The sequence below is a fragment of the Mesocricetus auratus genome, unplaced genomic scaffold, assembly GCF_017639785.1.
Source record: "Mesocricetus auratus isolate SY011 unplaced genomic scaffold, BCM_Maur_2.0 Super-Scaffold_100013, whole genome shotgun sequence".
Classification (NCBI taxonomy): domain Eukaryota; kingdom Metazoa; phylum Chordata; class Mammalia; order Rodentia; family Cricetidae; genus Mesocricetus; species Mesocricetus auratus.
In genome coordinates, this window is record NW_024429196.1 from 19,081,577 (window position 1) to 19,185,321 (window position 103,745).

General features: G+C 40.0%; 1 protein-coding gene across 1 annotated transcript; it reads right to left on the reverse strand.

Annotated features, from left to right (window-relative positions):
* Positions 1–9,566: 9,566 nt before the first annotated feature.
* Mrc1 (mannose receptor C-type 1) lies at positions 9,567–94,671 on the reverse strand. Its single transcript, XM_040755459.1, has 30 exons — positions 94,478–94,671; positions 84,608–85,009; positions 80,532–80,705; positions 76,071–76,235; positions 65,284–65,397; positions 61,077–61,223; positions 55,199–55,384; positions 51,862–52,019; positions 50,810–50,920; positions 46,193–46,308; positions 44,344–44,492; positions 41,175–41,374; positions 37,734–37,861; positions 36,853–36,940; positions 34,959–35,103; positions 33,427–33,468; positions 31,945–32,108; positions 30,936–31,003; positions 29,505–29,605; positions 28,729–28,871; positions 28,063–28,177; positions 23,739–23,905; positions 22,217–22,319; positions 18,706–18,938; positions 17,410–17,575; positions 16,334–16,483; positions 13,490–13,603; positions 12,812–12,976; positions 11,647–11,688; positions 9,567–10,556 (listed from the first exon to the last, which is right to left on the reverse strand). The coding sequence occupies exons 1-30, from the start codon at positions 94,536–94,538 to the stop codon at positions 10,303–10,305; spliced, it is 4,371 nt and encodes a 1,456-aa protein (XP_040611393.1). The 5' UTR covers positions 94,539–94,671; the 3' UTR covers positions 9,567–10,302.
* Positions 94,672–103,745: the final 9,074 nt, after the last annotated feature.

A 103,745-nucleotide genomic window follows, 5' to 3' on the forward strand; every position in this document is an offset into this window, starting at 1 on the left:
CTCTTACATACAAGAGTTTCCTAACATGGACATGGAGAACCATTTTCCTTCCTTTCTTCCTTCCTTCCTTCCTTCCTTCCTTCCTTCCTTCCTTCCTGCCTGCCTGCCTGTAGTTTCATCAGTTCTATCCCATTCTCTGTCCCCATTTAAGCCAAATTATATGCATATGTATGCATATATAAATGTACACACATGTGTATACATATAGATTTGTCTATATAGAGAGATGTATTTATATGTGTCTATATCAGATATGCATCCTAGAAAGAAAATTATGAAAAATTGGTCCACAGAATTGTGAAAGCTGAGAATTCCAAGACCTCACTGTAAGTTGAAGACCCAGAGGAGCAGGTGGTAGAATTCAATCTAAGACCCACAAAGCAGAGGAGCATGCCAGTGGTGTGACTCCTAGTCCAAGGACAGTAAAGTCTGATGTCCCAGATCAAACAGCAGAACTAGAAGCAAAGGGTGAATTCATTTTCCTTATCCCTTGGTTCTCTCCAGGCCTTCAATGGACAGGAAAACACCCACCCACACTGAAAGGTGAACCCCACTGTTGTGTCTTCCAGATCTCAGCAGTGTGTGGTAACAGATGCCAATAATCTCAACACTTGGGAGACTGAGCAGGACCTACTGTGCCTTGTTCTACCAAGAACATATTCTCACGTGCTGGGGATCTTAGCCTTTATCTCAGCCTATGTGAGATTTCTTGGCAGGGCTGTTCTCTTGGCTAAACCATTCTGCTTCTTGTGAAGGAGCAAATGTTTTGTAAGCAGTTCTTTGGTATCCTGAGGCTTGGCACTGCACAACACACTTGCTTGAAGACAGTCCAAAAGAACACAGTGGCTTGGACCGTCCAAGGATCAGCTTCAGGAAAGGTGACCTGATACAGCCTCTACACTTACAGCTTATTCTTCTCACTCCTGTCTATGTGCAGAGCCCATGTGTTTGTTGCCCTTCAAGGAAGAAATGTGGCTTTTAAATAAAACAAGGACGTAACAAAACAAACAGGAAAACCGTCCACACTGGGAGGGGGTGTAGAGGGGAGCTTGGGCTTCAGCGGCTCTAGCTGGCCATGGTGCTCAGAACCTGTGCCAGATTCCTTGCTACTTGGCAGCACATTGAAGTCAGCTGCTCAGGCTAAGGTCCCAACTGAGTCTGCTTTCTTTGCGTCCTGCAGGTTTTGCCTGGAGGAGGTATACCCCTGCAAAAATCCAAACAGGAGTCCCACCTGTGATACAGAGGTCACAGGTGCCTGTGACTCATAGCTGACACATTCAACCATGTTGCTATGCGCACTTGAACAGAGGACTGTCAGCTGAGGGTGCAGAGAACATTGAACATGGAAGCAACTGTTCTGAAAAAAGCTTTCATTTCATGACCCACTCTGAGTTATGGTCAGGCTGAGAGGAAGGCTCAGTGGGTAAAGCGATTCCCATGCAAATTTCAGGATCTAAGGTCCATGCCCAGAACCTACATTCTAAAAAGATAGCACACTCTTGTAATTCCGTGTCTGAGGAGGCAGAGACTGGAACTTGTTGACCAACCAGCCCAGTCTACTTGGTGAGTTCCTGATGGGGGAAGTCCTGTGTATATGTCAATAAAGCACTGTTGGCCAATAGGGAAGCAAGATATGTGGGACTAAGAGTCCAGGAGGACTCTGGGTAGGAGAAACACGGGGAGTCAAGATGTAACCCCCATAGGGATAAGAAGCCGGGAAACTTCTCCGGTAAGAGAAATACTTAGATTAACAATTATGGGATAAATACTTAAGTCAGAGCTAGCCAGTAAGAAACAAGCAAGGCCAACAGCTTCATAATTAATACAGCCTCTTGTGTGTTATTTGGGGACTACAAACACAGCAGAGCCCAGGCGACTGACGGGGGGGAAAAACCAAGCCACTGGCAAGGAAAAGGCTTCTCTTTACAAGTTCCAGTCTCAAAAAAGAAAAAAAATGGACAACACCCAAGGAACAAACAATATCTCTGATAGACCTCTTTAACCTTCCCACGTGTCTGTGCACACCACACTCACACAAGCATACATACAAAAGTAATAAAAGGAGATCAGAACTTGTTATAAGACCCAAATTCAGGAACAAAAAAGCACAGATGGGATTAGTCCATCTCTCTGTTGAGAGAATTGCCCAGGGGGTCAAACCTTATCAGCTAAATAAATGCTTCTATTCAAAGAAGCAGGTTCCTACAGAACATCAACATTTTCCCACTGGACACTTAAAATCCTCCTTTGCCCCACCATGTAGGAGGCAGGACCTCTGACTTTGGAATCAATCACTAGGGAGGTGTATGGCAAAGAAGGATTGTATAGAATCCTATGAGGCTACATGTTACTACTGCCCCCAGCACTTGATGAGCACCCAATCAGTTACTGTATTATAGCAAATGAAGGCAGAATTTCCTTCAAAATGTGTATTGCCATTTCTAAGAAGTTGGCGTGGCTTCAGCTTCTGCCTTTTTCTTTTTAATAGAGAATAAAGCTGTGTTAACAAGATGTGTTCATTCTGTGCTCTCAGTACAGAAGTTCCTGCTTCCTTCCTTTTAGAAGATGATCAAAGTGACCCAATGAGTCTGAAATTCTCATGAGGTCAGCATCATGATTGGGACACACTTCAGTCTAATCATCAATAAGGTAGAGATAGGGCTGCTTTTACAGGGACGTAAGTTCTGCCCGAGAACTACAGAATACCTTACCATTCTTAATGGTGCTGATGACAGGGACCTGGGAACAATCCAAGAAAGTGAAGAATCTCAAGGGAAACATGTCATGCTACTAGTTTTGTATCACTATACCATAATACCTGAGACTATTACTTTATAAAGAAGAAAAAGTTACCACATGTAGTACCCCATGTTTGTAATCCCAATATTCAAGAACTGAGACATAAGGACCATGACAATCTAAGGTCATAATAAGCTACATAGAAGTTCTGGGATAGCCTGGGTTACACAAGACTTTGTCTCAAAATGGGGGGGGAGGGGGAGAAAGAGACTGAGGAAATAGAGGGAAACAAAGGGAAGCTGGAAGGAGGAAGGAGCATGGTGTTAGAGGTTCCAGCCTATGACTAAGCAGATCCATTGCATGGGGGTACTGTTCTATTGCTGTGAAGAGACACCATGACCAGGACAACTCTTATGAAAGAAAGCATTTAATTAGGAGTTTGCTTACAGTTTCAGAGGGTAGTCTATTATCATCATGGCAGTATACAGGTGGACATGGTGCTGAAGTATCTGAAAGTTCTATATCCTGATCCATACACACACAGAGAGAGAATCTGGAACTAGCATGGCTTTTAAAATTACAAAGTGTTCCCCTTGGTGACACACTTCCTCCAACAAGACCACAACTCCTAATCCTTGTAACCCTTTCAAACAGCTCCACTCCTTGGTGACTAAGCAGTTAAATGTATGAGCCTACAGGGGCCATATATGTTAAGGCAACAGATGTAATGTAAGGAGTGCATGGCAGAGAAAGCCACTAAATAAAGAACCAGAGAAAAAAGGTGAAGGGGCACGTACTGGAGGAGGAATGTCCCACAATTGCTTTCAAGAATGTACCTTTAAGTATCAAGGAGTTCTCACAAAGTCTTATCTCCCAAAATTTCCCTTATTTACCAATTCTGGGACCAGGACTGGGGACCATTTCTAACCCAATCTACATCAAAAACAGGAGCTGAATTTAGCACCTATAATTCTTGACAGGGAAAAAAATGGAGATGCTATAGTTTTATTGATATATATGCTTTTAGGCTGTGCCCTTGGGTTATGTGAGATTTCTAACAAATTAGAGAAATACTATTTTGACCCAATATGACTTCAAACAGAGTGTTTGTCAAATTGACAGACTAAGGACGACCTTCCTAAGAAGCTGACTGAAATGCAGATTCCAGGGCTCTGGCCAAGGTAATTCATCAAAATTCCAAGCATGGAATCAAAGGGAGGGGACCTTTAAACAGGTTCCCAGGGCTCTAGTGTACAGCAGGGTTGGAGATCCTCCACCACTACCACCAAAACCATGCACTGAGAAACGGGGGAATTTGGACTCTCTTGTCCTTACAGAAGTAAATAAATAAACATTAAATAAATGAAATCTGAAAACCAGCAACGAAAAGGCTGGAAGTTATGAAGAGTTCTTTAACATCCCCCAGGGTACTAATCAGACCCCAAGAAGAAAGCTGTGTGGCCAAGGGTTTCCACTTAGCACTCAGGATTAGCTCAAGATCAATAATTATTGCCAAACAAAATTAGCAACACTTAGTGTCTCAACCCAAGAAAGGGAGGCTTCTAATGTTCCTGTCACTTTCTCTTAAAGGAACTTACCGTCAGGGGGCCCTTCTAACTAAGAACAATGCTATTTATAGATGCCAAAGAACTGATACCAAAACACGAATTCCTGGTAGTTGGTGATGTGGTTTGGGTAAAATTTCCCACTGAAACCATCTCCTCCTGATATATTTTTATGATAACACTGATTGAGACTTAACAAAAGCAATATTTTAAGGCCATTTTCTTATGTGATATTTTGATATGGCACGTATTCCCTATGAAAAACCAGAAACAAGAAAAAGGCAATAATATGATGACTTTTGGTCAAAGCCCATTTTCAACAAAAACTGATCATTTTCTGAGCAGCCACTAGGAAACTCCCCACTCTTCCTGTAACTGTGAAATTCATTCTAATCAGGAATGGTGAGGAATAATTCACAATGTCAGCTAGGACTGTTTAATATTATTTCTTTCTAGCCGAGGCCCTTGTAATACAAGCAGGTAACTTAAAGGAACAGAACCTGTCAACACTAGCCCATTAACTAGTAGGTTTCATTACTGCTGAAGGGTGTCAACCAAACCATGGAATGTCAATTAAGACACTCACTACCCAGTAGAACTGTCTGTAATTTTTCTTTGGCTTGTTGTTGTTTTCATAAGTATATATATACACAAGGCCAGAGGACAATCTGAGATGTCATCTTCAGGAATGTCACTCACCTCACTTCCTTGGAAAATTTGTCTCTGACTGACCTGGAGATCACAGAATAGGCTGAACTGACTGACCACTGCACCTTAGAATTACAACTGTGTACCACCATGCTGACTTTTTACATAGATTCCTGGGATCTGGGAATCAAGCTTGGGGCTTCATATTTTCCAGGCAAGCACTTAATAAACTGAGCAACACACACACACACACACACACACACACACACACACACACACACACACACACACACACCTTAACTGAGTTTCTGTTGAGTCCTACTCCCAGATTTTGATCTAAGAGGTCAGAGGTGGAGACCAGGTGATTACAATCAGAACATCACACACTTGTTTAATGAAACTGGCTCTCCCTAAGATCTCAGCTGACAAAGTCTCACTAACATAAGACTGTTACTTTCTTAGTAGTACAAATACCCTAGTTTGTTATTCAGAAGGCAATAATATGATTTGTGATCATTATGTATTTATGAACATAGCAGTTCTGTGACAGGAACTGTGCATTATGACCCAGGATTTAAATGCATATAAAGCAGAAGTGGTTCTTAAATTAGGCCAAGTCATGCAGGAAGCTTTCATTATACAGTCTCTTTGGTAGGTCACATGAGCAGAGACTGACTCTAAACACAGGAGGTTTCTCTGAATGAAGGTGCAGAATGGGAAGGAAGCCCATCAGAATCTACAGCAGAGTCCCAGCCCAACTCTCTCCACATTCCTCTCCCTTACTGCTCAAGGCCTCTCATTCCAGCAGCTCTGTGAAGTTCCAACTCTGCCGTCCTCTTTCCCCTGAGACCCTCTCCACTGTAAGACCCTCTTCAGGGGTATATTCAAATGGCTTCTCCCAGATACTGTTCCTGGCATTCAGAAAAGGGCTACTGCCTCTTATATTTTAGACTCACTGGCTTAGATAGGACTCTTCCAAGATCCTAGCAGGGATTTCACATAGTTGTGGGATTTTGTTATTTTTATTGTTATTGTTCTGGTGGTGGTGGTGGTGGTGGTGTAGTTGTGGAGGGAGTGGAGAGTCTTATTCTACAGCCAAGCCTTGTCTCATACTCACAATCTTCCTACCTCAACCTGGAATGCATCACCATGCCTGGTTCCTATGGTCATGTATTTAAAATAAAGATATTTTAACTATAGCAGTTTTAATTTTTTACCAAAACATTTTTTTTGAGATAGCATTTATCTTTGTAGCCTGGGTGTCCTGATGTTCACTGTGTAGCCCAGATACATTTCAACTCACAAGAGATTAGCCAGCTTAAGCCTCTCAAGCTCTGGGTTAACAAGCATGCACCACCACACCCCAAATTATAATCGTCTTAGAGTATTCATTTAAGCTGTCCCCTATCATCTTCCTCTTGTACTGAGTAGCGATGGATGACCTTGAGTATTTGGGGAAATCAAGGCAAACAGACATTGAAATTGGAATAAATTTATGTGCCTGTGAATATAAAAAAGGTATATATGTCAAGACCCAACCATGGACACAAAACCTAGTGGGAGATGGCAGTGGTGGTAAATTCCTGTTATCCCAGCACTTGGGAGGCAGAGAATAGAAGATAAGGGTTCATGAACAGCCTAGTAAATCCATGTCTCAAGAAAGAAAAGAAAGACAGGGGGAGGATAACAGGAAATATTACCAATGAGAGTGAAACGGACAGAATGATGAGGGGTGTTTAGGTGGGTAAGCCAGGTCATTAGAAAAAGAGAACCTGGGGAGAACTGGATCTTGCTTGATCAAAGTTGTACTCCAGGCAGGAATCTCTTCCTTCCAGCTTTTCCAACTAAAAGAAACTTCATTTCAAATGTCTGAGCAACTATAGATATTTTCTTACAGCAAACCAGTAAACAGGAAATACATCAGGAGATTAATTTCTAACAGAAATATACAATTGTATGCAACTTGTGATGTTAGGTATTGTTTGCTCACAAGGATTTGGTAATTTCTCATGATCTCTTTATATTCAATTATTTTCACTTTTATATCTACTTTTTGTATCCTTTAAGATTGTCTCCCTAGGTATAATCTTAAAACTTGGATATGCCCCTGCAGACAGCAGATCTACCTGCCCTCTCTGTTCATCTGATATCTGTAGAATGACCTACAAACACACGCACCACATTATTGTAAAAGTGATGATGGTGGGTCTGCAGTTCCACTTCCTGGGAACAGGCACTACTTTTTACATATGTGTGAATCTACATAGGATGCACCATGCCCAGTTCATCCATTTGACAACAGAATGGACCAGTGTATAAGTGGAAGTTTTAGTGGATGCTGAGAGATACAGGATTGACCCAGACTGTCAATCACTTTTGCATTAGAATTCAAGTTGAACTCATTCATGGTTTGGTTTGTTTTTTTGTGTTTTAGTTTAACTGGGGAAAAAAGAGTGCTTAAGATTCTTCTGGCTACTGAACAGTGGTGAAAATCAGAAGCTAGTACATGACCAGGGAGGGGACCAAGAGCTTTGAAACAGCTAATCTCAGAGAGAAACTTCCAGTTAAAAACATGTACACACACAAAACTCATGATACTGGCCCCAAACATAAGCGGGTGAGGAAGAAGATGCAAACACAGACTCCTTGTCTGCCAATGCCCCCTCTCCCATGTACCTCTGATAAGCTAGTGCAGTCTTGGACGGGCACCTACATGCACAGGACTTACCTGTTTGTTGGGTGCTCAAGGGGAGGATGCATGCGTGTGAAATACAATATTCAGCAGCTCCGTCAAACACAAGCTGTTCCTTGAAATGACAGTACCTATGAGTCTGTGATGAATGTTGCTTGTAGTACAAAGTATTTTCTATGGAAATATAACCCTAAATTACAATGAAATGGCTTGCATAAAAACACTGCAAGTCATGCTCACTTGTGTAGTCTCCCTGTTTCGTAGTCGCTGTTCTTGTATCTCAAGGAGGTTGGGTGGGACAAGGACACATATACACACAGAGAAAGGAATCTCCTTCATTTCATTTCCCAACCATGCTTTGACATTGCCATTATTTCTGTTGGAACATGCTCAATTTGAGTAAGTTTGATTTTTGTAATTAGAAAAAGAAAAGCATTTTCCTTTCTATTATTTGATATGTAGAAGTGAATTGTTTGCATACGACAACATCTCCCACAATTTCCCACATCTCAATTCCTGTTTCCTTCTCTGTGTCACATGTGCAAGCTTGGGTACTGGCAACTTGTCCATCATACCCCTACGCAGTTTCTTGCTTCTTAACCTTTTTAAAATTATGGACTTTCTTGAAAACATAATTACTCTGACCTGAAATAAAAATCCACAAACACACATGCACACAAACCCACGGAATTCTAGTTGGTTGTGATGGTACATAGCTATACTTCCAGAACTGGAGAGACTGAAGCTAGAGGACTCCAGTAATCTGAGTCCAGTCTAGGCTATATAGTGAGTTTAAAGCTGGCCCAGACTACATAGCAAGACTCTACTTCAAAAAGCCACAGAAACAAAAAAAAGTAAAGGAAAGAATACATTTTACATAATCTCCACTTCAGTAATCCAGGACCAAGAGGCAAGCCTTGGCTGAAAAATGGTTGTGCATGAATGATCCTTTAGGCAAGTGAAATCTGGTTGTTCTAGCACACTAATGTAATTAGCACTGCAGAAGCAGTTGCACAAAGACTGAGAATTGGAGGCCAGGCCAGAAGATGTCTCAAAAGGTAAAGGCACTTGCACGAAGACTACCAAGACTGACAGCCTGAGTTTGATCCCAATAATCCATGTGGTGGAAGGAGCGAACCAACTCCCATAAACGTCCTCTGACCTCCATATATGTGCCTGTGGCAAATGGGCGAATGGACACACTTGCACACACACACATACACACACAAGAAATTAAAAATGGAAAAAAAAACAAATTGAGAATTTGGGGCTAGAAAGATGGTTCGGTGATTAAGAGCAAATAGAGTTCTTCCAGAGGACGAAGTTTGGTTCCCACAACCACCTGCAATTCCAGCTCCAGGAGTGAAGAATCTGATACACTTTTTTAGAATCCATAGGCACGAGCACCCGTGCACGCACACAGTCACCAAGTCACACATATATACATAAGCACAAATAAATCTTAAAAAGTTAAAAAAGAATCTGAGGATGTCTTGGGCTACGTAGTTAGACATTGCTTTACAACAAATAAGCAAACAAAAAATAAGAGGCTGTGAGGTAACTGTGGAAAACTTGAAACCTACAAAATATTTCACAATTGACATAAAACTTTATCTAAGTCAATGTATTTTTAAATAAGAAGAAATTGCTAAAGGAGAAGAGGGTTATTTGGATTTTTCATATCCAACAGTGGTGCCTTTGATTGCTGGATTATGAGTTGCATCACTGTTAAGACATAGGATCTTAGATGATTGTGTAGCTGTTACAAAAGAATTCATCTTCAACAGCATTCAGCAATAGATGAGTATAAGGGGGTATTTCTCTACAAATAGTTCATTTATTTTAGTAGCAAAATGTAAAGTAACTAAATTGTATGTTCAAGCAGATTTATACTTAACAAGATCACAAAAATCTATTAAAAATAGATGTCATCTTTAATGTTTATTTCACATTAATTCATCACATTAATTAGATAATAAATAATGTTATTTATTATCTAAGTACATCCAGTTATGCAAATTTACAGGGTTTTTTTTTCACATAGTCACCTTCCTGATATACATACAATAGGACGCATAATACCTTTGCAACATTCAGTCTGTCAGAACTTGCCTGGAACAAACAAGATTCTCGGTAGCTTTATTATTTGACGTGTGGATAAATACAGTTCTCACTAATTAGCATGAATCAAGACTGCTGACAAAGAAAATGAGTGCACTCTTATTCCATCTGGGGTCATGTGCACTTTTTCATTTTAACATGGTCTTCTAATTGTTGAATTACAATTCAGTGCACAATTTCTGGGAGGTCCTTAGAATACCCCAAGTAGTTTAAGTAGTTATGTCTAGAGCTCTTGATATCGGCACAAAGTTGACATAAGAGACCTACTATCAATGTAGCAGTGTTGATATTGTAGTGCTGTGTATTCACCTAGGAATTTTTAAAAGTGGTAATCAACATTGTTACCTCTCTTTAAAAAAAAAATAGATCTTGCCAGACTAGAAAATGAGCAATTGTTGTTTCCATGAGGTGAAGAAAAAAGACAGACCGGTGCAACCCAGTACTAATTTTAAAAGAAATAATCACACTGAAGTAACAAACTGAAAACTTTAGTTAAAACTTCATGAAATTAAAATATAAGACAGTTGCCTTATGATGCTAGATAACTGCGTGCTCATTCTGTTCGATGTTGCCCATGAGATCTTTCGTGTCACTTGTTCCTGGACTCTGATGACTGTCAAAGTAGAGAGTGTTTTCAAAGGTGGCCTCTTGAGGAATGTGCAGCACGCGCCTTTTCTTATAAAGGAAATAAGCAGCAACACCTGCACCAATCAGGATCAGGAGAACCACAATGACCACTCCAGCTGCTCTGGAAGACCCTTTGGGTTGAGGATCCATCTTCCTCTGGTCAGCTATAGAAAAAAAAACATTAACAAACAAGTGGAGGGGGACAGAGGTTTGATGCTATGGTTTGATGCTATGGAAAACAGTACAGCTGCTCTTGCTGGGAAGCTGCAATGCATGAATATTCTCTCAAATGGTATTTGTCACAGGAAGTAAGTGTAACACTAAGGACGCTTTAACATGTTCAGATGGTGATTTAGTCGTTGGACTATTTCACCTCTATCTGTAATGTTAAAGTAGTTCATCAGTTGAAGTCTACACATATACTCACATTAAAATCCTTGGAAAATGGCTGGAGGGGGTGGCTCAATGGTTAGGAGCATTTAGTGCTCTTCCAGAGAACCAGAGTTGATTCCCAGCACCCACCTCTGACAGCTGACAACTGTCTGGATCTCTAGCTCCAAGAGATCTAATGGTTTCTCTGGCTCTTCCAGGAATCCATACATATGTGGCAGCCCCCCTCTCTCACACACTACATACACATACACGCACAGAGAGAGAGAGAGAGAGATTCACATATACACACAAATACACATTACCAAAATATAAAAATATTTTTAAATGAAATAATAATTTAAAGCTGCTTACAAACATCTTTCCAGAAGGTAAGTAAAATGGTGGTGGTGGTGGTAGTGGTTATAGTAATTACAAACAAAATCTTAAAACTAGGGTAAAATAATAATAGAAATCGGAAATCCTAAATTCATTAATAAATAAATGTCACCCATGAGATTAATAAGCTACTTAGAGGCAAGCCATAAATCTCACTTTGAGATTCTTTAGCAACCACTAAAACAGGTAAAATAGGATTAGTTACCTAATTCATGTTGTCTACAAAGACCTAGAAAGACCTTGAAGGAAAAGTCTTCCATGGGATCTCACAAGGTAACATTTTTTTAATACAACAACATCTTCAAGAACTTTTAAAGATAAAAATACCAATCTGACTCCAAATCTGCTTTGATTGTAGACTAATGACAATGGTGAGCATAAGCCATTCCACTAAAAGTGAAGGCAGAGAAGGAGGGACAGTATGGCTTTTTTAAAAAGCTGAATCATATAACTAATAGTAACCTCGAGGTTTCATAGTGATCTTACCTTTTGTTGTAACGGATGACTGCGTAGTTACAGGGTCAACAACTGTTTGAAATAAAGAAAATAAATAGTTGTAAAAATCCATAATCACTACACATGGATAAATCATATTCGGTCAAAGATGCATGACACCTTCTATCGTTAACTGTGATGATGTGATGTGACGTGACACAGGAGCATGCATGAATGGTGTGCATCTTTACCTTCAGCTATCTACTACCTACATAGATACCAACCTATCTACCCGTTCATCAATCTATCTTTCTCTATATCTTTCTATGCAACTTCAGCATCCTATGCCTATATGATGAGTTTGAATACACTAGAAAATATGAAAACCTGATCCCTCACGTTTTATTTGAACATCAACACATCTAAACAGCTACAAAATCCACTTGTAACTAAAGTACTCTAGACTAGGAATTTTGAAATGGGCACACCAAAGTCTAAAATGTTACAAGGCATTGAATGAAAAGCAAAACAAGACATCAGCATTGGTCCTGAGGCTGTAAGCACATCTTTATACCAAAGAGTGTAGAATAGAATCATAAAGCAGAGTTATAAGCTAAAAATGTATGCAGTCTCAAAACAATAAGACCTATTGAAACAAAATGACTTTATCCAATTGTTGGCTTACTTGTTTGATTGACTGATTACAGTCATGGGAATCAAAGTCTGGGTCTTACCCATGCCAAGCAATTCATCTACCACTGACCTACACCCCAGGCCTCCTAGTTCATTTATTTCAACTAATAATCTTCTCTTGGGAAAAATAATACGTAAGGTAGAAAATCATAAAAATGCCACTAAATTCCAGTCAGCAGCACACAGAGATTTACCTGCTGTTTTTCCTTTTATAGTCTACCATTCAGTCATAGACAGAGACTGAGTTGGTTTTACATGGTTTAATCCTCTGGCTTCTGGACTAGTGACAGTTTTCCCCTTTTCCCTAGTTTGATAACATTGTGGAGATGGGCTATTCAAACTGTTTGCAACTTTGAAAAACATTACAAATACATCAATAAGCCACATTAGTACCTCTCACTCAAAACTACAGGAGAAGTTGGCAAAGGGGGTACAACCACCCTAGTCCTTTGCCTTCATGTTATTGTTGGAAAGAAATGGTGGTCTGGGAACATATTAACATATTACAAAAATTTTAACTTACTTTTTGGCATTTTGCAAATAAATCCTTTGTAGGAAGTACAGTGGATATTATTCCAAAACCCGGAAGATGAAGACAAAACTACACAATCATTCCGTTCACCAGAGGGATCGCCCGTGTTCCAGTTAACAAAGGAGACGGGATTATTGTTCAACCAAAGCCACTTCCCTGGTCATCAAAAAAACCAACAAAACCACAAGTTAAAAACAAACCTTCTTCAGTCCCTCATCAACGCAAAATGTTGAAGCCGGTTATTTTACACTAGAACCAATGGTTTCTGCAGGTCAATTTCTTCCAGGCAAAGACTCTAATGAGGAATTGTAACAGGGAAGGAGAACATGAATATGCTTATTAGATTGCTTTATTTATCTCTGCTTAATAGAAAAATGTATACTTATCTTTCTCTAAAATTTATTATGGCAAAAAGAAAAGGAAATTGTTCTCTGAAAATTCTTTAGCTAACTTAGTTAACAAGAGAGTTTTTTTTAACAACTTTCAGGGCTGGACAATATGCAAATCATTTAAACTTTTGGTTATTGCAAATAAAAGTATGATTTTTACCTTTTCACACTAACCACAGATTAACCATTATTTAAGGCAAGGATCTTTGGATCCAAAGCACTGCTTCATATTCAACACTTTTTAAATATAGCTATTAAATGATGGCTTTGTGAGAGTTACCTTCAACATTTCGGAACATGCCTATCCAAAAATTGGTTTTGCTTTTAAGAGGTTCAACACGATACGACAGAAAACTGGATTCAGCAGCAGTTTCGATGGAAGCCAGGGAGGCACCTGCAACGTATATGATGAGAACGAGGATGAGGCGGAGGATAAGAGTAGCTGTCCTAGGATCAGTCCTGATGTTAAGAACAACAAATGCCAGCCTGAACTCTACTCAAGACACAGTATACTATAGGAGTGTTAATTCGGTGCCATGCATAGAATTATTCCAAAAGGAAAAGGAAGCTGGACACCAGTCACTCCACATACAACTGACAACTCACCATCAATCACCAGTGTTAGCTGTAATAGTAAAATTCTTCAGCATAGTAATAACTAATATATTTTAAACCATCATAACAGCTTGCTTTGGAACTTAAAATAATTCTTCTAATAAGTCTTTATAAGGCTGTATACTTGTTAACCCATTTTACAAATAAGAACAGTAAAGCACACACAGAAGTAATTCATTGCCTGGGGTCCCAGAGCTAGCTGAGCACAGAAGTGTGGTGTGACCCAGGCATTCTGAACCTGAAGAAGAAATATATAGCCATGTGGTATCAATCTATACTATATACTGGATTCTGAATTATCTCCTTGGTGGTTGTTAATTGCATGCTTATTCAATTCCCTACTGAATATATTTCACAGCTATTAAGCATTTCAAAACACTCAGACATTTTTAATGAATGAGAATCACTCCTTTTATCTGCTACATAGTACAACACCTAAAAATGAAAATAAAGTTTCTGCATATTCACTGTAAAATATAAAAAGAAATGCTTGAGCAACACGGAAGAATTTTTACATTAATTTGAAAAGTCAAAGGTATATTTCTGATGCTCTTCTGCAAAAGAAATTGGAACGTTTCTTAACTAAGGCTTGAGGTGTGTGTGTGTGTGTGTTGTGTGTGTGTGTGTGTATGTGCACACATGCATGTGATTTTGATAATAACAGGAGGCACTATGGGCTTTGAATTGTCCTATTCTGTCTGCCCTCTATCTATATCTGAGGTACCTTTGAGAGCCCAAATCCCAAGGTCACAGTGAAAAATAGCAGCTCAGTAGCCACAGAGAGTTTTCAAATTATGAAGTTTGTTGTAATCCTCATAGCAATCACTAACAATATAATAACAGGAAATAAAGGTTCCTCAGCTTAAAGTGGGTCTGTGACCCAAAAATGTCATTGCATAGTTCAAAAATCATGAGTTGAATGAAATATTGTAAACTGGGGACTACACATACGATGAAAGAAACAGAGATGTTTGTTCTTAACACAAAAGAAGGTAATACTGGACGAATGGTGAAACTAAGACTATATATATATACATACATACATACACACATACATACATACATACATACATACATACATACATACATACATACATACATACACCGGGAAGAAAATAGAAAAGTAAAAGAGATAAAAGCTCCTTTCAGTATTTACACTAAGTGTAAATGGCTTAAACACAAATGTAAAAACAGATTTACAGAATATCTACATTAATTAATCAAAAGATCAAACCATATGCTATCTAAAAAAAGATATACTGAACTCCAAATACATAAATCAATTGTAAGTAAAAGCACTGTAGAAGATATGTTATACAAACAATTGCTTTTAAAAGTTCAGACAAAAAAAGGTGATTCTTAGATGAAAAATATCATTACAGACAATGACAACATTCTATAATGGTAAAGTTTCTATTCACAAGAAAAATATAATCATACTTGACATGTGTGCATCTGACAACAGAGCCTCCAAACATACAAATGAAAACTAAATAAAGTAGACTCCATCTCACTCAGGATTTAAAGTGGGAAGTCAAGAGTGGATATCAACACTTGCACCCCACTGATGAACAGAGAACTCTACATGAGGACAGAACAAAAATATAGTAAAATGGCAACAGTAAAACAACCAGTGATATTTCACTAAATGGTTTTTAAATATTTTCTGAGACATGGTCTTGTGCTAGGTGTGGTGGTTCTTAGGATAGTTCAAGGCAGGAGGATAATGGGTTCAAGCCCTGGCTGAGCTGGATCATAAGATGCTATCACAATGAAATAGTTCTTTATAACATGGGCACAGTGTTGTATGCCTGTTATCCCAGCACATGGGAGGTGGAAGCAGGAGGGTTAGGAGTTCCAATCCATTCTTGACTACATTTCAAGTTCAAGGCCAATGAGATATGTGAGACCCTGTCTCAAAACAACAAAGCTATCTTTGCCATTTTAAAAATGGAGTCTGGTTTTGTTTTTCTCCACAAATGCAATACACATTCAGGCATAAAAACATTTCTATTAAGAATAAAGATGCTGGTTTCTAGTCAACTGTAAAACCTAAATCTATGATTGAGAAGTAAGTGTGAAGCTTTGAACACCTGAGGGCCAGAGTCCTGAAAGTTTAGAACATCAGGACAGAAGGAGACTTCATATTTTAGTAAGTGGACTTTTAACCCAATTCTTCAAATTTTGAGGTGACCAAATTAGAAATTACATTTGTGGGAAGTGATATTAACCATTCTATTAATAAACAATTATTTTTTTAAAAACACACATGTGGCTAGGGATCTAGCTCAGTGGCAGAGTTATATAGAGCACTTTGCTAGCAATGCCCTATATTTGACCCCCAGCACACAAAATAATAGAAAGGTACCTATATCCCTTATGTTTATTTTAATTATTAAGTATTATTAATATTATTGATAATATTAAGTTAATAATATTAAGTATTATTAATATTATTGAACTAAAAATAGTTTACTATGGGGTTTTCCTTAGGAAAAATGACACTCACCCATTCGAAGACACTCCAGGGAGGCTTGGCCCCAGTTCCTCGTAAATGAAGACTCAATGTAGTAGCAGTGACCATGGAAAGGGATCCATGCAGTCTGCTCAGAATCCGGACACTTACCAGGCAGTTGGGGAGGTTCAGTAGCAGGGGTTTCTGTTAATAAACTGGTGTTTAAATCGCCATCAAAATAAATCATAAATCAAAGCTGGGGTTCCTGCAGCATGTGGAATAATATTTTTACAGCTAAGGAAAATTATATCTTCTACCATTTCATATAATTTACTAATGCTTGTCATTTAGAGCCACCATTTTTCTTGGGTTTTCATTTGCTTTATTGTTTTAAAAGTCTTTCAATAGGAAACAGTGGCTATGAATCATGTTCCTCATCATTTACAGTTATCCATATTTAGATTTCTGCAATAATGTTACAGATTTAAGTTGGAAGTGGTGGCACATGCCTTTAAACCCAGATCTGTGAAGGCAGAGGTGGGGAGAGGTTTACACAGCAAGACCCTAGCTCAAAACAACAAATAAATAAAAATAATGATGCAGGCTTAACATGTTACTCCTAAATAACTAGTAAAGTGGATTTCTTTTTCAAGCTAGTTCTCCGTTCCTGAAATTCTAACTCCTATAATTTCTTCTTAGCTGATGCCAGCTCCTGTGAAAAAACTGTTGTTGCTAGAATTCTAGGAGTGTATTCATAGCATCTCTGATTCTGCTGGATCTATACACATTCTAGGCTAGCTCTGCTGAAGCAGATGTGTTGTTGACACCAACAGGAAGCCCACTTCCTTGGAAACTCTTGCCATTGTACATTCATAGGACACCCTCAGTAACATTCAGAGATCCATCCTGAGCAAATAAATCTTAGAAATGATGAAATATTTCTGTCTTCATCATTTTGACCAGTACATACTGGGTGATATCCAGGTCAGTCTTTGTTTAGACTGAGGGGACTTTCTGTTTTGTTCTCAACCACCCAAGATAATTACTGCTTAAGGAAGATAGCAGTGGTATGTAATAGTTTATTCCAGAAAACTTGAGATTCCCCAACCCCCTTTTGTATATCCAATTACCATCTGATTTTTTGCAGAGAAAATATAAACTTTCATTGCAGTACGATGTCTTCCAGTAGCCATCAACATCCATGTAAACACATGCTGACTTCAGCTTGGGCTCATCAGCACCCCAGTTAGTGTACCTCACCCTCCATTTATCAGTCCAGGTATACTCATTATTGGTCTGCAAAATAAAAACAATCATGAACCATCAGCCTTCTTTCTCACAGAAAGCATGAAGGAAATAAGCAAGGAGTAAGTATAATACTTAAGGCTGTAACTTGATGTGGAACCTTAAACATTGTAAATTTTAATAAAATTTTGTCATTTCTACCAACTCAAATTCACAAAAACATTCTTTCTTAAAAGTCGTAATTTCATGGAATCCTTGGGTCTCAAGGATTCTGGGAACTATTTTGGCAATTTTTGTCTTATTGGTTTTTTGTTGCTGTTTGATTTTCATTTATTCTTTTTATTTTTTTCTCTTTCTCGTTTTTGGAGAGGAAGTGAGGGAGGGGAGAGAGAGTTGTGAGAGATATGAGAGAGAAAAGAGAAAGAGAGAGAATGGTAACATAAAGTTGGTTGGGTACAGAGGTGGAGATGACCCCCCTCCCGATAGAAAGAATTGGACCAGAAGACAAACATGATCAAAATACATTGTATGAAAATTTTTGAGGAAAAAAAGTTACAGCTAATGGAAAGGAAGGAAAGAAGGAAGGAAGGGAGGGAGGGAAGGAGGGTGGGAGGGAGGGAGAGAAAGAGAGGAAGGGAGGAGAGAAAGAAAGGAAGGAAGGAAGAGAGAGAGAGAGGAAGGGAGGAGAGAAAGAAAGGAAGGAAGGAAGAGCGAGAGAAAGAAAGGAGGAAAGGAAGGGGAGGGAAGGAGAAAGAGAAATATATATATAGAGAGAGGGGGGAGGGAGGGAGGGATGGAGGGAAAGGAAGGGAGGGGGAAGGAATTCTAGAATGTTTTGTAACAAAAAGTAAAGTATTCCCATCCCACCACCCATTTCCTATGTTCCTGACCTACTTTCTTAATTCTCATGGTGCAGTTGTGTAACCATGACACTGGAAGGAAATAAACAAATGCATGAAGATATTAAACGTATAATATAATTTTGAATGTAACTATTCAAAGCCAATTATAGTAAACACCAGAGACTTCACAGTTTGGTTTCTGACACATATCACTAGGTCACTAGACCTCTGACAGCAGTGGAGCCCCATGAGAGTGTTCAGCTGAAGAAACAGAAAGAGAAGTAAATTGGGCTATAATTTACCAATTATTCCAAGGTGTCAATGTTTCTAGCATCTTACCAAGTTGCTATTCAGTGCAATCCATATGGGTACATTAAATGGCTGCATTTTCATCCACGCAAAGGCATTGCTGTATGGGTCTAGAATGCTAGCAAGCAGGGAATTGTGATCCTTGCAATATTGCTCTGCTTCATGCCATGGTGACTTCAGTTTCATGAGGGAATAGCTGCTTTTACCATACTTAACAAAACCATCTGTTGGAATTGTGGTTGGAGAAACAGGCAAGGAAGGGTCTAGAATAGAAAAATTATTTTCATTAGCATTATCAAGCAATATTTGAACACCTTCAGTATGTGACCCATCTGCCCATCTATCATAGAAGTAGATGCAAAAGCATAAGTCTTAACTGACTTAAAAATATTTTCACCAGACATTTTACAACAGAAAACTAATATCTCTGTGTATGGGTACATATTTGATTACATTCATGTGTGTACAGGAGCACATGTGTGTGAGGATGCATATATATACATGTGCATGTAGAGCCACAGATCAACCCCAGTTTTTTCTTCCACTAGAAACCAACACATAGATTTTAAGAAAGGGCCTCTCACTGACCCAGAATTCCTCAAATAGTGCAGGCTGGCTGGTCAGTGAGCCCCAGCGAGTCACCTGACCCTTCTTCCCTTCCCCACTGCTGGGATTACAAGCATGTGGCACTTCACCTGTCTTCTTTATATTGTTTGGGAGGGTAGAGCTCAGGTTCTTATGTTTGTAAGGACAACACTTTACTGTCTCCCCAGCCCAGTGTATCTAATTAAACAATTTCTAAACTGTATAAATATATGTGTATGCATGTGTATAAACATGTATGTATGTATAAAATGCTATATATGTATATGTACACACACGTGTGTGTGTGTGTGTATGTGTGTGTGTGTGTGTGTGTGTGTGTGTCTAGGGCAGTTAAAAATACTTGTTCTTGCTGAGGACCTGGGCTCAATTCCCAGCACCTGCACAGTTGATCACAACTATCCACAGCATCAATTCCAAGGAAGGAATCTGAAGCCCTCTTCTGACTTCCATGGGTACCAGGCATGCACATAGTGCACATATATGCAAATAAGCAAATCACTCATGCACATAAAATTAAATTAAAATTTGTTTAAAGAATATATGCACATAGGAAGAAGTTTCTGGGTAGAAAGACTTACGAATCGACAGTAACCTAGTGCCTCGATAAAAGAAATGCCCCAGTTTCATGGTACAAATTAAGTTCTATGTGTCTTCCCCTCATCATTAATCTCTGCTTTCCTCTCATGATCACATGTCATGATCAAGAACATCTTGTGGGGCTGGAGAGGGGACTCAATGGTGGAGAGCATGTGTGGCCCTTGCAGAGGCCCTGGGTTTGGTTCCCAGCACTGACATAGCTGTTCACAACCATCTGGAATTCTAGTCCCAGGCTATCTGACGCCTTCTTCTGTTCTTCTCAGACACTGCGTGCACACGATACACAAACATGCAGGTGAGCAACACTCACATAAAATAAAAGTAGGTTATTTTCTAAGAGAGTGTCTTCTGACCCCTCCAGCCCTCCCATGGCTTCCCCTTCATAACTATCTGCCTTGCCTGCAGCAACCCTTGTTGTTGCCTTATCCAAACTAATACTGAGACAAGGAGTCCCTCTAAAACGGGGTGTTCCCAAATGTTGTTCTCCCTTCTCTAATGTCCCCAATCTGGGCTTCCAATTGCTGTTTTCTACGTGAACTCTAAGTCACTTCAGACACAGAAAGCAGAGGTTGTTCCTATGAGGCTCAGCTGATGCTCTGAGGCAGACACCGGCAAACAGACAGCTAAATCTGATCTTTCCTCTGCTTTTATCACTCATCAGCTACAAATCTCTGGCAAGGGAGCAGGAACAAACAACTAATGTTTTCTGACACTGTATGAAAATCGGATTTGTGCCTATAAAGTTTTATTGGAAAACAGCCACTTTCATTTGTTTACATATGATCTAACACTGTCCCTGACCACAACAGAGTGGAAGGATCTTAATAGCTGTGTGGTCAGCACACCTCAAATACTTGGGTCTTTATGGAAAAGTAATCAGTGGCTCCAGTTATAATTATCCTGGCCTACAGGTTCTGCTTGCGTCAGTTCTCCAACCTGTTCCACAGAAGCGTCATCCAGGATCTACCTTTTTCGGTACCCTAGAGAATGCCAAACTTTCTCTTATTTTTTTTGGCCATGCTCTTTAACCATAACTCATTTTCAGGAAGGGAGCAGCCTCCCTCTCCTCTGCTGCTGCTGCCATCTTGTGCTGGTACAGGATTGTTTGTCCAAGGGACCCTAGACAGACTCCTTAAACTGTTACATCTTGTGTGGAAGCCTTAAACCTCCCCAGCCAGATCTGGGCACCATTCCATTGGAAATTTTTTGGACCATTAAAAGTGCTAAATGAGGCTTGAAGTGAAGCTAAAAAGAAAATAGAAGAAGAAGAAAAAGAACAGTTTCACAGAACCTACACACAATTCGAAAGTTTGAGTTTTCTGTCTAGTTTGCTTATTCCGAACAATGCCTGCAAGGCAAAGAAAGAAAGAAAGAAAGAAAGAGAGAGAGAGAGAGAGAGAGAGAGAGAGAGAGAGAGAGAGAGAGAGAGAGAGAAAGAAAGAAAGAGAGAGAGAGGGGGAGTGAGGGGGAGTGAGGGAGAGAGAGAGAGAGAGAGAAAGGCAACCAAAATATTGGCAGGTTGTTTCCATATGGTTAGATCTTAGGCAACGGTTTAATTTTAATATCTGTGTTTCCCATGCACGCATGTCTGTGTACCATGTGCATGAGTGCTCACAGAAGCGGAAGGTGTTGGTTCCCCCTGGGACTGGAGTTACAGATGGCTGTGAGACTCCATGTGGGTGCTGGGACCTGAACCTAGGTCCTGCGCCATGGCACTTACATCTCTCCAGTCCTATCTGTGTTTTACAAAAGCTCCATTGCTAGCCCACGGCACCACCGGAAAGAACCCTGGAGATGGATCTTAAAGGAAGAGAGCTGTCACCGAGATCGTGCCCTTTTGTTTCCCTGCTGCCATGACATGGGCATGTTACTCCACAGCATGCTCCACACTGGATTCATCGCCACAGGCCTAAGGTGGTGGAGCCTAGACACCAAGCCCTGAAGGCTCTGAAACACAGAGCAAACATACACCTTTCCTGCCTCATGTTGACCCCTGCGGGTATTTTCTCACGGTTGCAAAGAAACTGGCTGGCATACAGTCCAAATTTCTAGCAATTTCATTTCAAGTTTTCACTTCAAGTTTAATTTGCATAGAACTTCCTAGAATGATAAGGGAGTAGATTTGTAAATAATACCAACTCTTTGGAGAAGGATAGGCTAGTTCTTTTGTCTGTCATGGGTTCCTGTGAATTAAACTATCAAAAAAAAAAAAGACAAACAAAACAAAACGACAAAAAAAAACCCTACTGATATACAAGGAAATGGCCTTCCTTTTGAAAATACATGTAAAATCCAGCCCTTGCTGGTGAGGTTGGTTTGATGAGGTTTGGAAACTTACCAGGCTGTGTCTTGCATATATAACCTTGCTTACTGTCACAGGTATCATCCATCCATGACCCCGCCTCTCGAGATTTGCCACCAATCACAACAACACAGTCAGCCTGTTCATTTTTGAATAAGGAAAAAGAAAGCTACATTAATAATTATTTAAGTCAATTTGTTAATAGGAAAACACACTCATTATGCCTCACAGCTTTTTAGATAATCAAGCACAGTATATTCAAGCCATCATCACTTTCTGATTGCTGTCTCTTCGCCCCAATAGACTCCCACACCTGAATGTTCACTTCCGACTGCTGTCCTAGTGTGTTCTGTTTATTTTAACCTCAGTAAGTCTTCAGCTCTAATTTACACAATCAGGATTAAACACTTCTGCAAAGATAATCACTAACTCATCAAGAGAATGTACCTCCCTATCAAGTTAATGGCTGTAAGAGCCACGTTGTTCAGACCATTTCCCTACTCGGTGTTACTCTTTGCTCTCTATCTGGTAACTCACAGACTGTCACAGAGCATCAAAGTTTTACTCAGTTTTACTTACTCTAAGCTTATTCTTACTCTTTTCTAACATAAAAACTCCTGTTGCTGTCAGAGCCATTTACTCATTCCCAAAACACCTGCCACCTTTTCCAGGATGATTCTGCTCAGCCCACTCATCTGGCATGGCCGCCATCTTCAACCTCTTTAGTGTTTCTGATAAATATGTGTTTTAAGCTGCTTGAAAAATTTCCCCACAGCTGGTTCTTTTCCACAGCCCCTATACATACATTATGCCACACAATGACAGTATCTGATGCAAACAGCCCCATAGGCGTGTGCCCAACAATAAAGTCACCCTATCCATGACGCTGCACCTTCTCTCTTCCTGTGTTGGGCAACAAGTTGTCATGTTATACTCTATTATTTCTCTATTACCTTGTTTCTAATGTAAGACTTAGGCTCTGGTTTAAGACTTTCATGACAAGAACACACTCATATTTTTTCATGCTGTTCTTAATCCCTATGGTGATGTTTGATACCAGCTAGTTGATTGTTCAATGATATAAAACTGAAGTAAAGTTTTTTTAAAGGAAGGTAGAGAAGCACCAGTCTACATTGTAAAGTATAGAAGCGTTTAGCATGGTTTTGGGTAAAGATCATGTGCTGTATAAATACAGAACGGGTCATGGTGATGCTGCTGCTGATGTCTTCATAAGTAGTGATGACTTCCAGATCAGCATCCCAAGCCCTACAAAAGCTATAAGGTATCAGGGGCAGATGGTGCAATCATAACTTAGGTTCACGTTTTTGTTCTGAGTACCAGTGAGGCTTAGAGTGAAGTTGGATTTCTACTGCTTACTGCCAATGGAAGGTTCTTAACTAAATCTACAGCCCTGCCTTCAAGGTTGATTCAGTCTGAAACTGATAAAATCTGCAAAAACACAACACAGGAAGGAGGAGTCTGGTGGATGTTTCACAGAAAATTAATCAATGAGATGACTCTATGCAGATAGAGAGGTGATGTGAAAAATTATACTCACGTCTTCATAAGACAAGCTGCTTCTTCTCCCACCAGGGTAGCCTTTCCCCCAGTTTGTATAATGAACTCCTCGTCCATCTGTCCAAAGGAATGTGTGTTCTGAATTTATATCATTCATCCCAGTCCAGGCATTAAAAGTGGAGTCTTTCATATGATAGGTAATGAATGCTGAAAGAAAGTTTTACAAGATAATTTAAAACATGAGATAGTGAACAGTACAAGCACAAAAACAGTATTTTAAATGTGTTGATTTCAAAATACTGAGCATAAAAGTTAAGTATTTTTGGTACTATTTCCAAACACAAAGCAGGAAAGCAGACACAACCTAATCTTTGTATCACATCAGCAACTGAGTTTTGGACTTCTTTTGATGTGTTCCTTACAATGCAAGCCTGGGCTGCATATAGCCACTTCAGATGGTTGGGATGGTTGCATCCCACCCAGGGTCACTAGAGAAAGGAATAATGATTCTCAAATCCATGCCATATCCCATCTTCACATTAGATACCTCAATATGGGTGTAACTGCCTACTAGCCTGAGGAAAGAAGTATGCTCTTCTAATTCATTAAAACTCTGCCAATAATGCTAGTTTGCACTTTCATTTTTAAGGTTTATTTTTATTGGTGCTCACGTGTGCATGTGTGTGTGTGTGCCCGTGTGCAGGCATAAGTGAACATGTGTGCACTCAAATATAAATGTCACTTGTGTTGCAGTGCCTGCAGAAGCCAGAAGAGGATGTTGGACCCCTTGGAAATGGAGCACAGGTGGCACATAGGACTGTAGTCCCAGCATTCTTGAGGCTGAGGCAGGAGGATCACAAGTTCAGCATCCTCTGGACAACAGCCTGGGAAACTTAGCATGACCCTATCTCACAATATAGTATGAAAAGGTTACTGAGGATGTAGCATGGGCAAGGCCCTGGTTTCTGTCCCCTCTACATCTCCTTCTCTACAAAAAAAAATCCTGTAAGTTATCGGTTGTCCCAATTCTATAAGTAAAATAATCTGTTGGCAATAATTAGGAGAAGAGTTTCCAACCATAAGGCTCTGAAAATCAAAGCCATTTATCAAAACAAGAAGCACTCTGTTCCCAAATTTTCAGTGTCACAGAATACCCAGACAAGGGTTACCTAATTGGAATCCTTCCAGGCAAGCAACTCCTGGGGACCACTGAACACCTAGTAGGGGATGTACAGACCCAGACACCCTTAAGCTGGAGGGCTTGTATCACAGGATTAGAAGTTCTAGAGTATATAGAATAGTATGGCTTTTTGTTGTATCAGTGATTTTACGATGGAGAGTACAGGAGCCAATATCCGGAAACAATGAAAGGCTTCGGTGTCCATATGCCTGGTACTTTCCCTTCAGCCTGCCCCACACTTCTCGCAGCAGCTGCCTTTTGATCCCACCATCCATACCTGAACCGTGGGCTCCCAGCTAGACAGACTCTCTGTTTACCAGAGCAGCAATATATATCCCCTGAATATGGACAAGAAACGGAATGGTTCAGCATTTGGGTACTCTCATAGAAAGTGCTAGAGGGCCAGAGAGATGGCTCTATGGTTGAGAGTGCTTGCTGCAGTTTCAGAAGACCCAAGTTCAATTCCTAGTATCTACACTGGGTAGTTCACAACCACCTGTAACTCCAGCTTCAAAGGGTCCAACACTCTCTTATAGCCTCTGCAGGCAGCCACATGCATGTGGCTTCCACACACTAACCAAAATAAATCTTTTTTTAATGCAAAATAAGGTCTGCAGAAACAAAAATGCTTGCTTGCACATGAACAAACAAATGATTCTGGCGAACAGCCCGTGCTAAATCAGTACCCTGTTTTCAAATAGGAGAGCCTTGTTCAGACACACTTTTTTCTCAATTAACTAAAATTACAAATTACACCCAAATGTTCTTCTTCCAATATTCTTTAGTGAACCAAGAGTGCAGATAGATATTCATTTCGGTTTTATTTGTTTCCTAAATAAAACTGTAACGTTTGCCTTATGCTCAACTTAAAGGGTGGTGTGGAACTAACTGCTCTATCTGGGAGCATACAGCTGACTTATTATGCCCACAGCCACATTAAGAATTCAACAACGTGTGTCTGTTTTGCCAGAAATAATGTAATTTTATCTGAAAATTGTTTCCTTCTGCACATCTCTACTACTCAGGTTCTAATTCTATTGTGCCAGGAATCAGTACTTTGTGGTGAAGAGAGGAAATTCATCACTGTGTTTCTCTGCTGGGTAGCTAAGGCAAAAATGCGGTAAGCCAGCTCAAGAAATGTGGATGTTATGTCCTTGTATCATGTGTTGTGGTTTGACCCTTTGCTTTGGGTGTCTGAACAGCTGGTGAACTTGTCAAAGATTCCTGTGGAAACTTGGTTGGCTTCATGTATAATGTGTTCAAAGAAGAGTGTGCTTCTGCGCATTAACAGAACAAGCATTCGTGAGAGCAACACATAAGTTCCAATATCTCCTTTCCTGTACTTTTTCATAGTTTTGGATAATGATTTTGAAAATTAAAAATGCTCTGGGTATGGAGATATGGAGCAGTAAGTAAGAGTAAGGTCCCAAGTTTGGACCTCCCAAACCATATAAAAGTTGGGTATGATGATATACATGCCTGTAATCCAAGCACTGTGGAGGAAGAAGACAAGAGGAATACTGAGGCTGGCTGGATGCGAGCCCAGCTCCAACTCCAGTAAGAGTCCCTGACTCAAAATAACAAAGCAAGAGTCACAAAGCAGAGAATGCCCCAGGTCCTCCTTTGGTCTCCACATAAGTACACACAGCTATGTGCACCTGAGCACACATGTATGTGCACATCACACAAGTGTATCACACACACACACACACACACACACACACAAACACACCCCTATCCAACTAAAAGAGATGATAGAGACTAACTAGTCTAATTATTTCCTACAAACTTCTTATAAATTTAAACACACAGCAAACCTCTATTGGACTTTTTCTGTACACAATATGCTGACCAGTATATGTGACTCTACTGTGTCCTCTTGAGCACACCCAATTTAAACATTTCAAAATTCTTTGAAAACCTCACCCTCCTCAGGAATGTATCTCATCAGTCCTGGCTACTGAAACGGCCTCCTGATTTTGAACCTAAAGTATTTTCCTGCAACTGTCACTCACTGGCCCATATCTTCCTCTTAGGACCATACAAGACAACCTTCCAAAGGCCATGTCTTTCCTGTTTTGAAGTATTTAACCTGAGGATCGCAGATTCATGACTCAATTGCTGTGGTTTCCAAACCTCACAATAGTTTGGTCTTAATCTCCCCAATTTGTTCACCATCTTCCTGACCACAAACAATAACTTGAATTATACCTATTTCAGCAAGGGTAGCCCTCCAAAGGACCATGCAAGAGTGGTCAGTGCATTTCTTTCTGTGTAGAAGAAAGTCAGTCTGTGTATTAATGCCTGTGGACATGTATATTGAGACCAGATGGTACTTCCATGTTTTTCCTCATGAATCAGCCACCTAAGGTTTTTTGAAAATGGGTCTGGAGACTGCTGGTTTTGTTAAGCTGGCTGGCCAGGAAATGCCTGAGGTTTTTCCTTTATCTCATAGTGCCAGGAGGTAACACTTAAGTTACCTCCCCAGGCTTTGAACACCAGTGATCTCAGGTACCTATTCTAGTGTGACATGCTCTTTGTTGACTGAGTCATCTCCCCAGCTCTAGTTTCTTCTGACTGGAGAATGAACTTGACGATCTTCTGTATGGTTGTGGTAAATGCTCTCTTACCAGACACTTCCAACGCTCCAGCTTATCCTTGTGTCTCAGCAAAAAAAAAAAATTGCTGCATTTGTTCAAAGTTCAAAACCTTGGCTTTGTTGCATTGGAAATGATTCAATCAAGGGCCAAAGAGTATGTGGGAAATCACCAGCTGCTCATTTTAGCCTCAGAACTACTCTCCTTGGGCTCTTTGCATAACAGGTTTGTTGGCAATGGAATGGGATTTGTACTGGCACCCAGGGTTTTGATTCCAAACTCCCTTCTGATCAAGCATGCTCTTCCCCTGCAAGGCTCTATGAACATCACTTCCTTTTCCCAAAGTGGAGTAATAAATCCTGGTTCATAGAGTTGCTATCAAAATGGGAAAGGATGCTATGGAGAAAAAAATTCTCAGCATGGTATCAAACACTAAATAAAATAACTCTTAGTAAGTTATAGGATTTTCCCCTACCAGTTCTTAGTCTAGAAAAAATTTTAAAGTCAATTATAATAAGCAATAGTCTTTTCTCTTAAGGACAAATTTACATATATATTCATTACTGACAGGAACATCACCTACACACCTTGCTCTTTCGCATTCTCTATGGACACTAGGTTTCCTTTAAATCCTTGGCAAGTTTTTCGTGCCTCTTTCCAATTTTTTTTTTCCTCTTCAGCAAATCCAAAAATTTTAATGCACTGAAATGGAAGGGACAAAAGCAGGGATTTTAGGTAAAGACAATAAACATCACACCAAGAAATCAAATTATTCTTGAATATCATAGCTAAATACAGATTTTCTCAGGACCAGAGGAGGATTTTAAAAAAAGTCAGCTTAATGGTTTACAGATTTTCTTTGCAGGGTTTTATTTTTCCCTTGAGATAAAGGGCTCTTTGGATAGTATCTCAAGTATTTACTTTCCATTGAGAATTTGTGATCTCCAGTTTTTCTTGTAAAAATTGCTCTAAAGTGATAAGGTAGGCAGAAGATAACTTTGATGGTGAGGCTGGCATCCGTCACTGTTCCACAATGAACAGCACTGCTGGGGTTTAGTGGAGGCTAGTTCATCCCAATCCACTAATGTGTAATGAGCCTTCACCAAATGCCCCCACCTCCATGGAGCCATTTTGTTCCACCTGCTCTGCTATGATAGACTCAGTCCTCTGTAACAGGAGTGGAAATCTCTTGTTACAACAACAAGAAACACAAATGATACAAATGCCAAGACTGAGATTAATTCTCCAGATACCTTGCCGTTGTACAAATGCCAACCTTCCTTGCAGCCACCTGGTGTTGGGGGTGTGGGAGGAATGGCAGTGGCATTGATGCTACTGTTATGTCTCTGGCAGATGAAGTTATTTGGAAAACCACAGTTGATGTCATTCCAGAACCCTGCAAAAGAGAAGAGCTAAGGTCGATCTATATGCTCTTAGTTTAAAAACATGCCTTCAAAGACACAGTATCTGAGGAGTCACAAAAAGGGGTTCCGAATAAGTTTTCCTTATTTTCACACATGACTAGAAGATTCTATGCAATATCTCTCTCACTGTTTCATGCTCACAAGAGTTCAGTCTAGCAGAAAGATTCCTATATGTTGAGCAGGCTCTTGGTGTTGCAGATATGTCATTAAATTATTAATCACCCATAATCAGTCTAATAATGCTTAAGTATGTGTTCAGCTTTAGATGATACTTAATTTAATCTTGCCAACAAAAGACAAATTATATTAACATTCCCATTTTATGGAATGAAAAAGACTAGAAAGGGATAAAGATAGTTATAAATATATTCTAGGTATTTTCCTCACAGTTTGGAAGAAATAGGATAATGTGTCATTTGTTAGCTTGCTCATGAACATCCCAATAAATTTATCTTTGCAAACTGAATCATTATGCTGATAAAATTGGGGAGTCTCTGTTCTTTTCCTACATAAGTGCATCGCTTGCTACTTTTAACCTAAAAATACAAGGAATGCCACATATCACACCCAAAGCAAGTTCAATAAGATCTGTTTATTTGACCTACCTGAATTTGTGTACATAGTTACACAGTTTTCATCATCATTTGCAAAGTTGGGTTCTCCTGTAGCCCAAGCCACAAAATCGACTTTGGTTCCATCCATCCAACTGGAAAAGAAAATTGAAGCACTTTTCAGCAATCCAGCCATAAAAATGACTAGCTACAGCTCAGAGATGGGAAAGGACAAGTGCCTCAAGATAACAGGAGCATAGGATGCTTAGCAAACAGACGGGTAACCTAGAGAATGAGTGGGAACTCCCAAATTCCTGGTACTTTGCAGCCCTTGTGTTCCTCTGTAATGAGCCTGATACCCACAGGTAAAGTTCACATCCACCATTGCATTTAATCTTGTAAAATACAGTCTGTCTTTACTTTGGGATTTCAGACTCCATTACTAAAGAATCTAAGAAGATGTGTTATAATGATGTGAATACTGGATTCTGGTCCACGCTCTTTGCTCTCCTCAAAACAAACTCCTGCTAGACCTGAAGAGGGAGACATGTATAGCCTGATTAATCTGGATGTCAACAGCAAAATTCTTTCCACAGAACTCTGCAATCCCAATGTCCATGCAATTTAACTACCTATAAAGGCGGCAGCAAACACAGAATTTCTCCATAGCTCCATTCTAAGCCTTTTGATTATTCTGTCTTTTTCATAAGGTGGGAGAGCCATTGTCTGTTTTCAAAAGTTACAGAAGTTCAAGGTCTCTAGGAGCTAGAAAAAAATCATAAAAATCATCCTTCTTATTTCAAAGATAATCAAATGGGTGTTGATCCATAGAGACATCCAATGTGTCTATTCTCTAGAAATTACAAGCTTGACTTTAGATCTCCACTAGTCAAAGATAGCAATCAAAGTCACACAGAATGTATGAAGTCACACAGCTGTATGAAGGGCAGATAGACACATCTGCTCTTGAAATTCAGGAGAACATATTAATGAAAGAAACCCCCAAGATAGAATAATTCCCTGCCCTCTAGCACAGCCGTCCCTAGGCACAGTGGCTAATGAAGCAACAAGTCTGCTCTTCTGAGAGGAAAGTTTCACAGTCAACTTGACTACATCACTGTGAGGCAGGGCAAACGAAAGGAGACATTTGGTTCTGTGTACCAAAACTGGTCCAAAAAGGATTGCAACTTTAAAAATAAATTCAGTATTCACATCTACTTAACACATTTTCTTAGTCAAAGATTTACTGATGACCAAGGACCCTAAAATAAAGACTAGTGACATTTTATGAGGTTAAATGCAATTTGAGCTTTTAAATAATTAACAATGCTGAAATTCTTAATAGAATAATCTTAAGTAGGCTTCCTTTTATGTTTTAGAGATTTTTTAGATTAATGTATTCAGCAAGAAAAGGTCTCAAAACAATTCCTAGGTGTTTATCAGTTCTCTGTCCAAAAGCACGACACGTATGTTTGATTTACTTACATGAACTTTTTATCCAAGCTGATCAACAAGCCAATAAAATACGGAGACTGTCCACCATTCTTGTTCATCTAGAACATGAAATTTTACACACACAATTTACAATCATCCACTAAACAACTTCTCAGGCAAAACCTATATATTAGTAAGGCAGTGCATTTATAATGTTTTCCAATGAGGAATTCATGCAGAAATATTGTACAATTATATTCATAAAAGTGAAAAATGTGCTCACAATGCAATAATCTCTGCTTATAAAGTAAATGCCTTAAGTCATTCATTATAATACAAAATGTCTATGACAATTGGGAGCTGAAGACTTCCTTTAAAACAAAGTAGGCAGTAGGATTTGTACATCAGAAGAAATACTTTTTCACATAGGGATTTAATATGTACCATCTACTCCATATAGGCACTTGTGTAACATTAGGGTGTATTCTGAGAGTTTCAAAGCAAGGCATATACTCAAAGATGATAATGTTAATCTATATCTTCTTATCTTTGTAGTCAAGTGAACTTTTCCTTTAAATATTGATAAAACCATTTTCTGCTCTTCTCCCCACTTCTCTAACAAATGATAAGGAGGACACATGAGGTTTTTTGGTCTTGTTTTTGTTTTAGTGGAGAGATACTCAGCCAAGCACAAGGGGAAAAAATTATACTTTCAGGAATAGCTGACAATTTGGATGCTGCTGAGATTTTATATGAATAATCAACCTGTACTATCTGTTCACAATATTTTGACCCAACAAAGACAGACCTTTAATTAGTAATCAAATTGTTTGTTATGCAAGTTGTCTAGGATTGAGACATAACAATTAGTTACAGTATAATTCTTGACAAATAAATTTACAGACTCAAAGGGATTGTCACAATGTTTAGACTTATGGCCCTGACTCATTTTCCCTCAACTTCAAATTTAGTACATAATTTGAAAATATGTTCTAAGGTACCAGTTTCAGGAATTATCTTTGTTTACAGAATGTCATTCTAGTCTTAACCATATTCTTACATATTTCCACAGAAACTTCTTTTCACTTTCACTTTTAATAGTAGCAAGATCACCAAAATTCTTCTTGCAAAATGCCCGTGCGTTGTCCATGGTTTCCTTCTCTTTGCTAAAATAATATTGGTAGTCTTTGTAAATAACCCATCCATCTGCAGTAACTGGTGGGTCTGAAAAAAGAAAGTCATAGGAAAAGACGAAATTTTTCATTTAGATAAACTAAAGAATATGTTAAGTAGGGAAAATAACTATGTCAAAGACATGAACAATCCTAAGAATCCAAAATATGCAGAATGTCTCAGCCAGGGAAGGGCTGGATTGTCCCAGGCCAAATATCTACATCTACTCTCTGCCAATCCTACAAAGACTGACTTGTTTCTCTTCCAAAGTAATATCATGGGTTGCTAGTGGATGAAAGAACCCCTGGCATTCCTTTCATTGCCAGGAAAGCCTAGCTAGGAAGACTTACACAGGTATCTGTGTGATGTTTGAGGGTCAAGACATAGGAACTATGAAAACTCAGATTCCAGCCCACTACAAAAATAAAAAGACTTCTTTTTTTAAACATTTACTTATTTATTATTTTATGTATATGAGTGCTTTGCCTTCATGCACGCTAGAAGAGAAAATCAGAACATATTACAGATGGTTGTGAGCCACCATGTGCAAACTGAGAATTGAACTCAGGACCTTTAGAAGAGCAGTCAGTGCTCTTAACTGCTGAGCCATCTTGTTCACGATAGAATTAGAGTGCCAGACAGTTCATTCATGGAGAAGGAGGCTTCTAAGACTCCTTTTGTAGCCTGGAGTTTTATGTTTCTATACTACAAAAGGTTACAACAACATTTATGACCTAATTCTAGGAGTGTACATCAGACTTCGATGGAGAGGACTTTATAAATGTGATTAAGGATCTTGAGAAGGAAGGTTATCCTGGATTACCTGGGTGGGGGCTTTAAATCTAAGGGAAGTGCCCTCAGAGAAGGATGCAGAGAGGAAGCCCCCACACACACAAGGAGACAGGGTGACAAAGGAACCAAGATGCTACAAGGCTAGTTTGAAGATGAAACCAGGGGGCATTTAGGGAAGGCAAGTGAAGGCAGCTGAGATAACCTCTGCAGGGTGTGCTTATGCGAATGAAGCTTTGGGTTTGTACTCGGAGGAACCCATTTCAGATTCCCAACTTTAGAACTTTCAAAGAATAGCTGTACTGTTTGAGCCACCAAGTTACAAGTCACTGTTCGTGTACTAAAGAAAACCCTGGACCTTTCTATTTGAACCGTGAAACCACAGGAAATCGTGCTAGCAGGGCAACGGGGGCATGCAGCCTGCTCTCTGGAGACAAAACTCCAACCTTTCGTGAGGTCCTCAAAGATGCTAAGAAATCTCTGCTCACCATGGTCCCAGGATATTTTTTTTCTTCATTAAAAAGGGAAAGGAGTTAGAAAAGGCTGTAACAGAGAAATCAGAAAACACAGGGACACCTACTGTCTTGGGGAGCGGGTGTGGGCTCCGGTAATAAGGTTTTCCCTGTAAAATAAGAAAAACAAATAAATAAAGTAGTCAAGCATCTGCCAGTACCACTCCTTGCATTGTGTCAATGAAACCTTGACGATTTTCCACACTTGTCCCCGTTCCTCCCTCTGGCCCACATCACACTGTGGTGAAAGAATGAATGGAAAAAAGAGGAATTACAGTTTATATAAACTGAACAGTGGTCACCATCAGTGGGATGGCATTTTCTAGGCCCAAATAGTGCCATATAAAAGAAAGATAAAAACACTAATTTTAGAATCGTAAAGCCCAGCTTCAAATCCAAAGCACAGGATTAAACTGCTTGGCCTCCATTCCCATCCTGTCCAATTACAAACAGCAATTCAGCAATTAACAATGTGTAAAAGTAGGCAGGGGAATAAACTAGATCTTTGGTATGTGGTCAGTGTTCCCTAGGTAGACATTTTAGTAGTGGCTATGAAATAATGTACAATTCCTATCTCAGACTATTTAATGAGAGTCATGTATGGAGAATACACAAATATAGTCTCCTTAAAGAATCTTATTCTTACTAAATGCATATCTTAAAGGTATTTTTCTTTCAAAACGGTTAATATCTGGATTTTGTTGGAATCGGACAGCGTGGGTAATAGCCTTCTGGTTAACATATTTTCTATCTGCCAAAGAAAAACAAAGCTACTAACAACATTAAACGGCCACAGCAAGTCCCTGGCAGCAAGAGACCCTTTTTAAACACGGGCTGCTGATTTCTCTGTTGTGGAAACTTCGAAGGATGTTAATCCACAACGAGAAAAACGTGAGCATCCAGCCAGCAGAGGGCAGTACCAGGTCTCTTAACTGCAGAATGGGGGCAGTGGTCATGAGTCCCAACAGCAGAGGGCAATGTGGTTCCATGCATCTAGTGAATGGAGTCAACATAAGTTTTGATTCAATAGGGAGCTGCCTTGTTTTCTTGTTTGTCACATAACTCAGCTCCTCAGGCCTCAATGCCTGACCTGGATTGCGCTAATTTCCTAGTCACCATGAATTATATAATATAGTGGGTCTCATAACACCAGGGACTTCCCCACACTCTTGGTTTTTAGGGCAGGTTTTGGACATTAGAATACTCTGACTTGGAAGAAGTGTCTACCTGAGTCGGGGGTTAAAATAGAAGGTCAGAGGGTGAAAGTTCCAGAAAGTGAAACTGCATTGCCTTCCTCCTGCACTGCAGGGCTGCGCTCCCACTCGCCCCTACAGCTGCAGAGTATGGCCAGAATCCCGGCTGCTGGTGGGAACATTTCTGAGGACGTGACTCTCATCCAGGATCCTCGGGTGGCCTTTTGATCTTCTGTTCCTTTGGAACATTTATCTGTACTCAATGCCTTCATTCTTATCCTGTGAAATAAGGGCCTGACACTTCCCTGATGCTTGTATTTTGTGTGTTTGTTTGTTTATACCAACAGAGGGAACATACCAGGGTGTCAAAAGGCTAGCTCTGTAACCTAAAAGGCTGGGGTTCATACCTTTTTGTATCTGACAAATCCAGTTGTTGAGGTGTTCACAGTTAATATCATTCCAGGACATACCAGGGTCGCCTTTGAGCTCACCACAGTATTCAACATTTTGGTAATTATTTGGTTCACCGTAAGCCCAATTTTCATAGGAAACCTGTATTGGAAACATTATACCAGATCCTAGCCACAATGCCAGAAGACTGCTGTTTAAGAAGCACTAGGCTACAGAGATGCACCATGTATAGCACACCACCGCAAATCCAAATGGAAAAATAAAAAGGAGATGTTTTCATTCACTCAATTTTAATTTTAGCTTTAGAAGAACATTTTATGGGCATGGGTGAGAACGACACAATTTTTATTACACGGAAACTTTTGAAGCTAACTAGAGTGGGGAATTGATTCTTATAACATTTTCTTTATTCTCATTAAACAAAAATGGACCCAAGGGCCACAAAAGTGGGATTTATATATAGGAAAAAGTTAGCAAAAAACTTCTGCTTCTCAGTGAGTAGGCATAATTTCCTAAAATTACAGCCCATTCTTAATGGATGGTATTTCAGTAAGTAGTTGGAAGCTTTCCTTCTATTACACAGGCTACAGAAAAATAATTAACTCTTCTTAAAGAGGGGAAAAGGCTTATATAATGTGGCTAACTTAACAACCAGCGTTTGCCAAAATGAACAACGGAAACAAACTGGGACTCTGGGTTTGGTAGTTTGGGTTCTGATAGTTTTCAGTGACCAGTCAGAGTCTGAAAGGTTTTGGATTAGGCATTATGATCTGTTTTCCAAAAATACAAACATGGAATCCAAACATTAATGCAGCTACCAAATACACCATCTGATCAAAGACCTTGAAAGAGGCCTGTGGGTTCTGAAAAGGGGTAGCATAGATATTGTAAAATATCCTTTCCCATGATGACTAGAAAGGCTAAACGTTGCTAGCAAAAACAAGATCTCCCCACTTGCCAGATTTGGAGAAGTGTGACTGACTCTAGTGGCTACCAAAATTGTGTCCAGTGTTGCTGAGTTAAAGGCAACTGCACAATAACTTTGAAGACGTTTGACTATCTACATGCTGGTTTTGTATACAATGGAGATATTTAAGTGGAGACCTTAAATGCTCTTCTCCGATAACAAGATTGATGTCTATCTTATATGCATTCCTAGAGCCTTCATCCAGTAGCTGATGGAAGCAGAAGCAGACACCCACAGCTAAACACTGAACTGAACTCCTGGAACCCAGGTGCAGAGAGGGAGGTGTGATGAGCAAAGGGGTCAAGACCAGACTGGTGAAACCTACACAAACAGCTTACCTGAACAAGGGGGAGCTCATGGATCCCAGACTGACAGCTGGGAAGCCAGCATAGGACTGATCCAGACCCCCCTAAACGTGGATGTCAGTTTGGAGGTCTAGGCAATCTATGGGGTCTCTGGTAGTGGATCAGTATTTATTCTTGTACACAAATGGACTTTGGGAGCCCACTCCACATAGAGGGATACTCTCTCAGCCTAGACACGTGTGTGACGGCTTAGGCCCTGCTCCAAATGATATGACAGACTTTGAAGATCCCCCAGGGAAGACCTCAGCCTCTCTGGGGAGCAGCAAGGGGATGGGATAGGGGGTCGGTGGAGGACAGGGGAGGAGGGGAGGGAGAGGGAACTGGGATTGATAAGTAAAACAAGATTGTTTCTAATTTAAATTATCCCCTTATCCACAGCTATGCTTAGAGTACATGATGGCCAGGGCTGGGCAGTGAGTGTACACTGCACTTGTATTTATTTTGCATCAAAAGTATCTTAATTACTTGCCTTGATAAAATACCAATTAAGTCAAATGATAATGTCAAAATAAATACATTTTTACAAAGTAAGAAAGCAATATATTTGAAACTACTTACAGGAGAACCATCGCTCCAAGTGAAGCCCTCTGAAGGACTTCCGTAGGTCAATCCTAACCAAAACAGTTCATGGTAGCTTCCACTGGTCCTGCAACATATAAAGAAAGTGTATGCTATGTACTGAAAGGACTTTAGTCATTGAAAGGACCATTTGGAATTGATAGGTACCTCTGAAACACATACTAGATAATATACAAACAAAGAGATCAATAACTAAATTCAAGTATTCTACAAAAGTATCCGATGGCTAACTCTCATTGTCCACTTGATGGGCTATAGAATCAAACAACTCTCTGGGGACATCCATGAGGAGCGATCTACATTATGTGAGTCTCTAAGCATGCCTGTGAGGGATTATCTTGATTAAATTGAAGTCAGTAGACCCACCCTAAAAGTGGGTACCACCATTCTGTGCACTGGTGTCTTACATTGCATAAAGAGATAGATATCTGAGCACCCATTTATCTTCTGTTTCCTGACTGCTGATACAATGTGACCAGCTGGTCTCCCACTCGTCTTATCATGCTTTTCCTGCCAGGATGGAATGAACAACCTCTTAAGCTGTAAGCCACAATAAACTGTCACCTTTAAGTCATATCACAGCAAAAGTGACTAAGAAAATGTGAATTTGGGTACCACTCTTGAATGCTCTGAAAATTGACAATGGGGGCATAATAAAGTATTGAAAGACATTCAAATGAGTATTGAATGTCTTTGCATTTATAGAGTTATTGACTGTAACTAATAAGGGATTTTGACATGAAACATAATCACAAAGGGTCTATGGATTTGGGATACGATACAGAAACACCAATATCTTCTCAGCATCATAGACACCAAATAGGGAACAGACAGCAGTGCTGTACAGAAGAGGGACTTACGTAATCAGCCTCCATATCACTTGCTGTTCATCTTTGTTCTTAATACTCGCCAGCTCTCCTCCCATAGCTCTGCAAAAATCTCGAGACTCGAACCATGTTTTCTTCTCATGTTTTCCTTTTGTGTACAGCTAAAGAAAAGGTTTGGGAGAATGTTTTACATTTGGTAACTTATCAAATCAAGATAAATCATCTACTTCCAATGAAGTTTCTTTTATAGAGAAAGTAAGCAATGCAATAGTCCCAAACAATGCAGGTTTCTTGGTTGAAAATCAATTTATGAGTGACTATTTGGATAGCTGAACATGGGGGGGGGCAGCTGTTATTTCACTGACAAAGCCTTAGAAAGTAAAATCAGTTTAAAGCACAGGAAAGATAGATTAAAATATTGGAAGCTAAAGATATGTGGACTGGGTATACAGCTCATTGTGGAAGAGAAAGAGAGTAATTAGGTTAAGTATGAAAAATTGCTTCGGGACACAAAAAATAGCAAATTTTTGATACAGAAAAATAAATATGAATAAGCAAAATGCTGTTCCCTCTGTTATCCTGTTCAAATTAAACAATGGATATCCTGGCAAGCTTTCAACAGTGTTTGGTGGTGTCCTTCAAAAACTGTTGTCTCTTTTCCTTAAGTTTGCACTTTTTACAACTATCAGAACACATACCATAGAAGACTCCCATGTGACAGAAATGGGTGAAAGTTAAACTAAATTTTACAAACTGTGTAATTAAGTACTAGGTCTTAGTACTTAGTCCAAAGGACTATAAAGAGGTTCCACGATGGTAGTATAGGACATGATTAATGATGCAGGAGCTACCTAACTGTATCAGGGAAGGGAAAAGGCCCATGGTTAAATGGTAAGTGACTCATATGTTATAGTGAGATAGGATTCAGGTAAAAAGAAACGTTAGGCATGGAGAACAAAGAAGTTTGCACCTGAGTGAAGATACCAAGCTAAAGTTAAGAGTAGGGACAGGTCCTGAGCTAGTGAAGACAGGCCCGCTAGTCTCCTGAAACCCTGGAGGAACATATGTAAGACATCACTATCCTTTCCTATAACCTTTAAGACACCTAACAAAAAAACAGATAAAGAAAATATAGCTGCTAAGAAGGCCTATCTACTCCAGGAAGGAGAGCCTAGACCACTCCCTGGAGCTAACTAAAAACCAATGCAGCTGCTTCGTGAGGGCTGTTGAGAGTCAAGGAGAATTTGGACTAGTTATCAGCTCACTGCAAGGATGAAGGCATCAGCACCAGGCAGTGACTAACAGCTAGGAGAAAGTCAAGGTCCATAACCAGAAAAACAGAAGACAGGAATGACTGAAGACAGGCCCACCCACCCCTAACTGGGTTAGCCGCACAGGAAGAGGCCATGACCGGCTCGCCACAGAGAGTGAGGCCATCTGACTAGTCAACTAATGAAATTATCGTAGCCTCTGTCCAGTTTCTGCCGTAGAATTACACAAACCTTAGAACAGAGAAGTTCAACAGTTTTTTTCTCTTTGGGGAACCACTTGCCCTCTTGGGAATTACTCTAGCTTTGCCTTAATTTTTTGTTATTTTTCCTCAATTTCTCATTTTTCTGTAATTTCCCTTAAGAAAGGATACTCCCACAAACAGCTTCATCTTTAACCTTCACCGGAATTTAGACAATAGAAACCGGAGGTATTCTCTCAGGTCAATTATTGGTGACTGTCCTTGGGTCAATGATACTTGGGCCAAGAAAGACACCATGTCTCTCAAAAATTGCACCAGTAACAGTATGATAACAGTACAGGAGGTCACTGGAGCCACCAATGTTTAATTTTTTCTTTCCACTATTCTTCATGAGTCATGGCTCTCACCATAACATGCTTGCAGAAAAGGCATCAGCTTCCTATGTGCTATGGCTGCCTATGTAGTTAATGCCTACACCTTGTGCTAGGAATGACTTCAACTCCATGAGTGTGTCTGAAGCAAGCTTTGTCAGCAGCAGCTCCCTCAACCCTACCTCAACTTCCTACATCCATGCAGATATTGGACTTGGGTTTCCTTAACTTAACTACCCACTGAATTTAATTAATTTCCGCATCTTAGTATTTATAAGGATACATAAGGAAACAAACACTAATTCAAATACTTCTAAAACCACATAATTCATACTGGTGAACATCTGGATTTTGTTGCTACTAGAATTCCTAGTCCACAGCATAAGTACAGACAATTCTGCTGTGATAAATCTCTACAGCCTGTTACCTACAGGCCTTTGTATGGTAGTAGATCTAGCATTTGAATGACGATGCAAAATCTCCAGAATCTGTTTTATAAATCCTCTCCTGTCTTGGCCGCATACATTCCCTTTCAGGAGAACTATGTGTTTAGCTCTGACTAATCAAACTAGATTAAACAACATATAGATCCCCACTGCTATATTGATGACCAGCTCAACGCGAGGCCCTTCTTGAATTAAAGCCCAGACAACTTCATCTTCTCACAAGTTATGTTTTCTCTATTCAGCACTGGAGATAGAACCCAGTGCCTCTCACACACTAAGCAAGGGCTCTACCCCTGCGCTACATCCCTAGGCTCTGACTGAATTCATCATCTATTTCATCAAATTGTCCTCTGAAGCATGCATGTCAGGGTCATGTGCCTTTGAAAGGGACTGAACAAAAGAGGTCTTGAGTATAATACTTCATCATTAAACAGTAGGCACATGTATGTATTAAAATAAATCTCAATTTTTCTATGAAAATTATGACTCAGAGAGAAAAAAAGACCCAAATGCTTATTTCATTAGAGGTGTGATTTTTTTGTTTTGTTTTTGCTTCTGGTCTTGATCCTATCTATGTTTGACCGGTTGATTATTTTGGTAAGCTTAACTGTAAAAGGAGAAAACAGAGGGTTCAATATATGAATATACAAAAATAATGGTAGAACACTGACTCATCATTTAAAGGTATTGAGGAGCTATGTACTTGCAATACTTTCATCTTCCATCATTATAATCATTATGGGTTAAATAAAAGAAATGAGGCATGACTCTGTAATACTGACACAACATAATTTTAGACCAGTTTATCAGTTAAGCTAGTATAAAGTTGGGCTTGCAAGCAAAGGTAAAATGAAATGCCAGAAGTTAAGAGTAAGAAGGAACAAATTCTTAAACAAAATGAAAATTGCAAGGTCAGAACAGAGTTAAAAAGTCATGGGAAATGGAGGACAAGCAGAGAGCAAATGATAACAGCAAAGCAAATGACTTAAGAGGTAAGGTCCTATCTGTTCTGTTGTCTGTGTTTATGGGTCTCAGGTAATACGTCATTTGTATCTATCCAAGACATTCTCCATCAATAAAATCAGATAAAAATTTCCGCAGGTGGAACCTGAGCTGTATGTTTTGTTTTTCGTTTTTAGTTCTTGGGCATTTCAAATTCTTTGTTAATTTAGCAAGTGGAACTTACCTTGAAACACATACTGCTTTTGCTGGAGGTACCCCAATCTTCTGGGCATTTTGGTTCAGGGGTTGTTGTGGGCTCTGGTGGGCGAGTCACTCCTTCTGCCCAATGTTTGCACACAAATTTTGCCTTTTCTTCACATTCTAAAATATCCCATAAACCACCTGCCACCCCAGTTTTCATGGCGACACATCCTGTCTTTCTTCCTGCATTAAACACAAAGTAGAACTCAATCAATGGGTGCTTACTGAAGACCTGCCATGCTCAAGAAAGGCACAGTGTTGAGATAGGGTGACATCCTTGCATGTGATAATGAAACACAGCATTTGTAAGTCAGGTTACCACAACTTTGCCTTTTATTTGTGGGTCCTATATTACCAACATGCCAACATTATCATCATAAGTGTAGGGAGTTTTGAAAGCACTCTTTTTTTTTTTTTTTTGAGGCTGTCCTAGAACTCACTCTGTATACCAGGCTGGCTTTGAACTCAGAGAGATCCATCTATCTCTGCCTCCAGAGTGCTGAAATTAAAGGCATGTGCCACCACTGTCTGGCTTGAAAGCATTCTTATATTTTCTACATCTGGCTGGTGGCCCACATTTGGACATTTAATGATAAAATATTTCTGCTATAATGGCAATAATAATAGCATAATGGATTTTCCATCCTGCCCTTCTTCCTGCTTTCCTCCTTTTCTTCTCTTAATATTTTCAGGTTCTCCCCCCCCACCCCCGCCATGGTCCACTTCAGTCTTCAGAACCAAACCACTTGAGAGATTTCCAAACAAGACAGGTCTGAGTTGGAGGATTTGAGTAAGTCCCTCAAGCTCTCTTCCTTCCTCATCTTAAAATGCAAACAACAGGCTCTATTGTGCAGAGTTGGGATGTCGATAATAAAGAAGTTCATAAAAATCAAACAATGGTCATAGTAGGATTAACACTTTGTCATGTTTTGTGGTCATCGTAGCAATACGTGACACAGAGGTTTGAAAACATTAAGATGCTTGCTGCTAATAGGAGCTAATATTTTTATTAGTAGTTTTCAACAGATATTTAATGCTTAAAAGTTTATTATCATATTTCCAGGGAGATATATCTTTTTCTCTCAAGCCCCAATTTTCTGACACTTGAGCCTTTTCTCAGATATCTAGAGTTACCTCTCTTCCATTCAGTCTTTCATTAAAACTGACTACTTTGCAATGGATGACAACTGAGTCTGTAGTGACCCTCTGATCACAAGAGTCATTCATCTTGATACTGAAGCTTGGCACCCAAATGCCTTGCCTGTTCTTGAAGCTGTACATTTGGGCAATCAGCCATTACCTCTTGAACCAAAAACATCATCTTTCCATCAAGTAGATATGGTGGAGGCAGATGACAAGGGTCATGTGGGGCTCCTCTTTTCCCTCTCTGCCTGCTTGCTGGCCACCAGTTCACAAGGGCAAAGGGACACAAGTGGCAACAGAAAGCGTTGTACACAGCCCATGAGCATGAACAGAGACTGTCCTCCAGGAGACTGCTTCAGTGAAACGGCTTAACTTTATTCCAGAGTATAAGGAATATATAGGATTGAGGATCTGGGGACATGAAACGCTAATTTGCATTAAGTGACACACTCCTATCACAAGGCTTCGCATGTGGCAGTAATGTCCCAACATGGCTAGAGCACTTGACTAATTACCATGTGGGTCATCAGAGGAAGAGCACTTGTAGGGAACTGTGTCAAGGGTCACCCTTTAGATAAGTCAGACATTCTGGACCTAGAGACACCCTCCATATAAGACTAGGTAGAGAGAAGGAAGGTTTGCTTGGGAGGGAGGAGGTTTCCATGTTGCTGAGCTTTTGGAAAAAGCTGCCAGTCCATGAGAGACTGCAACCTCAACCAGCCATCAATGTCTTCCAATAGCGCTGTGATGCCAGCACATGGAAGGCTGGAGCTGGAGGATCCTGAGGTTAAGATCAGTCTGTACAGTGGGCTCCATAAGGAGTTCTACCAGCTACATTGTGAGTTCCAGTCTAACCCTGGAATATACAAAAGACTATATCCTCAAGAGTCTCAATGGTCACAGCCGAGTTATGGTTCTAGTTTAATGAATTGTTGTCCTTAAAAGCATTCCGGGGTTTATCACTCAGCATCCTCCTAGTAAATAAGTAACAGAAACAAAATAAAGCTACATAAGAAGAGTTGTGACTTTTACCAAGACTGAAACAAGCAAAAACAATGCATTTGTTTGCATGATCTGGGATCTCACAATTCCTATAATGTTTAATAATTTCATAATCAAATAGCAGTTGCACAAACAATAACAAGACTAGTGACAACTGTTTCTCACTGAGAATACAAATTTAAATAACTGCTAGAGATTATGACGTATTGGGATGTGTGATTTAGCTGTTAAGCCTGTTACCTTGTGATTCTGGCACAATGACTTGTTTTCTGTAAAGGGTGTTGAACTTTTTGAGTGAGGTCATATTCAGCAGTATCATTCACCAGTAATGCCAGTGTATAAAGATGATAAAGGAGCTTTCAGAGTCTGTCAGAGAGGCCACTTACGATCTCCAGTTAAAGAGAGCATGTCACAACGCAAGGGCAGCTGGTTGGTCCATGACCAAATAGCTCAGACTTGATGACTATCCAGATGAGTGAAAATCTAGGCTTGGGCACTCCCAGTCCTATAATTTCTGAGTTCCAATTTCTGCATCTTTCTAGTAAAGATACGAAATAGCCCTTGACATTCTTAGAAGGACAGAATAAAATCCAAGGCATGTAAATGGCTAAAGATGATGACACACAAAAGCAGCTAGAAAAATGATTCCCCATGGGTACTCCTCTTGGTCCCATCATTCAAGCACATTAATATTCATATTCAACCTCACTTAAAAGTTTTTACATCTACTTCCTATAGAGTCGTAAGTTTTCAGAAGCTAGGCAAACATTCAGAGCATCTGTGAGCCTTAGAATATACACATACACCAGTAAAAAATTCCTTAACAATTTTCTCTTCCTTTTTGCCCTAGAATGCTGCAAGCTGATGGGAGGGAAGGGCAAAAGAAATGTGAAGGTTACTGAAAACACAATTGACTTCCATACTTAATTTGGGAAGCTGTGTGGAGGAACAACAGTCTCTGGTGATGTAAGTGAGGGAACGCCCCACTGAGTGCAGCACTCACGTACCTGGCATGTCGGCATTCCAGTGTGTGAACAGCACTGGCTCCTCCACAGTCCATCGGAACGTCCCCTTGTTTTGGACATCTGAAAGTCCTGTCCAAAAATATTTTTCAGGCCTCAATCCAACCAAACTAGTCAGGAATGCTTGTTCATATCTTTAAAACAAAATTAAATTCAACTAAACTTTAGAAACATTTATACAAATTTCTTAAATTATCAACATAAAAGGTGTTTCAGTTGCATGTCTGAGCTATGATTTAGTTGATACTCAAAAATATCACATTACTATTCTGTAACTATTTCCTCTTTAAAGGTAGGTGTGAAGACCCACACTATCAAACCCAGGGCATCTATATGCCACACCCTGGAGGGAGGAAGGCTGCATGGAGACACAGAAGAATCTTAACAGCTACTGTGTTTCCCTGCTCAGTCTATAGGCAAGCATACTCAAGCAATGGTGTCTCTCTGACAGCTCACAAACACGGTGTTCAGAAAGCTTCCACACAGCTGAGCAGGTAGAGATTCCCCAAGGGTGTCAAGACAATGAAGGAGATGGAATCCCCATGCACCTCCTCCTCTTCCTCCTCCCTCTGTGTGTCCCAGAGACCAATGGTGGCTGTCTTCCTTAATCTCTCTCTATCTTGAACTGTGAGTCCTGGTCTCTCACTTAACCTGGAGCTCACCTAGGCTCATGCAGGCTGTCTTGCCAATGCCTTTAGGAGTCTTCTCTCTGTGTACACTACAATGCCCGGCTTTTTACCTGGGTGCTAGGGATCCAAACTCAGGTCCTCGTGCTTGTGTGTTTAACACTACATTCACTGAGCAGTCTCCCCTGATCCTCTCCTTACGATATCCTTTAATTGAATGGGGAAATTTAAGTGCTTCCCAGTTGCTCAAGCAAATGAATGGAACTCAGTGTGGGGGTGTAGGCCTGCCTGTCTATAGCTTGTCATTCGGAAATGCAGACAAAATAGCTTGTGGCTTGCAATCTGGACTTGACACGAGTAAAGTACAGCCTGGAGGACTGACCCTTGGTCTATGGTGTCAGTGAACATTGCCAAGCAGATAGTGTAGGAATTGAATTAGATTAGGGCACCCTGGGCTGGGGTCACTGAAGGAGTGCTTGCTGGCTGGTGGGGGAAGTCTTAACACCATTGAGATTACAGAATTGATAGAGCTGTGAGTGTGTATTAGGAAATCATGCATGTGAGCTGGGCTTCCCTCAGTCAGTCCTCTCTACTCCTCTCTTCCACAGAGCAAATGGTAAATGTACAAAATGGGGTGTTAAGTGTACAAATCTTATTTTTTGTTGTTTTAAATTTTTGAAACTAACAGATTAGAAAACACCTGATCTGTAATATACATCCAGTGGAGTAGGCATAAACTGATGGGGGCTCACTCTTTAATCCCAGATATCTGTGGGTTCAAAGCAGGTATCTCTGATCTATATAGCAAGTTCAGGCCAGCCAGGGCTACCTACATAGTAAGACCTTTCCTTCCTTAAAAATAATATTTTTGAGGCCTCTCTCTATCTCTCTATCTCTCTCTTTCCCTCTCCCTCCCTCCCTCTCTCCTCTCTCCCTTCTCTTCCCTTAGTCCCTTCCCTTTCCCAATAAAGCTTCCCAAGTTAAAAAAATAATGTTTTTAAAGAAATAGATGCATAAAGTAACAAAGTAGTTTTACAATGATTTCAATTAAGCCTCCAATAATACTTCAAACATCTCCTTTTTTATAAAGTATGACTCAAGATGATATATAATCTACTTCAAAATTTATGGCATGTTAATTCTTAGATCTTTTTGAACACTTTTCACTATTTGACGTATCTTAGAAAAAATTAAAAATGACTACATACCTGTCTTCAACCGTTGTTAAATACGCTTTCTCATTTATGCATGTTTGGTTTGCATCCGCAAATGTTGAAGGTGTGTGTCCAATCAAGTAGCAGTAAAAACCATGCCTTTTCCAGCCCTATGAATGTTATCAAACAACAAATGAGAGAACTGTCAGGGATACTTATTAGGAAATATTGTTAAACGATTGCTTCATGAGTTGATAAACAGGAATGTCTAAAAAACACAAATAATTCTGATACTAAATGAAATATTGTTTGTGCATGTGGATAAAGAGAACAGTACAACATTGTTCCTCACATGACAAACAATGACACTAAATGAAGGGAGGCTGTCCTCCTGCATTCTGATGCATCCTCCAAGGAACCCTATTTGTGAAATGCTCTCTGAAGAAACTGAACGATACAGTTCAGGGTTCATTTCACATGAGACAGTCCCAGAAAATAACCCGAAGAACTGTAACCTTAGACATCTCGGGATGTCAAAGGTAGACAATGAACATAAAACTGTTCTGCCGGCCATTGGAGAATGCCTCAGACAGCATAACTTCACGACATTACTTTCCCACATTTCAGATACACAGCATACTGCATAAAATCATGCAAATAAAATTCTAGAGTCCCAGAAAGAGTTTGAGAGGAAGAGAAGACAAACTCTCCAGTTTTTTTTAAAGTATAAAAAGCTAAGTTGATGTACAGCCACTTTGGAAATCAGTATGGAGATTCCACAGGAAAATGGGAATCAGTCTACCACAAGATCCAGCAATTCCACTCTTAGGCATATACCCAAAAGATGCACATTCATACAACAAGGACATCTTTTCAACTATGTTCATAGCAGGATTACTAGCAATAACCAGAACCTGGAATCAACCTACATTCCCCTCAACTGAAGAAAGGGTAGAGAAAATGTGGTACAGTTTACACAATGGAGCACTAATCAGCGGAAAAAAACAATGGAATCTTGAAATTTGCAGGCAAATGCATGGCACTAGAAGAAACCATCCTGAGTGAGATAACCCCTTCACAAAAAGACAAACTTGGTATGTACTCACTCATCTATGGATTTTAGACATAGAGCAATGGATTACCAGCCTACAATCCACACCACCAGAGAAGCTAGGAAACAAGGAGGATCCTAAGAGAGACATACATGGTACCCCGGAGAAGGCAAAAGGGACACGATCTCCTGGGCAAATTGGGAGCATGGGGAAGAGGAGAGGGAGCTAGGAGAAAAAGAAGGGGAAAAGAGGAGGGGAGAGGAGGTCATAAGGGAATAGGAAAGTTGAATCGGGGGGGGAGAATAGAGGAGGGCAAGATAAGAGATACCATAATAGAGGGAGCCATTATAGGTTTAAAGAGAAATCTGGCACTAAGGAAATTTCCAGAGATCTACAAGGATGGCATCAACTAACAATCTAAGCAATAGTGGAAAGGCTACCTTAAATTCCCTTCCCTGATAATGAGATTGATGACTACCTTATATGCCATCCTAGAGCCTTCATCCAGTAGCTGATGGAACCAAAAGCAGACACCCACAGCTAAACACTGAGCTGAACTCCCGGAACCCAGTTGCAGAGAGGGAAGATTGATGAGCAAAGACATCAAGACCAGACTGGTGAAACCCACAGAAACAACTGTCCTGAACAAAAGGGAGCTCATGAACCCCAGACTGATATCTGGGAAACCAGCATAGGACTGACTGATCCAGATCCCCTGAACATGGGTATCAGTGAGGAGGCCTCGGCAATCTATGGGTCCTCTGGTAGTAGATCAGTATTTATCCCTAGCACACAAATGAACTTTGGGAACCCATTCCACATAGAGGTATACTCTCTCAGCCTAGACACATGGGGGAGGGCCTAGGCTCTGCTCCAAATGATATGACAGACTTTGAAGATATCCCAAAGAAGGTCTCACCCTCCCTGGGGAGCAAAAAGGGAGGGGCAGGGGAGAAGGGGAGAGGGAACTGGGATTGACCTGTAAAACAAGCTTGTTTCTAATTTAAATTTTTAAAAAGCCAAGTTGAAAGTAAGGATTATGGGTGGTTAGGAGCGTACCAAATGCAGAATGAGGTCGGAGGACACGGTCCTCCTATCCACATAGAGCACAGAGTCTGTGGCAAGAGAAATAGAAAATCCTAGACACCCATCTCCAAGTTAATAGGCCTGTTATCTGCTTGGGGTGCTAGATACCAGAAAAAAGTCTTGAGTTTCAAAATAAATTCCATCCAGGTATGCCTGTAATACCAGCACTTGGGAGGTTTAGGGGTTAGATGCCAGCTTGGGCTAAATATAGCAGGACCTTGTCAAAAAACCAAAATTGGGGGAATGTTTCTCAGTGGCAAACATTCTCAGTTTCTTAGTGTTTTCAAGACTGTGGGTTTTAAGTTCAATACTGCAAAAGTCACAAATACGGTTTATTGTATCTCCCCCATCCATACTCTTCCCAGCCATTTGAGGAAGTCACTATTTATCGCTAGTGCTTCCTTTGTCCCTTTTTATCCCATGACATAAAAAATTATTTATTAACTTTTGTGTTACCTTCACAGTATTATCAATAATTCATGATATAGTGATGTTTCTAGCCCAGGCAGGTCAAAGTATATTAAGAAATTTTAAACTGAAGTAAGAAATACACTGTTTGTTCAGTAAGTCCGACTAGTATCAATATTTTGAGCATCTCTACAACTCTGATGAGCTTGGAGATCCCACGCTACGCATTCCTTTGTTATTTTTCCTGAGACAGAGTTTCTCTGCATACCTTCAGAGCCTGTTCTGGAACTCACTTTGTAGACCAGACTGGCCTGGAACTCACAGAGATTCCCACCTAGAATTCTTTTTTTATTGTTTTTTCTTTTTTTAATTAGAAACAAGCTTGTTTTATAAATCAATCCCAATTCCCTCCTCTCCTCCCCTGTCACCCACTAACCCCCTATCCTATGTCCTTTCTGCTCCTCAAGAAGGGTGAGGCCTTCCATGGGGAATCTTCAAAGTCTGTCACATCACTTGGGGCCAGGCCTAGGCCCTCCCCTGTGTGTCTAGGCAGAGAAAGTATCCCTCTATGTGGAATGGGCTTCCAAAGTCCATTTGTATACTAGGGATAAATACCTACCCACTACCAGAGGCCCCATAAACTGCCCAGGCCTCCTAACTGACACCCATGTTCAGGGGGTCTGAATTGGTCCTATGCTGGTTTCCCAGCTATCAGTCTGGGGTCCATGAACTCCCCCCTTGTTCAGCTGTTTCTGTGGGTTTCTCCAGCCTGGTCTTGACCCTTCTCCTCCCTCATGCTTTCCTAAAACTAATTTGTTTGGGACATTCATTCAAATATTCTATCTGAAGCTATGTCATATGTTTTGTACTTATTACATGCAATTTTAAAAGAATATTGCAAAGAATTGACTCAATACCATCAACTTTGAATCTGACCACATGGATTTCTCTGAGCACTGGGTTCCTGGTCTTTCTAAATAAGACTAATAGTTTTCCTCTATATTCATTAGAACCTAAGAATAACTGTACTTGATCTATTATTTCCTTACATTCTTATCACCATCTAATGATTAAATTGGATTATCAAATTGTACATACATGGCAACGATAGGCAACATGTATAAAATATGTCATACAGAAGTAGCATATTTATTATGTTAGAAAATGGCAATACCATATGATCTCTTACATGTGCACAATGATTACACAAAGACTATAAATGTGTGGCTACGGAACAAAGTGTATTTGCTTGGGGACAAGAGACTGGATGTTAGCCATGCCTCTGTTGATGCAAAATCTATATAGGGAGAGGGTGAGATAGGTCAGTCACTAAAGTGATTGCCTTGAAAACACAAATACCTGAATTCATCCTCCAAACACATGTAATTTCTAAGCTTGGGATATGGCTGTGACCCCAGCACTGGAGTGGTGGGGGAGACAGGTAGATCCCTAATGCTCACTGGCCAGTCAGCTAGTCCTACTACCTGACAAGCTCCAGGCCAATAAGAAATTCCATCTTAAAACACACACACACATACACCACACACACACACACACACACACACACACACACACACACACACAGAGGAAAGAGAGAGAGAGAGAGAGAGAGAGAGAGAGAGAGAGTTATGCATAGTACTTGAAGAATGACACCCAAAGTTGATCTCTGCCTTCATACACACATGAACACAAGACACAGCACAAACACCAGCACACACATGTATGACCCCATGAGCAGGCACACCAATCAAAAGAATAGAAATCTTTAAAACTCTGGCTAAAGTCTCCTGGATGCAAAATTAGGGGGAATCTTGACCACTGTTAAGACCCCATACACCTCTCCATGCTGTGATTTTTGTGCTAATTGCTTTCTTTTTCTGTGCAGCTTATTTGTCCTATACCAAGTTACACGTCATAGGTTCTCGTCCTGTGGTGTTTGCTATCAGGCAATGTGACCACAGCAGAGCACTCTTGAAAAGACTATTAGTTCCCACTTAGCCATTAGTTCAGGAGAAGTGAGAAAGGACAAAAGAGGAAGGTGAACCACTCATTGGACAGGAAAACAATAACCATGTCTGTACTTTCTTTATGCCTTCAGAAATCATTGTGCACGGTCTGTACTCACTTTCCGGCAGCCTTTGTCTGATTCCTCCGGTGCTGGGGCATGGGCTTGTGATGCCATCTTACAGATGTAACCAAGTGGCTGTTCACAGGCTCTGTCTGCCCAGTATCCATCCTACAGAGCAAAAGAAAAACAATGATTATCTGTTTTAGGATCCTGCTACATTTGATTCTTTCTGGTGCTGAATCTAGGGCCATATGCATGCTAACTAGGGGAAGCTAGCGTCTACAAACAAATGATAGATTCACATCTTACATGTAAGCAGCATATTTGGCTCTAACTACACAAAGGTAGAGAGAGTGTAGTTCTAATATGATTCTTCATCTTGAACATTCAAATCCACTGTATTAAATGGGATGAACCATTTAATACAAGGCCAGCATGTAATCTGAAAAATCAAATGTGGCTCCTCAGCTACAGACTTTAGGGTGAAACTCAAAATAGAATCAACTAGGTCTATATTTTCTACTCAGAGTAACCATTTGAAGGTGTAAACAAAGCTCTGAATTGTGGAATCAAATCATATACATATATATGGGTATATATGTATATATACATGTATATCATGTGCACACTTATGTATATGCTTCAGAATTTAGCAGAGAGACAGTATTGGTTATTAGTTGATACCTCTTTTAGCCCTATGGGTTTAGCTTCTCAACCTTCCTAATGCTAGGACATTTTAAGATAGTTATTCATGCTGTGGCAATACGTAACTATAAAATTATTTTCACTGTTATTTAATAGCTGTAATTTTGCTACTATTATGAATTGTAGTGTAAATATCTGTGTCTTCTGATGGTGTTAGGTGACCCCTGTGAAAAGGTCATTTGATACCCCTGCCCTCAAAGGAGTCGCAACCCAAAGTAGAGAACCACTGTTTTGTATCATTTATCTTATGGTCTTCTTGACTTTGCTAAACAATTGTAAGACACTCAAGAAACTGAATCTGAATTGTGCAATTTGAATCTACAACGGAAGCAATTTCAACAGATAACAAGGCAGAGAAAAGAGTCTCCCAACAGCATTGCCAGGCGTCAAGCACAGAACCTCACCTTGCCCTTCATCACCACGCAGTCCTCCTGCCTGTTGTTCTCATGGCTTGGCTCTCCACGAAGCCATTTTGTAAATGTCACTGGAGTCCCATCACTCCACTCAAAGTACATTTGGATCTTGATGTCATTTAAACCAATCCACAACTCATCCTGTGGTTCTATACAAGAAGAAAAACACCTAAGTAGTTTATCACTTGCCAAAGGGCAGCACTTTTATCAGCAAAGAAGGCACTAGGCTTGTCCAAACAGCTATGTTCTCTTGATCTTAGAGAACTATTATAATAGATAATCTTCTACATGCAACAAATATATATCAACTATATATTAGAATGTCAATTTTAGGTTTTTCAGTGTTTTCTTTCCATTGTAAATGTGACTGTATTTTTTGTTATAATAACATACTTTATGGGAGTTCTAAAAATGAAATAAGCAACCCCAACCTTGTAAAGTTATGTTCTTGTTACAAATAACTTACATTTCTGAAACTACAGTATCATATATTATGATGTATGTGATATATATACAGTATCATGTATGGATATATTTGATATATATCACTAAACTTGACTATCAATTACTTGACTATTAATATATTGTCAATACTTTAGGATAAAATTTTAAGTCACTCCTAATTTATTGGATATTACTATTAATAACATTATAAGTACCTCTGTTAAAGTTCAATCACTGGATTTCAAGTGAAAATTATCTAGACAATGATAGAAATTTAAACTAAGGAGACAGAAAAGGAGAGATGGCTCAGTGGTTAAGAGCACTGGTTGATCTTTTAGAGGACCCAGATTCAATTCCCACCATCCCTCTGGGGGACTGAAGAGATGCTCAGTGGCAAACAGCACTTGATGCTCTTGCAGAGGACCCTGGCTCAGTTCTGAGCACACACACAATGGCTCATAACCAGTTATCACCGCAGCCCCACATGATCTGACACCCCTTTCTGGCCTCTGTGGGTACAAGTGGTATACAGACATACATGCAAGAAACACACACACACACACACACACACACACACACACACACACACACACACAAAGTAAAATATTGAAGAAAAAGGCTGACAACTGACATTTGGTACCGATTTACATAAATAAAAAATATTTGTTAATTTTCATTATAAAATGCTATACAATACTAGCAAAACTAAAAAATTCAGACTAAAATCATAGCAAAACAAAGATCTAAAATATGAACACTTTATCTTGAAGTTCTCTGGAGGGGGCATTATATCTCTATAAGCAGTAGTATGCCTAAGATATGTCACAACAATAATGGAACAAATGATTGAAGATCTTAAGCTACAAAATAAGCATTTCCAAATTTAAATATTAGATGCTATACAATTCAGTATTTGTTCAATTTGCTTAACTGGGCTTGGCAGTATAGCCCCTGGCTCTAATCTTTGAATGGAAAAAGACAATGATTTCAAAGCTTGTAAGATGATGTTTGGTAGAACATGAGGACAACATCCTACAAGAATTTCCCTAAGTGGCTGATTTCTTCCTCCTGAAAGCTGTCAATCAGCTTTTGGAGAAGTCTTCATGTGGCCTTTTGCCAGCTCTAGCAGATGTTTCCAGCATCCTGAAACATGAGGGACAGTGCCAGGATGGGCCCCTCTTCCTTTCACTTGAGTTTGCAGATCAGGAGATTTGAGCAACAAACACAGGCTTCAAAAAGACTTCATGTACCCTCAAGAACTTTAGGATGAAGACCAATGTAAAATTACACAATTATAGGTAAGAGTGTTCTGTGTATGATTGTTTTACTTTGTTTTTATTAGTTTACAAAGAATTGAGCTTTATTATGGAACTCCCACATACATTTTTCATACTAAACTGTTTTCCTGTTAGACTGCTCACAATTCTACTAATATTCTACAAACACACACACACACACACACACACACACACACACATCTGTGTGTATGTTTTAACTTGCTAAATCAATTTTCATAAATCAGTTAAAGAAATAATATGAGCTGGTATTCATACCCTTCATGCTCAGACTCAAGATTATCTACTCATTTTAATTTCCATGACTAATATTTAATATGACTAATAAGAGCTTCTGCCTCAACTAACTAAAAAGAAGTTTTGAAAAGTTTTTATTTAGACTCAGTAATATTAGTTTTCTATAACCTAACTTTTATCAAGGCTATTTTATTCTGTTAAATAAGGAAATAACTGCCCTGAAATATTATAAATGATATAGTTTGAATATTAGTAACTTCTTTTTTTATGTATTATTTTGCTTTTATGTGAATGAGTGTTTTGTCTTTATGCATGTCTGTGTGCCAGGTGCATTTAAAGAAAACAAAAACAAACCAGAATAGGATAAAACAAACAAAAAACAGAAGAAAAAGAACCAAAGAGAAGCATAAGACACACTAGGTTTTATTCTCACTCTAGGAATCCTCATGCTAAGACCAATGGACCTCTCGCACTCCTGAGCCCAGGGACCCCACACCCGTCGGGTTTCAGAGGCAAGCGGTTTCTGCAATACCCTGATTCTAGGAACAACACTGTCTGCAAGCCTGTGACATCTTTTTATGTTCCTCTTCCTTTCTCCTCATGTATTGTTAAATGCCTTTTCTTCCCCTGCATCCTGGTAACTTTTCGGGCAATGAGACTCAGGAAGCAAGGCCCTCCATTACCATCATCCATTTCTTCTTGTTTTGCTGGGTGGAAGTTAGGACCAGCTACAGCCGCTCAGCAACCCCCATCAGTGAGACAAAAATGATCATCATATAATCAGCAGGTCCTCTGGAGGGCCTGTTTTTTCTCTCTTAGCCTGCTTTTCTTAAAAGATCTCCCAGATTATTTGTCTCCTCAAGTATCTTATTCCTGATTTTGTACATTCTCTGTATTAGTCTTAAAGGTATGTGCCGAAAATTTGAGATGTAAATTCTCTCAAAGGTTTAGGATTGTACCGTTCATAGTCACTCACTTCTTACTCTGTGTGACACCCCAGTAAAGAAGAGAAAATCCTGAGTATGAGATGGTTCATTTATGAACATTTCTTGTGAGCTACAATATTGGCCTTACAAAAATACACACACACACAGCCCCAAATTTTAGACTGTGGCCAAGTTAAACACAGACATCCCCAAATAAAGATATGTGGGGAAATGATACTAAAAACTGCCCATAAAGAGAAAATGTTAAATTTCTTAATGATGCACTTATTTAAACTACTATATAATCTTTGTTGGCAGAAGTATCACTTACTTAAATTTATATTGTCAATGAACTATCAAATTAAACTGAACATTTATGATTATATTTGCTAGAGATGGGCTTAGTGTCAGGGGGAATTTTCTCACCATATCCTAGCTGGGAGAAGATGAAGTCAAATTCCTCAATGCTGTGGATACTTGCCAGGTCACCACCTTCCTTCCTGCAGGCTTGCAAGGCATATCTCTGAATCTTCTTCTCTTCCCTGTAGATCTTGTAGCAGTGACCCGCATACGGCCACCATTGGCTAGGGCAGCCAGTAGGTATGTCACTTGCTAGAAAGGAAAAAGAAGTTTAGAAAGCATATGAAAGAGGCTTACTTAAATTTGCAACAATATTTTAACTACTTTATATGCAATTTTTATTATATGTCTACATAAAACTTCACAATTGTAAACATAAACATAACATTCTTCATTTTATGGCAGGCACATTCATAAAAGATATATGGGAAAGAGTATTCTACTTTGCTTGTTTTGTTTTTAAAAGGGTGATTTAGAAAAAAACATCTTTTACTTTAAAATGAAGTCTGGTACCCTAGACCACTTGGCTATCCTCAAAGTTATTGAAGAAAGTCCTTAAAAATTATAGTAAAGATGCGGAGACATAGCTCTTCACAGTTGATGGCTCCTGGTGGGGGGTGGGGATAGGGAAGGACCCAATTATCTTTAATGGGATGGACACTGGGATTTTGACCACATTCCAATGAGTATATGGTCAACACAAACTAGACTTGGTGTATTTTGGGGAGGGGTGGGAGGAGGACACAAGGATGGTAGGGTGGATCTGACAGGAATGGGAAGCAAGTGTAATTGGGGAACATTGTATGAAATTCTCAACTAATCAATAAAAAATATTAGTTGAAAATAAAAATAAATAAAATAAAATAAAGCCAAGGGCTGATGAAATAAGCACAATGTTACTGCATATGTGAAGCCCTAGGTTCAGATGCCAGGGCCTAAGTAAATAAATAAAATTAAGACATTTACAATAAGACTATGGAACAGATTGTCTAATTTTATCTGGCCTGATCAACATCAAACCTGAACTAAATATCTAAGATACCCTGTTAAACTGTGGGAAGCCTGAAGATTGATTGTGACCCTCTGAAAAGTTGCAATGTAACTTGTTTCCATGGACACTAAGGAGATTGTCATTCATTTGAGAAAGAGCAACACCCCCAAAGCAAGTAGGAGAAAGTAGTGAAGTAGGGAGTAGGAAGGGTGTGGACATGGGGGCCACCATGGAACCTATACAGTCATCTCACTCAGACCTGCACTTGTGCCTCTGAATGACCCTAACCATTTATTCACTCCCAAAAGATGCCACCTGTTACAGAGGCCATGAAAGCAATTTAGGTTCAGAAACTTTTGACACAAAACCTGAATTTTCCAGAAGTGGCTTCTAAGAAAGTCACAGAATATGAATCAAAGTAGCCACATAGGCTTCTTTGTTTTTTAAGCAGAAACCATATTAATACTAAATTAGCCATTCTCACTGTGTTCTAAACTAGGAAAGAACGAACAGAGACACTGAACTTGGAGAGGACAAGCCACACAAAATCATTTTTAATTAAGTAAATCAGTGTTAACCTCCTCATTGTTGCTAGGAGAAGCTGTAGTCAAATGGCATAACCTTGATTGCATGTTGCAAATCTTTAATAGCCACAAGCTATGGGGGAGCTGTAGTGAAGACGTCTGAAGGGAGAGACACCCTCCTCTTCAGAGAATGCCCTTGAACCTGGCATGGGTCCTGGCACACAGTAAGTGCAATAAGTGTTGGGTAGGAAAGAAAATGGTTTATATAGCAGCTTTCTTTTGCTGTTTTACAGATAGCATTTTACATAATTTTGGCATTGGGTCAGCTTATATATTTAAGCCAAATAGCAAACGTTCACAAATGTGCTGCTCACATAATGCCTAGTACTGGTCCCTATCTTTGTCATCCTCTCATTTGGGCGGGGGTGTGAAACAGGGTCTCATGCAGTAACCCAGGATGGCCTTGAACTCACTTTTCCCCTGCTTCAGCCTTTCATCTGCTGAGGTGACAAATGGGCACTCTCACTGCTAGCTCGTCTGTCATTCTTTGAATGAATGAGTCCCATGGGTGAAATGTGAGAAAGTTCTAACTTGCAATGTCCTAAACTGTACTGTTGTAAAACAAATATTCTTATTTAAAAACTGTCATCCCTTAGTACAATTTCAATGCTGGATAGTTTTAGGGGTTGCCAAAAAGTTAAAAAAAAAAATAAGAAGGTTCATGTAGCTTTGGAGCCCTCTGGTGGGATGTCTTAATTTTTCTGTCTGGAAAACTGGAAATAATGGCAGTCAATGCTGAAAGATTCAAAAACTGAATAGATGAGCTGGAAAAACATTTTAAAATGCATTTACTGTGGCTCTAGCTCAGTGGTAGAATGCTTATCTATCATACATGAGGTTCTGTGTTCAACACCCAGCAGAGAAAAGAACACTAAAAGCATAAAAAGAGGAAATAAAACCAACCCAAGTAAAATTAACGGGAGTCCCTTGGAACCACCACTACACAACCTAGCTACCAAGGTAAGCCACATGCATTGTTTTAGAGTTGCTACTAGTCTCAGTCATTAAAAGAAAAATGAAGTGTTAGTGTCAATAATATAATCTCACCTGGTATATCCAAGATAATATCATTTTGATATATGACCCAATAAAATGAGAATGTTCATTTATTCCATTCTAAGTTCTTGAATTTCAATGTGTATTTTATACCTGCAGCATATTGCAGTCCACACTAAACACATTTCACTTGAACAAAGACCCAATGGTTAGTAGCTACAAAGCTGCATGGTATGGCTCTGAAGACAAGGGAACTGTGGACACAGAGGAAGTATGTAAAGGATTAAAGAGTGCAAGGCTGGATTCTTGTCAAGAGGGGCCACCAATCAGGAATGCTACCATTTATTCAGGTGCAGAGTGGTGGGTGTTGGTTTTTCCTCCGTGTAGTCCTGGTTGACCTGAAACTCACTCTGTAAACCAGGCCGCCTTTGAACTCAGAAGGCCACCTGTCTCTGCCTCCTGAGTGCTGGGATTAAAGGTGTGTGCTATCACACCTAGAAAATGCTACAAACTTAGATCTCTGCTTATAGGGGGTATGTAAGCAGTAGATTACTCTGAACACCATGAATATGTAAAGGCGAGTGTTGAGTGTGGCTGAGCAAGTGAAGAAGGGGCAACTGTGGATTCAGTAATGCACACTTGGTGATATGACTGGGACTTTGTAGGAACAAGAGTTACCACCATTTATATTTTACAAAGGAGGAACTTAAAACTGGTGGATTAAGCAAGAAGGCCAAATTATAGAATTCTGCTTCCCATTGCAGAGAAACTTAAATATAACTTTTCTCTACTTCCCCAAAGTAGCAATTGCAAGTGTCTGAAGTAAAACCATATGAACTCTTCTAAGAAAGATTGAGCCATCCCTTCTGCAACAGCAAGATTGAGGTATCCACAGGTTTGTTTACAGTCACTATGAAAAGTCTATAAAGCAGAACTAAGACCATGAACCAGGAGATGCCACCCATATCCATCAGAGATTGTAAACCAGAGTCCACCACTGTATACATCAGAGATTACGAAGCAAGGACCCAGTCTATATCCTTGAATGATCATGAACCAGGACCCTCCTCCATATCAGTGAGCTTGTCTGTATCTCTACCTGCTAAAACTGTAAACACACCTACATTTGGATGTACAAGTTCTACTTCTAGGAATACTGTGTCTACAATATAACATGTGTATGAGGTTATTCAACTTTACAAAAGATTAGAAGCAAACTTCCAATCAAAGCTGGGGAGTATCTCAGTTGGGAAATGCTGTCTTTTGCAGCACAAGTACTTGAGTTTGAGCTTCAAAATTCTAGCTGAAATAAAATGTATGTGCTTGTAATCCAAGCCCTGGGGAGGTGAAAATGGGAAGGTCCCTGGGGCTTATTAGCCAGCCAGTCTAATCCACTTGGTGAGTTCTGGGCCAATTAGAGACCCTCTTTTTTTGAAATAGGGGGTGGACAGGGTGATTTGGAGCTATACTCTGACCTCAAAACACACACACACACACACACACACACACACAAAGTAAATAAACAAAATTATTAGCATAGGACTTATCTTTCCATGAAGTGCCCATTATTCAGCAACCTCCAAATGTATGAAAAATCAATTTACATACAAAAGTGATGAACAAAACTGTTGATTAACAAAACCTTAAGATGAGGACTACATTTAAAAAATTACGCTGCTGCAGTATGGGGAGGGTGGGAGAGAGGAGGAGGGAATAGGAGTGGGGAAAATGTATAGCTTAATAATAAAAAGTATTCTTCAATTTGTACAAAACAGATAAAAATCACTGTGAATGCCTTTGCCTATACAACACAGAAGAACCAACTAGGGATACACACACTCAGAAATTATGATCTTCCAGAAAATAGCTCTGGGTGACAGAAATAAAAAGGTAGCAGGGATATATCATTGTTGATCACTCTGTGCTTTGGATTTTCTAAGCATGTCAATCATATTTACAAATATGTCAAAAAGTTAAAAATTAGCTATCTTTGCTATTTTGCTGTCATAAGATACCATGACCAAGGCAACTTATTTTTTAAAAGCATTTATTTGGAGCTTATGATTTCAGAAAATTAGAGTCCGTGGCATATGTAGTGATCATGGCAGCAGGAAGGCAGGCATGAGGCTGGGGCAGGAGCTGAGAGTTCACATTTGAGATACAACCATTAGGCAAAGATAGAGAGATAGAACGATTCAGCCAGGCAGAGGCAAATGAATCTCTGTGAGATTAGGGCTAGCCTGGTCTACAGAGTTAATTCCATGACAACCAGAGCTGTTATACTGAGAAACCCTGTCTTAAAATTTAAAAAAAGGTAGTAAGACCCTAGGAATGGCACCAGTCTATTGAAATTTCAAAGCCTACCCTCAGTGACACCTCCTCCAAAAAAGTCACATCTCCTAATCCTTTCCAAATAGTTCTACTCTGGGTACTAAGTATTGCAAAATTTGAGCTGATAGAGGCCATTCTCGTTCAAACTACTACATGGGCCATCAAGTTTCCCAAGCAGCAAATAAATAAATAAATAAATAAATAAATAAATAAATAAATAAATGAGTAAAGCATAAGCCATCCTCCCAAGTAGCTGTAGTGATGAAATAAAGGTTGTCTTTCAATACGTTGAAAGGAGAATTCATTACTGCCTTAGCAGATGAATTCTTCTATAGAATTATAAAATGACTCATTATTTACTGCTCTACTGGAGCCTAGCCTGTTTACAATGCTTAGTGACTATGTTTGTTTTTGGAATATTTATTCCATTGTGTAAAGACTTCAGTGTAAATGCTACATTTAGCCCAACTTTATCAGTGTGGACATAATAAAGTAATCCCCTCCAAATATTTATTTCCTAGTTTTAGTTCCAATTTTGTCTGCAAAACGCCATGCGTATAAGGTTATTTATTCAGCTTCACAAAAGATTAGAAGCAAACAAACAATCAAGGCTAGGGAGTAACTCAGTTGGGAAGTGCTGTCTTTTGAAGCACAAGTACTTGAGTTTGAGCTTCAAAATGCATGCTGAAATACAAAGTATGTGCTTGTAATCCCTGGTGTATAGGAAGTATACAGGCTATGAATTTCTCTTTCCTCTTCTATAACATGTGAAAACAATACCTACATTATAGGGCTGGAGAAACAAAAATTCTTATTTATATAAAAAGTTTTCACCATGTTTAAACACTTCTTTATGTCTAGGAAACGTTAACAGATGGTAGCACCAACCAAAGAAAAGGACTTTTAAAGACAAGTCATTATATTTACCTATAAACACCAACAAATTGTCTAGAATCATTTCATGCCATTTTAATTGAGTCACACTTTCATTTATCTTTACATTCTAATATTTTATACATTCTGATCAAAGATATCCACTTACCTGAGGGAATAATAAATGGGTTCAAAGTATTGTTGCCCTTTTTACAAATGTAGCCCAGCTTCTGAACACATTCCAGATTCTCCCACTTAGCATTTTTTCCAGGGTTTAGTGACACGCAGCTCTTTCCAGGCTCTGATGATGGACTTCCTTCAAGCAAATGACAAAGTTAAAGTGGGACTACTGAAGTTCTCCTAAGTGGATGGCTCCACTTTCCCAACCACCATACCCTTATGTCGTCATCCTTGGGATTTAATGGATCCCCATCCTGTCTTTTGCTACACATTCACAAATGAATATTTACTGAGTGCAGAGCAAAAGGCATGGTGGGTATCTATTTGGTTTCTTGTTGCTGGTTTATTCCAAGGCTTAAAATGTTGATTGCACAGTAGAGCGCTTTGAAATAATCAACCCAACAAAGGATAGCATTAGACATTAAACTTTAAACAGCTGTGATAATGAATGACAGCATGTGTCACATAGAAGGACTGAATAAGAAGAACATAAGCTGCTCCAAGTTGGTCATATTAATTGAAGAAATAGGCCAAATGACCTCCGTTAGCCTTCCGCAGTCAGAGAGTCACCAAAGTGAAAGATAACAATGGGAAGGACAAACACAATGGAAGAGAGATCTGGAAGCAAATGAGCCACATTCCCAGAGCTAAGATCCTTCGGGCATTTAGTTGATCTCCTCATCTATTTCATACAGGAAGCCAGTTAAAGAGACAGACTGGGGTCAACATCTGCTGCAAGCCACACATCCACCTCTACACCCTGTGATGAATAATTTACCTACTGCAGTAGATACGTGTGTCCATCCCTACATCCCCTGACAGAACATTCATTCACTGCAGTGGATGTGTGCATCCCCTCCTACAGCCTCTTTAATGGATACAAGTATCCACTTCTACACCCTGTGATGAACAATTTATCTACTGCAGTGGATACATATCTGCAACCCTATATCCTCTGGTGTATAATTTATCTATTGCATGTATATGTGTGCCCATTCCTACATCCTCTGATAGAACATTTATCTGCTGCAATTGATAAGTTCATCCATCCCTACATCCTCTTGCATCAGTTTAGCCCCAGTGTTCTAGAAGTAACTTCAAGTCATTCCTGAAGTCTTACAAATGAGCTACACACATTCTGTCAATACCTTTATTTTGTGACCTTTGACAAATGTTTATCATGTACCTGATTTTCACTCTCACAAGAAGAAAATAATGTCACCTTCCCTTGGAAGTCTTTAACAGAAACAATTTAAAGGTTGTATAAATACTACATAAAGGAAAATATCATTAGTAATAAGTACAAAGGATTTTTTAAAAATCTGTTGATAACATGGCCAACATAACAGGATAGTGAAGCTCATAATGTTGGTGTTAGTACTAGAAAAACAACTTCTAAGAGTCAATAGCACTTTTAATAGATACTAGTCTTAACTAAAGTGTTCATTAGTAAATCACATTATGTATTCATTTATTAGTGTAATACCATTGCCAACCTTGAGATAAGAGTTAGTGGTCTTTGCAGATCTTATGGCTGATAATTGAATTTAGATTTCTTCATCATTCACATAAAATACTCATAATTGAAAGGCAAATGTAGCTTAGCAGATGCATTACTTAGAAAGACTTCAATTAAAACAGTTGACTGGGTAATTTATACATAGATAATTTAAATTATTCTACAATGTTTCTAATTTTAATTTCAAGAAACTCTCATATTATTTAAGAAGGCGATTTAGTGTTGCATTTGTTTACCAGGAATAAGAAAGCACTTTTCCTTTTCTACTATGCCTTCACCTAAGTTAACCCTCAAATTCTCTCAGTGTGATATAAGATTTCAAGGTGTTGGATATTAAACTCTTTGTACACAATTGAATAACAGAGAAAATGGCCTGCCTTATGTTGTATAATACTTTAACCACTAAAGAGAGAATAAACCATAGCCCCTAACAAACAATTGGCATTGTCTAAAGCTTCTGGAACCAGATGTGGTTCTCCAACTTTACTTGAGCACAAGTGCTGGAGACAAATCATATGCTCACTTATGAAAAAAAGACATCCATATTCACATGCAGTGACATTTATGTCCCATACTTCAGAAGAAAATAAAGCAGATTTTTTATTTCAATACTTAAGTCATGGGGCTAGGGATTAATCATTCATGATTTCTAATATTTAAAAAACCCTCAAAATAGCAATGAAAGAATATATTAAGAGTAGAATTTGATAGTAAAATATAACCAATCAATCAATCAATGCATGCATATTATGTTTATTGCAGCATTAATAATTGGAACAGGGTCCTTGTGCATGCCAAGTGAGTGTTCTGCCACCGAGATTTTGTCACAGTCCCTGAAGCCTATTCAATTTAAATCAGCATGTAGCCATACAGTGTCTAAAATTCTCCCTCATGTTTAAGCACTTTTAAAAATACTACTTTTTCAAAGGTTTTTTTCCTTTGGTTTTTAAAAAGTAAGTCAAGATATGGAACACAAAGTTTAACATTTTTAAGCCTAATGCTTTAAAAAGGCATGTAGTGGCTCAAAAAAAGGAATTGTGAAGCTAGGCATGGTGGTGCACACTTGTGGTCAGTCCTAACACTCAGGAGGCAGAAACACAAGGATCAGTTGTTTGATGCAAGGATCAGTTATTTGAGACAACCTGGACTACAAAGAAGAAAAACCATGTTGAGATTATGGTTGTGAGGAGAAGAGGAAAGGAAAAGAGAGGAGGAAAGGGGAAACCTCAGCTTTTCAAACACCTTCTCAATGGTGTCTGCAGCAAAGCTGATAAACACGTGGCTAATACATTCCTCCTCTTCTTTCCTGCTCCAGGGCAGACATCACTAATCACTAACTGCACTCTTCTACCTGAGACAGGCTTGGTAATGGGCTGGAGCTAGAGAGGCTGGATTCACACTTAACACTCCTCCAGTAGCTTCAAACAACATATGCTACCACCTAACAGACGAAAGCAATTCAGAACCATTATTTATGTTTCCCTGAAGAACTGCTTCACATGTACAAGTTATACTCAATAATCAGTCACCTTTTGTGTTTTGTCAGCTTGTATGCTGTGACAACATGGAAGTGACCCATCCTCTCTGTTTTCTAACTTCCAGACAATCAGAAAGCTGCTTGAGTATCTACTGACATCAAACTGTATTGCTACAAAAAGTGCTAGTAAATGTTCATGCTGGTGTAGAATTTTATAATCTGTTGCTGAAACAGTATTTTTAATTCAAGGCTATTCTATTATAAGCAATACAAAATAGTATCAGTATAGACTATGCATAAAAATATCTTATGACCCAAGACAATGAGAAATTCACCAACACCAAATATTCAGTTCTCTTAAATTCATAATGGGTATTTGTAGACATTAGTTAAATACAAACATATGTGTGTAGCAGGCCTCCTGTCACAGAACTGAAAGCCCAGATAATCAGGAGGCTGAGGAACAAGGATCCCAAGTTCAAGGTCTTTCTGGGGTAGAGTAAATTTGACACCAATCTGTGTAATGCAATGAGACTATCTCAAAATTAAAAGCATGTAGAGGACTGAAGACACATCTCGGTGCTTATTTAATGTGCACAAGGCCCTAGGTCATGTCCTTTGTGTTCACCAAAGTGTGTAAGATCATCAATGTCTACATAGCACTGCATTTATTAGAAATATGTATGTATTTTATACATAGGCACTTCTTTACTGATTTTTTAAGAATTCAGGTTGGACAAGAGAGTCACAAAACTCAGAGAGGACAATGGTCATACAAAAAAGTTGAAAGCACTTAGACTTAATAGTAATCATGTAATTTTTTAAGGACAAAGACAAAGTTAATATAACACAAAATATATATTAATGGTAATAATTATATTATCCTTAACCATACTTAAGAATAGCTACAAAACATGCATGTTTGAATGTAAAAACTTAACAAACCAAAGCTTCTTGGAGAGTGTAGACACAAACAGAAATACACATTGATTGCTGTGATTATCCTGGGAAGCAAGTCCTTACCTCAGGTAGCTTGCCCCTTTAGAATATTCAAATCCAGGTTGCAAATTTCAAAGCTGAAATATCTACTGGCTATGTTCCATTAATCTCTTTGAAACATATATGTAAGGTAAGGAAGGTCTTTAAGATATCCCTGTGAATTACATTCAACTAGTAGCAATCAGGCAGGTTGAACCTTACCTGGTAGCCAGTTCAGATATCGGAATGGGCTGCCTCCACTCCACTGCCAACCACTGCTGAAACTCAGGCTGTTGAGTCCAATCCAGAGTCCTGAGCTCAAAGAACTAGTCAATCCTACATGCAAAAAGCAAACACAAACACAAAACAGGTATTCAGAAATGACAATGAAATTAAACCCAGAATTAAATATGTTAATCCTAAATGTGAGAGAAGGTGCTGGAGAAATGGCTCAGTGGTTAAGAGCACATACAGTTCTTTCAGAGGACCCAGGTTAGGTTCCCAGCACTCCTATTGAGTGGTTCACAACCATCTGTAACTCCAGTTCCAGAGGACTCAATATCCAGTGTCTCTGGCCTCCAAGTGCACTTATGGGTGTGTGCCTGTGTACACACACACATAAACACACAATAATAATAATAATAATCTCTTTTTAAGTGTGAAGAAAGTAGTGATTAGCATAGCTAAAAATTTTTCTAATAACCTAAAACAAGTAGAACCATGACCTTCATTGGTAGCTAAAGAACCAGGCAGAGAGTATTATGAGAAGCTAGTAGGACTCTGGCTAAGGTTTCCACACTAACGTAATCATCTTAACCATTGTCTACTCTTTTGGGAATAAGACAAGCACTTTTTCTGTGGACATGATTATTTAACTTATGAAATAATGTCTTTCTTACTTCCTTCAAGAGTAAAGATAAGATTTATTTTTATAAAAAAGCAAATCTCTATGACAGAATTTTTACTAAGTATGACCTACATTGTCATAATTTATTACCTCAACTTTATATTTTAGAACTTATTTTGAGAATTTTATGATATTTAAAATCAATTTTTCTTTACAACTTTATAAATGGTTAGTAAACTGAAAAACAATGTTTATGTCAAGATGAACAATGTTTTATTTAGGCAGATAATAAATAATAATTACAGTGGTTTAGTGTACTGAAGCCTAATATGGAAATAAAATAGAAATGCCACATGGTGGATCTCTGTGAGTTCGAGACCAAGCCTGGTCTACCAAGCAAGTTCCAGAACAGACTCCAAAACAATACAGAGAAACCCTGTCTCGAAAAAAAAAGAAAAAAAAGAAATGCTACATGGACGAGCTAACACAAATATTTCAACCTCTTACTGTTTGTGTCTTTAAAACAAATCAAAGGTTGGAATTTTCTAATCTCTCCAATTTGTTTTAGTTAATGGTAAATAAATTTTAAATCTATGCTTCAACTTATTTTTTAAAACACTCAAGTCTGTATACATGTTATAAAACAAACTTAACAGTTTATACTCACTGGCATCTATGGAATATTTTCCTCAGTAACACCTTTTAGTGGCAAGAGTTAGTAATTAATCACTTATAATATCTAGAGCCTCATACTTGTCCATTTGTTTCCAAGGCTGAAACAACACAGAAGATGTGGTGACATGTTGTTTATAATTCATAAAGCCACTGGAGATCAAAATGCAAAGCTAGTTACAGCCATAGAGCCAGGCAGTGGTGATACACACATTTAATGCCATGGCTTGAGAGAGAGAAACAGACGGGTATCTGTTAGTTCAAGGCTACACTGAGCTACATGAAATTTATCCAGTCATACAAAGGTGCTCTCAGTACTTGGGATCACAAGGCCTTTAAGCCCAGCATTTGGGAGGCAGATGGATCTCTGTGACTCCAAGACCATCCTGAGCAATTCAAAAGTGAATCAGAGCTCACACCTTTAATCCCAGGACTTGAGAGGTATAAAAAGAAGAAGCAAAGGTTATCATGTGAGATTTAGTTTCCAGACTGGGAAGGCATAGGGCAGCAGTCTGAGGCTTGGTGGAGAGCAGTGCAGTCTGCATTGCACTCTGAGGATTCCTGAGGACAGGACAGCCCTTTCACCCTGAGATAGATGTTAAGAACTAGTGATTCATACTACAAGAAGAAGAGGCAGAATGAATATGAGAACTAGAGGATGGGAAGGCAGGAAGGCGACTTCAGGGCACAGCACAGCCATTGCACTTAGGAGCTCTAGGAAGACCAGACAGATCTCAAAAGTCATGGAGGTCTGCCTGGCTCTATTTGCCAAGCACTGGGATGAAAGATGTGTGCCGCCATGCCCAGCTCTTACTAGCACTTTTTAATATGAAATAATATGAGAAAAATGGAAAGAAATTAAATACTGATAAGTAAATTTCAATGACAACTAATTCAAATTCACTTATTTTTTAATGTGTACAAATTTTCAGCCCACACGATATCTGTACACACATGTATGTCTGGTGTCTAGGGAGGCCAGAGGAAGGTCATTGGCTGCCCTGGGACTGGAGATGTGATTGTGAACCACTATGTGGTTTCTGGAAATTGAACCTACACCCTATCCTCTGGAAATGCAGCCAGAGACCTGAGTCATCATTCCAGCCCTCATTTGTTCTTTATCAGGCATTCCAGAGGAAAAAGTTTGAAGAGCTAGCTCAGTTTTCTCAGGTACATTATATTTTGGGAAGGATCTAGTCCTGTTCCTTCATAGACAGCCAAGACAATCAAAGATGGACAGGCTAAACACCTTGCTGAAAGTTACATAGCATGGGTCAGATACAGAACCCAAGGTTCAATTGAGTATTTCCAATGAATTTAATCCCTCTAAACTTAAATTTCAGGGGCTAGAGAGGCAGAATAGTGATTAATAGCACTTATTGCTCTTTCAGAGAACCAAGGTTCAATTCTCAGCACCCATATGACAGCTTTAACTCCAGTTCCAGGGAATCTGATGCCCTCTTCTGACTTCCATAGGAATTAGACACAGGTGGTACCCATACACACAGGCAAAATACTCATACACTTTAAGTAAAATTAATAAATCTAGAATCAAAAGTGTTCAATTAAATTTCTCTGTAAATATTTTCAAGTACTAACAAGGTACCTTTACATGGAGAACAACGAGCTAGGTAGGTATTTCTGATCAGTGACCCTGTTCCTGGTGTTTTGCGCATACTGCAACTTGACATCTACCAAAGACTCGGTGCTAGGTTTTCAAGGTTAGAATTTTAGTCTAAATTATAAAATTATTTATTATAAAGACTTGCTAAGAAAACAATGTCAACAAGATGGGAGGGTGTCACTTAGTTGTAAATCTGTGTCATAAATACCAAACACTCTTCATTTAAAAGATGGCGAATTTGTGTTATGTCAGTTTTATAGTTACCCTGCCACCATTAACTCCTTTTACTTTATTGTTTTTATGTATTATTGAAATTATTTTGAACAATATATCACCCCTGTAGGATTAAGAAATAAGAAACAGTTGTTGTCTCACCCTTCATGCAAGAGAAAACATGTCTCTACACTGTCTTATGAAACATTCAGGGATCAATATCATATTGATATTATCCTTTATATTAAGACAATTACTGCTGAACATTATATTTTTCACAAATTCTAACATAAATAAGGTTATACTAACTTGAATAGTAATCATCCCTATATTTCCAGAGGGATTTAGGGAAATGCTCTATGAAAGTGCCATTTCAAGTTGAACATGGTGGTGAATGTTTATAACCCCAGCACTCAGGATGCTGATCCAAGAAGTATCAAGAGAGGGTTAAGGTGAAATCCAACTAGCAGCATTTTGAAATGTTAAACATAGCTTACAAAACGTATGTACTCCAGCAGTTTAAAAATATTATCAACTAAGGAGTTAAGAGCTAAGCATGTTAGTACATCCTGTAACTCCAGCACTCTAGAGCACACACAGAACTGAAGCAAGAGAATTGCTGTGTGTTTGGACTAGCTTGAGCTATAGACTAAGTGCCAGGCCAGCCAGCACTATATAACAGACTTTTGTCTCAAAAAATAAAAGCAGTTTTCAAAACTATGAGAAACTCACTGATTGGTGAAGCATTAAAGTGTGCTTTGAATCAGGTTTGAGTTCAATTACCAGGTCTGGCATGACGAGAAATGACTGCGGCTGTTTAAGGAAACCACCCTCTGGCAACCCCATATCCCATGCCCTGTATCCCATATCCCATCAACTCCATGGGGCTTCTGAGCTTGAGAACCAAATTCATACTTTTTAAATTAGGCCTACAAGATAGTCATGTGCCCAGTAATTACGTGTGATGGTTATCATTTCCATGAATGTTAGCAGTTACATGTGAATTTAGATTAGCGGTAGTGTGATTTGGGAACAAGACTCGTCTTGTCCTAAGTGTGTCATTTAAAAATCTGGTATCTGTGAGGTTCCATCCGCAGCACAGGAAAAGAAAGAAGCACCCCTGAAAGCACATGAGCATCTGCCACTCTCATGCATACGTGTAATTTTATAAAGTATCAAACCAAAACTTTTTACTTTAGCTATTCATCCAAAGCATTAATTATCAATTCCATGGAACTTGTTTTCAATTTTGGGGGCATGCATTATACAATAATGCACACCTTTAAGTCTGCTTTTGAACTTAGTTATGATAGACTCTTCCATTATTACACTGGCTTTTAAATTTTTCTTCCCACATATATATCCCATTTGTTTTCAGAAAGTACAAAGGAAATCAATTTACACATACACGCACACGCAACATGCACACCTGAGTAACAAGTCAAATTTCACTCCTCCCTCCATCTCTTTTCAGTTCTTAAATGATCACTCAAAACACATATAGTTATGGATCGGGTTCAGGAACTGAGGATTAACTGGAGCACCCTGACATATTTCTGGGGAGAAGCCGGAGTGAAGAAGACAGAACGGCAAGGGGCTGTGTGCAAACAAGTATCTGGGTGGAAATCTGCCACCCTGGGGGTAGTATGACATCAGACTACAGGTTAAAAGACATTTACTGGCACAAGGAGATGTTGGTGAATGAGTTGAGGTTCTCCCTGGAGCTTTGAGCATGCCAGGTTCCTGCTCATTTTATGAGTGAGACTTGGGCAGGGTAAAATGAAAGAGAGATGTACTCCAATTCAGCCCGTTTTATGCACTTGAAACATGAAACAACCCACCTCAGCTTTAGCTCTCTTACATAAAGTAGGATAACAATATTCATTTACAAGGCTAATATGGGCTTAAGAAATAAATTCCAAGCCGGGCGTTGGTGGCGCACGCCTTTAATCCCAGCACTCGGGAGGCAGAGGCAGGCGGATCTCTGTGAGTTCGAGGCCAGCCTGGTCTACAAAGTAAGTTCCAGGACAGCTTCCAAAGCCACAGAGAAACCCTGTCTCGAAAAACCAAAAAAAAAAAAAAAAAAAAAAAAGAAATAAATTCCAGTGTCTGGCACATAGCATCTATCCAATAGAGGATGACAAATGTGTTTGTTTTTGTTTATGGCAGTCTCCCTATGAAGTCCACACTTTCCTCAAGCTTGTGACTGCCCTACCTCCAGCTCCATCAGCCACCTCAGGCATCTTAGCGAGTCCTCAGCTTCAGGGTCATCACTGTGGAATACACATTTTGCTTCCCGAACTCAGCCACAGAATATACTTTACTTTATATATGTTATGGGTTGTTTTTTACCTTGAGGGCAGATTTCTCAAAAAGAGAGCGCATCAGAAACATCCATATGCCACACCATTACTTGCTAGATCCCTCCTCAATATAAGCCCATGGATATCAAATATTGTGAATATATTTCTTCTAAGAAAAGGAATGTCTTTCCTCTGTTCAAGATATTTTTACGCTTCCTGTCAGATAACCTTTCCTCATGGCATGATATTTCTGACTTACAGAAAGGCAGGAAGTGTCCTGGCTCTCCCTAGAAAAGCTACAAATATCCAGATTGTACTGGAATTCTGCTGACTGTAATTCTGGAAGTTGAATAAGACTCAAAGAAACATGTAAAGCGTACTCAGCCCTGAATCTCCCAGACTGCCTAATGCCCTGATGAGCATGCTAACGGCACCTGCTGATCAAAGGTGAACCAGAGATCAGGGCTCAGGCTCCAATAGGGTAGAGTTGCCATCCATGCCTACAAATCACCTCAGCTGTAAACAAAATGCAGATTCCGGGGCTATCTATGAACCTACAATACTGTGTTCATTTAGAATGGGATGTAGTCAAAATACCTCCCCCAACAAACTGATGATGATGATGAATAACTAGCTTCACTTTTAAGAACTACAACACTGGGGCTGGCAAGATGGTTCTGAAAGAAAAAGTGCATGCCACCAAGCTTAAGAACCTAAGCTTGATCCCTGGAACGCATATGGCAGAAGGAGGAGAGCACCGACTCTTACAGACTGTCCTTTGACCTACACACACACACACACACACACACACACACACACACACACACACAGGCCTACTAAATATATAAATTAAAAAAAATAAAAATAAAGAACACTGTGTTCTTGCTATCAACTAACTGTTCCATTGCTCAAACTTTAGGGTAAAACTCTAAAAAAGTACATTTATTTTCTCATCGTCACGGGTCAGTCAGCAAACATTGAGACAGCTTTCCTTGGAAGGGTCTATGTGAATCTCCCTGGATGGGAAGCATCCTATTCTAATGAGCCTCATCTCCAGCAGCTCACCTCGCTAGCTCACTCTCTACACCATACTCACTTGTTTTCCCCATTGCTTCCTATCTCTGTGATGGTCACTTCCTGGTTTTCTTGTCTATACCTCTTTTCCCTGCGGGACTTGAGTCTCATTGGATAGGTCAGAATCAGCTTGGGTGTTCCCAAGACCTAATAGAATGCCCACCACAAAGTTATCAAGATAGAAAGCCTGTTGAGTTAGTAAACGAAAAAATGTGGTTGAGAAAAATCACAAGAACTTCAAGTGCTTATAAACACATTATGGGATATAACAAATATAATATATAATAAATTGTAATTTACATTTATTATATAACTATATAATAAATTATAAATACATTTGAGCAAGAACTATTATAAAATGGCAATAAGAAGGGCTGAGGGGTAACTTCATCAGTAAGGTGCTTGCTATGTTCTGAGAACTGAGCTTGACCACCAGTAACCACATAAAATGCCAAGTGTGGTGGAGCATGCATATAGTCCCAGTGCTAGGGAGGCAGAGACAGGAGGATCCCTGGGACTTATTGAACAGTCAGATTAGCCTAATCAGGAATCTCCAAGTCCCAGAGAGAGGCCTTGCCTCAAACAAACAAACAAACAAACAAAAAGAGTATATGGCCACTGAAGCATGTCACCCAAGGCTGATAACCTCAGTCCAGGAAGGATCCACACCCAAGAGTTAGGGGTCAACAGAAACTGGATGTCAGTAATAGGTTTTGTTTTCGCTTTGTTTTTTGTTTTGTTTGGTGGTGATTTTATCTTATTTTTTGAGGGAGAACATGAAGTTGGGAGGGGAAGGAGGTGGGAGAGCATCTGGAAAGAGTTGGGCATAGGGAATGAATATGATCAAAATATGTTGCATGAAATTTTCAATGAACAAAAAAAACATTATTTTTAAGACAGTAAAGTGGCTGGCTTCTGAGGTACATCACCCAATGTTGACCTCTGATCTTCACAGGCACAGGCACATATTATATATTCAAACCTGTACATACACACAAAATGGAAATAAATAGGTCATAAAAGTGCTAATAAGATAAGAGAGATGGAGAGAATTCAATACTCACTCTATAAAGTTTGGGAAATTCTAGTTTAAAACAGTGTGGCAGAACTTTGGAAATCAGTATGGTGGATCTTCATGAAAATGGGAATCAGTCTACCACAAGATCCAGCAATTCCACTCTTAGGAATATACCCAAAAAGTCACATTCATACAACTAGGACATCTGTTCAACTATGATCATAGCAGCATTATTTGTAATAGCCAGATCCTGGAAGCAACCTAGATGCCCCTCAACTGAAGAACGGATAGAGAAAATGTGGTACATTTACACAATGGAGTACTATTCAGTGGAAAAAAACAATGAATCTTGAAATTCGCAGGCAAATGGATGGCACTAGAAGCAACCATCCTGAGTAAGGTAATCCAGCCACAAAAAGACAAACCTGTATGTGCTCACTCATATGTGGATTTTAGACATAGAGCACAGGGTTACCAGCCTACAATCCACACCACCAGAGAAGCTAGGAAACAAGAACCCTAAGAGAGATATACATGATTCTCCAGAGAAGGGGAAAGGGACAAGATCTCCTGAGCAAATTGGGAGCATGGAGGGAGGGGAAAGGGAGTTAGCAGAAAAAGAAGGGGAGAAGAGGACATGAGGGAGCAGGAAGATCGAGTCAGGGGAAAAATAGAGGAGATTAAGAAAAGAGATACCATAATAGAGGGAGCCATTATAGGTTTAAAGAGAAATCTGGCACTAGGGAAATGTCCAGAGACCTACAAGATTGACCCCAACTAATTATCTAAGCAATAGTTGAGAGGCTACCTTAAATGCCCTTCTCCGATAATGAGATTGATGACTACCTTATATGCCATCCTAGAGCCTTCATCCAGTAGCTAATGGAAGCAGAAACAGAGATCCACAGCTAAATACTGAGCTGAACTCCTGGAATCCAGTTGCAGAGAGGGGGGGTGTGATGAGCAAAGGTGTCAAGATCAGGCTGGAGAAACCCACAGAAACAACTGACCTGAATAAGGGGGAGCAGACTGATAGCTGGGAAACCAGCACAGGACCAACCCAGACCCCCCCCCCGAATGTGGATATCAGTTAGGAGGCTTGGGCAATCTATAGGGCCTCTGGTAGTGGATCAATATTCATCCCTAGTATATTAATGGACTTTGGAAGCCTAGACACACGGGGGGAGGGCCTAGGCCCTGCTCCAAATGATATGACATACTTTGAAGATTCCCCCATGGAAGGCCTCACCCTCCCTGAGAAGCAGAAAGGGGATGGGATGGGGGCATGGTGGAGGGCAGGGATGAAGGGGAGGGAGAAGGAACTGGGGTTGACAAGTAAAACAAGCTTGTTTCTAATTTAAATTTAAAAAATTCCAAAAAGGGCAGCTCCAGGAAGAAAAGGGGAAAGAACAGGGGAAGTAACTACACAGTAAATAGGCCAAGTTGTGGCCTGTCACTAGCTCAAAACACCACAAACAAACCACACACACACACACAGAGAGCAAAAAACAAACATAAAAACCAAACAAAAAAAAAACAATGTGCTCGGGAGGCAGAGGCAGGGGATCCCTGTGAGTTCAAGACCAGCCTGGTCTACCAAGCAAGTTCCAGGACAGGCTCCAAAATAATACAGAGAAACCCTGTCTCGAAAAAAACAAAAACCAATGTGGCAGAAAATGTATCAGACAATAAGAGAAGCCATGACACCTGTGAGGAATTAGAGACCTTTGTTTAGAGGCAAAATGGATGCAGCAGGAGTTGTAGGTGGATAGATGGTATCCTGGAATCAGGCAAAGGTGTCCCATGATAAGAAGTTAAAGGTCACAGAGTGTGCTCTAAAGACAACAGTCACAGGTCCAAGATCTATCATGTAACAGAAATGCCAGATGAACAGGAAGTGGGCTCTGGCAATGGGGAAGCAGAGATTTTTTTTCTGATACTCAGCTCTAATACCTGCTTCCCCAAGTGGGAATTTTGTTGACTTTCTGCTTAGTTTTAGATTTGAGGGAGGTGTCGTGTAGCTCAGGCTGATCTGCAACTGGTTGTGTGCTGGAGGATGACCTTGAACTTCCGGGCCTCCCACCTCCATTTCTTGCATGGTAGAAACACAGGTGTGCACCAGTGCAGCGGTTAGAATGGAAGGCACCCTCCCCCATAGGCCTTTTTATCTGAACACTTGGTCTCCAGCTGGTGGCGCTGTGTGGGAATGTTGTGAAACCTTTAGAATGCTGAGAACTGCTAAAGGAAGTACGTCACTGGGGGTGGGCCTTGGGAATTGAGAATTTATAAACCAGTCTCACTTCCTGTTCTCTCTCTTTCTCTGCTCCTCCTGCATGCATCAAATGTGATCTCTCTATTTCTTGCCTGCTAGGCCAGCCTCATGCTCCTGCTGCATGCCTTCCATGCCATGATGGACTCTATTATTCTGGAACTGTAAAGCCAAAATGAATCCTGTCTTCCCTAAGTTGTTGTTGGTGGTGGTGTTTTAAATCACTGTGGCAAAGAAAAGAATTCATATAACTACCATGCCCATTTTATACTCTGGTTGCTTTATTTTTTTTTTTGAGAGAGAACAGTTAAGTTGGGTGGGTGGGGAGACAAGAGGGATTGCTTGAGATCAAACCTGACCTTCTTACATGCTAGACAAGCTTTCTAGCAACTGAGCAACCTCTCCAGTCCTCAGGAATGAGTGTTACAGAGTAAATATATATTCTTTTCTCAGCCAATATACTAATCTTATAACTTTATAAAAGATATTTTTAAAAACCAAACAATACATTGTAGAAATAAATCCTGAAAATACATATATGGGAGTTGGAGAGGCACAATCAAAAGGGACTTGGGTTGGCACAGGAATTACTGACTTGCCTCTGCTACTGATTGTTCATTTCATTTTATCGTCTTGGACTCTCTGGTAAAACCTTTGGCTTCAGGTTAGGCATGGGTACCACTGCTGAATTCAAAAACAATACCGCTCATTGATACTGGCTTCCTTTGTACTTTTCCCAGTTCTGTCCTCAGAACCCTGCTTAATACAGACTCTAAAGGCAGACACAACTGGTAGAACAAGATCCACTCTAGAAATGGCAGTATTTGTCATCTCTGGTGCTGCTTTCTGAACACACATTTCTTATACAATCTGTATAAGGGACAAACATTTTCATGACATTAATAATTCATTTTATTATCTGCTCCTAAGCTATATGATGAGGAAATCAACTGACCTCATTTTACTTACATTTTGAGTTCTATCATTACCTGTTAGGTATGTTTGCTCGTGAATCTCCGTGACACTCAAGAGCTCGGCATTCTGCTGTTTGCAGCTCTCCCTTGCCTGATGCCAGGTTAAGGCAGACTTGGAGTTTATCTGGTAAAGAATGCCGGTCAGTGGATCTTTGTTCCATAACCTCTCGCTGCCCTCAACTGAGAAAGAAGACAACCAATGAGCTGTGTTACACATGGGAAATGCTTCAAGCAAACAAAACATTTTAAAAACTATCCAGCTCATCATCACATCTGTTGTTGCCTTTTAGCTTATCTTTAAGACCATCTGCACCTTCCTCCCTGCTGAGATGGAGAGTGGGTGTCTCATAGCCAACCATATCTAGAGGGCTTCATGAGCCTAAGGCAGGAAAAAGACACAACCTCTCCCTGTTTCCCGGCTGGAACATTTGGGTTGGATGATGTAAGACGTGAGGTAGTCACAAGGAAGAAAAATAAAGACAGCATCCCAGTGTTCTGGATAGGTGAATGAAATAGGTAGGGAGAGAAGATAAGTGCATTGTTTCTCACAACAAGTGGATCTGTTGCCTAGTTTGGTCTTTAAGAAATAAGGCATAAGAAGAAAGGTCACAGATTCATTTAGACAGGCTGGTAACACCTGCACCCACCAGGTGGCGAGTAAAGTGACTCAGGGCTTTGTTTTCTCATCCCCAGGATGCATCATTTAATCTAGATCTTAGCAATAGAACACACTAATTGTTAGGCTTTCTTCCCTTGATTAAAAACAAATGACGACTTTAGCTTATATTGGCCCTTTTCTATTATATGATTGTAAATATATTTTATAAACTTAGAAGACTTTATGAAAGACCAATAATATACAAGCATAAGTACTATCTATAGCCTTTTACATATAAGATTTTTGGATGCTAGCAAATGAAATGTTTTCCTGTGTTTTATGCTATGAAAATGACCCTTTCTTGTTTTTTAATAATGCCAAATTCTGCTTACAACCCTGGGAAAGACAGCATAACCTTTTCATTTACTCATAAGGAAAATAAAGGTGATTATATAATTTTAAAGTTTTCCAGAAAGTATTCAGCTTGCTAAATTGTCTATACCATCTCATGTACGGCATCATAATCCTTAACTCTAGATCTAATTGTATTTCATGTCTGATGAAGAAGTGGCAATCAGAATGCATACCACACCTATGATTTAACATTTATGGTAACATGATACATTAAAGAGGATGGAAAACTGTATTAGAACTTGATTCAGGCAATGGCATAGCAATGTTCAAAGTTTGTTGTTGATGATGATGGTGGTGTAGAAGGAACCCAAGCCTGTGCAGAAGGTAAGTGGGCATTGGACTACTGAGCTATGTCCCAGCACTTAAACAACTAGAAAATCACCATATGCTTACAGAAAAATAAATTTCAATTATTAATATAGAGCGTAGACTGATCTGATGTCTGACAAATTTAGTGTTTATGTAAATGAGACTTTCCAGTAAGATTTATTTGGGTTTTATTTGAAGACAAGCATTTCAAAAAATATTTTATAATTATGGGTTTACTTAGAATAAGTTAGAAGACGTAACTATTGATTAAAGGAAGATATTTCTTATTTGGGAATAGTCAAGAGGATGAAATGAAGTGAATTAACTCTTCTCTTCATGTAAAGAAAGTTTCTCTTGCATTTTAAATCACAAGGTTAAAATGCATCTCTCGATGAACACACAACAGGTTTGCTGACTGCACAACTCCCCAGAGTTCAGCTTCCTACAGTAAACCAGTGAAGCCAAGGCTGCAAGCCCAAGCTGCAAGCTAAGGAAAATTGGGAGAATGGGGTCTCTTCCTTTTCCTGTTCTCATGATATGTGAAAATGAGTGTCTAAATAGAAGGAAAACATTACAATAAACAACCCAAAGGACAATGAAAGGATGTGTTTAGTGTCACTAGGTCAGTAATTAATATCTATTTGTCCTGTATCAAATCTACTAAGCTTATTTTATTATTAATAATATAATATAAAATGAAATTTTACTTTGAATGAACCACAAAACAAAATTAAAATTTTATACAGATGGAAATAAAACAAATAAAGGCGATTGTTTTCTATATATGTTTTATATCGAGAAAAATATATCATTTGACTTTGAATATGCAGAATTAACAAGACTAAAATATTATTATACTAGATACACTGGAAATTCCATTCTACATATATCCAAAGACATCAAAGTCTTTGTGTTACTGACTTCCCATTTGTTCCCTACACTTTATCCATCACACATCCAACAAGTCCTCTGTCAATACCACTTAAGTGAATGATGCTATAGTTGGAACCATGAAGCACATATCCCTCAGAAAAATGGTGACAGATTTAGAAAGTATCACTCTTACTAAGTCTAGACAACTCTAGTTGAAAAAATAGGTGTTCCTCTTTTAAAAACTTCACTTTCTCAGACAAAGATTTCTCATTCAAAACATTAGACAGCTGCAAATCTTTAATCAAAATCAAGTTTCTAAATGTTGCTATAAGAGAGGCAAATAGATCTACCTCCATCAAACTAGAGAACTGTATCATTATAGATTTGAAGCCCATGACTTTGAAGTCTGTGGCTTTCGTGAACACTTACCAGATGCTGAAGAGGCAATTACAATGACTTACAGGGTATGAGCTCAAGTTTACTTTTAATAAGATGATTTGGAATTATAAAGCCAAAAGGCCATATATAGAAAATTCTCAGAAGTCTGGATATAATTTGACATTAAGAAACATTGCTAAGTTTAACTGACTTAAAATATTGGCATAGTAAGAATTCTGATGTGCAAATTTGTGGTCACAAAAAGCATAGTAGGAAACAATGGCGCTGCAGCTCAGATAATTCCATAGCAGTTCTGGACCACACCGGAGTCTCCTCTTCGGCTCAGTTTTCTTTACGGGGCATCTAAAAACCAGTCCTGAGTGATGTGAGGAAGCATACTGCAGTGGTCCAGCAACAGAGGTGAGAGAGGTTGGCTGTACATAACCTAGTCAGGAAGGGGCACCTGACTGCAGGAAAGATGTTCCGAGAAGCAGAAACAAACAAAGACTTCAACTTCTTTCTCCTTCCTCAGCCCCAGCTCTGCCCAGCTGCTCCCCTCCTCCCAACCTCACCTAACACCTGTCATACACTTTCTTGCAGATTCTGAAACACAGACTCCAGAACTACATGAACTTAAACATGAACTTGAAGAACTCAAGTTCTGGTACTTGATGTGGTCTTGCTAGTTCTAGTGACACCTGAACTTCCATTTCCAAAGGACTCTGAAGCATAAATTACCCACTTTCCTTGATACCCAGTTCAATCAAATTCCACCCTTCTTACATTGAACGTCACAAGACTCCACCATTATCATTTTCACGGCAAGGAGCTCCAGCAAAACATGAGACAGAAAACTTGAGAACCCTCGTAGTCGCTCTCCCACTAAACGCATTTGTCATGTCATTTAAATTCTGGTTCCAGCTTATGGCTTTACAAAGCTAAAGCATTTGGGGTTTGGGAGAATGTGATGCCTACCTCCAGTGTTAAGTATATATAATACTGTATACAGGATAATTTGCCCTAAAGTCTCAGAAAATAACTGATAGGGCCAGGGTGTTTAGTTCCATGGTAGAGTGCTTGAATAGGAGTGCAATGTTGGGATCGAACCCTAGGAGAAGCAAAGATGGGGAAGGAGAGAGATAGAGAAAGGAATTAGAGAAGGAGGGAGGGAGAGATGGAGAGAGAAAGGGAGGGAGGGATGAAGAGAAGAAGGGAAGGAGGGAGGGATGGAGAGATGGAGGGATGGAGGGAAGGAGGGAGGAAGGGATGGAGGGAGGAAGGGAGGGGGAAGGGAGGGAGGGAGGAAGGGATGGAGAGATGGAGGGAGGGATGGAGGAAAGGAGAGAGGGAGGGAAGGAGGGAGGAAGGAGGGAGGAAGGAGGGAGGGAGGGAGGGAGGGAGGAGGGAGGGAGGGAGGGAGGGAATAAGAGAAATTAAACCAGGAAAGGTAGAGGCTAAAGATCATGAGGTGCCCGGTGGTGGTGGTGCACACCTTTAATCCCAGCACTTGGGAGGCAGAGGCAGGTGGATCTCTGTGAGTTCGAGGCCAGCCTGGTCTACAAGAGCTAGTTCCAGACCAGCCTCTAAATCCACAGAGAAACCCTGTCTCGAAAAACAAAAAACAAAATAAATAAAAATCAGGAGGTTATTTCACACAAGGTATGTTGGGGCAATAGGAGTGCTGTCTGACCTTCCTCCCAAATCTAAATACAAACAATGGTCTTCAGCCACAATGGTTCATTTTCTCTGTGGTAAAATGGCAGCTATGGCATCTGTAAAAGGTTAGAGTGAAATACTCTGGAATAAGCATGAAAAAGTTGGGGGAGCATGTTCTACATAAAGTTGGGGTCCTACCACCTTATTGTCATGGTAATGTTCCAAGCATATCTTGATCAGTTACTTACATTGCAATGGACAAAACCCATACAGCTTGTCAGTGTCGTAGTCGGTGGTGGTTCCACACCACAGCCATCCATCTGACCGCCCAGCGCTGGTGCAGTCTGCGTACCACTTGTTTTCAAACTTGAATGGAAATGCACAGATAGCGCCATTTGCATTGCCCAGTAAGGAGTACATGGCTGTAGGGACATAGGGAATTGCATTTAAAATGAGAGTGACACTTGTCTGTGTGCTGCCTTTACAAAGCATCCTGAAGGAGTTGGACCCTTGACCCCTCTGCCTCTGTGTAGTCTTTTGCTGGGCACCTGTTGCAGCATGTACTCAGGAACAACTCTAGGACCACCACTTTCCAACCACTCTTTGGAATGGACTATGCTCCTTCCTCTGAGGAAACTGTAACAATAAGCCCTTGTGACACTAGCATTAACGTCTGTTTTTCCTCCAAGGCAGGCAGATGCTATTCTTCCTCTTGGGTAGAATTATAGTTTCAATAACTCGGTAGGTTGGAAACAACCTTAAAACTATGGAGCTTGCTACAAGTAAGGATCAGAGTTTGTATCCTCGGGACCCATATAAATGTGAAAATGGAGCCAGATCCCCCAGAGCTAACTAGCTAACTAGACACCAAATCGGCGAGCTCCAGGTTCAAGTGAGAGACTGACTCAGTGTATAAGATAGAGAGTGATGGAAGAAAATACTCGGCATCAAACTCAGACACACATGCACACACAGTCACATCCACAGGTTTATCCACATACATATAAACACTAAAGACAGAGAGAGAGAGAGAGAGAGAGAGAGAGAGAGAGAGAGAGAGAGAGCCATGGAGTCAAAACACAGGTAATGTTCAAATCCCCTCCAAGTACTTCTGAGCAACTCAGCCTACACTTATTCTCTCAACAGTGATTGTGGGGGTGGGGTCATAGAATCATCAGAGTTCTCTAATCCATATCCTAAAAAGAAACTACTCAAAACCCTTACATAGTATCTACAGTCAGTGCCTTCCTTTTTAATTTATGAAGTTTATTTCTTTTAAGACAGAGTCTTGTTATTTAGCTTTCAGTAGCCTCAGAATAAATCCTCTTGTCTAAGTTTCCTGCATGCTGAGATTACAGGCATGTGTCACCATTCCCAGCTACTTCTTTGCTGTTTTGCTTGGTTTTTGTCTCTTACTATTTTACTTACTCCATCTGGACTTGTTTTTCAATTAATCAAAAATCACTCTTCAGTTAGTTGTGAATAACTTCAGAATGCTATTCTAGCTTTAGTCCTGCTAAGATATAGGTGAAATCTTTGGGGTATTTTTGTTTGTAAGGTAGAGAAGAGCACTGTGTCAGGCTACACATGAGGCAGTGGGGATAACTTGGGAGTGCAGGCCCTCTCATTCTGCCTTGTGGGTTTCAGGAACTGAACTTAGGTTGTTAGGCTTGGCAGCAAGTATCTTTACCACTGAGCCATCTCTCCAGCCCAGGGACAGTCTTCACATCATAAGTTTGTATAAGGAACATGCTGGATTCAGTAAAAATTGGGCAAACTCCCAGTGCCAAGAATGCCTGCTCCTCCCAATAAAAAAAAAAGTCCATGGGAACCACAGGACCAGTGTACTCTTCAGTAAGTCAGACAACACATTCTTCTACTGGATTTATAGATGCCAACCAGAGGGGGCTCTTTCAAAAAATGTTTATTCAAAAATAAGCACAAAAGAGACCCAAAGACCCAAACTCAGCCTCGCCCACCCCGTTAAAGAAGCACAAAACTGCCATAAAATTCAGGTTCCCTTTAGGGCTCAAAATTCTAGATAACCCTTTAAATCATCCAAGTCTACAATTTTGATACTATTTTTCTAAAACTATCTCTACTGTCCACCAACTTTCCATTGAGATGGTGTCTTCAGTTCTAACCTAAGTGAATTTAAAGGTCACTCTGGGCTGGAAAGATGTCTCAGAAAATAAGAGCAGGCAGTGTTCTTGCAGAGGACTCAAGATTCCATGTCAGGCAGCTCACAACTGTCTATAACTCCAAGTTTCCATGGGATCAAGGGATCAGATACCCACCTCAAGACAGATACCGCACTCATACTACACACAGGTGTTTCCTCTCTCTCTCTCTCTCTCTCTCTCTCTCTCTCTCTCTCTCTCTCTCTCTCTCTCTCTCTCTCTCTTTCTCTCTCTCTCATCCCTCGACACTCACATACATACATACATACACATACACACACACATAATTTAATTTTTTCTAAATTAAAGTCATTTTGAGGGCCTAGGTCCTTCAATAAGATTATTTTATATACTGAAAGATTATCAAACTGTTTGCAAAAGGTCACTGGTGGGCTATCTTCAAAACTATCACCTAATCCTTCATAACAATATTTCAAGGACTCTTGTGTCATCCTGTACTAATTCAGAATCTGAGTAGGGGTAAGAGCTTGAAATCTGCACATTTAAACAAGCTTACCAGATGTGTCTTAAACACACTGTAACAATTGTTACCCTATGTATTATGTATATTTGCCTCAAAGCAAATGGCAGACCAGAAAGATAGGAACTTACTGCTGTATTTTAAAATAAAATAAGGTAGTCCTCGTGGTACAGGCCTGTAGCAGACTAGAGGCAAGAAGACTTCAAGTTTAATATTATCTGAGCTACAGAGTGAATTCAAGGCCAGCCTGGGCAACCTAGTCAGTTCAAGGCCAGCTTGGCCAACCTAGTACGACCCTACCTCAAAATAAAAAGCAAAACCTAAAAGAACTGGGAACAGAGCTCAGCAGGAGAGTGCATGCCCAGAATGTGTGCAGCTTTAGATTTAACCACAAGCACTGTGAAAAAAGAAGGAAATGAGTAAGTTCAAAGAGATGACCCCCTAACACTATTATCCTCAAACTGAATTCCTCAACTTGTCCCCTTTTTAGAATTTAACACAATCAAGTTTGAGTAAGTCTGTCCTGCCTTTTGAGTTTCTATTGTGTTTCCCCTGGAAGGTGGCATTGCTTGGATTGCCTGCCTTAGAATTTCTAAGTTTATATCATGTTCAATAAATGCCTGGAAATAACTTTTCTGAACTCTACCCTCAACGACTTCAATTTCTACTCTCATCGTCTCTTTAGAAAGCAGACAAACAGTCTCTTGACAAGGAACTGGGTTCCTGTGCCCTATCACTGTGATAAGTGAGGTTCAACCTATCTCCACAGCCCCAGCAACAAAGTCATTTTGGGATAAGTTTCCCCTGTCCCCAAAGTCCTGTTCTTCCTCCAACCTTGAAGTTGTTCTAGATAATGCCTCAAAATAGCCAAGTATCCAAATGTGAAGTGGGTTGAAGCATCATCTGACTCAAGAGAGCAGCCTTTGTAAAAGGTTTGAGACTTTTTTGAATTGCCTTGTTATGCTGTCTGATTTTCAGTGAATGAAATTTGACCAAGACAAGGGAAGGCTAAAGATCCTGACTGTATTTCCCCTTTGATAGCTCAGGAAATCACCTTTAAATAAAGCAATTACTCTCCTTGTTCATACTGCCTCTTTCTAAAGCAGGTGACTAAATAAATATGTCTGTTAATTCATGAACCAGTTCTTCAATGAACCATTCTTGAATAATCCAGAATGATTTTCGTCTCTAAATACCCCAGCATGACAGAATAAACCAGAAACACTCAGAGTTTCATTTCAGGCCATCTGAAGTAAAGAATGCTCTTAGGATCATTTCTCCTGAGAGGTCTTAACCTTACCCTGGAGGAAAGGAAAAGTCTGGTTATATCTAACAAGACAATCTCATAAGGTCAAATGGGAGGCTTCTGGTCAAAGGTTACAATGAAACACCTCTGAAAACTATAACTCTTTGCTTAAAACTAAGTAATACAAAGGCACTCAAACTAATGTTTTCCTATGAATTACCAATAACTAATGGTTACTGGGGACACTTCCTCACCCTTATTCACCATCATGTCTGTCTAGAACACAGAGTAATTCAAAAGCTCAAAGTGCTGGCTTACTGTTTCTTGTTCAGACCACAGTAGGACATGCTTATTTCCTTCAGTGTCAAATGAGGAGACAAAGAGATACCTGATAAAAAGAAGTACTAAGCCCCTTACCTTCATAGCCCCTGGAGCACAAGTCATCCTTGGTTCCATAGACCTTCCATCTGCTCCACAAACCAGACCCTTTGTAAAGCTTGATATTCTTTTCTTGTTTGTTGCCATAATTAAAATATAACTCTACGCCCTTGAGTCCAAAGAGTGTGTCATTTTTGCACTCCCATTTCTGAAATTCGCTGGTTAAGTCGCAGGCATACAGAGTGACCGAGGCCCAGTCAGTTTTTGATGACACACCCAAGCACATTTTGAAAGCAACATTCATAACCTGCGATTCCGACACCCAACGGAATTTCTGGGATTCAGCTTCTGTGTTGCAAGTTGATGTCTGAACTGAGCTGGAACTTATAGCATCCACACAGCGCTTGTGATCTTCATTATAGATTAAAAACTGCTTCGTGTCTGTTCAGAAAACAGAAAGAAAACATGCTTAAGTATGTTCACATAATGAAGGCAGTATTTTAGGGTAAAAGTTCGCAGACTTCTATTTCCCTAAAGAGTTATAATTGCAGGGAAACCAGTGGAAGTAACTGTGTCTTGGGATGCTTGTTTCCCTCCTGGAAGCTAGACAGAGAAACTAGAGGAGAGAACTGTTGAAGTAAATGAGTAAGGATAGCTTTCGCTCGTCTTACATAGCTGATCTATGGCCAAATGGGACTCCCTTTGGTGAAAAAAAAATAAAGAAAAAAGAATTGTTAAGCATAAAGTTCCCTCTATATGTCAAGGTGTTCCTTTTCTGTTTACTTTTAAAGAAAATATAAGGAAAATAAAAGATTGATTTTTGACATAAATGTACACTAACCACTTCTTGTGACATTTTTCTAAATTTATTGTATCTACTTTGCACAGTTTTTTTTTCCAAGTGAGCTGGTAGAGTTGTAGGTTTCTGAGAATCTGAAAAAAATGATCTCAGCTGTTCTCAATCAAACCATTCTGGGGTCGAAGGAGGGAGCGGGGAAGGAAAAGAGGGAGTGGGGGCAGGAACATCAGCAATCAGGAGAGTCCCTCCCTATTTCCAGAGCATTTTCAAAAGAACACTTCTGTTTCCTGTTCTCAACTCCCCAGTGCAGCTGGCACTACCTACACTCTGAGGTCAAGTCTAGGACCTTTAACGTAAATCCCATAATGAATTATGGCCTCAAAAGGCCTTTGCCTCCTGGCACACTTGCTTCTCTCTCCATCATGCCCACACTGGAAAAGACCCCCTGCCCCTTCTCACGCATATTCCTAATTCTTGCCAGTCTTCTGGGGTGATTTATGCCATAAATATGTTACATGTATGTTTAGTTCCATAAAGCACAAACCCAGAACGTCTGCCACCATTTGCTTCTCTGGAGTTGACAGCCGTCCCTTACATATGCCATACCTGACTAGGTCACCTGTGTAGTTGAACTCCTTCCCACTCCTGACCTCACTTTGTTTGCTGCTCCTGAGTTGGTGTGACAAGATAAGTCACTTTCTTCATTGAAAAAGCTTACAATTTTAAAGTAGCGTGCTTTGCTCATACTAAAAGACAGAAGATAAGGAAATGAAGCCTTTTAAGAGCTTCTATGAGCATTTATCATACACAAATGCTAGTTAACCTCCTCTGATCAAGCAGCCTGGAAATCTTCCATTAACTTAGCTCTTCCCCTCATGTTTTCTAGCTAGTCTTGCCCTCCACTTTTCAGTTTTTCTCAGTATAATCTCATCATTAACCACAAGTCTGTCTTTCACTTCAGATTGCAGCCATTTTGTTTGACTGTTGACTTGCCTTATTTAAAAAAAAAACCCGTATTAAAAGAAAAAGCAAACCAGCACACAGTCATTCATTGATGACAAAGGACATGAAAATCTGTACATGGAGCATGGCCTCCCTTCAGAGGGTTTTATTTTTATGTGCCTAATTTTCATCTTATAGTTAATTTCACTCTAGTTACAGTGGTGTTTTTATGAGCTGTCTTAGTTAGCTGTGGTAAAACACCATACTCAAAAGCAACTTGATGAAGAAAGGGATGACCTCACCTTACAACTCTTGGGTCCCACTCCATCATCCGGGCAAGTCAAGGCAGAGAAAATGAAAGAACACCCATCACCCTTTGGCTTGCTCAGCCTGCTTTATACAACCCATGGCCCCCTGCCCAGGGTCAGTACAACCCCAGTGAGCTGGGCCTTCTCATATCAATCATTAATCAAGAAAATGCCCTACAGACATGCCTACAGGCCATCTGATGGAGGCAGTTCCTCAGTTGACATTCCTCTTTCCAAATAATTCTAGCCTGTGTCAAGTTGGGAGAGGAAAAAATATAAGTCAGGGCATGAACCAACATCCAGTCTTTGCTTTCTCAATGCATTATCATGCACCCACATTCACAACCCTAAATCTACTAGTCACCCTGGATTTCCAGCTCTCTGTCTCTGTCTCTGTCTCTATCTCTCTATCGCTATCTCTCCCTTTCTCCTTCTCCCTCTCTTTCTCCCTCTCCCTCTCTCCTTCCCTCCCTTCACCCCTACAGATACTCTGTGCAATACAAAGGGGTGGATGAGGGAGAGCTGCAACAGACATTTCTTCCTCCATTCTCCTCTCTCCAATGTCACTGTCATCAGTCTGTGTCATGCCATCATGGTCTTGCTCCACTCTCAACTCTTTTTGAAATAGAATCATGGAAGCAGATGACTCCTGATGACCCAGTGTCCTCTGAGGAGATGGTCCTGACAGGTTTCTGTACTGCAAAGCCTTCCCCCACATAATGGTTGTTGCATCCACTGAACTACATGCCGTCTCTTTGCTGGATTGTCCTATGTGCATTATTCTGGATAGTGCTTACTGGTTAATAAAATGGCTTTGTTTCTTTTCTATCTTAAGGGGTTGGGAGGAAACTTTATTTCTACAGAATCCCTTCAAGACTGGAACCACTGAAACCAGGAGGAAAACATCTGGCTTTCACAAAGCAGATCCCTGGACAAGGAGCCATCCATCCCTGACACCTCTCAACCACTCTCCTCATCATTCAGGCCTATCGGCCCTCACCCTCTGCTCTCACCCTCACTTACCACCTCCAGCTCTAGGCCTTTCTATTACTCAACACTCCTGACTGGTTGCTATCTTAGCCACTTCATGGCCCCAGCTCAAGTATCAGTCCCTCCATGAGCTGGCCACCCCCACTAATTTTACCCCTCTCTATTCTATATGATAACTACAGCCATCTTGAAATATATGCCCTCCTTTTATTTATGAGCTTTGTAGGAGTTGGGAATTTTTGAAACAGGCTAACCCTGAATTCTCTATGGCACAGAGACAGGTCTTGAATTCCTGATCCTCCTGCCTCTATCTTCCAAGTACTGAAATAACAGGCATGTACCACCCAACCTTGTTACTTATTCTCGTTGGGTCTGTTTTTGCTATAATATAAACTCCATGAGAAGGACCTGGCCTCTCTGGTTCAATACTATCATCTTTCTTCAGAAAACATAAATAATATTCTAATAAATCTTAATTGAATGAATGACTGCTATAACTGAAGTGTATTTACTCAGACAAATTATTTATTCAGCAATGGGTTCGTGGTTATGGAACTATTTTAAATGAGTGCTTTTCCTGCAAGCTTACTTAGCCCCAGACACATCTGTAAGTGTTTGGACTCCTGAGAGAAGTGCTGGCTGAGTTGCTACTTAAATGCACACTTAATCTGTGCTTGTTTCCTGTGCTCCTCCTTTGCTGCAAGAGGCAGAGCAAGTGTGATGTCGCTGTCATTGGACAATACAAGGAAATGCAATGTTATCACAATGTGCTGACAGAAACACACACTTTACTCTCTCAATCATCAGGGCGCAGTTTCTCTTTCACCATTGTCCCTGTCAAATGCATGTGGTTTAAAGTGTCATACATCTTCCTCCAAAAAAGACGTTTAAGACCTTGACCAAAAGTCAGCTTGGGGCCTCACTGCCATTTCTAAGCATATCAGTGGAATGCATTTGTAAACATTATAGTTCTTGTAATGTCAAAGACCAAAAGTAAATAAACTTAAAAGTAACTTTCAGAAGCAGTGATGAGTTTCAATCCAGTATCTCGGGTAAAATAACAATATGAATAATGTAAGAGGGACCAAAGAGATGAGTGATGTGACTAAAGTTGTCTGCGTCCAAGACCGACCACCTGACTTCAATCCCTGGGACCCACATGATGGAACGAAAGAACTGATTCCCACAAGTTGTCCTCTGACCCCAACCTAAATTCCAGGGCAAGCGTGTATGTAACACAAGACTAGGTATCCTAAGTATTCAATAAGATGGAGCTTTCTTCTAGACATGTTCTAAAATTATTTTATAACACTAAGCAAAGTAATTAATGTCAAAATCTGCCAGCAAAGACATGTAGTCCGAAAGGGGAATGTTCAGGGATAGAAATATAATACATTATATTCCCTAATACACTTTTAGATTTTTCTGTGTTGTTGAGTAAAATACTGACACTAAAATGCATAGGAAGACACAGAATAGAAAAGGACTCTGTAATAAATATTGTCAGAACCTTCTTTACTTCTCAACTTCTGCAATGTCCCACACAGTGGCACGAGTCCCAAAATGTCAGAAGTACCTCTCTGCCTGGGTCTGTACATAGGGCATACTCAGTGGGCCAGAGAATTAAGGAGTGTATCTCCTGTGCCTTATGGGGAGGAACAGACACCCCAATGCTGTGGATTCTGCAGGACAGTGGGGGTCCTATTACAGTGGCACCCAGTTCTCCACTGCAAATCTGAGTTCCTCACAGTGGTCACTGGCATAATTACATACTTTTCCTTTCCATCTCACTTCCCTATTTGCCCAGGCAGTGTTTCCTGAGTTGGCTTCCCAGTAAAACTACAGCTGTCCAACATCATCTTCTGCAAGCATCCAGACTGAGGATGCACTGTGTGTCTGTTAACTTCAGTAAACAAAATTTAAACCCACAGTGCCATTATCACCTCACCAACACTGAAATCAAGTGGGAAATACTATTCACGCACCTCAAATACACAAAAAGCTATGCTGCAACTGAGGAGGAGGCAATGATTGAGGCTTAACAATGTTTAATGAAAGGGTGAAGGAAAACTTGATTTATTCTTCACATTGATCCTTTATTCATTCACCAGCAGGTCATAAAGTCTACCAATTTATTTCACTCCATGTGGTCACTTGGAAAGGCATAAATGTGGTAACAAAATCTATTCTGAGCTCAAAGAACAAAAAAGGCATGAAATTTCCCAATACCTTTCTCATTTCCCTAAAAGTGTAGGTTCTACTCCTTCCCTGTTACTTAGTCCCATCTTGGGGGAAGGAAGCCTTCTGCACTGCCCTGTGACCCACTGTTCCACCAGTGTCCCAAAGCCATTCCTTCGGGCTGTGCTGTCCCTGCAGGCTCCACTGTCTCCTAACCCATCCACTTCCCAACAGCAGCCTCTTCCCCAGCTTAGGGACTACAAACACCTGCAGGTAATCAATTGGTTCATCTTGTGTACCCATCACCCAGTATGAAATCAGAGATTTAGGCCTTTGCTAGCAGAAAATGAGAGTCCACTGCTCACTGGCTGTGTGACTTTGTTAAGTTTCTTAGTTCCCTGTGCCTTCAATCTATCAAATCAACTGTGAACCACAGGACCCACTGCATCTGCAAGAACTAAATTAAGACCATCTAAAGTGCCTAGAACAGTTACTGATGCAGAAATGACTCCATACATGTCCGTTATGCTTATCAGGAGTGTGGAGAAAAGAGGCTTGAAAGGGATGTAAGACAGATCAGAAGAGGATGAAACTAAAAACAAACAAACAACAGAAAAAAAAAGAGCTGATGAAGCAGCTAGGCAAAGGAACAGCGAACAGAAAGGCCTGGAAGTTTGGAAAAGCTCATGTGGTCAACAAGGGTGTTTTGGCAGGTCTGTGACTTCCTGTGCTGCCTTAGTTAAACTCATCATTTCAACCTTGACATCGTCATCTATGGACTGGGACTAATATTCTCTCGTAGAGTCACTGTGAACCTCTAACTGATACGCTGCAGGAAAAGCACCCAGTGTCATTCTTCCGACAGAAAACTTAGTAAACATTGATTCCCTTTTCCCCTGTTGAAAAGAAAGAAAGCTGATATAAATCCAAATACCTAAGACCACTTTTTTCTGCTCTGTTTTTTAAAATCCTACATTTCTTTCCTAATCGGAACAGGCCAGCTGAGAAATGAGGTCACCTCTCAGCCTCAAAGCCGGAAAGCCATACTCAGGAGCTGGATGTCACTGGCTCACTGACCTCTGAAACCCACTTACTCTTCAAAGCCTAGTTGTTTTTCAGGTAGTGAAACATGTCATCACTTTCCTCTTTGCTATATATGAAACTATGGCCTCAGCTCTAGGTTGTTTTAGCTCCGTGAGTTGTGTGCATATATATGTGTGTTATTATGTTTTATATAGTTATATATAGTTTTATATAATTATACTTATAAGTATATGTAGCATATTATATAGTACATATTATAATGTCATATATGTGTCTCTGGACATTACATATGTAATACCTATAGATTGAAATCGGAAGTTACGGAACTGTCCAGATAGCTCAGTGGGTGAAAGCACTTGCTGCCAATCCTGAGGACCTGCGTTTGCTCCTTGGGACCCACAGGGTGGAAGGAATGAAACAAACACTGAAAGTTGTCTTCTCATCTTCACATGAAGGCCATGGCAAGACCAGGCCCACATACAGAGACCGACATAATAAATAATTAATTAAAATTGAATAAAAATTATGCTTCACTAACATCAATCTAACCTAGGTATCTGTTCCCAGAATAAGAGAAAATAGGCTTTCAAGCATGAACTTTGAGAAACCTGTGGGAAAGATCACAGCAGCAAACAAACAAACATATGGAGAACGAGGCTGGATTTTTTTTTTCACTGAACTGAACTCGGGTAAATAAATAAACTTAGGCATCCATGTTGTGAGAGACACATGTAAAGTGAAATCAAAGTTTGCAAGGGCGACTGCGAGAACGGGCACTCAAATAACAGCATGACAATTAGAGTAACTCTTTTCCTGGCGTCAGATGACAAAACTGAAATAAGATACATGTGAGGACAAATGCTCCAGCATAATGTCAGTGTCAGAATCACAACTGAGCTGCTTCCTATCTGCTTTGATCTCCTCGTATGTTATAGCAAGGGTGATCTAGCTCACTCATGTGGCTTTATAAGGGGGGGGGAGCTGAAAGAGCAAGAGTTGAAAGTGAGCAGCATCCTGGGTAGGCTTCCACCTGCTAAACATTGAACTTCTAGACATTTAACTGCCCATGCCTATTGCCATCATTACAATGCATCATTTCCAAGGTAGTACTTGTGCTAATGACTCATGATCCTAAGACTTTTCTCTCATACCATGACTTCCTCTCATTTTTATAGCTTGAGCTTCCCATCATGTGACACTGTGCTTTGCAATGTCCTGAAATCTGGGAAGGTGCCCTCTTGCCTTGTGGCACCAGCTAGCTAGAGTCTGTTGCTTGCTTCTCTTCCCAGTTCTGCTTACATGGCTGGAAATGAACCATGGTGGGATTATTTACTCACCGGGGTAAAAATCAACAAATGCCATGAATCAGTGTTTTATGGTTTGTTTTCTCCTACAAACAAGTTGTTTGGTTCACTGGCACACCACTGCCCATGAGCCAAACTCATCAAATTATATTTCTCTGCTTAGTCAAAATTCACATTCCAACAGCTCTCACAATGTCTCAACTATGATTATGACTCCCCACATACACACCAATGCTTAAATACTGGCAGTAATGCTTGGGAGACAGCAAGAAGGCCAGAAAAGCAAGGAGGACAAGGGGGTCCCTCTACTAACCTCCCTAGACTCTCAAGGCATAGCTAGCCCATCAGTGGCCTCGGCACACAGATGCAAAAGTGGTACTGGGTGTAATGTTCCCTTAGGGGCGAAGAAAATGTTCTGGGTCATCAGGTAGAAGGAGATCATCCTATAGATCTTGTGTGTTAATGGGAAACTAAGAAATGGGGTCCTGAGAACTCAGGTGTCCTTTAAGTAGCCACCAGCTAAGCAAGTATTCTGATTTTACCCTTTGGGACCACCCTTGGGCATTGGGACCACAAGAAAATAAAAGAAGCACAGCAGGCTCCTAGGCCAGAGACAGTTCCACTGGTAAAGGTGCTTGCTGCTAGGCCTGACAAATCAGGAACCACATAGAGGAATGTCTTCTGACCTCCACATGAATTCCATGACACACAGAAGTATAATAAATATAATAAAACTTTTTAAAAATAAATAGTAAAAAGAGGCTGGGAGTGTAACTCTACAGTGGAGTGCATGCCTAGACTGCCTTGGTGAGGGGCTGAAAAACCACAGGTTCTGGAGTAACACAAAGATATCTGGATCTGGAAGGGACTCTCATATCCCCACTTTTTGTTTTTTTTTTATTCTCTAGAGAGACATGCAGGAATTCACACTCCATGTTCCTATATCTATACCCACAAAAGAGACCTGCAGAACACTCTGTCCTGGTCCGTACCCAAAGAGATCTACAGGACCTCTTGCTCTGTGTCCCAGTATCTGTGCCCAGAGACTCACAGAACCTCACACTCTGTCCCAGTATCTGTGCCCACAAAGAAAAGGGTATTAGGGAGGCATCCCACTGTCTCAAGAAGGGAAACATTCCTAAGAAGATTGAGAATTTTATCAAACAGCTCCCTAGAGAACTTCTGGCATCAGCGTCACAGCAGGACATGGGCTAAGACCAAGGGTACAAACTGTGTCCAGCAGGCATTAGCTGTCTGGTGGAAATGAAGGACGATAAGAAGCCAAAATAATCTCAAAATAGCCCTGGGAGTGAAAACTCTCCCAGGCCCTCTCATTCTAGAGCTTAAGAGTCCAGAGAAGCGCAAACTTAGCAATGCCGTTGAACATTTAAGGAGCCCTGATGGGTTCCTAAGGACACATCAACCAACATCAGAATTTAGCATCAAACACATCCACTTCTGAGGCAGTCTAGACAACTTTGAATACAGATAAGGATGGACTTTCTAGGAATAAAAATTATGAATGAAGATCTATGCTTCTCCCTCCCTCCTTGTTACCTAGCCTCTCTGGATCTGTGGATTGGAGTGTGGTTATCCTTTATTTTATAGTTGATATCCATTTATGAGTCAGTACATACCATGTTTGTCTAGGTTACCTCACATAGGATGATTTGGGAAGGCCTGTCCCTTTCTGAGTGAATACAGGGGAGGAGAGGATAGAGGGGCAAAGGAGAAGAGTGGGAGAGAGTAGAAGGAGTGGAGAAAGGGGAGGCTGTGGTTGGGATGTAAAATATGTAAATTGATTAAATAAACTAATGAATAAATAATTAAATAAAAAGTATGAATGAAAAGGTTCACAGGAAAAGCTGAGTGTGAGAATCACAGAGTCCCTCCTCAAGGGCAATTCCCTCTCCTCATCCTTTTGCATGTAGGATGAGGGGAAGCAACTTCCTCTTTTCCTGCCAGAGATACTCAGAGGGTACTACAGGACTTGAGATGGCAAAGGCATAAACTGAAAAATAGAAGCAGGGTAAAAAACAAAACAAGAAGCCATTGCACAAATCAGATAGAAATAACCAGACCTGAGAGATACCCTGCGAGAGAACAGAGATGCTGGAGGGCTTGGGCAACGTCTAGCACTGGAGGGCAGCAGCATTGCCTGGCTCCAGCTTGGCTCCCACACTGACTGCCAGGTCAAGGCCAGACGCTGACTCAGTGAGGGTTAGATAAAACCACAGGTACAGAAAGAACGTGTGCTCCACTCCTCTTCCAGATGCACACAGAACTCTAAGCATCAACTCGGAACAAACAGGTGTACAAAGCCCCCACCTCAGAACAGACTTACCCAATAGCTGAACAGCGACCGGGATGACAAAAATAAAAGCCAGGAGTAGGAGAAGCCTCATGGCCCAGCCTGTACCCTTGTCTTCCTCTGATGGAAGGGAGGGGAGAGGAAAAGAGAGGGAATAGTGTCAGGTCTTCGGGTTGCACCTCTGCCTAGTCCAGGGTCTGGAAGCTGCCCGACTGAAGAGGAGGACAGAGGAAGCTGTCCCTTTTAAAGGACTCCTGAATTTAGGAAAACCCTCCAATTGAGAGATATCCTGTCACATGGGGGCGGTTAGAAAAACAGGAATTCAAAGTTACAACTTTGCTTCGTAAGCTAAGGCACAGGGGGAAGGGGAGAGAGGCACACGTGTAGGAGAGGAGCGAGCGCAGGATGTGGGTAGAAGTGAGGAGGCAGGCCGGGTCTGTGGGAGGGAGAGGCAGCCCAGCTGAGTGCGTGGAGTGCTCCCAAGTGCCTGGTGGTGACTGCTGGACGGCCATTACCTGGGTGGGGAAATGGAGAATCTCCAGAGGAGGCTCCAGCATGCAGCCTCAATTCTAAAGTCAGAAAGGGTGGACACTAAAAAGGACAGAAACATTTCCTGAAGGTGAAAAGTGACCCTGCCCCACAATCCTTTGCATTCAGACATAAAGCACCACTACCACCACACACACACACACACACACACACACACACACACACACACACACAGCTTAGAAAGGATCAAAGGTATGGCTCACATCGAGCTTTGCCCCTGTTGCTAGAAGAAAAATGAAAGGGAATTTAATTCTATGACACATCTCAGTGAGGCCTAGGAGAGAGAAAGTTCTAAAAGCCTTTCTCTAGAAAGCTGGAAGAAACAATGGCAAAATCTTGCAGCCAGGCCTCAATCATCAGAGTCCTCTTGAGTTTGAAAATGGAAGACCTCGCTTATGTAAATTATCGCATCATCTGCAAATAGTGAAAGTTTGAATTCTTCCTTTACAGTTAGTATCCCCTTGATTTTCTTTTGTTGCCTTATTGCTCTAGCTAGAACCTCAAGTGCTACACTGAATAGATATGGAGAGAATGCACAGCCTTGTCTTGTCCCTGATTTTAGTGGAATCACTTTGAGTTTCTCTCCATTTAATTTGATGTTGGCAGTGGGCTTGCTTTATATTGCTCTTATTATGTTTAGTATGTTCCTTGTATCCCTGTTATCTCCAGAACCTTCATCAAGAAGGGATGTTGGATTTTGTCAAAGGCTTTCTCATCATCTAATGAAATGATCATGCTTTTTTTTTCCTTTCAGTTTGTTTATATGGTGAATTGCATTGACAGATTTTTTTCCTATGTTGAACCAACCCTACATTTCTGAGATGCAGCCTACTTGATCACAGTGGATGAATAGTCTTGGATTCAGTTTTCCGGTATTTTGTTTAGTATTTTTGCATCAATGTGAATGAGGAAGATTTGTCTGTAATTATCTTTCTCTGTTGCATCTTTTTCAGAGTAACTGTGACCTCATAAAAAGAATTTGCCAATGTTCCTTCTGTTTCTATTGTGTGGAACAATTTGAGGAGCATGGAGCTCCTACAGCTGATAAACACCTTCTGTATTATGGCTGGATACAAAATTAACCCAAAAAAAATCAGTAGGCCTCAGCCTACAATCCAACGGCCAGAGAGCCTGAGGAACAGAATCTTCATTCAATGGCTAATGGAAGCAGAGGCAGACTCCCACAGCTAAACACTGAGGTGAACTCAAGGAACCCAGTGACAGAGAGAGGGGACTGATGAGCAAAGGGGTTAAGACTGGGCTGGTTTCACCCCCAGAATCAGCTGACCTGACAAGGGTTAGCTCTTGAATCCCAGACTGATGACTGGGAATCCAGCATGGGACTGATCAAGACCCCCTGAATGTGGGTGTCAGTGAGGAGGCCTAGGCAATCTACTGAGCCTTGGGTAGTAGATCAGTATTTATCCCTGGCATACAAATTGGCTTTGGGTGCCCATCCAACAATGAGAGATGCACTCTCAGCCTGGACTCTTGGGGGAGGATCTAGGCCCTGCCCTGGATGAAATGACAGATTATGGACACCCTCATGGAGGGCCTCACTCTCCCTGGGGAAATTGGGGAGGCGGGTTGGAGGGCATGGGAGGAGGGGAGGGAAAGGGAGAGGGACCTGGGATTGATATGTGAAGCAACCTTGTTTCTAATTTAAATTTAAAAATAAAAATTAAAAAAAATCAGTAGCCCTCATATATACAAATGATAAAAGGGCTGAGAAAAAAACAGAGAAACAACACCCTTTACAATAGCTACAAATGATATAAAACATCTTGAGGTAACTCTAACCAAATGAGTGAAGGACCTATATGACAAGAATTTTAAGTCTTTGAAGAAAGAAATTGGGGAAGAGATCAGAAAATGGAAAGAACTTCCTTGATCATAGATAGGTAAGATTAACCCAGTAAAAATGGTAACCTTATCAAAAGCAATCTACAGATTCAAGGCAATAGCCATCAAACTCCCAACACAATACTTCAGAGACCTCTAAAAAATACTCAACTTTATAAGGAAAACCAAAATACCCAGGATATCCAAAGCAATCCTATATAATAAAGGAACTTCTGGAGGTACCACCATCTGTGACTTCAAGCTCTATTGTAGAACTATAGTAATAAAAACAGTTTGGATTTGGCATAAAAACAGACATGTGGATCAATGGAATTGAATTGAAGACACTGACATAAAGCCACACACCTATGAACACCTGATTTTTGACAAAGAAGCAAAAATTGTACAATGGGAAAAAAAAGCATCTTCAACAAATGGTGCTGGCATATCTGGGTGGTAGCATGCAGAAGAATGCAAATAGATTCATATCTAACACCTTGCACAAAACTCAAATCCAAGTGGATCAAAGACCTTAACATAATCCAGTTACACTGAAGGAGATAAAAAGAGAAAGTGGGAAATAGCATTGAACATATTGGCACAGGAAACTACTTCCTGACACAGTAAGTAGCAGACACTGAGATCAACAATTAATAAAAAGAACATCCTGAAACTGAAAAGCTTCTGTAAGGCAAAGGACATGGTAAATAAGACAAAACAACAGCCTACAGAATGTGAAAAAATCTTTACTAACCCCATACCTGACAAAGGACTGATATCCAAACTATATTTTAAAAAAAACTCAAGAAACTAGACATCAAAATACTAAATAATCCCACTAAAAAAATGAGATACAGATTTAAACAGAGAACTCTCAACATAATGGTCTCAAATGGTCAAGATAAATTTAAAGAAGTGTTCACCATCCCTAGCTATCAAGGAAATGCAAATCAAAACAACTCTGAGATAGCATCTTACACCTGTCAGAATAGCCAAGATCAAAAATGCTAATGACAACCTATGCTGGAGAGTATGTAAAATAAGGGGAACACTCCTTCATTGCTGGTGGGAGTGCAAACTTGTACAGCCACTTTGGAAATCAGTATAGTGGTTTCTCAGAAAATTGAAATCAGTTTGCCTCAAGACCCAGCAATGCCACTCTTGGCTGTACACTCAAATGATGCTCAACCAAACCACACGGATCCTTGTTCAACAATGTTCATAGCAATATTATTCATAGTAGTCAGAATCTGGAAGCAAACTAGATGTCCCTCAAACAAAGAAGGGATAAAGAAAATGTGGTATATCTACATGATGGAATATTACAGAGTGGGAAAAAAACAATGATGTTATGAAATTTGCAGGCAAATGGATGGAACTAGAAAAAAATCATCCTGAGTAAGGAAACCCAGAGTCAGAAAGACAAACATGGTATGTGCTCACTCATAAGTGGATATTAGATGTAAAGCAAAGGATAACCAGGCTACAATCCTCAATCCCAGAGAAGCTAGGTAACAAAGAGGACCCCAAGAGGGACACATGGATCTCCCTAGGAAGAGTAAGTAGACTTGATGTCCTGGGCAAACTAGGGGTGCGGGGTAGTAGAGGGGAGGGGATGGGGGATGGGAACATGAGGGATCAGGATGATTGAGTTATGGGTAAGATAGAGGAGGAGAATGATTCAAGAAATATCGTGATAGAAGAGTCCATTGTGGGGTTGGGGGAAGACTTGGTGCCAGAGAGGCTCCTGGGAACTCACAAGGATGACCCATCTAAGACTCTTAACAATAGTGGAAAGGGTACCTGAACTGACCTTCCCCTATAATCAGAATGGTGACTGCTCTAGTAGTCATCATAGGGCGTTTATCAAGTACCTGATGGAAGCAGATGTAGAGATCCACAACCAAGCACTGGCTGAGCTCCAGGAGTCCAGTTGAAGAGAGGATGGAAGGATTGTATGAGCAAGGGTACATCAAGGTCAAGATGGGGAAACCACAGAGACAGCTGACCTGAGCTTGTGAGAGCTCACAGACTCTGAATGAACAGCTAGAGAGTCAGCATGTGACCAGTCTAGACCCTCTGCATCTGGGTAACAGTTGTGTAGCTTGGTTTTATGGGTCCCCTAGCAGTGCAGCCAGGACCTGTTCCTGATGCATGAGCTGACTCTTTGAAACCTATTCCCTATGGTGGGATGCCTTATTCAGCCTTGATGGGGGCAAGGGTGGGCTTGGTCCTGCCTTATCTTGATGTGCCAAGCTTTTTTGATTCCTATGGGAGGCCTTATCCTGTCTAAGTGGAGACAGGGGGAGTGGATGAGGGGGAGAGAAGTGGGGGAAGGGAGAGGGAGGAGAGGAAGGAGGGGAAATTGTGGTTGGTATGTAAAATAATTTTTTTAAGAAAACAAAATGGAAGACCTCTTACTTGTAAATGAAAACCTGGTTTGGGTCCAAAAGATAAGTATTGATTTAGTGAAAGTGGAATTCTGTTTCAGGATCTTTCACTAAGCACCATGCCTAACCACCTAAATATTGATTAAGAATTAAGACTATTTTTGAAATGAATGCTAGCGATTAGCGAGCTGGGAAGACCCAAAACTGGAGTTTGGGAAACAAAGCTCCTGGAAAGAATGGAGATTGAGAAATGTTAAAGGAATGGTCTGGTTTCAAATAAAAATTGTAAGATCCATCAGCTCTTGGGCAAAGTTAGTTATACTCTTTAATTCCTAGTAAAAATCGGTGACTTTTCTTATTAATTTTCTTTTTAGAAAAACTAAATTTAGAAGGATTCTGAGAAAAGATGTAGACATTTAACTGACAAACTTCTTCCAAAACTGGTGAGACAAATGTTTCATTTTCCAACATTGCTTACCAAAAGAAAATTGAAACACCATCTTCTTTTGTAGGTCAGACTGGCCTTGAATTCTTGATCCTCCTGTTTCAGCATGCTGAGTGATGAGATTATAGGTGTATCCCACCATGCCTACTGCACAATATTTTCCTTTGATATTTAAATTAAAAACAAGCCTGCTTCACATGTCAATCCCAGATTCCTCTACCTCCCCTCCTCTCTTGCCACCCACAAACCCCCATCCCATCCCTCTTCTGGTCCCCAGTGAGGGTGAGGCCCTCCATGGGGATCCCTAAAGTCCTCCCCAATGTGTCCAGGTTGGGACAGCATCCCTCCACTTGGAATGAGCTCCCAACATTCACTCATATGCCAAGGATGAAAACTGATCTACTACCAGAGGCCCAATAGTTTGCTGAGGCCTCCTCACTGACATCCACGTTCAGGGGGTCTGGATCAGTCCCATGCTGGCCTCCTACCATCAGTCTGGGGTTCATGAGTTCCCCCTTGTTCTGCTCAGCTGTTTCTGTGAGTTTTACCAGCCCGTTCTGGACCCCTTTGCTCATCACTCCTCCCTCTCTGCAACTGGATTCCAGGAGTTTAGTTCAGTGTTTAGCTGTGGGTGTCTGCTTCTGCTTCCACCAGCTACTGGATAAAGGCTCTAGGATGGCATATAAGGTAGTTATCGATCTCATTACAGGGGAAGGAAATTTAAGGTAGCCTCTCCACTATTGCTTAGATTGCCAGTTGGTGTCATCCTTGTAGATCTCTGGAAATCTCCCTAGTGCCAGATCTCTCCTCAAACCTATAATGGCTCCATCTTTTACGGTATCTTTCATCTTGCTCTCCTCTATTCTTCCTCCGACTCAACCTTCCTGTTCCCCCATGTCTTCCTCTCACCTCCTCTTTCCCTCCCCTTCTCCTCCCCCATGCACCCAGTCCACTAAGGAGATCCTGTTCCACTCCCTTTCTCTGGGGTACCATGCATGTCTCTCTTGGGTCCTCACTGTTTCCCAGCATCTCTGGCACTGTGGATTGTAGACTGGCAATCCCCTGCTCCATGTCTAAAATCTATATATGAGTAAGTACATACCATGTTTATCTTTTTGTGACTGGACTAACTCACTCAAGATGGTTTCTTCTAGTGCCATCCATTTACCTGCAAGTTTCAAGATTCCATTGTTTTTCTCTGCTAAATAGTACACCATTGTGTAAATGTACCACATTTTCTCTATCCACTCTTCAGTTGAGGGGCATCAAGGTTGCTTCCAGGTTCTGGCTGGAATAATGCTGCTATGAACATAGTGGAACAGATGTCCTTGTTGTATGAATGTGTATCTTTTGGGTATATGCCTAAGAGTGAAATTGCTGTATCTTGTGGTAGACTGATTCCCACTTTCCTGAGGAATCTCCATACTGATTTCCAAAGTGGCTTGTACAAGCTGGCACTCCCACCAGCAGTGGAGGAGTGTTCCCCCTTCTCCACATCCTCTCCAGCATGAACTGTCATTGGTGTTTTTTATTTTAGTCATACTGACAGGAGTAAGATGATATCTCAGAGTTGTTTTGATTTACATTTCCCTGATGGCTAAGGCTATTGAGCACTTTCTTAAGTGTCTATCAGCCATTTTAGACTCCTCTATTGAGAATTCTCTATTTAGTTCTATACCCCACTTTTTAATTGGGTTATTTGGTGTTTTGGAAACTAACTTCTTGAGTTCTTTGTAAATTCTGGAGATCAGTCCTCTGTCAGATGTGGGGACAAAAATGTTTTAATTGGATTATTTAGGTCTTTTAAATGCAAACCATCCAAAGAGTTTTGCCTAATTTAGATTTATGTTGATTTCAGAGGGAAATAAAATTTAACTGAATTATGACATCCTTATATTCATAGTTTTATTATTCAAGTATGCCATACATGCATTTTTGTGAATAAAGATCAGAATCAGTAATAAGACTCATGGATATGAAATAAAGTGAAGCCCACTGGCCTGCAAAAGATTTGTCTCCATAATCTTTATCTTATTGGAACAGAGATTTATCAGATTAGAAGAGGTTACCAGGACAACTCATATCCATGTTGTTCAGGTAATGATGGAGTAGAAATTTCAAATAATGTTTGTATTGCCAGGAACTGTTCAAAGTAACACTTTTGCACTCCTGATGTCTCTTCAAAACCTTGAAGCATCCCAGTAAGAACTTGATTAAGATGTTCATGAAGGTCAGTGAATTTTAACCCTTCACTTCTGGAAGCTTCCATGCTCTGTTCCTCACCTGTGGCTCTTCATCACTCACCTTCTTGTGTGTATGTATGTATATATCAGCTTTCCTAGAACCAGTGTGGATAATGAGGCCCATGAGTTCTGAGGAATGACTGGTATTTTATAATTACTTTAGCAATTCTGTTCAACCTTAAACTAGAATTTCTTGTCAGAGCAGTTATGCAAGAAATTTAAAACACCTAAATTGGAAAGCAAAAAGGGGGCTTTTATCTATAGATGGCATGACTATATCTGTAGAAAGTTCTAGAACTTCCAGAAAAATCAAATGTAGCTAATGAACTCAACAAGTTACAAGAACTATGCAAATATCCATTGTATCTCCATGTTCCTGGGACGGACAACTCAAAATGGAAATCAAGGAAACAATTCCAACTATAATGATATTGGTGGTTTGAATGAGAATGCCCCCTCATCCCTGGGCTCATACATGTGAATGCTTAGTCTCCAGGTAGTGGAACTGTTTGAGAAGGATTAGGAGCTGTGGCCTTGTTGAAGGAGATGTGTCCTTGTTAGAGCAAGTAGGTCAAGGGGGTAGTGTTATTTGAGGTTTCAAAAGCCTGTGACATTTCCAGTTAGCTCACTCTCTGTCTCATGCATGTGGGCTAGATAGAATCTCTCACCTAATGCTCCAGTACCATACCTACCGGTCAACCTGCTGCCATGCTTTCCACCATGATGGTCATAGACTCACCCTCTGAAACCATAAGCCCAGGAAACCTTCTATAGTTGCCTTGCTCAAGGTGTCTTAGCACAGCAATAAAAAGTAAGCAATATAATGTATAAAAGAACAAAACCCTTAGGAGTAAATTTAACCTCAATAAAACTATCCTGGAAAGTATAAGACCTAGCTAAAAGAGATTAAAGAACTAAGTAAATAGAAAGGCTACCCAAGGTCATGGAACGTAGAACTAAATATTGTGAAGAGGATAAGAATACTTGAAGAGAGACAGACTCAGGCAATCTTTGTCAAAATTCCAATCATGTTTTAATTCAGATATAGGGAACCCTATCCTAAAATCTGAGTGTACTCTCAAAGGATTACAGATAGCCAAAACAATTTTGGAAGAAATTAGAGGACTCCTACTTTCTGATCTCAAATTTTATTACAAAACCATAATTCAGTAATATTAACAGTGTGGTACAGACTTAAGATGGATTTATAGATCACTGGAATACAACACAGAGCCTAGATAGAAATTTCAACATGCATGGTCAGTTGACTTTTGACAAGATTCCAAGACCTTTCAGTAAGGAAGCAATAATGTACTCAACAGGAAATTCTGGAGAAACAAGATACTCCCAAGTAGAATGACAATTGGTTTAATACTCATACAGAAAATTCCGCATGAATCAAAGACCTGAACATACGTGGTAAGCCCATGGAACCCTTACAAGAAAGAATCGAGTAAAATCTTCGTGATACTGGATTTAATAATGACTTATTGACTGTGACACCAAGAAAAAATATACAAATTGAAATTTCTCAAAATCAGAAATTTTTGTGTCAAAGGATATACTATCAGTAGAATGAGCTGTACACAATGACATGTGTCTGTAATCCCAGCACTTGGAAAGCTGAGACAGGAGGATGGTAAGTTTAAGGCCATTTTAGGCTACATAGTGAGACCCTGACTCAAAAAGAAACAGGATGCAGGATTGAAGGTAAAGGGAGTGGAGAAGAAGAAAAATGAGAAAAATAGAGGAAAGGAGAAGTAGTAGAGAGAATACAGATTGTTAGAAAATATTATCAAAGCATTTATTTGATAAGAGACTAATGTCTAGGA

Coding starts and splice junctions, on each gene's coding strand:
- Mrc1 (XM_040755459.1), bottom strand. CDS start 94,538: ATGAGGCTTCTCCTACTCCTGGCTTTTATTTTTGTCATCCCGGTCGCT. Junction 28,178..28,728: donor GGCATTTGTACAACGGCAAG/GTATCTGGAGAA, acceptor CTTCCATTTCAG/TGCATTAAAATTTTTGGATT. Junction 18,939..22,216: donor TATATGCAAGACACAGCCTG/GTAAGTTTCCAA, acceptor TTTCTATTCTAG/ACCCTTCCTTGCCTGTTTCT.